The sequence below is a fragment of the Hippopotamus amphibius genome, chromosome 8 (assembly GCF_030028045.1).
Source record: "Hippopotamus amphibius kiboko isolate mHipAmp2 chromosome 8, mHipAmp2.hap2, whole genome shotgun sequence".
NCBI lineage: Eukaryota > Metazoa > Chordata > Mammalia > Artiodactyla > Hippopotamidae > Hippopotamus > Hippopotamus amphibius.
In genome coordinates this window covers 126,996,109-127,118,004 of record NC_080193.1, presented here as the reverse complement: position 1 = coordinate 127,118,004, position 121,896 = coordinate 126,996,109, and the positions used below count along the sequence as shown (strand labels likewise).

Sequence of the window (121,896 nt, the reverse complement as noted above, 5' to 3'; positions counted from 1 at the left end):
TTCTACAAGACAAGCCACTGTAATGAGAAGCCCACGCACCACAACGAAGAGTAGCCCCTGCTCTCCACAACTAGAGAAAGTTCGTGCACACCAACAGAGACCCAACCCAACCAAAAATAAATAAATAAATTTATTTAAAAAAAAGTCAAAGACAACTAACTTGAGGTTTTCTCTGTGCTTTTTCCATCTCAAGCACTTAACTGTGTCTCTGAGATCACAATGGGAATGATCAGTGGGATTTTAAAAGAGAATTTTTGTGTCCAGAAAGAAAGGTTACTGTAGTAGAGCTTAGTGCTGAATTTATTGATGCTATAAATTAAGAATCTCAGTTTTTATGAATGTTTAAATTCAGTCTACATATCTTGTTTTTCTCTGTCTTCTCTTCTCTCTTCCCTTCTTCCTTTCTCTCTTCCATTCTTTCTCTCGCTCTTTTTTAGAAATACAATTTAGTAATTGTCCAAAAAACAAAACAAAACAACTATCAGGCCTCCTAAATTCCCACTGGCCTTTTCTTATTTATCAGTGTCAGTGATAATCTTTGTAATTATGTCTTCCATTGCTTCTACCATCCATCATTTACCTCAGAGTAGAAGCATTTGCATCAAGTAAACAGACAATAGATTTTGACTAAGATGCAAGTTCTCAAGAAATACAAGGGGATTAGAAAGTGGATGCATAGAATATTTACTTATTCTATGGACTTTCTTTTTTTTTTTTTGATTTTGTCTTTACCAGGATATAAAGCAGAAAATGGACACTTGCTTTTTCATTTATTTATATTTACAAAGACAGTACTTAAAATAAAACCCACCAGATGACAGTCTTATCATTCTGCTTTTATTTATTGTTTGGCTAACTTACAAAGACATAGATGTCTAGGGTAGGTCCTATCCCACCATATAAACTATTCTGATGACATAGGTACCAAAATGTGCATGTTTACATAGTGCAGTGGTATGAAAAACATTTTCTTTCTTTACAGTCCCTGACTATAAATAGGGAAAAATTAATTTCATGCCAGAAAATTTTGGGCACTTTAACAGTCATCACATTTCTGCTACTAAAATAACAAAACTGGTATTACAAGTTAAAATATAAAGGCCTAACAGTTTTTACAAATATGAAATTAATCTGCTACTTAGACATAAAAAGTCAATTTCTCTCAAATCACCAAGTAAGGCACCATTGGATTAAACATGTTTCTTGGTTTTTACTAAATAAAATGCATATTGAAATAAATACTGAACACTGAATTTTAATACTGTAATACATTTCAATATAAAATATGTGAATGTTAAAATACTGTATTGCATCTTGAATACATTTATCTGGAAATTTTATGGGAAAAAATAGGTAAGCTCTGGTTTCAGGGAAGGAACTATTAATTTTTGTGATCTGCCATAGCTGAAGATTTCAGCATAGAACTTATTCAAAGTTTTGGATGCAGTTAGGTTTCTAACTTTAAAAGAAAGGGTGTACATGTATTAATGGACTATTCACTTAAAGAATACATTTTAAAACACCTCTATCCTGGATGAATAGCAACTTTGAGCTGTGACCCTGTTTCAAACTTAATATGGTATCTGCAAAGTTGGAATATGCAAGGAAATCGGCCATTCTTACCACCTGTTACCAAATTCGGACCCATTTTCTTTGGGTCTGACTTTTCTCTGCCATATTTGCTAGGAAGGCCCAGTTCCATCTTTTCTGAAGTGGGTCCTTAGGCCTTATCATAAGGATTTCTACCAACAATCAATATCCGATCAAAGAATTCAAAATAAAATGATGCTACTGTGTTACCAAAATATTAGAGATTGAAAACTTTTTTTGAAAATACTCTGCCAAGCTTGTTATACCTTTGTTTCTTGATTTTCTTTGGGTAAAGGGCCCCAAGTGAACGAACATATGAAAGACAAATGAATGGTGGTGGGTGGGGGTGGGGGGGAGCCCAAGTTCTCTAATGTACTAATAAGCCCAGGACTTTGGCAAGGAAAGTTGTAAAACTACAATATATTCAAATGGGCAACTTCATAATTTATTAGACATCCCATTTATTAGAACTCTAAGTTCTTTTGCTTTTATATAAATGAAACAATTATTCTATAAATGGGAATGTTTCTTTCAAATTTTTCTTTGGATTGATTTCTTGTTAGCATCTCCCAGTAATACATGAATAATTCACTGAAACCAGGATACAAAGTTTAGGTAGATGTACATAAACATATCTAGCCGTGAGCTTTTAAAAAATAAGTAATGGTAATTTAAAACATAATCAACCATATAAAACACCTACATGGAAACCCTTTTTTCCAAGTCTATAGCTAGATTTAAGAGTCCCAGTAAAGTTTTGTAAACAAAATCATACAAAAAAAAAAAAAAGGCAAGGCTGGTTCATCCCTATGGTCCTCTGGAGGAGCTTTGTTTGCATAGATCCAAGGCAAATGATTCTCCCAGATAGATTCAAAACAAGTTCTTCCCAATTTCCAGCAGCAGTCTCTTTCTCTCAACCCCACAAGCATCAGATTTAGATTTTTTAGAGTTTTGCCCATCAACTCAAACCTGTTCCCTTCTTCCACATTCCTGGTTTGCTACCTTTCCCTGGCTTTCCCCCACAGCTGTGGAGCCTGTGAGCCTCCTGCCCTAAGGAGCAAGCTGGGCTGGAGAGGACTGAAGCCACTCCACATGCATAAGGCAGGAGGCCAACCAACAGATGAGCTCAAGGCAGCTAGTTGTGAGCCGCAGAGCCCCCACTGGCTCTCAGTTTCTTTCCAATGGCTTTATTCCACGTGACTGTAAACCCTATTAGATCAATTTCTGTAAACCCTATTAGATAAATTTCTGACCTTGGTACTGTGAAGCAATACTTGTACACCGATTTCAAGGGAAGAGGGAAAACAAGGGAGCAAAATCCAAGGAAAGCTGTTTGCCAAACAAGGTGTTGGGTCCTAACTTTATTAGTTACCTCTTGAATTGGTAAAGCTCACCTTGCCTTTGGTTTTTAAACAAGAGGTTTTTTCACTAGCCTCTATCTTCCGGACCTGTGCCATCCAACATGGTAGCTGCCAACCACGTGTGGCTATTGAGTACTTGAAATGCGACAAGTCCAAATGGAGATGTGTTCTAAGTGTAAAATACACACCAGATTTTAAAGACTTAGTACCAAATAAAGAATATAAAACCTCATTAAAACTGTTACATTGATTGCATATTGAAAAGATATTTTGGATGTTAGGGTTAAATAAAATACATTAAAATTAATTTCACCTATTTTCCTTTTTTATGTGGTTACTAGAAATTTTAAAATTGTATATATGGCTCACATTATATTTCTATTGGGCAGCTCTGAATTTGCTTAGGTGGTCTGTGGTTCATGGAAACAGGAGGCCAAACATGCAAAAAAGGCATGGAAGCAGACAGCTCTCAGGGACCTTAATATTGTACTCTGCAGCAAAAAAAAAGCAGTGAATGTTTGAATTTGGTTGGTTGAAAGCTGGGACACAATTCATCGCTGCCTATTTGCCACAGAAGCCTATTGATCCCCAAAGCAGCCAACAGGCTGTAGCTGAAGCAAGCAATAGCTTTAAGAATATACACAATATAAAAAGCGAGGTGCATTTCTTGACTGCATACCCACCCTGCACACACATATTCCCACGTCACCTTCCCTTCTTCCCTATTGCCATAATGAAGGGGACAAGGGAAGACAAGAGGAGGGTGTGCGACTTGGACAGCAACGACAGAAGGAGCTCTTGGGCTTGGGTGGAGAAGAGCAGGCAAGGATCACCTCGGGATGGGAGGAAGGGGTGGGGCACCCCTTTCTCTTCGGTTAGATCCACCTCGATGAAAAAACAGACAAAATATAAATTGTGGTTAGAAAGCTTATGTTTTCACTGTGAAATTTAAGAATGGCTGCAAAAGTATGCACTCCCCGCCCCCCCCCACCTCCGCCATGATCAAGGCTGTAAATAGTTTAACTAGCACATGCGCATGAGAAATGAAGGGAAGACGCAAGTAAGGATCTGAACAAATTTTACTAGAGAAGGATGATGACCACTGGCTACCAAGTACTTGTACAAAGTTAAAGTTTTTAAAAAATTTTTTTCTCATCACATAGTATATGTGATGATATACTTATATATAATATATATTATAAAGAAAATATGGATGAGAAAAACAACAAAAATTCACCAATGCTTGTACCACCCAGAGATAACCAATAACATTATATGTATATTTTTCATATATAAACAGTTCCCTTTTTTCTTCCAAAAACAGGATCATATAGAGTCCATTTGAACATTTTTCAGTCATTACGCTTTACAAATAGAATTATTAATGACACATTGCATTCTATTATATAAGTATACTATAGTTTATCTAATCAATCCCCTTTTGTTGGGCACTTAGGTATCTCCTAAATTCTAAACAATGCTTTTTTGATAGCAGCCATCCTAATGGGTATAAGTGGTATTTCACTGTAGTTTTGTGTTTTCCTAATGATTAGTGATGCTGAGATCTTTTCATGTGCTTACTGGCAGTCTGTATATCTTTTTTCAAGAAATATCTATTCAAGTATTCAACCCATTTTAAAAATTGGGTTGTCTAGTTGTTTTGAATTGTAGGAATTCTTTATATATTCCAGATATTAATCTTTTATCAGATATGATTTGCAAATATCTTATCCCATTTCCTGGGTTTTCTCTTCACTCTATTGATAGCGTTCTCTTAAAAACTATGTGCATTCATGGACTATCAGCATGCCATAACCAGGTTTAAAATCCATTCACAATTAAAATACTCATTTGTCCTACACACATTTTTTTTTTTTTTTTTTGAGGATCTAACAGGTGTCAGGCATGAAGCCAGGTGCCCAGATGCTGTGAGTAGGTCTACCAGTGACTCGTGTCAGCCGAGGTCTGCTAAGGCCACTGTTCTGAGACTCAGGTGGGCCACTATTGATGGATTCCTCAGCAGGCAGCCACTTCCCTGACAGCAACCAAAGTAGCCCACTTAGGGATTTCTGAGTTAGAACAAATCTCTGAGCAAGGGGAGGAGTTAGAGGAAAACAGTGGCAGTCCATTACCTCACTTCTTCCTCTTTTTATCCCAACCAAGTCTTTTCTTGGGCAGGGACCAGAGGAAAGACTCATCTGGATGTAAACCAGCCATCTGTCACAGAGCCTTGACCATCAATTGACACACCACAAATGGTTAGCAAAACGAGGGCTGGCCTTGTGCAAAGCTGTAATTAGATGGCACTGTTCAGGGCCGTCTGGGTGCCCTACCAGGCAGTGGGCCTGGGGGCCGAGGCAGGTACAGCAGCATGATAAAACCACTCCGTAGTATTGATACTTTGTATTAGAGAGATGATCCATTATCATTATAAAATATTAAAAAATTTTTTTTTGATGTGGACCATTTTTAAAGTCTTTATTGAATTTGTTACAATATTGCTTTTGTTTTATGTTCTGGTTTTTTGGCCACGAGGCATGTGGGATCTTAGCTCCCCAACCAGGGATCGAACCCGCACCCCTTGCATTGGAAGACGAAGTCTTAACCACTGGACTGCCAGGGAAGTCCCTCATTATAAAATATGAAACATGCCTGATGCTAGAAATATTTTTTTAAATCCTTAAAAACATTTTTGGAGGGCTATGGAAATTAATTCACCGATTTAAGAAATATTTTTAAATACCTACTGTATTTCAAGATCTGTGCCAGTTGCAGAAGGTGCAACAGTGAGAAGGACATAGTTCTAGTCCTCAAGTTGCGGACAGTCATAAAGACAGGAGGTCATGGGAAGGAATGTGTTCCGCTATTAAATTAAAAATCTATAGGGGTTGTGGAGGATGGGTCTGTTATTGACTTAAATATACAAATAGCACAGAGAGGGTGGGGTGGGGGAGAGAGAACGTGAGGTTATTTGTCCCATGTGAATACTTTTTCACCAAAAATTTCAACCACCAACTCTTGTATGATAACCTTATTACAGGTATGCCTCTTTTATTAGGCATCATCTAAAGTGCAGTATTCCACATAAATAAGTTTTCCTAGGAATTATAAACGTGTCCTTTCAAGCAGCAATATTCCATTTATTTCTGGCATTTTTTTCAGGGAAATTTTTCTAAAATACTTTCTAATTCTTTGAATCCTTTGACAGAGGCACAAAGCACTTGTCCTGTTTTTAAGAGCCCAACAAAATATCTAGCATTACCCAGTGCTGTGATGCCTAGCACAGCTGTGTCCTAGCTCTTCTTTTGATCCAAGACTGCCACCTATCACTCCTCCCTGAAGTCAGTGATTTGCTTCTAACCAACCACGACTTCAGCTGATATTAATCTGCTCTAAGGCTGGCAACCAACCAACCAAAAATTAAGCACTGTGTTTTAAGAAAGAGTCAGTAGGCTCAGAGTATGGGAAGGAGCTCTGCTGGGCAGTGGGGACGGGGTTAGGGACATGTGACAGTCATCTGACATGCTCACTTTTTCTCCACACATTTCTGGCTTGGGAGATTGGTTCTGAAGCTAAGGCTGTTACAAGAGGGGGCCTCCTCAGTGATATATGTATATTTCATGCTAATTCCTTCTTAGTTTTATACATTTATTGTTGTGATATATGTTTTCTATTTCCTCCTCTTGTTCACATATTTCTTTTCAGTAGGGGAAAACTGATTCACTTCTTTATGGTAGCATTACATCTGTAAGCAAAAAAAAAAACCAAAAAAAAAAAACCCCAATCTAAATGTCCAATAATGGTAAACTAAATTATTATATGCTGACTTGATAGAATCCTGTAAAATAAAAACCATGCGATAAAATAGGGATGTGTTTACACAGTAATGTTATATAAATCTCATCACCAAAAACCCATACTCTATAACTATATAAATTAATCAGAATTAGATGGATAAAAATTAGAAGATAACAGATATTTTCATTTTACCAGGTTATGTTATGTGGAGATATTATGGGTATACTTAAAATTTTCACGTAATGCTCTGCAAAGTTATATTTAAAAGATCAGAGCAGTTACAGTGAGTTTTTGTTATAATTAATGAGACATTTTGCCAGTCTCAAAACTAGCAGGGATAGAAGATGGCTCTAATTGTGCCGTCTTACGAAGATCAAAATGGGGAAGATTGTCCAAGCAAGCAAAATAATAAAATTTAACCTATTAGCAAACTAAAGATATTCTGAGCTTGTAATGACACATTAAAATAATCATTTCTCATATGCATTCTGGATGTCTCCATTTTCCTCAATGAGTGTATAAGTGGGGGGAGTTTACAAGAATTTAGATGGTTCCAAATCCAGGAGTGATTTCTCTGAAACTACCCCACTCCAGGCAAGGGATGTGGATTTCCTATACAAGCCTCAGTTGTGTATAACCCAGGCTACTCAAGTATGAAGCCATCTAAAAGCCCTCGTAGAAATACTCACTCCGGCTTTCATTTCTTGCCAATTTACTGGGATAACTTTTGCTTGTTTGTACATATGGCTCTGGAGGTGGCAAATCAGAAATCGGATGGAAGTAGAATCTGCTTTCCCACTCATCTGAGGGAGAGAAACAAACAGTATCTTCAGTCACAGACAGTCTGCTCTGAAGACTTACGTGATGAAAGGCACAGAATGAAATATAGAGAGAACTGCAGAGATCCCTTCTGGTTTTATGTCTAGAAATTTAGAGAAAAGCTGAAAGTGCTACAAATGTCACTGATTAGCACAGCGGTAAAAAATACTGGTCTGCAAATTAAACCAAAGACAGATTCAAGCGACCTTAACTAGGGTGACTAGGACCCAGCCAGTCCCTCTCAAGAGCTGGGGGCTAAGGTTTGGGATGCCTTTCTTAATTACTCCTCCACCAGTGGAAGGAATAACTAGGACCATCTGATAACAATGGCAGAGATAAGTTGCTCAATATCTTCAGGCCACTGGGCCTCTTACTGACAGCAAACTGTTCACAAAGGTAGGTAAGAAGGAAGTTCTTTTCAGAATTCTGGAATCTGTGGAAAGTTAACCAAAATGAGACTCAAACAAGGAACAGAGAAAAATGATCTGCCTTTTTGGGGAGTGGAGGAAGGGGGATTACTATTTTTCATTTGAAATCATGGTGGGCCTTAGAATGCTTAGATTGGTGCTGTGCAATATGATACCAGTGAGGGTTACACAAACAAGAAATGTTAATGCAAACATACAAACACAAAACACACCTGCCATTCAACTGCTGCCCTATGATGGCTTGTATGTTTTCCAAAGAGCTGGGACCACACCTCACCTTCACATGAAGAGTCTTGGAAGCCGTTTCTAATTGATGTTGATGGTGGAGGTGGGGGAGGCGCCCCAGTGCCAGGCCTGTCGGGAGGAAGAGGAGGCCGGGGCCCACTTCTGGAACTATCTATTCCACTCCTGGACGGCAACTGAGGGGTGGCAGGCAGGGCCCGAGATGTGCTGCCATTTCTGTTCATTGGAGGAGGTGGTGGAAGAGGGCCTGGAGCAAAAGAAACGTGACGTTTAGTGCTATGCCCTACATCCTACATTACCATTATCATGGCACCAACATGCAATTATTGAGTGCCTGCTGGATACATGCCCTTTTACTAGAGAATATGGAGAACTCGTGGAGGCTTCCTAGGTTTAGCCAAGAAATGAGTAGGCACATATAAACACGGAAATGCACAAATGTACACACAGATGTGGAAAAAGTACACAATGATAGCTAAATGGCTGTTTGGCTTTGAGTTAGTATTGAGACTGGAGATGATGCAGTTGAGAACAGGTCATCAATCATCCATTTATACTGACAACTGTATACTTTAAAAAACATTTAAAATCCCTTTTAAATAGCTATTGAACTAATTTAGTGTGACATGTTACTTATTAAGTAAATGCTGTTTTAAAAATAAGAGTTATGAACTTATTTTAGGTCTCCAGAGAGACTAAGTTCTTTAATGCATAGTATTATTGCTAATTACACAAGCATGTTTCTGTGATGCATATGATCTATTTCCAGGCAAAAGCAGGATCAGGAAGCCAAATATCAGTCATCCTGCAAATAGTAGGAGTTCCTTCTTGGTCCTTCCACTTTGGGGAGGCAGATGAACACAGGGAGTGACAATCGGCTGATCCGTGTACAAGGCTGTAACTGTTGGGGCAGGATCCTAACCCCACACAGGCTGGCTATGCTGTGGAACTTGATTTCCTGTCTGTGAAAGAACACCTTTCTCACTGCACTGTTGCCCGAGATAATTAGTCAAAGAGCCAATAAAAAGTACTATATAGTATTTGAAACCATTTAAAAAAAATGCAGTGGTGTGGTATAATCAGAAAATTTTAAGTTCTTAGGAAGTAATTCTAAGTAAATTCTTCTTTTGGATAGTACAGTGGAACATATCTTGCTTTTCCCATCCTCCAAATGCAGAGGCTATTTGGGTCATGAGTAAGTTTTTTTTTTTTGGGGGGGGGGGGGTACATGAGTAGGTTTTTAAAAAGAAAAAAGGAACTTGAGCACTTCTCATGCAAATCAAAATGGCCTTACTAATTATTCCTGACCTTCAGCAGTGTGTTCCACTAGCAAGATACTGACATTTTGTGCAAACACTACGTCTTCTGGGACTATAAATATAAATATCTCTTGTTAACCACAGGTTCAGAATCCAACTAGAGCACCTTTAACTGAATGACCTGCCCACTGAAGATATTCCTGCCTGGAAGTCTTGGCTTAGATCCCTCATGGAGGTGGGAGGCGTGCCCACCCCTGGTTTGGCTCTTAAAGAGTCTTCAGTGCCTCACCTGGTAGGGTTTATGTATTGCCCTATCTGCTTCTTATTGCTGGAGTCCCGGTCAGTACAAGCAGATTGACTGGGAGGAGAAGTGGCTCACACGCTGTGGGCTTAATGGCAGTCGTAGTACCACCACATAACTGTCACCACATGCAAACTAGACTTCCAATGCTATGGGGCCTGGTACTACGTAATCTGATCAACTTGATCTCTCTCTCTTTTAAAGTAACTGTTCGTGTTCCTAACTCTTCAACCTTCCAGCCCCCTGCTCCAAACCTAGGCAAGCAGGATAGAAAACAGATTTCTATTTCCTGTTGATGGTATAATAATAAAAAATGATCACTTATTGAATGCTACTACATGCAGGGAAATAAGATAACCACTATACACACTTGTCTCATTTAATTCTTACAGCAAACCTGAGGAGTGTCAGGACAGCAGGTGAGGCCTCTGAGGTGTTAGAAGGTTAAAGAGCCCCAGTCAGTAGGCTAATGAGTGGAAAAATAGGATTTGACTCCATTCTGTCAAATTCTAAAGCACTCCCCTAACAATGAAGCAAAGCCACCTCTCAAAATATAGCTGGCCTTGATGACTTCTCACAGGCTCCTTGTGGAAATGTAAGCTGGTGGGATTTTCTAGAGGCCAATGTGACAATACTTATGAAATCCACAGTTTACTATGCACATCCATTGTCCTAGAAATTCCATTCCTAGGAATTCATCCAAAAAATACAGAAATGTGCACAAATATTTAGCTAGAAGAATGTATCCCGGCATTATCTACAACAGCAGAACTCTAAGGATGGCCTGTATGACCACATGACTGATAAATAAGCCAAGATACTTTTGTGGGATTTAATATCATGCAGCCATTAAAAGTCAGGTTGTAAAAGAATAGTTAATCATATCAGAAAATGTTAACGAGATATGTTAAAAAGCAAAGTAGCAAACAATGATATTGATGATATTGATTTTTCAGACATATATATTTTAAAAAAGACTCAAAGGGTATATAAACAATGTTATATCTGGATGGGGGTGGTGGCAGAATTATAGATGATTTTTATTTTCTTTATACTTTTATGTATTTTCTATAATAATCAGGTATGACTTATGTAATTGAAAGAAACAGCAAATATATGTCACTGCCTATCCTATTTGGGGGAATGTTTAATCTGTTGATTCAGTCACTTGATAGAGACAAGCAAACAGCTCCTCAACCACTTTGGGGGGAAATCCATAGCTGTTGGATAAGAAGAAACGGACGCATTTCATTCATCTGACTACTTATTCTTATTTGTTCATTGGAGCGTATTTAATGAGACGCCACAATGTCTACATAGAATAGACTAGTTATTTGTTCTAACTGTAGCTGACTCTCCCCGGCAAGGTGGTTTGAAGGAGTGGTTCTCAAACTTTGCTACACATTACAATCACCAGGGAGCTCCCAAACATCCTGATGCCCAGTTTGCAACCCAGACCAATGAAACCAGAAACCCTGGGGTAGGAACCCAGGCATCCCTGTTTGTAAAGCTCCCCCGGTGACTGTGGTATGTATTCAAGTTTGAGGACTAGTTTTAAAAAATGGTGTTCTTTAGGTTCCTGAGGTCACGGGGTCAACAGTCAGTTAGCTTCTCACAGAGCAAAAAATGCCCCATTTCCAGACATCCTGTATGTATGGTAAGGTTAAATTCAAAAACAGTTCTTCTGAACCCATCAATAACAAACAGAAAACAAAAAAAGCACCTATTGTAAGTAGGGGAGAGAGTACAAACTCCTCACACGTCATTTCATACTGTGAAGGTTCTGCCCTTAGATCCAGGTTTCTCAGCCCTGGGTTGGGGCACAGACGGGCCTCCGCAGGTCCTTTAATCCATGAAACAGCAGGCAAATTTTGAGTTTACGCTTATGAGCATTTTTATGGCGAGAAGGCCTTATACCTTTATGTGATTCTCCAAAGGGATCTACGCACCAGAGATGTGAACAACAGACAGCAAAATGGACTCTAGTGGTCTTTACGGAGCATGGAAGTGGCCTCCACGCTTGACAGAGGAAGAGAAAGAAGTACAGAAGTACATTCACTCTTACGTAACTGCCCTGCCTGTTGGAAAAATGGGCCCTCTTGAAGAGATGGGAATTTAGCTCCCAGTTAAGACAGCAGAAATTCCCTTTCAGGAGAGGGGGCTGGCGTGGTCAGATGGAAGGTGAGTTGCCTATTCTCTATCAACTTGCTTGGGATCATTTCACTTCCCTGGTTACTGACGTCTCCTCACTTCTGAAACGTGGACAGATATACTGGTCCCACTCTCCTCAGAGGGTCACGAGTGGTCCAGAAGAAACCACACGGCTTCTGTGTCACTTCAAAGGGCAAGGCAGCCTGAGCGGTCACTCAAGCCTTCGCCGGGCTCTCCCCACGCGTGGCTGTCAGCGGCCCGCGGGCGGGCGGGGCTGCGGGGCAACAACTCACCGCGCTCTGGCCCTACCTGATCGGCCCGGTGGGTCCCTCCCCGGCGGCGGGGGTCTCTCGCTGGGCGGCGGAGGAAGAGGGCCCGACCGGCCTGGCGAAGGCAAGGGAGGCGCGGACGACGACGAGAGGGACAGGTTCCGCTGCGGGAGCCTGGGGATCTCGTCGCCGCCGCCGCCGGAGCCGGGGGGCAGCGGGGGCGGGCCCGGCCTGCTGGGCGGCGGCGGCGGCGGGGCCGGCGACGAGGAGGACGGCCTCGGCGTGGACGGCACCGGAGGCTTGCTGTTCTGAGGGGGAGGCGTGGGCACGGCCTCCCTGTGGACGGAGGGCCTGCTGCCCACGGGAGGCGGCGGAGGCGGGGGTTTGTCATCCACCGCCCTGCTCGGAGTAGGGGGCAGGGGAGGCCTGCTGGAGAAGGGTGAGGAGGAGCCCGAGGGGGTCTGGCGGATGGAGCCTCCTCCGAAAGCGGCACCTCGGTGTCCGGGGAAAGGGGGGGGAGTCGGCCCGGGCTGCCGGGGGGCCCCGGGCACTACGGGGGGCCCGCGGTTGTGCAGACTGGACGGAACGGGTCTTGGCGTATTAGGCACCGGAGGGGGAATGTTATCAGGCTTTGCGCCTACGTCGGGCCTCGGGGGAGGCATTCGGTTCCTCTGAGGCTCTGGGGGTCCGCTCCTGTGGCCTGGAGAAGGCACAGGGAACCTCCCTGGGCCGCTTGGGGGTGTGAAAGGTTTGGCGGATGTGGATCTTCCTCCTGGTGGCAACATCGGAGGTCGGCTTCCTCCAGAATCTGAAGCACAGGAAAAAAAAAAAAAAAAAATTCAGAACGTTAGGAACCTTAAAGGAAATTAGAGAACTAGAGTATATTGCCAGCTACTGGAAGCCCTTTCCTAGGTGCTATAAACTATAGGTAACTATTATTTATATAAATTAGGTTTTGTGTGTCCTTCCTGGGGGCAGAGGAATAGATCACAGCTGTTTCTCTTCTAGTCCCAGATTCTACAATCCATCAGCTTTCGAAGGGATTCTACAGAGCTCTCTTGGCATTATGGATGGACAAGAGCCAGGATGAAGTTGGTAAGTGTCTGGGGAGATTCCTATTCTTACAAGAGGTCAAGAACAGGATGGCACTGGTGCACGGGACTTCTGCTAATCATTTTCTTTTCTCCTCATCACTCTCCCTGTCTCCCCACCCTGTACCTCTCAGGTTTGAAAAATAATTTAGCCATCTAAGGTGAAGAAATTAGTTATCCCAATATAACTTTCTATATGGAGGGCTTACCTAGTCCCTCTGAAGAGAAATTTCTGAGAGGATGGAAAAAGGTAATGGAAGAGTTATGACTGAAATAAGAAGTTGTCAAAGTTTAATTGAAAGAGTTGACACCAGTAGATGGTCTTAATCTGCGAACAAGTAGGCAACTATACAACTTTTTTCCCTACTAGGTCAACTTCCACTTTAATACTGACAGGACAGAACAACCCTACTATTAACACATAATTAATATTCAACTGCTTTGGTTCAACAAAGGGAAGAACTAAAGACAAACCAAAGTTATAGAAAAATTCAAACCACCACCCTGAGTCTCCTGGAAACCAAACCAATTCTCAAAAAATGCTTAGCCTGAAAAAAACTTCAACCAGTTCAACCATGAGCTAATTAATGGACCAAATATTTATTGAGTACCTGCTATACTATATGCCAGCCATTTTTCTAGATGCTAGAGGCAGAGGAGTAAACAAAATAGAAAAGATCAGGCTCTCTTGTAGTTTACATTCTTATGGGGGAGATAAACAAAAAACCAGTGAACATAAATATTTTCAGATAGTTATAAGTACTAAAAAGAAACTGAAATAGGCTGATGAGATGAAGATTGCCCAGAGAGACCAGGATAGACGAGGATGGCTGGGGATGGCTCTTCTGAGGATGTGACATCTGAGCTAAGTCCAGCCACGGAAAGAAGGAAGAGAGGTGCTTCAGTCAGAGGGCCAGCAGGTGCAAAGGCCCTGAGGTGGAAATGAGCTTCAAGTTAAAAAACCAAGGCTCATGTGCCTGGGGCACAGTGAGCATGGAGGAGAACCCTATGAAATACAGCCTGAGTGGCCAGCAGGGACTGGGTCATGAAGAGCCTTGTAGGCCAGAAGGAGTTCAGATTTTTTTCAAGGCATAATGAGAGACATTTGGCTGGATTTACACAGTGGAGTAATGTTCTAGAGCGCTCTAGAGAGAATTTTTTATTTTGACTTCAGCACTAGAAATGAGCTATATTTTCCTTGACTGTGTGGTATATTTTTATGTTACCAACTTGTGATAAGTTTTATCTTCCAAGTTTGGATTAAAGGCACAGTTACTATCTACATGTACGTTACAGGGATGGGACCCATTATGCAGATCTGATACTATGAATGCATTTTGTGCACTAACTTAAATTCCGTCGTCATGTCATTATTTTACTTCCAGTTGTCTTTTCCCTGAGTTTCTTCACCTACTGTTAAAGTACTGAATGTATGCATTTGTCAACTGCCTCAAGTCCTTTCAGTGGGTTTTCAATAAACAAATTTAAATTAAATGCAGGCGTGGCAAGACATAATCTCTCATATTATTGAGTCTCCCTCTAGATTTTGACAATCCAAAACTAAAACAGTCAGCTAACCCTGAGGATTCAGTGACTTTATCTTCATATGAATGTGAGAATTTCACACTTTCCCAGTGGACATTTTAAAAGACTATAGAATTAGAAATAAAATTCTTCTAACACAGTAAACATTAAAAAATAAAGTTTCATGGTAGAATTTCTTGAGCTTCTGTCACAGTCAGGGGAGAGCCTCACACTGTAAGGTTTTTTATTTAGGCACGACCAGGTTCAACTTTTCTCTCTGCCATCGTGTTCAGACTGTCCTGTAGGACTCATTTCCATGGCTTCCTGCAGAGACTACTCAGAATCACTGGCCCTGAAATGCCAAATGTCTGTCAGGCAAAACATCTTTTTAGATTTTGTGAGATATGTAATTATATTCCATATGACATGCTCCACTGTGTGTTTGAAAAGTGTTTACTACACTAGACAGCTGGGTCAGACTACCTCACAAAGAAAGCTGAATCTGTTCAGAGTTTCCAGGCGTGGCAAGTCCCATTTGCTCCTTCCTTTTCTTCCCACTCTAGCTCACCCTTTAGAAAAGTACAGAAAAGTACAAGTTACCCCAAGGACCCTGGGCAAATATTTAACAGCTCAATGGTACTGTCTGATCCTGATTTAAAAAGAAAAAAAAAAGATGCTAAATAGAGTCCCTCTTATAAAACAGTATTAACATTTCAAGCAATCTCAAATGTTTTAAAGGGCACAGTGCCTTAGAGGGGATGCCAAGTCTCAAAACCACCAGATTCTGCCTTGTCTTCAGTTACTAAGAGAAGGAAACTCTCCTTACCACTCTCCCGGTTGGCTGTGGATCTCAGCTTCGGCATTCCAGCCTGGAACAGTCCTCCCAAACCGGGGGGGCCACCCCCTCCAAAACTTCCACCACCACCGCCGCCACTGCCACCACCACCACTGCCACCGCTGCCTCCTCCACCAAATCCGCCACCACCACCAGCTCCTTTAGGTTCTGCAGAAGGAAGAAAACACAATCTTTTCACATGTATGAAGACACCACCAGAGAACTTCACCAGTCCTAGCCCAAGTAAACAGTCATGATACAACAGGGGGCGGGGCTGAACCTAAGCCCATGGTGGACAACTGGAATTTCATTAAAGGGTAGGACTGTAAGGATTCACTCTATCCCCAGTCAGAAAAGCAGAGGGTTCTTTCTACTGTAGGGCAGTAGCAAGCCCAGTGGTTGGAGAATTAGTAATAGATAATGACTTTCCCCCACTTGGTTAGGTGCTGTATGAGTTAATAATTATTCGGTATCATAAGATTTGGCAAATAAAAGTTTCTTCAAAGAAAGAAAGTCTTAAAGGAGGAGGAGATGCAATAAAAGGTGAGAAGAAAGGAAACAGTAAAAACAAAGAGAAGAAAATAAAATATCCTATAATTTTGCTTCATGGAAATACCCACTGTTTTGGTGTATTTTTTCCCTGCCAGGTTTTTTGTTTTTGTTTTTTTTCATTTTATATATTTTTTCTTAAAATTAAGACCAAATTCATCCCATAGTTTTTAGCCTCCTTTTTTCACTCAATACTTTATTGTTAGTATTTCCCATGTCACTAAATATTCTTTGAGAACATGAGTTTAAAGGATTGCATTATGTTTTAGAACATTGAATGTACTGTAATTTATTTAACCACCTACTTATCTGATGACCTTTCAGGTTGATTTCAATTTTTTAATATCATAAACCCAACAGTAGACTTTAGCAATTGTAACACTCTTTGCAACTTGAGACAATGCAAAGATTTTATTTTGCATTTGTTGCCAAAAAATTGTGAAAGATTTTGAAATAGGCAAACACGCAGACAAAAGAAGAAAGGAAGAAGAAAAAAGAAAAAGATTACGAAGTCTCCAGTCTAGCCTTCTGGGTTATTCCCCATTGCCTTTGAGCTAGTCTGCAACTCTGTGAGCTGTAGACAACCGATAATAATGCAGGTGATGTTTGTGCACAGAGATGCATACTGTTGTGTTCACTGTAATGCAACTGATTACTGACCCGTTTTGCACCTATTTGTAAATTCATTTCAACACCCACCTGCCTACATATGTGTGGTACTTTGAATTCTCCTTTGAATTGATAACATTATATTGGTTCCTTCATTAATTAATGAGCTAAATAAAATCTTTTATATGTTTATTTTATATCTGTATTAGAGCCATGATTATACCCTCTTCAAAAAACTGTCTCAACAATTTATGTAGGTATGTATGTATATTTTATGAGGTTAAGTACTGTTTTTTAAAAGTTCTACCCCTGGAAAACCTTGTTGAGTTTTTGATAAGTATTATACGAGATCTACAAATTAACCTGGGAGAACTGACACTTTTACGATATTTAGACTTTATGGAACCGTGGTATATTTTCCCATGTCTTCTGATTTATTCAGTAAAAGTTTGTAATTTTCATGATATGGGTCACCCATAGTTCTTTTAGGGTCACTTCAAGTACATTTTTATTTGCTGAAATTATGAAAGGCATGTTTTTCCTACTATATTTTGGATTTGGTTATTATTGGCATCAGGAAATTTCATTTGATATCTAATAAATCATTTTGCTGCACTTTCAAAATTAAAATTTATTAATTTTTTACCTTGGGGTTTCTTGTAGACAAATGGTCTGCAAATAATAAAGGTTTTACCCCCTCTTTTCTAAGAGCTGTGTATCTTATTTCTGTTTTATATAAGAAGTTACTTTGATGACTGAGCTTCCATAACAGTGTAAGTTATTAATGTTTCATTAATTTAAAGATAATTTATTTTTAAATAATTATAAATAATATACATTTATATAGTTATCTTAGAAATAAATTATTAACAATGTTATTAGTATTTTAAAAATAAAGGCAATCATATTTTGATTTTAATGAGAATGCCTCTAATGTTTCAAAGTTACATATTGACTATGGGTTTGAAATAACCTTTTTTTTCTTTCTAAATATTTGTGGTTAGCAAGGATCCTTCCACTCTGGGTTTTTAAGACTTTCTTATGGCATGGAATTTTATCAAATACCTACTTAGGATTTACTGAGATCATTATATGGTTTTCCTTATTTGATATGATGGATATATAGACTTTCTAACATTAAAAATGAGATAAATCCTGGTCTTAGTGAATTATTTTTTTAATTTACTATTGAATTAGAGTTCTTGGCTTTTTAGTTAGTATTCTCTCATCTATGATCCTAAGTGGTCTATAGTAGGGTTTCTTAACCTTGGAACTACTGACATTTTGGGTCAGATAATTCTTTGTTGTGGGTGGCCGTCTTGTTCTCTGTAGAATGTTTACAGCATCCCTGGCCTTTACCCTCTAGATGTCAGTAGGAACCCCCCTTCACCAAGCTGTGATAACTAAAAATGCCCCCAGGCATTGCCGCATGTCCCCTGAGACATTGCTGCATGTCCCCTGAGACATTGCTGCACGAGCTGTCTTTCTGTATATATGCTGCCTTTGTCGTGTTTTGGTATTAGGATCGTGCCAATCTCATTCCACCTATCGGATAGCTTTCCAAGTCTTCCTATATTTAGGAATGATTTATATAGCATTTGAATTTGTTGTTTCTTAAAATCTGAACTAATTTTCTGACAAAATCATCTGGCTGTAAAGCTTTTTAGAGAAAAAGTAATTTGATAAAGTTTTCAACTTTTTCCTTGCTCACTGAGGCTTCATGAGCGATTTTTGGTAAATTTGTATTTTTCTTAAAAAATTAAGATTTCAAAATATTTTAGCATATAACTTCATTGTAGTATCCTTAATTTTAGAAGATCTGCTTTCAATCTTTTATTTACTCTACTTTCTGAGCTCTATTTTATTCACTAGTGTTTTCTTTTTTTCTGGATTAGATTCATCATGAGTCTGTGTCAGCTCTGTATCTTTTCTAGGTGTGGAACTTTCTGGGATACTGACGGGAACTCTGCTGATAGAAGAAACAATCTGATACTGAACTCACAAGAATTATTTCACCTAATAAGATATATCAAATTAGAATAACAATTTCTGGAAGTGTATGCAAAATTGCTTCCATGTAAAATTTAAAATTTTTACTAATTCTAACTATTGCCAATAATATTAATAATGCCCTTGTCATGAAAACGTTATTTGTTGATGAATGATACATTTTGGAATACTGCATTTCACAGGACACCTTTACCTGGTATTTAACATTCAGAGATCAATGCACTGTTCTATCAGACGTCATCCATTAGTGTTCTTAACTTGCAACAGTTGTGCAGCTTTCAGATAGAGAAGCTGAACTAGCTAAGGATAGCTTAACTGGTTCACTTTGTTAACAATTAAATTGCAGGATAAGGCTGACCTCATCATGCATAACCATGGTCAACATTTTAACATAGAGCCCTGGGAGGTTTCACCTGCAAACAAATACAAAACTATGGATGGACTTTGCCACTTGCAAAGAGCTTGTGACAACAGTATTAGTGTCCAATTAAGTGCATGGACAACAAGGACATGCATTGGGTTCCAACTGGTACCCACAAAGCAAAGTGCATTCTTCAACATCACTGAGCAGCTGGAAGGGAGAACTAACACTTATTTCCATTTAATGAGAGAAGTTTGTATCTTGAAGAATATAATGAATTTCCACTAGTGGATTCAGAACTAGGCCCCAAACTGTCCATTCTCCTTCAAAACCTCAGGAATTCACATCCACCTCTCCGGAGCCTAGGCTCCCTCTCATAGTGGAGAGAACCAGTGGGCTCTGGTCTAGAGGCTGGCAGTTTGTGGAGTTCCTCTGGCCCCATCCCAGGCACTATGATTCAGTGGCTATCGGACCAAGGCTCCCCAGATAGAAGCAACTGGGCTGGGCAACCCCCACGGAGAACCTTGTGACACAGAACAGGAAGACTAAGGGATTGATTATACAATAACCACACCATCTTGTGGGCATTTTGACCCAGAGGTAAGAGTCTGTCAGAAGTCAAAGACCCCCCTAGTCCCACTGAGGTGTGGGGCATCCTCGCCTGCACCACCTTGCGGGTAACAGAGCAACACTCAAAGGCCTTTGTCTCGGTCTTCCTCTTTTCCCCCTTCCTCCCACACCAATGTTCTCACCTAACTCTGATCTTTCTCTTCTGCTCATTAGGCACTTTTCCTAGAAATTCCTCCTAAGCTCTTCTTACCCTCCACTTGGCTAAAATCCTACATCATTAGTCACTTGTCTATGAAGCTCCCTTTGATTTTTGGACAGTTTATTTCCTATCGAGTCCAAGAGGGATCTCTGGTCAAGGATGAATTCTGGGCACATCTGGCTGGCAGTGGAAATGTGTGAGGAGTGTAAGGAGATAGTCTTGAGGCCTGATAATTAACTTCCAGTAGATTCTAGTCATCTATGATGTTTCATTCTGTTGTAAATGTTAATAAGTAGCCCTGTGTGGTGGGTACTTGTTTGTTTATACATACCCTGCCTTATTTGAGGAAGTGTCTCAGATTTATGATGGGCAGATAAGCAAAGCTGTGATCTCATTTCCTCCCTCTCCAACCTCCTAATGATCACACCTACACTTGAATTATACATTCCAGGCAACAGAACACTTTCATAAGCATTGTCTCATTTGATGCTCACAACAGACTTGTGAGGGCAGTAGAACAGGTATTATCTCCATTTTACAAATGAAGACAAAGGATTGAAGATGGTCAGGGCTCAAAACCTATGTCCTTTGATTCCAAGACTAGGGCTCTTTCCATATTTCATGCTGCCTTTTGCTCTGTGGTAAGACAAGCAAGGGGTTAATTTCCAGAAAGCGTTGTAAAGTGTTGTGAATAATTCAGAGAATCGCTGCTGTGTGTCTTGGACAAAGAATTATTATACTGGCTTCCTGCAGCATTAGAGGGAACCCAAGCCAGAGCCATGGCCTACAATGAGTGCTACAGTCCCTTATTCTGCTAGCTTTGCAGCTGTTGTTAACCAAAAAAAAAAATTTTTTTTTTTGGTGGGCAGGGTAGGGTTGGTTGTTAGGTCATAAACCATTTATCTCCATGGAAAATAACTTTTTTCACTTACTGTCCAATATCGGTGCACTTCTGTCATTGGTGACTGTCTTCTTTAGTTTCTTCCCTTTGTTGATGTCAGAGAGAAGAGCGTTTCTCCCAGCCTGCTCTGACTTACTCAAAGCAGGCTTTTCTGTGTTGGCCTGAAAAGAAACCATGCAAACTCGTATTAATCTTTTGAATTAAAATCCTGTACTACAACACTCGGTGGGGACAGCTAGAGTGTTGAAAGCTTGTTATTAAGGTTCTTGGCAATAGGCTGTAAATTCTCCACAAGTTTTAGTCCCGATGTCATTCTTTTTAAGACCCAGGCATTTGGGAGCAGATGCAGCAATAAATTACATTCATTTTTAATGCAGGAAGAGTCAGTCCCTGAAAAAAGTCGCTGAAAATTCAGACCACAATCTGGCCGTGACCAACAGAGCCAGGGTTGGATGGCTAGAAAGAAGAAGGGAATTTTAAGTCTGAGAGGAATCTGCAGGATACTATAAGGCTTCATCCTCTAGAATGTTCTCTGAAGAACATCTCTTTCCCGTCTTTTGGAACTAACCTGGTGCAAGAGAAAAATTGTCTTTAGCAAAAAAGGGCGGCTGTATGTTTTTTAATACACCAAAATTTAAAAAAATAATTCCCTCTGGTTACATTGCCAGAGATTTTTTTCCTTTTAATTTAAGGCAGATTGGAGATATAATTATATAGTAAATTATATAGTAAAATCACCCTTTTAGTGTATAGTCCTGTGAATTTTGACAAACATATACAATCGTGTATACACAATCAAGATATACAACACTTCCATTACCCCCCAAACTCCCTTCATGTCCCTCTGGCCTAAGGTGTTCCTGATGTTCAATCTCTTTTTAAAACATTTTTTGTTTTTTAATTCTTTTCCATTATGGTTTATTACAGGATATTGAACATAGTTCCCTAATCCCTTTGAAAGCTTAGCCCACAGAAACTGCACAGCAGACAAAGGTGCTGCTTTAAGACCTTTGCGGGGACTTCCCTGGAGGTCCAGGGTTAGGACTCCACACCTCCACTGCAGGCGGTATGAGGTCGATCCCTGGCTGGGGAACAGAAATCCCACAAGCCATGTGGAGCGGCCAGAAGATAAAAAATAAATAAATGAAACCTTTGGGTATTTCCCATAATTTCAGAATTCCTGGAAAAGATCCTTATCGTAAAATTGGGATTTTGTGGTTTCAGGGTTCTTTTGGGGAGTGGGGACACTAAGAGCCCAGCAAATGGACTTGGAACTAGGTGTGTGCTAGTGTCTATCACACCTGAAAACTGGCTTGGTCTGGCCTGCTCCCAGGGAGAGTCATCTTCCCAAAACCCACGGTGCTTCTGGCAGACCTAGAGTCCTATGAGGTTGGCCCCAGCCCTTCTGAAAGGCTCTGGTTTCAGAGCTGACAGCAAGGCCACAGGGAGTAAACCTGGGCAAGTTTAGCTTGATACCTGACCCAGCTATTTATTATAGAGAGAGGCAGAGGGAGAGCTAGGAAAAACCCTGAAGCAGGCTAGACAGAATCTCTGTGTGTTAAGCTGGAAGGGTCTTAATTAAATTAGGCAGTATTACTTGCTCACAATAATGACAGCTAACATTTACACAGCTTTTACTATGGGTCAGGCACTGTTTTTAGCATTGTATGTATATTAATTCATTCAGTCCTCATCAACCCTGGAAGTCATGATTTCCATTTTAGAGTCAAGGAAGCTAAGGCACAGGGAAGTTTAAGTCATCAACCTGCTCATCCAGCTGCTAAGAGGCGGAACTCCGATTCAAACCACGGACGCCTGACTCCAAAGGCTTCCCTACAACCTGACAGAAGGATGAACCTGGGGTCTAGAGTGCCCCTCCCCTGAACTGGGGCGATGTCAAAGGGTACAAACTTGCAAACAAAACTAGTGATTACAGTTAACAATGCTGTATTACTCACTTCAAAGCTGTTAAGAGACCAGAACTTAAATGTTCTCACCACAAAAAAGAAATAATTATGTGATGTGATAGAGGCATTAGCTAAAACTATGGTGGTAATTATATTGTAATATATAAATGTATCAAATCAATGTGCTGTCCACCTTAAGCTTACATAATGTTATATGTCAGTTATATCGCAGTTGAAAAAAAATTAATAAATAAAACGCCCTTTCCCCACTGGCCTCCAACCCTCCTCTGAAGCAAGCCCGTTAAGAGCTTCTCGGTGGTCAGTTCCGGAAAGGCTCTTTGCATATACGGTTCACTTTTGCTAATGAGATCATCCTCTATTGCTCTGAAACTTGTTTTTATAACTTAACAACATGCCTTGGACATCTTGGGAAGAGCTTTTTGAATTATCTATTGTCTTCATTTTCAGGATGAAAAAACCTGAGGCCTAGAGAGGTTACATGACATGTCCACGTTGATTCTCTTCATGGCTTTGGGGTTAGCAACCCTCCCTGGCCTCCTGGTCGGCCTCAAAACTTATTTCGACACCTGACCTCCTTGGGTGCTGACTTCTCTGATGACTGTGCTATTCCACTGGACGGTGTACTACCATGGCCACCAACCTCTTTCCCTCTTCTCACCTCTACATTCTATCTCTCTAGGTTCTTGCTTTTAGTCAGGTAATAACGGGTGGAAAAGAGTTGATAGGATAAACCAGGGTGTCCCAAACTTCAACCACCTGGTACTACTTTCGTGGTTTCTGTCATCTTCTCATGCTGCCTGTGTTATTAGTTAATATTTTTCATTGTCAGTTCACTATATTATTTACTATACTATTTCTCAGTGAACATGTTCCTTTTAGTTAACTCACTATTAAACCCTGGGTGTGCTAGTTATAATTTTTAGACTACACATTAAACACATGAGTATTAAAATTAAAAAAAAAAAAATCAAAGCACATATGACTCAGCAGTGGTACACAACCTATATTTTGGGGAAATATAAACTACTTCTACCTTAATCAGATCATAGCTTTTCAAACTTATCTAAAGGAAGGATGAATTTTTAAGAAAAAAAATCTCCAATCCATCATGGACCAATATTTTGTGAAATAACGATGGATTATTAGAAAAATGAATTAGTTTAAAAGAGACACACAAATACAATCTTAGAAACAACAGATGTAACACCACTATCAGATTGCTATAATGTTGCTAAGCGCTTACTCTAAACTTCTGTACTTATTTTTTGGAGACTAACTAGGAGTTGGAGGATCACACTTGGAATAGCAATGAGCTCACTAATGGTCTGTTCTTCCAACTAGGTTCCAGCCTCAGATGGGCTATAAAAATGTGCCCCGTGGAAGCCTGGGCAAGAGACTTTTCCTCTCTTAGCTTCAGTTTCCCCAGGTGAAAAGGGAAGCGCCCAGCACTGGGAGGCTCCTTAGCAGCAAAGGCTTCACCTGCTGGGGGATGTGTCTGGGAGCCTTTCCGTATCACCATGTGGAGGGCTGCTGGCTTCCTGGAAGAGGGTGCACTAACTTCTGAGGACAGGTCCATCAGGGGGCCAGGATGAGACCAGAGAAGAAATGCTTTCAGAAAGTACAGATGGAAATGCGTGGATGGATTTAAAGGGCGAAGTAAGTGTGTGTGGGAGGGTGGAGTGGGAAATGGGGGTTATCTGTCAAAAAGAGAGTGGGAAGAAAGAGGGGGAAAGGCAGAGAAAAAGAAGAGAGTGAGACTGGAGGCCACTTTAATGGATGCCTTTTCAGACAGACAGAGAGACCTGGGTTTCCGGACTATCCTGCCCAGATGTTAAAGGCTAGACACTGAGTCCATTTGAGTGAAAACAGTGCAAGCTGGGCAGAACCGTTCCTGTGAACCTGTCTTGGGCCAGTGTGTCTGAATGAACAGGACGTGGCTCCTTTGATGGACGAGGCAGAGGAAACCTAACTAACCCATGTTCCACGCGTGTCCTAAGCACTGCATGAGACCTTAGACTACAAAACATTTTCATATTGTATCTGCTGCATCTCAGGGTCTGGCTTACTCCAGCACCTGGAAAGCGTACCATATCATTCACATTTAAGCCAGAAAGTAAATACACTGAAAACAAACACATGTGCCAGGTTTGAGTTTGTTTAGCTTGCTTCACGCATGGATCATGGATGGGGAGAACCACTCACCACAGCAAACGTGGGCGGCGGCGGGGGCGCTGGAGGGGGCGGGACAGGCATCCTGGATGGTTACGCTTTCAACAGTCTGGCTGACAAATCTGTAAAAACAAAAGGAAACAGAGCACCACCATGTATTAGACTTCTTAGTAATACTCTGTCCTAATCTTCCTTCCCCTTTTCCCATCAAAGTGACAGCCATTCACATAGGCCAACTTTTTATAAGAGGTGGAATTCCTTTACAACATGGCTAGGATGTTGCTATTCTGGAAGGACCCCAGCAGGGGAGGCTTCTCAGCCAAACTGCCTGGAGATACTGGAAACGAAATCCAGCGCTTCACGCCGTTCCGTTCCACCACTACCAAAGCACTTCGGGGGAAGAATCCTGGCCTGCGGCCCCAGTAAGCTGGGAGGTTATCAGGAAACCACTAGAAACGTATCCCGGCCAAGTCTGATGTTCAAGTGGCTCCTCTTCCTCACTCATCTCCACGGCGCAGTCCTCTCCTTCTCTCCTGCCCCCAGCCACTCCGGGCCCGCAGCTTTTCTTCTCTGTCAGAGGTTCCTGACATCTGTCTGGGTCTGGGTAGCACTGCAGGAATGCAAAGATGAATCTCTCTCTTTCTTCTTGCCCTCAAAGTTCTTACAGTCCTCCAGGGAAAGGAGATGGGGATAAGGTAAGATAGACAAGTAAGGCAGCCAAGGAGGCTGGATTCCTACCTCTGAGCTCCTCAGCATTTCCTTACAGGATCCAAGTGGAAAAAAAGAGAGAAGTCACACCTCTGATTCTGGGCTGTTTACTAGAAATAGGCTTCCTTAGTAAGGCCTTCTGCAGAGTGTGATTGCTCCAAGGACAAAGGGAAGACCAGACTCTGCGGCTGTGGGACAGCACAGGGAAGCCCTGGTGGTGGCAGCGGCGAATGGGGCAGCCTGACCACCATCAGGGGCTGAAGGAACAATGGCGAGGACGTGCCCCGAGAGTTATGCCCGCCACAAACCCTGTCCCCCTCCCCCCCAGTTCTCAGAGTCCCATCACTTGGTCTCAGCAGAAGCCCGGGCCTCAGCCCTCACCCACCTTCTTACTCCTCAGTACCCCAGCTTCTCCCGCCCAGACCTTGCTACTCCTGGATAAGCTGTGCTTCCAGATCAGCAGTGGGGCATCACCCAGAGCTGTCAGAAATGTCACATCTCAGCCCCTCTGCCCACGATGAATTTGTTTCAGCACTTCAACAAGATCCCTGGGTGATTCACATGCACTAACATTCGAGAAGACTGGTGGTAGAGCCTTAACCAAGGGAGCAGCCTGGGACCCAGACCACCAGAATAACATCGTTTCTGTGGAACAGGTCCTGAATTTCAAACCACAGGATTATCTTTCTATTATTTTCAATAGTCTCTTAACTGCCAAAAACAATTCCTTAGAATTTAAAGTATTAGGGGATTCCCTGGTGGTCCAGTGGTTAGGACTCCATGCTTCCACTGCCAGGAGCCCAGGTTCGATCGCTGGTCAGGGAACTAAGGGCCTGCAAGCCAGGTGGCATGGCCAAAAAAAAAAAAAAAATTAAAGTATTAACTGAATTCAACTACTGAAAGTTAATGTGGAAAACTTACACCTTGAAACAAATACAGAGCCTTACCCTTGAACAACAGGTCCACTTAGATGTGGATTTTTTTTTTTTTTTTTTGATAGTAAACATTATAGTCCTACACCATTCATGGGTGGTTGGATCTGAGGATGCAGAATCTGGGTGCAGAGGACCTGTGGATAGGGAGGGCTGACTGGGCACGGAGGGTCCCCTAACCCCCACATCATTCAAGGGTCAGCTGTACTTTCTATTGAAGTTGTGCTGGACGGCTTGCTTTCTGTGACAGAAACGGAATGGAAAAGGTAAGAGGACATGGCCAGACTTGTCAAAGCTGCTGGAAGACAGGAATCAAGGGAGTTTTTGGACAGTTCTATTCTAAGTGTCGTCTAGAAAATGCAATTTAAAAAACTCTTGAGCAGCAGCAGCTGTTCTCATTTATTGACAGTCAATTGGATAAAAAAGGGCACTTCATTTCCGTCGTCTCGAACACTTATGAGCAAACTAGCACAATTCTGCTCACTTTACAGAGGAGGCCGCTGGGACTCAGAAATGAACAACCCACTAAAAGACTCACAAGAGTCATTCACATCAAGTCCTTTTAATCCTTGCTCTTTTTAGATCAGCATTTTTAGGCAGGTAAACGGCTAACCTGCACTGCAGCTCACCTGTAAACTTGGTCAGAATCCGGATTTCAACAAGCCATTCTTTTAATGGCTCTTGTTGAAATTCCTGGGACTTCCCTGGTGGCACAGTGGTTAAGAATCCACCTGTCAATGCAGGGGACACCAGTTCAATCCCTGGTCCGGGAAGATCCCACATGCCACAGAGCAACGAAGCCCATGAGCCACAACTACTGAGCCTGCGCTCTAGAGCCTGTGAGCCACAACTGCTGAGCCCACAAGCTGCAACTACTGAAGCCCGCACACCTAGAGCCCATGCTGCACAACAAGAGAAACCACCGCAATGAGAAGCCCAGGCACCACAATGAAGAGTAGCCCCGGCTCGCCACAACTAGAGAAAGCCCGTGCAGCAACGAAAGACCCAATGCAGCCAAAAATAAATAAATTAAAAAAAATAAATAAATAAAAAATAAAATCTGTTCCTTACATAGATCTCTCCTGGGTGACACCAATCAGTCACCCGTGGGACTGCGTGGGCAGCGCAGGCAGGGTTGGGGGCCTGTGTTTGGAGGTCTATGAAGGGGGTGCTCCAGCTGCAGGGGCACCTTCAGAGGCCTCAGAGTTGTGTCCCAGAACCAGGAGGAAGGATGGGGTCTGAAACTGGATTCAGGCCTAAATGACTCTCAAAGATGCTGCAGCCAAAGCAATGGTATTAACAGCTGGAGCAAGCGGCTTATCAAGGACGGGGGTGGCCGGGTCCACCCGCAGGGCCCAAGAGACGGCCTGCATGGGGCAGACCGTCCCTGTGCTCGGTGCATGAAACGCCCTCAGTGCTCCAATTCACTGTGTCAGAGTCTACGCTCACCAGCCGCCCTGCCATCCTGTTACCCTAATACCAAGGAAGAAGTGGATTCTTACCAGCTACCAGGAACCGCTTATGAGTTTGGTTCTCATAAGTCAGTCTCTCGTTGCAAAAATCAAACTGAACTTCTGTCCTGTACGCCTTAGGGGCCAGACGATGGACTAGGGACGCTCTCAGGGGACTGCCACCCTGCAAGCCCTCTTTTATCTAATTGCTTTACAGTTTTCTTTTGTTGCTATTATGGTTCCCTCTGTGCATCAACTGACATAAATAAACCTCTGGGACCACAGAGGCCGGGCCTCCTGCCTGCCCCCGGTCACCTCTGATAAACGACGACGAGAGGATCTGCGGGTGAGCGCTCTCACCCTGCCCAGGCGAAGCTCTCCTCTCTCGCCACTGCTGCTGTCCCTGCCTCCATCCCTACTCACCTCCAGAGAAACGACCCCCACGCCCGCCTCCACGCTGAAAGGTGATTCCAGAGGCCTCCATGGTCTCTGGCTCCTTTCTGGCCGAACAGCTGCTGGCCTGGACTCGCCCAGGCTGGGCCTTAAGGGGAGTTTGTGAGAAACCCCAGACTGCAATCCTGCCACCCCAGCACATGGGCCAAAGAAGACCACCCTTATGTCCCCCATGCTGGGCCCCCACTGGGTCCCCTTCTTGGCTGTCTTCCCACCACACTGTGAACTCCACCAGGTCTCCCCAGTATGTGGCGCAAAGCAGGGTTCTCACTAAACATGTGGGAGTGAAAGAGCCAGGTATCACACAAACGAGCCACGTGCTGGCCGCCAGAACGGCTCCCAGCATCAGTCCCACGCATCCCGAGGCCCGAGCACAGAACCGGGCCCGTGGCAGAGGGGCTGGCTAGCTCTAAGGCTGGGTGCTTGCTTTCCTGACTTCACTAGGGAAGCAGAGCCCCAGGCCTTGGGAGAGCCAGGGCTTGCCTGGTCTCCTGGAGCTGAGAGTCCACGTCAGAATCAGGACTGGGCCTGACTGAAGGGTCTCAGCAGCAGCCTAGATCCTAGTGGACAGGGCTTCTCAGCCTGGATCTTCCCATTCACAAGGTCTGTGGACAGAATTCAGGGCTTCACGAACTTGGACTTGAAAAGGGACATTTACTTCCCCTACACTCTAACTACGATGCAGCATTTCCTTCAATTATGAATGTGGGCCACAAACCACACCGGACACCTTTTTACCAACAGTTTTCTCACGACATTTCCACGTCATAGTCTCACATCATATGAAAAGTGTTGCAGATCTCTCTCGAAGTTGTGACAACGGTCTGCTGCTAGATATTACTGTCCCGATTTCACTGTAACTCGTGGCCTTGGTAATCCTCTGTGTTTTGTTTTATGCATCTAACCGTCAGAGAAGGAGTATGACTGCTGGGGGCTTTACAAAACACTAGTGTGGGCTATGAATGAAAAAGGTTAGGATCCCTGTGAGAACACGAGTCCTGGGTCAGGAGAACATGATTCTGAGTCTCTGCTCTGCTACTAATAACCTGTGATAAGACCTAGCTCTCCGAGCCGCCCCTTCCCATCTGTGAAATGGGGGTGTGGGGAGGCTGAAATGAAACGGCACAGCAGGGCCGGGTAGAGTAAGCAAGCGACAGACGGGTCCAGAGCTGTGGTCCCTGAGCTGAGCACGGGTCCTGCGGGTGTGGGCGCCGCTTGAGCCCCTGGCAGAGGACGGCCTGGCCTGGCGACTGAGCCGAGGCCCTGGCTTTGCCCAGAGTCCTGTGTGGGTGAGGCTTCCCCCCTGGGAATGAGGCAGCCTGAGGGCTTGGCTTCCCGCATGTGGTTCTCCCCTGGGGAGATGGGAGCATGGCAGGAGAGGCAGCTCTGTTCCCGGCGGGGAAGGGCCCTGGAAGAAGGGAAAGAGTAACCAGGGCAGGGGCTCCCGAGGCGGGGGCCAGCATCTCTCGTGTGGGAACCAGGCTCCCTGAAGCTGGAGGATTCCGGCCCTACCCATCTGCTGACCCTTGCCCTCCCACCTGCCCCCCGCCCCAGGCACTCAACTTCTAGCCATATATACTTTTGAGAATTAACTGCTTTTAGAGAATCATTTCACTGTCTAAATAACTTTCATCATAGGGAGAAAAGTCAGACTTTTCTAAAATGTTCACCTTGTGTGCTGAGTTTTACGTGAACAAAGAAAACCACACGGATAGAAATGGGTTTTTTGTTTTCACACACAGAGTTACGGGTTGAATTTATACGTTGAAGCTCTAATCCCTCATACCTCAGAATGTGACTGTATTTGGAGAGAGGGTCTTTAAAGAGGTGACTGAGAATGCCGCCCTATTAGGGTGGGCCCTAATTCAATACGACTGGGGTCCTTAAGAGAAGAGGAAGAAACACCAGGCATGTGTGAGCACAGAGACAACGCCATGTCAGGACACGGGGAGAAGGTGGACGTCTGAAAGCCAAGAAGAGAGGTCTTGGGAGAAACCAAACTTGCTGACGCCTTGATCTTTGACGTCCAACCTCCAGACATGTGAGATAATAAAATTCTGCTGTTCAAACTACCCAGTCTGTGGTCCTTTGATATGGCAGCCCTGGCAAATCAATAAACACAGTGTTAACAAGACATGTTATCTATCATGTCTGTTATCCACTGTGGAAATGATAAGATAATAGCTTTTGAATAAAACCCATCAGTTGATTTCTCACCCCAGCTATCTCTGGATTGTCTGTCATACATTAAAGAAATTAAAAATCAATCTGAACCCTAGGGTATATGAGTGATTGCCAAAGTTTTATTTAATAACTGAATGAATCACTAAAAAAACCAACAAATTTTAGGTGGAAACTATTGAGATGAGGGGAGGGATCTACCAATAAACCTTTCAGAAGGGAATTGACTCTTTGGCTTGAGAGAACAGAGTAGAATATTTTACATAAACTACTTCAAAAATCCACTAACTGGCTCATCACCTACACACGTACACGTACATATATACACACAATATACATCAATACTCAGAAATTCAGAAACTTCCTAGTTCTGTGAGAGACATGGATGCTTTTGTTGGTTTTGCTACAGTTCTAGTAGGTCAGCATCATGGTTTAAACTCACAGTCGAGAGGATCACACACGGACCCTAGATCAACCAGGGCAGCTCACAGCCCCGAGCGATTTGCTAACTGTGTGATATTGGTTATGGGGGACACCGTGGGAGAAAGAGTGAACTGCTCCCCAACCTACAGCAATGTATTCCAACAGCATGGATAACGAGACACAACCAGAGTGCATTGTTCAGTCCAGAGTTGCCCCAGGAAACTCGTGCTTTCTTCTTCAATATGCTCATCTAAGAAAGTAGAACTATCTCTGAATGTAAAATGATCAAGAGAACTGGCGAGTTATTTAAATAAACTGCTTCTTACACCCCATGTCAAATTCATTCTCGATTATGCCATATGAGGCCCACACTACACGATGACAGAAGAGAGGAAGAGACTTCCAGCGCTGTTCAATGAAATAATCCTCAGAAGGCCAGCCTCTAAGCCTGAGGATGTGTTTGTGAATTGGCCAAGTTCTAGCAGAGAAGATAAGTAGATTTGTCCAGCTATGTTTTATCACCATTTTGGACTACTCAAAAATATAAAGCATTTTGCTACGCAAATCTTGCCAAAAGTCACCCTTAAATACTATTCTACCTAAAATGAATGGGAGAAAAGTAAAGCTTTTTTTCCAAAATGGTTGACTCCATCATTGCTTGTATGTGTGTGTGTGTGTGTGTGTGTGTGTGTGTGTGTGTGTGTGTGTGTGTGGTGGGGACGGGGAGTGGATATAACAGAAATAACAGAACTGAAAAGATACTAAGGTCCAAATGTTCTCTTGCCCTCATTACCTTCTATTCTATATCTTATCTTTATTTACACTCATTGATATTTTAGTTTATATATAATGTTCTTAACTCATTTTCATGTATGTATTTCTTGTGTGATCTTGGCTTCTTCAGGTTAGATTTTCTTTTGAGAATTTTTTTCTGCTTCCAAATGCAGCATACATTCATTTAGAAAACAACACACAACATAAAAATACAAAGATGAAAATAAAACACGACAGTTGCATTTAACCACTGAAGGAAGCATTTGATAATAATTAAATTTTAGGTGATAAATCTGGGTATAATATATCTACGTAATAAAATCTAGGTGCAATCTCTGGGTATTAATATTAATAATACCCAGAGATAATTCTTGTTAACATTTTGATGTATATTTTTCGAGCTTTTATACACAAACACACACATACACACACTTCTTTGTATCTATATAAATACACACATGCACAACTGTTGGACCAATAAATATTAACAGAAGGAAATTTATAGTACATACAACTCAAAGCTTTCTTAATAAAGGCCCTTAAATTCATATTGAGTTATTGCAGCCATAAAAATAAAAATGATTGCAAAGGCATTCATTATAAAGGTAATGAATCCCCTCCAAGTCACATCGTAAAAATAAAATCATTTAGCAAAAACTCAAATTGCTGCTAACATGGGTAGTTTTGGGATTCCCACTCATGGTTATTTTTGGTTCTATTCTTTAGAGACTCCTGCATGAGGCAAACTTAGCTGGATGTGTTTAAGATCTGAAAACCATCAGAATTAATTAAGATGAAGCTGGCTTTGTTCTTCAACTTCCTGTAACAATGCTCAACAGGAAAATGGATGCTCACAGCAAACCACAGCCATCCTGTTTCTCTCTCACAGTCTCTTCACAGCTGCAGTTGCCCATAGTTTCTATTTTCTGATACCAGGCCCAGTGCAACAGCTCGGTGCCCCACCCCCAAGCCTGGCCCGTCATTTTGGCCGTTTTAGCAACTTTTAATACCTTTGCATAAAGTTTGTTTCTATTATTGTGACTCTTCCTCTCCTCAGTCCAAACGCAGAGGCCTGTAGGCAATGAGGCAATCAATGCAAAAGGAGAAACAGAAAAGGCTGCTCCACATAAGAGGAAGCCAAAGGCAGAGGAGAGAAACAAGCTTTCCTTCCCAAGCAGAGCACCCGCCCCACCTAGTTCACCATCACGGTTTCTCTCCGTCTGAGCTGAGCGCGGCACACAGCCTTGCTGTGCCCGGGACCCCTCATTTCTCAAAATGTACTTGCTCTCCTCTTGGTTGACCATCACGTAAGGCGATAGCTTCAGTGACTTCTGCTCATGGGTTGTCTTCTTAGTGGTAAGGATTGTGTCTCTGCTTCCAGAAGTAGGGACCCTCTGTACTTGGAGGGTCCTTGGCTATTTCAGAAACACTGCTTTTAGATCTCTTCTAGATAAAGAGCTGGGGAAAGGGGGAGGCATTTTTCAGAGAAGACATTTTGGAGCATCTACAGAGTCATCATGATTAGCTGGGAGCTTGGACACAAACCCACAAGTTTACTGTAAGAGTAACTGCTGGGCAAATAAAGGTAGCTATGAAGTAAAATTATTTTTTAAATACACTGTCCTACATGTTTAAATGAAAAATGAGTGCAAATTCATAGACAGCTAAACCCTCTCAAAATGAGAAAATGAAGTTGAGTGACCCACCTGCCTGTCCTTGTTTCACTGTGGGAAAGGGAAGGGAAATCTTTTCTGCTTTATCCACTTAACTAAAAAGTACCAATTTTCCTCCCATGACTTCCCATCTCTAACAAGTACTCTTTTTTTTTTTAGGGCCTCATATTTCAAAACTAAGTTTCCCTAAATCCTCAGCACCACATTTAGTTTTACTAGAGGATTAAGATCTGCCCTGCCCTGTTCTCCACTACACACACACACACACACACGCACACTCATGCACAACACACAGCACATATGTTAACATACTCAGCATATTTTATTCACTTAATCACTGAAAGGGTAGCCTTGTAATATAAGCAGAAGTGTCACCAAATTTACTTCTGAAAAGGTCAAAGAACTTAAAAAGGAAATGGTCTTACTTGAGATTATTCTCTTAAAGATATCTACTGTTGCTGTGACATATAAAACAAAGCATTTGTACAATCCCAGATTCTCAGCATTAGAAAAGGACATCTCATGGCACTTTCCTGGTGGTGCAGTGGTTAAGAATCCGCCTGCCAATGCAGGGAACACGGATGGGTTTGATCCCTGAGCTGGGAAGATCCCACATGCCACGGAGCAACTAAGCCCATGCACCTCAACTACTGAGCCTGCGCTCTAGAGCCCACAAGCCACAACTATTGAGCCCATGCGCCACAACAACTAAAGCCCGCATGCCTGTGCTCCGCAACAAGAGAAGCCACCTCAATGAGAAACCCATGCACCTCAAGGAAGAGTAGCCCCTGCTTGCCACAACTAGAGAAAACCCACGCACAGCAATGAAGACCCAATGCAGCCAAAAAGTAAATAAATGAAGAAAGGAAAAAAGACAAAGACATCTCATGGCCTCTAAACTGTATTTATGAAAAAAGCTCTTGAAATTACAGTTATTTGTTCGGGCAAACTGCTTAGCCTAAGTCCAGTTCCCACAATAAAATGAGGAGAAGGGTACCTACTCAACGGGACTATTCAAAAGTAAAATGAGGCAAGTGCTAAATAAGTATTAGTCATTTTTTAAAATATAAAATAAGCCAAAGTCAAGAGCCTAACATACAGTGAGTGCTCAATAAACACTGTCTTCTCCTCCAACCATGAGAAAGAGAAACCAGGAGCTGATTTAAAACCTAGCCCACATAAGCACACCCATGCAAACTTCTGCATTACAAACGAATGGCAAAGGGAAGTGCATATAAAGTGCATTTTAAATTTCTCAGAAAAGCATACTCATTAAGACATTTCTCATTCTAGCATTCTTTAACCCAGTTTTAATTTTCAGGACTGAGGGTTGCAACATACAGAGGTATTTATTATATTCCCGGGGAAGCCCTCTTCTCAACAATAAGTAAATGTAGTACAACTTGGAAAAATAAAAATGAGTCAAACCTTAAAGTGGGAACGAATCACCATTTAAACAGCCAGAAACTCCCAACGAAAATGACGTGTTCGTGAAATGTTAAGCAGACTTCAAAAGAGCGTAAACTTGAAAGGTCCAGGAATTAGGTAGTGCACTTCCTCTTGCGTTTTAGCACAGGTTGGGGAACTTCCAGCCTACAGGCAGATCTAGAATTTGATTTCATCAACGATCAGAGTGAAATTGCTGCTGGACCCCAAGGAAAATTCTTCACCATGGGAAGCTCTCTGAATACTGCAGCTCCTTCAGAGTACGTGTAACCCTTCAAAGTTTAGATGTTAGAGTCAAGAAGAGCTGTGAGCAGTTAACCAATGGATGAACTTTTCAAAGAGCATTAGAAAACCTGTGATTTTAGATAAATCATTCAACCTCGTTAGACTATAAAAGGGAGCATTTTGACTTGAATGATGTTCCAGTTCAGAAGCCACACAAGTTTATGAAGTTAAGGCATAATATTAGACCCACGATCCAAGTGACTCGCAAGGGTATGGTTTCCACACTATTGGACCTCAAAATCTTTTTCAGCTTCTCATCTTCCTCTCTCACTATCCTGTCTTATTCTTTATCCCGCTTTCTCACTATCTCTCTACCAAGCTCTTCTACTTTTCTTAATTAGAATCTTCCTACAGCATTTTCTTCATTTTACTACTTGCCCATTTTCTACTGTACACACTAGTTACGCCACTGAATTATTTAAAAGAACTTATCCTTATTGACCAAAGTTGTATGTGCCCTCTTGACTTTTGAAAGCTTTATTTCATATTTCTCCATAGGGTAAAAGGAATATGTCAAGTTGCTCTTTCATATATGTCCCAAAGGAAAAAAAAAGCATTTTTTGGATACAAAAAAGTTTCCTTAATCCTGCTCTGTAGATCTTTGGGTACACTGCTTGAACTATGACAATTGCAATATTTTATGTCAAAATATTAATCATATTAAATGTAACTGGTTATAATGAATGCTGCACAATTTGATTAGCAATAGTAATTGTGTACTGCACTGTTAGGATGTTGAACAGAATGATTCTAAAAGACAAACTGTCCTAAAAGAGTCTGCTTAGATATGGTTTGGGATTTGAACTTAAGTGACAGGTCTGTAGCAACAGACTGGCAAGAGCTTAGTTCCATGGTACTTTCCTTTGAAGCTTCCAGTGACTCCTTTTGCTTTAAAAGCACTTACTGTTGCTGGCCAAAGTAACAATTCTGGCCAAAGTGACAATTCAGAGGCAGTCATGTGGACAACTGCACCATCCACAGAAAGGATACAGTTACTGACATAAGCCCCCATTTTAACTGGGAGAAAAAAATTACTGTGGCTCCAAACTTGTCCCGTGGCCAGAAAAAATTCTCCCCAAAATCTTGCTTATATTTTGGTTCAAAACACACGTTCTGAATTGCCCACAGTCACTATAGCAGCGAAACTAGTCCTGTGTGCAACAGGACTCGACCAATTGGTGCTCTACTGAAAAATCAATCAGCTTTATCTCAGCATATTATGGTCCATTAAAAGCCACGGAGTCCTTCCCTCTAACTGAATAAATACATTTAGTTTGAATAGAACTTTTCTTACCGTTAAAGGCTACTGCAGGGACGCATGATCAGGGACACAGGCAGACAGGGAGCAGGCAAGACATGAGAGAGAAAACCGTCCCTGAGAAAGGCGTCATCTTCTAACGCACCCGCGTGGTCGTTTTTGGACAGCCATTTTGGACAAGCTCTGGCCTCTTGTTAAATGTGACATACTGAGTCAGAGGCAGACGTCCTTCTGTGGTTATTCACTTCCTGTCTGATTAATCTGTTGCTTGTTCCTTCCTCCTTTTCTGCAGAAAAAGAAGCTCGATTGGTTTTACTTAAGAAGCCAGAAAAAAACCCCTAAATTTGCAAAATTAAATATTTCTCTTTTCCATCATAACATACCTTTGGGTAGAGGGACAAGAGGAGATCAGCACCTCCATCGGGTTAACAGCCCAACTTTATTCTAGATTCCTCCACAAAAATAACTGCTCACAGAATGTGAGATTCCTTTAGGAAATTCCATTTTAAAGTATTACTCTTGATATTGATGATAACGTTTAGGATTAAGGCAAAGAGTCACTCAAGAACTAAAAGCTCTAAAGGGCACTAATAAATAAGGTAAGTGATCCTTCCTCATTTACAGAGTGCTCAAGTGTGTAGGGAGTAAGTTACAAATGCAGGTGAAGAGAGCTAGTCAGGTGTAGGAAGGCAAATGAGTTTTGAAACATGATTTTGGGGCCCAAGTCAGGATAAATGATATGCAGGCACACCTCATTTTATTGTGCTTTGCTTTATTGTGCTTTACAGATATTGCCTTTTTTTTTTTTTTTTAAACAAATTGAAGGTCTGTGGCAACCCTGACTCTAGCAAGTCTATCGGCGCCATTTTTCCAAAAGCATTTGCTCAGCTTGTGCCTCTGGGTCATGTTTTGATAATTCAAGCAACATTTCAAACTTTTTCATTATTATATGGTGATCTGTGATTACAGATCTTTAATGTTACTACCACAACTCACTGAAGGCTTAGGTGATGATTACCACTTGAATAAAGTTTTTTTAATTGAGGTGTAGTTGATTTACAATAGCGATAAAGTAGTTTTTAATTAAGGTATGTACATTTTTTTAGACATGATGCTATTGCACACTTAATAGACTACAGTAGAGTATAAGCATAACTTCTATATGCACTGAGAAACTAAAAAAGTTGGTGTGACTTGTGTGCTTTATTGCGGCGTCCGCTTTATTGCGGTAGCCTGGAACGGAACCTGCAGTATCTCTAAGGTAAGCCTGTACAGCTCACGTCAGCTGAAGATCAGCGCTTTCTAAGCCAAAATGTTTTGTTTCCGTCCTCTGCACTTAATGGGGTGACAATAACTCTCCCAGAAGATGCCTGACAGAAGCACAGAGAGGAAGAGTCGGACTCCTCACTATCAAAGGGCTCTAAGAGGCAGGTGGGCAATGGAATATAGGCAGAAAATATTATACCAAAACCTTGAGAAATGTATAAAAATCTAAAAATGCTCATAATGTTTTCTTAATCCATCTGAAAGGTTCAGACTTATATTTGTGATACGCACCATGTACCTCTGAGAAAACGGTATCAGCTAAAAGAATGAAAAACAAAGGCATATTTTGGAAACTAACATCATTGTAAAATTTGAACTTTGGGTCCTGATTCTGCTGGGTTCAGAGGAAAAGGGCATGAAAAGACCATACGTTGCTTGATATTTCCTTACCCGTCAAATAATGGGACTGGGTAGATAGGTGGTTCTCAACTCAGCGGGCTGCTGGAGACGTGTGGAGGCATTTTCAGTTGGGTGGGTTGCAATGGGGGGGGGGGGGGGGTGACCTGTAGGATTCTTGGACGGAGCCAGGAATGTGAAGTTTCCTGTGATGCTTAGGACTGTCTCACCCCAAATACCGGAAGTGCTCCTACTGAAGAGTACTGGGATAGCTGACGTCCAAGGTTCTTTTAACTCTCAACTCTTGGAGATACGAGTCTAGCCTCACAAGGAGTTTCATGATGCCAAGCCAGCAGAATTCCTAGGAGTGGAGCTTCCAAGGATTAGTGACCTAGAGTCTTCTACTTTGCCTGGTGTCACTTGATGGTACAGACTTTATTCTTCTCAGCTAATGTACAGCTTATAGTCCAAGGGACACTCAGTACGTGAATAAACACATGCAGGCCTGGCGCAGGATGGAGGTGGAGGCCTGCAGCTACTATCTCCTTCGCCCTCCACTAACCTCAGGAAAACAGAAAACTTGATCGACTACCAAGTAAATGCCTGAATGACTCTTTGGGGAAGTCTAACTATAGTCGGGTCTAAAAAAAGAACATGGGTAATATGGCGACTTCTCTATGCATTTACAGAATTACTTCAAAGTTCTCTAATAAGGAATGTGCCCCAAACACACACACACACACACACACCAGGACACTACAGTTCATGACTATTCCCATCCTTTAGGAAAAACTCAACTAGAGGGAGTATGTCACTTAGAAGTCTGGAGTCCACGAGATGTACACGGGAGTAGTTGTCTAGGGTTTGGGTCTATTTCACGTCTGATGAGAACCTGTAAGCACAGTCAACTTTGGACACCTTTATGAGGTGTCTACTACGCACCATAGGACATAAATCAGATAATGTTCCTCCCTGTTTAAAACCCTCCAATGATTTCTCACTTCACTTTAAAAATCCAAGCTCTGCCTAGGCCCACAAGGACCCACAAGATCTGCCCCCCCAGCCCCCCCAGCTCTCTGACCTCATCTCAAGTAAACTCCCTCTTGCTAATTACCTTCCAGCTCTTTCTGTTCTTTAAATGCATAAGCTCATTTGCATTCTGGGTCTGACACTTGTAAGCCCTCTCACTTGGTACACTCACTTGCTGGTTCCTTTTCATTCTCCAATTGTCAGCAAAAATGCCCTCTCTCTTGTCCCATCTCTGCTCTTATTTTCTTTTATACATTGCACTTGTCACCACCTGGCATTTTTTCATTTAATTGTTTATTTACTTGTACATCTTTCCCCACTAGAATTCAAGCTCCATAGGACCTTGTTTCCTGCTGTTGCCTCAGCATCTAGAACAGCATCTGATATCTGGTAGGTACTCAATAAATATTATTTGTTGAATGAAAAAGAAAATCAACCTCTCTTAAAAATTCTACTGGAACTGGAACTTCCCTAGGGGTCCAGTGGTTAAGACGTCGCCTTCCAGTGCAGGGGGTACAGGTTTGATCCCTGGTCGGGGCGTGAAGATCCCACGTGCCTTGTGGCCAAAAAACCAAAGTATAAAACAGAAGCAATATTGTAACAAATTCAATAAAGACTTTAAAAACAAATAAATACAATGGAATAGTTAAAAAAAAATTCTACTGGAACATAACATTCCTTTAAGAGCTTAAGACTGTTCCCCCTAAAGCAGTGACTAAGGAATGCCAAGGCTAGACTTGCACTTTTCTCTTGGGAAGGCTAAGGTTAAAGGGAAATCTTGCAGGGAGAGGACACCAGAGATCAGCAGGAAGCCCTTTAGCCAACTGGGGGGCTCGGCAATGCGTGCAGGGTCTCATGTAGTACAAGTGGCTCATGTCACTGGGCAGTGAGGAAGAGAAAAATGGGTTAGGAAAGTTAAAAGCAAATAAATAATCCCATCGGAAAGGAGGGGGAAGGTATCAAAAGATAAAGGAAATAAGGCAGGAAAAGATGGAGACAAAGGAGAGGTCACATGGTGGGCAGGGGAGGGTTCCAACAGCATCACTGACAAAGAGGCCTTTGGAGGCCGCCCTCTGCAGTGGAGGCCACACAGGTAGGTGTTGGACATGAAAGTGCATCCTGCCCTTCCTCTGTGCCCAGGTGTTCCCAGATCAGAGTCAATTTCTTAGAATAAGGAATTTTAAGGATGGATGAGACTTCAGAGATCAGAGTCCATATCATTGTTTACAGAAGAGGAAAAGGGGTCCAGAGAGGTTAAGTGCCCTACTGCTGTCACACAGCAGGCAGCAACAGAGCTGGTGCCAGAAACCCGGTCTCTCTCTCCGTGGGCCAGTGTCATTATGGCCTTAAGCCTCATTTTAGGTTCAGAGAAGGATTTCACTTAATTCCTTTCTTTTTTATTTTATTTTATTTTTTTTTCGGGGGGTACACCAAGTTCAATCATCTGTTTTTATACACATATCCCCGTATTCCCTCCCTTCCTTGGCTCCCCCCCCCTCAAGTCCCCCCCACCCTCCCCGCCCCAGTCCTCTAAGGCATCTTCCATCCTCGAGTTGGACTCGCTTTGTTATACAACAACTTCCCACTGACTATCTATTTTACAGTTGGTAGTATATATATGTCTGTGCTACTCTCTCGCTTCATCTCAGTTTCCCCTTCACCCCCTGCCCCCTCCCATACCTCGAGTTCTCCCGTCCATTCTCTGTATCTGCATCCTTGTTCTTGTCACTGAGTTCATCAGTACCATTTTTAGATTCCGTATATGTGAGTTAGCATACAATATTTGTCCTTCTCTTTCTGACTTACTTCACTGTGTACGACAGACTGTAGTTCTATCCACCTCATTACATATAGCTCCATCTCATCCCTTTTTATAGCTGAGTAATATTCCATTGTGTATATCTTAATTCCTTTCTATAAGCATAAGAAGAGGTGGAAGGAAGAGGAGTAGGGAGAGGGCTGTGATGTGGAGGGAAGCAGACGAAGGTAGTATTTGTATTGCTGTTGGGGATGTTATTATAATCAAAGGATGAAGAAAAGTGGATTGAGAACCTGAGGCAAATAAAGATAATCACAATTCTGGACTTCAAATAGAATTTTAAACACGTATATCACCCTATTCAGTACAGAGACCAGTCCCAGCCCAATGACAGAGGAGAACAATAATCAACCGTCTCCAGACCAATCAGGTGAAGAATCGTCCAAATTAATCTATAGAAACAGAAAACGAAGTGCAGACAGAGATTATAGTACAACACCGTGGCTCTCAGCAGTCTGGGTAAAGCAGTAAAGAATCACAGCTACCGACCCGCCTGTGGTGACCGCAAATCAACAGAGACTGAATAAGGGCAACGTTGACATGTATCAAACATAAGAGCAATTGTTTTTTATAATTCTGTTTTTTCAAATTGTGTTTCCATGGCTACCTGTTATAGTGCAGTATTTCTCTGGTAGTGGAAACATGTTTTAGAATACTGTATTCCTTCCATTCTAAAACACCACCTTCTTCAATAGCAAAACACCCACCTTACAGCTTTTTAGGGGGAAAAAGAAACAGTACCAGATTAAATGTATGCATTTATTGTAAGAGGAATTCTACTTTCAAAGTGTTAAAATGTGGGAATTATGTGATTTAAAACAGCAGAAACAAAAGGATTACCTTCTTCCCCATACACTTATCAGTACAGTTACATAGAGGGCTGATCATTTAAAAATAATCTCAGAAAAAAAACCAAAAACCTTTTTTCCTCTGGGGAAAAAAAAAACCTTTTTTTTTTTCCTCTCGAAAAAACAAACAAAAAAACTTTTCTCTGGAGGAAAAAAAATCATCTCAGAAACAGAAATTAAAAACAAAATTGGTACTATTCTATGTCTTGCTAATATAAATTGGTGTTATCTTCCCCGGGGAAACATTTGCGATATATTTCCTTATGTTTTGGCAGCTCTGCATCCACTGACCCTACTTACAATGATGTCCTTCAGTTTCTGTTTGGAGACGCATCCCTCCCTCCCTCCCAGACCTCGTGGGTCCAGAGGAATTCACTCCCATTCCAGATACAGGAAGAGCTGGCTCATGGGAGCCGCACATTCATGCGGCCCCAGAGGCTTTCTTGGCGATGCTCTGTGACCTCATCAGAAACAAGGGAATCTGAGGTCAGAGGAGAGGGCTCTTCCCAAGGGATGAGGCTGGAGTTGGATCTGTGAGGATGGAGGGGCTGGAGTTTGCTCACTCATCCTCTGACCACACGGGGTTTGAAAATGAGATCAACAAAGTGGGAAACTGGCAGTGGAGAAAACCCAGCTGTTGATGTTGTTGGCTGAATCCATCTGTACCTGAAACAAGCTCTATTTTTGACTTTTAAACTTACACTAGTGAATAAATTCTCTATTTTGTTTAAGCTAGTGTGGTCAGGTTTTCTATCACTGGCAATACAAACACTCTTAAGTGATGCAGAAATTGGTACTGGAAGTGAATACTGGATGTGGCTAATCCTAAAACGTGCAACTGGCTGATTTCAGGTTGGGTGACAGCAGTGCAAGCTCTCCTGGGCTGGGAAGTTGGCCACCTTGGTTATGTGCTGGCAGCGCTGCTGGTTATGCTGCCACCTACTGAATTCTGGGTCTAAGGCCACGAGCCTACTGAAGGGGCACCATTAAAGGATCTGAAGAAAAAATTTAGAAGGTTGGAGTGTGTCGGCTACTTGCAGCCTTCAGTGAGATCCACAGGAAAGAGATAAACTTAGGGAAGTGATTGGAAGCCCAGAGGTGGTAAGAAAGGGCTTAACAGAGGCCTTTTTTTCTTTCCTGTGATCTGCAACCAAGATGGTTGAGAGTCAAATACTCTGGAGCCTCATGGGTTTAAAAATGCAAATTCTCTACGCTATCACATTAGATACAGCAGGTTCAGAAGGTAAAAACAATATCAGGAAAGAAGTTTAAAACAAAGGAGAAGCCAAATTCCCCATTGTCCCTCCAAAGACACTGTGGTCTCTCTTCTGAGCAGAAGGCCAGTTACATTCATTGTGAAATGCAGGTTTTCATCTCAGGAGCAAGGAGTAAATTATCAGTGGCTTCACCACCTCAGGCCACTGTTTCAAACTGCACCTAATCAGAGACCAAGATAGAGGCCACAAAATTTGGGAGTGGAGGATGGTTCATGTGCAGGAAGACAGCAGTGCCCAGGCTGGGTTCCACATTCGAAGCTATGACTTATCACAATCTTGAGTTTTGGTTACTAGTCCATGGAGTTCAGGGATTAGAGAATCCTACCACATTTTTTTTTTCCCTTAAACTATTTTTTATTGTGTTAAAATACACATAACATAAAATATATCATCTTAACCATTTTTAAGTGTGCAGTTCAGTGGTATTAAGTACATTCACACTGTTGTGCAAACATCACTACTATCCATCTCCAGAACTCTTTTCATCTCGGAAAACTGAAATTATATCCATTAAACAATAACTCCCTCTTCCCCATTCCCCCTAGCACCTGGCAACCACTATTGTACTTTCTATCTCTAAGTACTACTCTTAAGTACCTCATCATGAGTAGAATCATACAGAATTTGTCTTTCTGTGACTGGCTTATGTTACTTCACATAATGTCCTTAAGCTTCATACATGTAGCATGTATCAGAATGTCTTTCCTTTTCATGGCTGAATAGTATTCCATTGTATGTATATACCACATATTGCTCATCCATTCGTCAGTAGACACTTAGGTTGCTTCCATGTTTTAGCTTTTGTGAACAATGCTGCTGTGAATATGGTCCCACCACGTTTTTATGTACTAGAGGATGAAGCCCCAGAATGGTCGAAAACAGTTTATGATTGCTCAAATCCTAAAGCAATCCCTAGACCCCTGAAGCCAGGAGAAGAAGGCGTAGGCTGTGGAACAGGTGCAGCCCTGCTCTTAGAGATGGCTCTGGAAGACAACAGATAAGGAAGACCCTCTCAGAGAGCAGAAGGAGGTTAAGCCATTGGCTGACCAAAGTTCTCATTCCATTGCCACACAGGTAGAGTCTGTCCAGTGGGTTATAAAATATGCTAAAGACAGGAGACCAATGTCTTCTCTCCTTTCCCAAATGGAAGTTTAATTGTGGAATTCTTCTACTATTTTCCCTCCACCACTGTATACTGGGTATTAAATTTATAATTTAGCACTGGACCATGAGATACTACATTTGGCGCTGACTGACAACACTGTGGAAAGTTTCGACTTGGCACTGGACGTGGACCTGGATTGGGCACCTTTTTTTGGGAGAAGGGTGAGTGTGATTTATTATGTGGGGGCATTTTTGTAACTGTATGTGTAGTATGAGGTGTGTGTGTGTGTGTGTGTGTGTGTGTGTGTGTGTGCTGGATAAGTAAACACAGTATACATTGGGTGCTTCAGAGCTATCCAGCACCCATTCTTCTGAATTACAGTAGCGCCTCAGATCTGGGGAGAGAGACGTCCACTGATCTTCCACTCCTGCTCTTCCGGCTTCAGTTGGACTAACTCTGCCTGGGCTCCAGGAGTGGAAAGTGACCAGCCCTGGCCAGTTAGAACCTGCGGTTCCCTGGCTGCAGTGATTGGTTCAGAGATGAGCATGTGACTACCAAGGAGACTTTTTCTAAGATGTGTAGGGCTGAGACTAGTGGTATGACAGCCACACCGTACACACATGGAGCCCGAGAATGAAGCCAGTGCAGTAAACAAGCTGTGAAAGGAGCCTGAGACTAAGAGATACAGCAATCAGCTGCAATGTGTGGATATTACTTGGATCCTGATTCAAGGGATAAATTAGGAGCTTGGGATTAACACGTACACACTACTATATCTCACTTCTGGGCATATATCTGGAGAAAACTCTAATTTGAAAAGATACATGCACCCCAATGTGCATAGCAGCACTATTTATAATAGTCAAGACACGGGAGCAACCTAAATGTCCATCAACAGATGAATGGATAAAGAAGATGTGGTACGTGTATACAATGGAATATTACTCAACCATAAAAAAGAATGTAATAATGCCATTTGTAGCAACACGGATGGACCCAGAGATTATCATACTAAGTGCTGTAAGTCAGAGAAAGACAAATATCATTATATGTGGAATCTTTAAAAAATGACACAAATGAACTTATTTACAAAACAGAAACAGACTCACAGACATAGAAAACAGACTTATGGTTACGGAAGGGGGAAGGGGTTGGGGAGGGTAATGAGGAGTTTGGGATTAGCAGATACAAACTGCTATATATAAAATAAACAACAAGGTCCTATCTTATAGCACGGGGATCTATATTCAATATCCTGTAATAAACCAAAATGGAAAAGAATATGAAAAAGAATATATACATAGACATATAGAACTGAATCACTTTGCTGTACCTGACATTAACACAACATTGTAAATTACTGTACTTTGATAAAATAAATCAGAATAAATTAAAATATGAGGCAATTGGAAATTTGAATATTGATTGATATTTGATAATATTAAGATTATTGCTAATTTTTATGTGTGATAATGCTATTGAGGTTATGTTGTTTTCCACAAAGAGTCTTTAAATTTTTAGAGATACATACTGAAATATTTGTGGATGAAAAGATATGATGTCTAGGTTTGCCCTGAAGTGAAAAAGGGGGAAAATAGGTAGAGGTTTAAAGAAAACAATAAAATTGACTTGAGATCATCATTCTTGAAGCTGGGTGAGGCATGCATGACAGTTGTTATAATGTTCTGACTACTTTTTCTCATACATCGGAAACATTTCTATAATAAAAGGTTTAAACAATAAAATAAAAATGATCTGAGGCTCACTCCCTTCTTCATCCACTAGAGGCTGTGGAAGGGGTTTGCTCACTCTGTTATAATCATGCTCAGACCTGGGAGTTACAGAAGTTGCCTTTTTCTCCTCAAAATAATCTCTTTGGTTGATGGATGAAATGGGACAGAGACCGAGGGCTCCCTTATACTGATTCAGGACCCAAGTAGTTATTCCTAGAAAAGCATTCAGCTCTCAAAATTGGAGACCCTATTAATGGCAACAAAAAAGTAAGAATCTAAATTCCAGCCAACCAACCAAAGAACACAAAAAACAACCCTTCTCCTAGACTAGCACTGTTCAGTAGAAATAAAATTTGAGTTATATGTGCAGTTCTATATTTTCTACTAAGTACATTAAAAAGAAAAAAATGAAATGGTAATCATATACTTTATTTAACACACTATTTCAAAAATATTATAACGTACTCAATAAAAAAATTTAATTAGGTATTTTGCATGTTTTTCCTATTAAGTCTTCAAAAACAGGTGTGTATTTTACGCTACGTGACATCTCAAACACTCAAGAACCACTATCACACTGCACAACACGTCTCTAGATGGTGAGGGCCTGGTGGGAAGGAGCCCCATCTTATCCCAGGTAATTTCATTAAAATTCAAACATTTCCCAGGTGGTCACCGACATCCAATACAAGTGGCCCCCAGGGCAAAAAAATCACGTGAGATATAGAGAGAAGTATCTTACAACTCAAGAGGCCAACGGGTGGAAAGCCCCGTTTTCGCATCCTACCATGCATCTGCTTGTGCGCACAACCAGGGAGAAGCAGCTGGCATGCGGATAGCTGTGTGTTCCTTCTGGTTGCTAATCTGGTTGCTACTCATTAGGTGTGAAGCCCAGGACGGAGTCTCTACAATGATTCCTGGGGTGGGGACAATTGCCACGTTGTGCCCTTTTCAGTCTTCTCTCCAGCCATATAGTTAGTTACTCAGTGTCTCCTGTTGGAAGACAGAACCATGTGGACAAGAAAGCCCTTCCCTGGGCTTCTTAGGAAACAATGGTCTATCCAGCTCTGCCCCTTTGGGCCTGATGCCACTCATCTGCACCCCACAGGAAGGGCTCACTGACTTGAGACTCACTTCCCCTGGGGCCCCCTGACTGCACAAAAGCAGGGCCTGGCTGGTGCAGCTGCTACCTGGAGAGGCAACCCAACCCCTCTGCATGTGGACAGGAAATGGGGGTATTTGTGGCTGTCACAACAGCGGGGAGGGCCCGCCTGGGATTCAGACCAAGGATGTTAGACAATCTTCAATGTACCAGACTGTCCCACTCAATAAAGAATTGACCTGCATGACCTTCAAAGGTCCTGCTGGACAATGATGTAGGTGAAAAAACTGCTTAGTTATCTGAGTGGAGAACTCAACTCCATTTTACATATAATTCAAAGCAATTACTGCACTGTTGTACTAGTCCCTGAATTTTCCAATAATGCAACCTCTGCTGCAAAATGTATCCCAAGGCACTGCCACTTGTGGCAGTTAAGCCTCTTTTACCCGCATTAGCCTGTAGCTGCAGCTGTCCCACGCACCGTAATTACCAGTGTAGCTGCAAACCCCTGATCACTCCTTTTTGCTTGCTAATGAGCTGCACCTGATCATTGCAAATTCAAGTTATTTTACAATAAACTACATTCCTTTTATTTCTCTAAAAAGAGATTTGCCCCCCACCGATTTGGGGGGACGTGATGTGTGAGGTCAGATTATTTCCCTGGTGAAAGTTCACTGACACTTCTAAAGGGGGCATTAGAAAATACTGTTATTCAAAGTGGCAGGGGGCGGGCAGACAGGGCCTTGAGCCACGGCTTCCACACATGCCCCTGACCAAGCTCCTTTAAAGTCAGGCAAAGACGTTTGACGGTTCTGCTTGTCCAGGCTGGGAAGTGGAGAGAGGAGCCCACGGGGACCACCACAGCTGCTCACCTGCAATCCTGGGAGGGAATCTCACACTTTGTTTCCCAAAGGTCACAGCTGCATGCAGTGCGTCTCACCCCTGTCTCTCAGCAGGCCCTGCTTCTCTCAGTGGCTTGGCTGAAACAATTTGTTCTACTTGAATGACCCCAGATTCCATCTGATTTTGCCACTTCAAGAACTTTCCGCCTCCCATTTGGCTGCTCTGGAATCTCCGAATGACTGACTGGGAAAACAGACTGTTGGAAAAACACTTCCAGGTTGTCTCTAAAGGGATGGCCGCCCCATCAGACAATGGAAAGTGCCTTCCACTGGACCAAATGCACACATGTTGTTTCCACAATTCCCAATATAGGTGCAGGGGCGAGAGATCTGAAGAGGTGCAGCCGCAAAGTGATCTGCTCTACTGTTTTGTACGTATGTTTTGTTTGTTTTTGGTTTATTGAGGTTTTTCCTTTCTGCTCAGTGCTAACTAAATGACTCCGCCCCCTGCTGCACGGAAGCTGCTTAATTCAGTCTTGGATCACTTCCTCCTGTTTCAGAACCATTCCAACAGAATGGACAGAAGGATCAGCTGGTGGATTACATAAAAAGCAACTCCATGACTACATTTAAATATTGACTAGTTTGAGAAGAGCAAACCACAAAGACTTGAGGTGTAAAAAGCACATGTGGTTTATGTTTTGTAGGACACCCTCAGGAAGGTAAATGGACATAGTTAAAAAAAAATCAAACTGGTTTCTCCCTGCCTCACCCCTACCTACCACCACTAAAAAATAAAAAACAAAAGAAGACTAAACAACAACTAAACAGAACCCATCCCGGGTGTTACTCTTGGCTTTGGGGTGGCAGCTGTGTCCTGGCAAGGCAAATACGCAGCTGTCTGGGTTCCACGGCTAAGGTCAAGCATAACCCCCACCCGGGCCCACAGCACCCCCCACCCTGGCCACCGCCCCTCTGGGTTACCTCAACTGTCTCCTTCTAGATTCACCTCTCCAACTCCAGCCCCTCTGGCCCCACGCTCAACCTCTCAGCCAGTTTTCTCCAGCCAAAAAGAAAAACACACAAAGAAGATTACTTTCCAGAAATAAAACCTTCTATTATCTTTTATCTGCTTTCCCCATATACCTGTATCTGAATACATGGCTGACTAGGGAGGAGGAATGCTATGAAGGCTCCCATGCAGTCACTTAACGGAGACTCCGCATGTATTGTGTGCCGAGTGCTGTTTTAGGTTTAGGAATGCCACAGGGATCAAACAGGTGAGATCCCACAGTGATCTCCACCTTCACGGAGCTCACATTCATATCTGAGTTTCTGATGTGATGGAAGGAAAACAAGTTATCTCCTGTTTTGTGCAGCATGGATGTTACACAGAGTAGCCTCACCAAGGTCACTGCCAGAGGAAGGGCTAATTTAGGTGGACTCTAGTGTAAACGTGTAGTTGCACCAAAGTCCTGGGGTAATCATTTTGATTTGAGAACCATTTCCATACAAACATACTTGAGGGCATGCTGTCAGTCCAGCCCACGAAAATCTATTTAATTTACAACATTACTAAACTAAAACTTTAGTTCTGATTCTTCAAGGGAGGGGACTCAGAGGTGAGGGAGGGGAGAGGGCTTCATAACAGGCTGTGCCAGCCTCTGCCGCTGCCTCATCCCCACCCTGGCCCTACACATTCCCTCGTCCCCAGTCGGGACATAAGGGACTTGTCCCTAAGTACTTCTTACCCAGAGGTCATAGTTCCCCTCCACAGGGTAAGATGACCTCATCAAGACGTCGGGAGGAAATCGACTTGTTGCCTTTCGTTTTTAAAGACAGAGGAGTTGTTAACACAAATGACGTTGAATTAGTGGACTTTTCTTTGAGAGAAAGAAGGACATTTGGTTGGAGGGAGACGCTGTACAGTAGAGTCACACTGTCTAAGGTAAACTTTAAGTTTCTCCTACTTTTTACAGTTTTCTTCCTTCATCTAAAATAAATATATATGTATTTTCTTATGAAAAGTCATACATGAAAAGTTTAGAAAACAGGAATAATATAATTTTAAAATGACCCATTAGTACTCAGAGCAAACCAGTTACCATTTTGGAATTTCCTTCCAGTCTTTTTTTCTCTCTGTGTGTACACCTGAAATGGAATCATACTGTATATATATAGTTTTATACTCTTTTTCTCATACTTCCCCATGTTAATAAATATTATCCTAACAATTTTAAGAGATGCATATTTCATTTTTGTGGATATTCTATTACCTGTGTAAATATTTTTCATTGTTAGACATTTAAAGTGCATCCAACTTATTATTATAAATCCTACTATGATTAATACACTTGTATCTAAATGTCTGTGGTCCTTTCAGATTATTTCCTTAGAATAAATTCTTAGAGTACAATTACTAGAAGACATGAAGTTTTTCCTTTTTCCTCTTGATACATATTGTTATACTGTTTTCTCAGCAGCATTCATGGTCTCACTAGCACCCATTTCATTTCTTTTCAACATGTGCTGTTATCGCTTTTCAAAATCTGCCAATTTGATAGACAAAAAATAGTATGTATGAGCCATTTTAAATTTTATTTCTTTGATTATCAATGAGGTTGACAATGTTTTATATATTTATTGTCTTCTCCACTATTAATATATCTTTCTCCATTAGTTATCTGTTATCTGGATTTTTTTTTAAATCACAGAGTTCTAATCTTTTCCCTTATTTCTCCCATTTTTGAATTTAAAGACCACCTAAAAGCTCCATGAGTTTTCATAGACAAAATAAAATGTTCTAACCACTGGGGGACGGGGTGGATAGCAGTGCCCATTTCTGTTTGTTTATAAAGCAAATTTCATAAATCCAGAATTGCCCCTACTCCCAACAGATATACGCTTACAAAAGAATTCCCAGAGATAGCAACCATAGGTAACTTCGTGCAGCCTCTGAGAATGTTCACCATCTAAGAAATGTTTCCATCCCATACTGGGAGGAAGGAGCAGGACATCCAGGCACATCTGACCATGGTTCTTTCTGTCTCAAAAGCAGAAGTAGGAATGCCCTGATTCACGTTATACACGCGCAGACATGTGTAAACTTCTAAAGTCTGAGAACAGAAAACAACCATTATGACCCCGAGTCACCTTATTCCATCTTTCACAAGACCAAAGTTCCCAGGAACTAAGGAGCAACCTAGGCTGACCTCAGGAGCATCCAAGCTTCTGTTACCTTTGCCATCTTCCTTAGCCATCCTGCAAATATTCTGGAAAAAATAAAATCTAACTTGGAATTTTTTGGATTGAAAACTTGGCAATAAAAACCTTTCTGAGCTTAGGTCATTCACAGTAACTACAGTTATCTATTTGATGATTCACAGGAGGACCTGGGCTGGAATGACATCCTTTGGTCTCCTTTCCACTCTCAAGTCAAGAGTTATTCTTCACTTTGTACAGTTTTCTCTCCTGGACTTAAGAGTTCAACATGTCTAAATGAGAAAGGTAGATGCTTTGGGGTGAAGTAGCTGGTGCAATACTAAACACTCAACAACATCAGCTATCATTACTAAGTGAGCTCAACTTCTCCCCCGTTAGTGCTACTTGATAAAGGAGGCAACACAACAGGTGAAGTGGCTGTTTTTGTTCACAAAGGGGACAATTCAATGTAATTTAAGAATAAAGAACTTACTCTACGTCATAGTTGAGAAAACCTGGGTACTCGTATTTCAGAGTCTCCATTTTGATATTGGTTCTATGGCTAGTTTTCAAGTCTACTTAGGCCTATTTCAAACACCTGGCATTGATCCACACAATTTGTGCTGGTCTCATTCTCATTTACAAATGCCTCTGCATTTTTGTGCAATTTTAAATGTCACTGGAGTCAATGGACACAAATTCAGAAAAAAAATGCCCCAGAAACTTCCTAAAAATACAGTTTCTCCTAAAAAGTTAAGGAAAAATAGGAATTCGTAAGTTGATTTTATGTTCACTGCCTTGTTTCCATTTCACCTGGAGAGGCTCCCTGCCAGTTGCAGGTTAAAGTTCCATGAGGAGGACGGGGAGCCCACAGCCTCCACTGCAGCGAGCTGGACTTCTCTTCAGCGCACTGAGAAAATGCCCAAAAGCCCTTTGGGACTGTCTCACTCAACTGGGGAATGGAAGACAGAGCTTCTTTTCAAGGCTGCTTTATTCTACTGGTTGAGGAGTACAGAAAAAACACTACTGGTCTGTGAATGCTTTCAGAGGTAGCACACAATGAACTGAAAGAAAACAGGCCTTGAGACAAGATCTGATGTCTCTGAGCAAGTTAGAAAACAAAAGCCACGATTCCTATCATCATGCCCAAGCTCAGCCACAAGAGGAGGGGCTCTGACGTGAAAGACAGTTGTGCCAAGAGTCAAGGAAGGCTTCAGCAAGATTGAATACCACACAGAAAACACTTTGAGGATCCAACTCTCGTTGGCAGGGAATTCATGGAAAACCAACATGAAGATCACCGATGTGAAATTTTATTTTCCAAAGTACAAAGGCTTCTGAGCACAGAACTTTCTGCTCACCCAAGATTTACTCCTACCTCGTGCAAAATACTCTGGAGGCACATTTCTAATATTCTTCACTAGCAGGGTCCACTCAATTCTCTTCAGCTTCTGACTGCACAAATGTGGAGATTAGGTTTTCTTCCCTTGTTTCCTGCCCACCCCCTATATCTTGCAAATACAGATGAGTGTTTCTCAGAAATGCTGAGAGATACACGAAGTTGAGGTATCTCAAAGTCTCTACAGGCATAAGCAAGATGGATAAGGTTGAGTGATGGAGAACAGCAGCAGCACCTATTATGCTCTGGTCCATTAATGATTACTCAAACACAATGTAAAAGATAGTGTACACTATACATTACTCAGGGAAGTAACTGGGACCAGTTACTGCTCTGCTACAATTTAAGCTTTTATAAAAAAAGTCCAAGGAAGGATTGGGTCAACTCAGTGGTGGTTTCCCTTAAGTGTAACTTTTCCCATTCCCTTCCCCTCATAAGAAAGCAATTACATTTTTTTTTTAATTTTTTAAATTTTATTTATTTATTTATTATTTTTGGGGGGGTACACCAAGTTCAATCATCTGTTTTTATACACATATCCCTGTATTCCCTCCCTTCCTTGACTCTCTTCCCCTCGAGTCCCCCCCACCCTCCCCAGCAATTACATTTTTAAAAAATATAAAATCAGAATTGAGTGACAGTCAAATCAGTTTTTTTAAATCCATAAATCTAGGAATATAAAATCACTATAAACTTATTATGTTTATATATTTTACGTCTCTAGTTCTGTTTTCCTTAGCATGAGTATAAAAGTACTGTAAGGTTTAGAATTTACTTGTAAGATTCTATAAAATATTACTATCTTCATTACAAAAGAAATTATGAATTTATTGAAAATGGAATAATATTCATAAAACATGTTGGTAAAAGCACTAGTACATGTTTGCATATCAACATTTCAAAGTATTCAAAGGTCATTTATTGAAAAATATTTAGGACTTCCCAGGCTGTCCGTGCTTCCACTGTAGGGGGCTCGGGTTTGATCCCTGGTCAGGGAACAAAGATCTGACATGCCGCGCAGTGCAGCCAAAAAATTAACAAAAATTTTTTAAGGTATAATAAATATTTAAAGTAGATGTTTAAAGTATAATTAAAGGAAAGTTAAGAATGGCTTTAGTCAAACTTGCAGTTTCTAAAAATTTATCAGAACCAGAGAGCCTGGAAGTATCAAAGATTAAGTAGAAATCCACATTCAAGAGAGGTCTATTGAATTCTCAGAGAGAGCAGGCAAAGGGTCATCTGAGGACATGATTTTAGCTTAAACTTTGAGTATCATTCAAACAGGGGAGCCAATGCCTGATATTAACAAAATGCAGTTTTCTCCTGGTAAAGTCAGATGACAGCCCATCCTGTCTGCTAAAATTAGTGGACGAGGAATCATTTCATGAAGTCATGCACAAACATGAAATACACTGTAAAGATTTGCTGCCATCCCTCAGTCATCGCTTTGCTTGGCTAGCCTGACTGCCAGCAGGAATGTCTCCCTCTGCAAAACTGTTTCAAAGTAATGACTTGGAGGAAGTGGTGTGCTGATACCATGAAAAATAAAAAATCCCTCAAACACAAAGATAGTTCAAAAAGCATCTGTACATGGCTCAGGGGAAACAAAGAGCTCAGCTAATTTCAACTGAAAATAAACCCAAGAGACCAGTTTCCCTTGGCCGTTACCACTCCCCCCCCCCACCCCAAACACACACATGCAGGAAAACTGAGGGTCAGCAATTATCCAGTGATTTTGCTCTGTGCCAAAGGGGATGAAAGGGGAGGATTATCCATCCTGGGGCCAGGATGGAATAAGAGAAGATACTCCACCGCACATGACGTCCCACACAGATTCTCATCAGTGTAGGGGGGCCTTCTCACTGGTTCTCTCTATGAGACCGGTCGGCCCTAGAGTCTGACGTCCCTTCCTCAAGTCATTAGTAGATCAGAAGCCACTCTGAGCCTCTAACACATGGTCCCTCCATTGCTGAAGCCTTCCCATGGGTCTTCCTTCCACAGTGCTGTCCTTACAGAGCTAAGAAAGGAGTAGGACACCTAAAACTTTTTTTTTTTTTTTTTTTGGTCAACCTTAGGGTAAAATGCATCTACAATCTTTTAAAATGACCAATATTGAATTTCCAACTTTTGAGCATTTGAAAATAGTCTTCCAATTAAGCTGAACCCATCAGCAACAAAGATCACATTATATTTGGTTTTGAAAACCGTTTGGAATTTTCTGCAAAAGCAACTACTTTTCTGACAGAATAGTTGGCGATTGCTACCAAAATCTTAAAAAGATCCTTATTTGTATTTTCAAATAACTTTCATTTGAGAAGGTCATTAGCTATTTCAGCAAAAGTCTTTAAATTGTTTTTTTAATTCTGGTTTTGTATTACTATTTTGACGTCTTTCTTGCTGATAGAGCGAAGGAAGTTCCAAAAGCCTTTCCGTTCTGATCATTTGAGGAAATTCATCTCACAGCTGAAGACCTATTTATTTGATTTTCATTTTTATGAGAGGAAGACAGGAGTGATTGACTTTTAATATCAGAAACATGTGTCACTGATTTTCAGTTCAAAACATTTAGTACCCAGATCACATGTGGGGACAATTAAAGTATTTTAAAGGATGCTTTCCCTTCCCTTTCATGATATTCAAGCTTGTCTCAGCTCAGTAGCCCACCCACAAGGGCAGCTCCATGCTGCAGTTTTTGACGTTTGTCTTTCTAGGTGGAACACCAGTCAGCAATCCTCTGCAGCTCATAAAACCCAGCATAACCTTTTGGGCTTCTCTGGAAAAAACACATTGAGTAATAAGGGATAGAATGCTTTCTATTCAATGTTTCCAGTGCTATTCTCTGGCCAGAAGAAATACCAAATCATAGGCATCTGGAAAAGAGAGATGGCCCAGAAAGAACAAAACAATGGTCTTACACAGTCTGTGAGCGCTGGCCCCCTAAAGGTTCGTCTCCTGCTGTCTGCTTCCTGCGGGGCTACAGGCAATGGTGCAAAGAGCCATTTCCATCAGACTTGACTCAAGTGGTAGGGGGCCACTTAAAGGGCACTGGTCGACTTTTAGGGAGTGAAATGTTGTTCTGATCACCTTGAGGACACAGGGAGTGGAGAACAGATGCGGGTCCCTGGCAGTGACAGTGAGAGAAGGAAGTGTGGTCCCTGAGAATGCACACCACGTGATGCCAGCGTCCTCCCTGTGAGCGTTCCCAAAGGCATCACTCAGCTTTAGAAAATAATTAGAAGGCCCGTCGGCATTTCTATGTGTAGTTTACACATCATATGATGTTCTCTTGGCTGGCCCATGGGCATAGAAAGAATTGAATAAGATACCAGAAAGTAGACAAGCTACAATGTGAACTGCTGCAGAGGTGGAAAGGGCATGACTTAGCAAGTCAAAGGTTCAAAAAAGGTCTCTGAGGTTTCATTTCCACAGTTCTTAGTCACATAATTTCCTTTCTGGATCTTATCAGTGACTAACGGGCCTCAGAAAATGAATTGGTATACTAGGTGGAAAATGCCAGAAGTCATCAGGTCTCTTCAACAGTGTTAAGTTTTTTTTAACCCTTTCTTTATTCTATGAGTCCTCTTTTCAGAATAATTTAAAATTCCGTTATTACAAGTGCTTCCTTTGTGCTTATGTTCCCTTCTGAGACCAACTGCAGCTAGACCCATCCTAGCCAAGGCCAACTTGACGAGAGCAGGGCCCTGGCCAGGAGTGGCCAGTCTTCAGGCTGGAGAGCACACTGAGCTCTCTGGGCATGAAAAACTCTACTTAAACAAGGCAGTCAGGTTCCTCCCAGTCTCAGAAGGATGAACTGGGGATCACAGAGAGGGAAGGGCAGTCAGCTGGTGGCATCAGACAAGAGACAGAAAGGAACAGCTGAGGCAGTTCAGCAGTGGACATGAAGAGAGATGAGATGCTCCATCTCCTGGCGCATCATGGTTTCCCAGGTCCCCTAAGCTGCATCCTAGTCTTCAATGATTTTAACTGTATTAATATTAACGACAACAGTAACTAACATTCATTGATCCCTTAGCATATGCTAAGCAGTGTTATCAGCCCTTTTACGAATATTAATTCAATCATTTTCACAATAATTCTAGGAAGTAGATGATGATGGTGATGATGCTGGCACTGAAACACAGAGAAGTTAAGTAATTTGACCAGGGCCACACAGCTTTTAAGTGATAGAGATACAACCTGAACTCAAATAGCCTGGCCCCAGAGTCCATGCTTCTAACCAATATGTGTCTCCCTGTGGGGCTAGTCCTGGGTTCCCTGTTTCCTTACTGACCTTCCTACAATAAAGTCCCTCTATTAAGGAGGCCTGATAGAGCGTCTATTTCTTGCTCCCTTATTGTGTCACAATTAGCATCTTTCTTGGCGCCACTTATTATGAATCTTAGTAACTTAAGTATATATTTATTAATTCAAGAACCATTTAATGCTTACTATGTGCCAGGAACTGCTATGAGCTTTGGAAGCTGTTCCAGTTCTCGGGAACCTTATCCTTGGTAGAAAGAGAGTTGGTCTGCACACCCAGCACACCAGAATGTGCTTCCAGTGTCTATTCTGTAAGGTCACACTTCCAGGACCTTATGTGCGATATATATATATACTATGATATCCTATCTCTGTACATATCGTCTTATTTTTGCATAATACTATATTGTATCCTGAGTTCATTGATATAATAATGTCTAAAAAGCATGTTTAAAAAAATCACCAATCCTTAAAAAACTAAAAATAGAGTTATCATATAATCCTGCAATTCCACTCCTAGGCATATATCCAGTGAAAACTCTAATTTGAAAAGATACATGCACCCCAATGTTCACAGCAGGACTATTTACAATAGCCAAGACATGGAAGCAACCTAAGTGTCCATCAACAAAGGAATGGATAAAGAAGATGTGGTGTATACAATGGAATATTCCTCAGCCATAAAAAAAAAAAATGCCATTTGCAGCAACATGGATGGACCCAGAGATTATCATACTGTATTAAGTAAAGTCAGACAAAGACAAATACCATATGGTATCACTTATATGTGGAATCTAAAATGATACAGATGAACTCATTTACAAAACAGAAATAGACTCACAGATACAGAAAACAAACTTATGGTTACCAAAGGGGATGGGGGAGGTGGAGGAGGAGAGAGAAGTTAGGAGTTTGGGATTAACATATACACAGTACTACATATAAAATAGATAACCAACCTGTTACCTACTGCATGGCACAGAGAACTATACTCAATATCTTGTAATAACCTATAATGGAAAAGAATTTGCAAAAGAAGATATATATGTATGTATGTATGTATATATACACACACACATATATGTATAACTGAATTGCTTTGCTGTACACTTGAAACCAATATAATATTGTAAATTAACCTCAATAAAAAAATAAAAAATAAATAACCAAAACAGACTTGGTGAAGATGGCTCCCCTCTTAGAATTTCCAATATCATTCCTAAGTTTCAGAGGTCTTCCTTCCTAGGATTGCAGGTCAGAGTGAGGCCATGGGGAGGACAATGAGTTACACGCTCATGCTGGCCGGGACTAGCTCAGAAAGGGTACGTGCCTGTACTTTTTCCACGTTCCCCCAGACAGTGCAGAGCTGCGGTGGTTCTGGCAGGTGTTCATACATCTCCGGGGTGTGAACCACAGGCTTTTCTCCATCCTACCAAAGCTCACTGTCAGCCACTTGTTTACGGTAGGGGTCCCCATCACGGCTAAATGATGCTCACATATGTCTGCAGCACTCACAAGACGTGTGCTCCCGGACACCGGGTGTCACATCGTCTCATCGTTCGACCCCTATAGCACCCACAACCCTGCTCTGAATTGACAGGCCTTTAATACATTTTAAATAATTGTCTCCCCCAAATTCCAAAGTCTACTGTGGACAATGGTGAACACAAATAAGTTTAAAGAAGATAAATTATCTATAAACCTACTGGGTAGAAATATACATTGTTAACTTTTGGGATTATTTCCTTCCGGTCTTTATATATATATATATGAAATGTTTTAAAATTCAGGTTGTCATGTATGTAATTTTTGAATACAGTTGTTATCCTTTCATGCCACTAAATATTCTTTGAAGACATGATTTTTAATGACTGCATGATATTCTACACCAAAACTTGTTTAACATTCTTCTACTGCTGGTCATCTAGTTATCTCTTACTTTGCTTTTATGTGGGCCAATATCAATATCATTATATACAAATTCCTGGGCTCAGCTAGGACTATGCTATAGAATAAATTACAGAAACAGAAGTACTGGATTAAACACTTTGAACCATTTAAACTCTCCTGATACACAGTGCAAAGGGCCCTCGGGGAAGGCTCACACTTCCTCTGGCATCATAAAGGAATGTCCCATTTGCCACACCCTTGCCAATACCGAATATTACAGTTTTAGAAAAGCTGTATCTTAATTCAGTTTCTTCGAAGGGTCAGAACAGAGTATATATTGAAACTCTACGCTCCCAAGTAAATTTCAGGAGGGCCACTTACAAACAAGAGTAAAACAAGCCTATGATCATCAGTCCCCAACTTCAAGCCCTTGAAGCCTTAAAATGTTTTAGAATTTCAGAAATGGAAATTACTTTAGAGATCACTGAATAAACTGTTTCGGTTTATAAATACGGTAACTAAGGCTCAGAGAGGTTATGGACCTGGGCAACATATCTGAGTTAGAACTAGAATCTAGTTGTCTTGCCCCGTGAGTCATTTCTTTAGAATAGGTTGACAACCTAACAGAAGCAACAAACCATTGTTATCAGAGTGAAAGTATAAAGGAAAAAAACAGCATACAACATCTGAAAAGGAAACCACTGCTGATCTAAATTCTATTTCATCTTTGACATCAAGTCAGAATAACTTGTTTTATGGACAAAAAAGCAAAAACTCACATCTAAGTACTACTCTATTCTTAAGATCCTTGCTTAAATTTATAATAGATTTTTTCCTCCACAAGCATTTAAATATTCAGCATTGATCTATTATCTTCTCATCTGGCCAACATTTACTAAGAAGATGCGGTAGCCAGGGATTGTGCTAGGTGCTGGGGTAGCAGGGGGAAGTGTCCCAAGGTAAGAAACAAGGGGTTCATTCTTAGAGGGAGGTGGGCAGGAAGAGAGATGAGCAAATAATCATAATGCATGTGACTGGGCGGTGACAGGGGTGCACACGTGGTGGTGGCAAGAGCAATGGATATGGAAGGCGTCACAGAGGAGCTGACCATGAGCTGTGCTTGTGCTTGAAAGCAGTCTACTGAGCAGAGGAGGGAGAGGAGCCTCCCAGGCAAGGCTGCTCATCAGATGTGGCTGAAACATGGTGGCCTGGAGAGATGAGGCTGGAAAGGTATTCTGGGGTTGAGTAGTGTTCAGGAATTTGGACTCCCCAACTGGAGGTGCTGGGCCCCATGAAAGATGTTTAAGCAGTTGGTGCCATGGTCAAATTTGTGCTTTACCAGCTCACTGTGACGGCAGCGAGGAGAAGAGCTGGAGTCTTTGAAGGCAGGAGACTTATCTGCACTTGTCCAGCCCACAGGCTCTGAAGTTGTAATTCAGGAAGATGCAGAGGAAATATAAAAGAGGAGATGGAGTTGAGTCATATGGAATGTTATTTGAGAAATAACATGACATAGATTGATTAGACAGGGGTGCCATTAATGAGATGGGGAAGGCAGAAGGAGGTCAAGGTTTTAGAGGGAAGGGATTTGCTCGCATTGACCTTGAGATCTGGCAAGAAAATCAGGTATAGCCAGAAAGCAAATGGAAATTCAATCTGGAGGTCAGGGAGGGACAAGCAGAGTCATAGGTCAGCACAATCAGTACATGGCTAACCACCATCCCCCAATTCCAACATCACCCCCTACATACTTGGGTACTTCCTCTCATCTGCAGGCAGCACTGCCCATTAGAAATACGCCAGCCATATACACAATTTACAGTTTTCTAGTAGACACATTAAAAACAGTAATAGGTGAAATTAACTTTAAGAATATGTTTTATTTAACTGCACATATCTAAAACATCATTTCAACATGAATCAATATAAAGATTACTAATGAGATATTTTACAGTCATCTTTTCATACTAAATCTTCAAATCCTATGCGTACTTTACACCTACAGCCCAGCCCATTTCAATTCCCATCAGTCACAGTTCAAGCAGTCACTGCACTGGACCACGCAGGACTAGATGGTGAACCACAAGGGTGATTTAAGCACCAACATGACGTTTTTCTGGGCCATGGAATTTGTGGAATTCATTTCACAGACGAGAGAATAACGAGGAACCTCTTTGGCCTCCCAGGTCACTACCCGCCCCACCCCCCTTCTCGTGCTCCGGGAGGCAGTGGCAAAGGTGCAGCCACATGCAGCGTTACATGTGACTGGAAGTTTGAGAGGGGAGAAGGATAGAGACTGCCCCTCCAAACCTTACTTATTAGGTTATCAAATACCTTGCAATCTGACTGGACACAGATCCACTTGAACTTGAACTAGTTATCTCTTAATCTGTATATGTGTCTGGTCTCCCAATAAGTTTCCTAAGGCAGTGGTTCCCAAATGTCAAACATCTGCAAACCAACTTCATAATTTTGGGATGGCTGCATACCACCCAACCTATATCATTTACTTAATATTTTTATTTAATTCCACTAACTTTAAAAAAATTCAAATATATAATTCAGTGTCAACTACATCCATGAAATCATGAATTTCATGTGTTGTTACATATTTTTTCTAGCACACGATACCTAGGGGAGAATCTACTTGCAAGCTCACTCACGTGTTGGCAGCACTCAGTTCCTCTCTGGCTGTTGGTCAAAGCGTCCCTCTGTTCTGTGCCGTGCGGGTCTACAGGGCAGTTCAGAACATGGTCGTTGGCCTCCCTCACAGTGGGCAAGAGAGTGACAGAAAGCCCCCAAGAGGGAAACTAGAGTCTTTTATCAATATAATTAAATCTCAGAAATGACATCCCATCCTCTCTGCTGCACTCTGTTCACTATAAATTAATCACTAAATCTAGCCCCACGAAGGGGAGGGACTTGAATATGGGTGTGAATTCCAGGAGGTGGGGATCCTTGGGGTCTGTCTTAGAAGCTGCCTACCATATAATGATGTAAAATATCAATGACCTCTATTGGTGACGATGTCACAAGGGCTGCTAAAACTACTGCAGTTTGTTGGCTACATTCATGCAAATTTTCAGTTAGAGGTTAGTGAAAATAAAGATGTATTATGTCCACTGACTTCAGGTTAAACCCCCCTGTGTTAAAGGACTCAGCATACATCACGCCACCTAAAAACCAGTCTGGTGCTTTGTGGATGGGCACAAGGACTCCTCACAAACCCCTGGAACCACCACGTGTGGGCATTTACTGAGTTTGTGAAAGAACTCTTTTTTTTTTTTTAAACCATGTAGTACTGCTAGTCCAACTCAGAAATAAATCGACTTTGAAAACTGTTCCCACAGCTGCAAAAAGCAAGTGTTTGGCATTAATAAATCAGGATTAGTGGAGCTCGGCTTATAATGAAACTTTCACCTCCTCTGGGCAGGTGGTCAGCAACTGGCCTCCTGGGGCAAACAAGTCATGTTTCAAAGGGATAACCGTCTAACAACAGGTAGGATTGGAGTAGAAAGCAAATAGAGGAGAGATGTTGTATTCCTAAAAACTCCAATCTTCTTAAACTTGGGGCCCTCTGAAAACATGAATCAAAATTATGCTTCTAAGGGCCCTGCTTCACCTCTGCTTATTATCTTTCCAGGCATAGCCACTGCAGGTATTTTCCTTCTAGGTGGTGAAGAATAGCCTGGGATGCTAACAACAGGTCCAGAGCAGAGAACCAGTGACCTTGGGACACAATTATAGTTTAAATTTTGCCCTCCTGGACCCCAGTGAAAATTCACCATCACCTGCTCACAGAAATGCCTAGATGTTCCATTTTATTGGGGGTGAGACAGGAGCTATATTCAAAACGTTCAACAACCGATTAGGCACAGGCACTAACCCATCCAAACAACGTCCGATGCGGGAGCAGGGTCCTGGGACACCCCTTGCTGTGGCAGGCACTCATCCTTAGCTGCTGAATTATGAGAGCAGTCTTAGGGGTGCCGGGGGGGGGGGTACTCAGGTAACTGAGGTTGCTGATGAGTCACCAACAGGTTCTGAAGCATCTCAGTATTTTAGTGACCGGCACGGCTGCCCCAGGGCGAACCGTCTGAATGTCACCTGCCGAGATGGGGGCTGCTCCTCCCAAAGGTCCCGTGGAGGGCTCTGGTGCGGGAGCCGACCGTGTTGCCCTGCGGCACTCCGTCTGGCTTGTACAGTGGGGACAGGGCCCAGCCCTCCTTTCTGAGCCTGGAGTTGAGGTCAGCGCCTCTGGGTCCTGGACCACTTCCAAGACTCTCAGAACCCGCCGCTCAGGTCTCCTCAGGGCTGGCTGGCTGCAGTCTCCAGCTCCCAGGTGGCTTCCAGGAGCAGCCTGGACAGCTACTGCCAGCTGGCACCAATGCACTTCTACGCAAGAGAGGGTTGGGTGTTTCCTGTACGTCTGATGGAGGAGCACGTACTTAGTCCACAGACATCACACCACCCAAGCAGCCCAACCACTGTACAGGGTAGAGATGAAAAAAGAGACTTTTTTCATGTGTCCTCTCATTTCAAGGACTGGTTTAGCAACTACCTGAAACTCTTGAATGGAGCCCCATGTTTTAGTTTATGGTAAAGGAGATCATTCTGTGATGCCTCGCGGTCTACTTTATTTTACTGAAATGCCCTGGTTGGTTTACTTTGCTCGTGCTTCTGGGAAGCAGACTAGGGGAGGCTTTAGATACAGGTTGCCCTAGGTCTGATTTCTGGCTCAGGGGACTGCAGCCCAGTCACTTCCCCTCGGAGGCAATGCAAAAATCTCTGTAAATGGGGCTCACACAGTGCCTGTCTCGTAGGTTGGTCGAGGGTCTAATGAGACAAAGACAAAAATGATAGATGCTCTTATAAACGGAGCACAAGATTGAAAATAAAAACTTTTAGTCTCTGGGGTAGGAACTGCCAGTGTTAGTCCAGTGTACCAATTTAGGTGTTTTCGGTTTGTTTGTTTTTGCCAATTCACAATTTAAGTATTTTTTAAATGGATCCTTTTTGTTCACTCAAGCTGACTAAAAAGCAGACAAAGGGAGAATTTAGAGGTCAAAACATAGGTTATACACAGACTTAGATCCAACCCATGAGAACTCAGAGTTCTCCCTACTGTATGAAGTAAAAATACCTCCTTTCTTTCCAGGAAAATAGCTAACGTACATTAATTCATAATATTTGTATAACTAGCTAATATTTGTTTTAGTTACAATAAATGCAATTTCAATTATCAAGATAGTATATACACAAACATTGAAAGATAAAAGGAACCTCATAATATTTTCTTCAGTTGCCTTGACATATGTGCAAAGAAAAGCTTGATTTACTCAAGTACGGAGCATCTGAACAAAAATAAACTTTGCTTTTGCCTACTTTGCTAATTTTTTTTCTTAGAATAATTATTACGGAATCCCTGAGGTTTAAGCAGTAAAAGGCAAGGCGTAAAACAAAAACCCTGATCCTTCCACTCTCATTTACTTAAGTAAACATTCTCTTTCTGATTTCAGTCCCAGAAATCAATCAATGAATAAGTCCTTACACAGAGTCCCATTTCCTGTTTTTTATAGGAGTTTTAGAAGCCACAGATGCATTCGGGAGCAATAGTTAACAATTAAGACCATTAAGGAAGATTAATTTCTTCTAGGAATCTATCTCCTACATGTAGACACATCCAACTGCCTACTCAACATCTCCACACAATGTCTAACAGGCCTCTCACACTCAGCACACCCCAAATTAAACTCCACAGACCTCCCCTCCACCCCCACCTCCCCTTGTTCTACGTACAGCCTTCCGCCCCCCAAGGCGATGGCACTTCCACTCTTCCTGTGCTCAGGCCCAAGCCCTCAGAGTCTCCCCTTGACTCGTTTCTTCCACTTAGCATCACTCGACCCAACAGTTAATCTTGTTGGTTCTACCTTCAAAATCACCAGGCTCTGCACTATTCACAATAGCCAAGACATGGAAGCAACGTAAATGTCCACTGACAGATGAACGGGTAAAGAAGATGTACGTATATACAGTGGACGACGACTCAGCCGTAAAAAAAGAACAATCCCATCTGCAGCAACATGGATGGACCTAGAGAGTACCATACTAAGTGAAGTAAGTCAGACAGAGAAGGACAAATAGCATATGATATCACTTACATGTGGAATCTAACATACAACACAAGTGAACATATCTGCGAAACAGACTCACAGACATGGAGAATGGATTTGTGGTTGCCAAGGGGGAGGGGGGCGGGGGAGGGTTGGACTGGGAGTTTGGGACTATCAGCTACAAACTCATATATAGGATGGATAAACAACAGGGTCCTACTGTATAGCACAGGGAACTATATTCAATATCCTGTAATAAACCACAATGGAAAAACACATCAAAAAAAATATATATATATAAATATAAATGAATCACTTTGCTGTACACCAGAAACTAACACATTGTAAATCAACAATACTTAAATTAAAAAAAAAAAAAGCATGCTCTGATTACCCCTCACCACCTGTAGTGCTGCCACCCTGGTCCAAGGCACCCTCATCTCTCACTGGAATACTGCAATAGTCTCTCTCTTCAACTCCTGCTCTCCTGTACGATATTCTCCATACAGTAGCCAGAGGCATCCTTTAAAGACCACAGCCAGGTCATCATCTCTCCGTGGCTCAGAGTCCTCCCAAAGCTCCCTCTCACCCTTGAGTCAAGGCCAGTGTCCTACAAGGCCCTCCAGGACTTCCCCCTATTCCCCTCCTCCTCACTTACTCTGCCGGGTCACACCAGCTCCACATTATTCCCTGAATACACCAGGCTTGCTCCTGCCTTGAGGCTCGTGTGCTTTCCCCCAGGTACCTGCAAGGCGAATTCTCTCACTTCTTCTAAGCCTTTATTCAAATGCCACCTTTTCCGTGACAATCACCCTTAAATCCACATCCCCACCCCCACCTTCCCTGCTCTTCTTACCCGGCTGCACTTCTTCCACCTAGAATATAAGAGCTACATGGAAGGTGTTCAATAAATATTTCTGAATTCAGGGAAAAGCCCTCCCCCCCAAAAGGTAAAAAAATACCCACAAAATATCAAGAATCCAAAAAGGGGCTTGTAATGTCCAACTGCAGGACTCACATATGGCATTCTGAAGAGGCGTGACGAGGCTGTGGGACTGACACTGAGGGGAGGCTGCTGCTTGCCCAGGAAAGACCCTGCAGAGTGGCATTCCCGGGGAGGGGGAGGTCACCACACTTCCAGCACAGGGATTTCACCACAGAGGTCCCCAAATCGCCTCTCTATCTGGGAGCCAGAGGCATCAGACTCAGAATGACTGATGCATCTTACAAATCCACACGAGGCCCCCGGGCGCACCAGAATTCACAAATGATGGCGTTTCTCTCCAGTGACCATGGCCATTGTCCAAAATCTACTCTTCTGAGATAATGGTACCCAGGAAGCTAATTTAATGTTCAGAAGGTGGTTCAGGGATTTTGGAATCAGGGCTAAGGATGGGTAAGCCTCTTGAAGGCCACTTCATGTGGGCCATGGCGAGCCCTGATCTTCATCCACACTGCACAATGCACAACCCCTCTCAATCCACAGTCCTGTCCACGAGACTGGAGATCTCTCCTTCTGGCCAATCCTGGGCAACCACTGGGAATTTTTCCTTTCTGGGCTGTCCTCTTCTTTGCTCTATGGGGACTATCACCTTTCACTGCACACAAACACTCTCCAGGCGGGATGGATTAGGTGTCTCCAGATAAGGTTACGCCCATATTGCTGTGCCGCCTTCCAGGAATAGAGGTCACTTAGCCGGGGTTTTGTGAGCTCATAAACTCCTCAGTCTCTTGACCTGCTCCCTTAGGCATCAGTCTGGTCTCTGTAGATCCCAGGGGGGGCACCAACATCCAGAGTCCAAGTCCTTGGGAGCTCTCAACATTGCAGCCCGTGCTGGAGTCAGGAGCCTTGACCAACATCCACCACTCTCACTAATTCGCTATTTTGACCAAGACAAATCACCTAACCGTTCTGGGCCTCAGTTTCCAAATCTAAAAATGAGGGGCTGAACTCCTGAAGGTCCCCTCTATTTCTAAAAACCCAGGGTTCTATTTTTTACATACCTCTTTAAGTTTTCAATAATGACAACAGCATCTGAAACCCTCTTTCCGAAACTTTTCCCAAGGCCAGATGTTCCTGGCACTGAAGTAGGAGAGAAAAATAGTTTTTGAATAACCTAACATTTTTGTCTTTTAAAGCAAATTATCCTCTGGTCTTTTCAACTCCCTTTCCCCTATGGCTACCTCCTTATGAATCCTTAAAAGAAGGTTTTAAAAAGTAAACTATCTACCCTTCTAGATTTGTCAGGATCTATCTTATAATAACCACCACCCCTCTCCCACCCCCTCAATAATTTTTCCTATACAAAACCTCTCAAACACTTTCATTCTGGCAACTGGGCTCATCAGCCTTGGCTTGCTCCTGAGTTGCAGGGAAGGGTATTAAATGCTCTGAGGAAGTGGAACACAAAGCTTGAGGTGGAGCTGGGGGAGGAAGCAAGCTGTCTGTGCAGGTGAGCGCTGGCCTGAATTCTCATGAGGGGATGGCCATTTCAGGCAGGAGTGAGAGTTATAAGCAGAAAGAAGGGGGAACGCAGAGGGAAGGACAGAAGGAGTGAAGGCACATGTTGTTTGCTTTGAAAGAGGTTTTAGGCGAAGCCCTGGTGGCAGCCTGTCAAGAATGTTCAGTTGGTTAAATGACTTCTGGAACGGGGACTTTCCTAAGAAGTCGCACCGCAGTGAGAGGGTGGAGCTGGAACACAAATTCCCGTCCTTTACCAGCTCTCTCTGTGCAGCCGTCTGCGTAGCAAGCTGGTGAGGTATCGGGCAGCCCCTCTACTGGTCCCACACCCAGTTTCCAGGTGTCAAGATTATTCTACAGGTCTCTAAGGCCTTTAAGGAAGACCAAATCTTTCCGTAGCCAGCCTGGAAATCAAAGATGCTTCAAACCACCATTATAAGTCAGTGATTTATTGAAAGAAGAGCCATTCACTAGCAGACTCTCTAAACAAATCTATAGGTATAATACATGAACAACTTCCAAGCCTCAAGTTAGCAGCATATTCTAAATAATTGTAGGTGCAGAGATATCATTTAATGACTTTTAACCAAGGAAGCGTATGCCCAAAAGAATTTTCCCCTATTAAAATATATACATTTGTATGTGTGTACAAACACGTATCCTACTATTAAAAAAAGACTGTTTTTGAGTCACACTAGGATTACAAACCAACACAATGAGTGAACCTAAAATACGACATATAATTAAAGCCCAGACAAACAAAAGTAGAAAGCAAGCCCGATTCATACCAGAAAGTATCCAAAACAGACACTCTACTAAGTATCTAGCTAGTTAGACAGTCTCAAAGCAGTAACTTCTAATTAGTAATGAGAAATCACAATGTTGGCGTTGTATGAATACCTCCGGGTGGAACTGGCATAGGATGTCCTGTAAACTAGGAAGAGGTGCCTCTGAAGTTTGTTGGTTTGTGGCATCGTAAGAGGGTTCCACCTCCAGGACTCATCTTTTCCCAGCTGACTCGTGTATTCTTTTCAAGAAAAAGCGTTCTCTGCCCTTTCATCAACAAACAAATAAATGTAACCATTCTGGTCATTTTCTGATAGCTTTCGGCAGGGGGGTAGTGGGGGAGAGGGGCGGGGAGACACGAAGGCTCTTTTTTTTTTTGGCGGTAGGGAACAGCGCCAACTTTCTAACTGATGAAGAAGTGGAGGAAATTGAAATGAAGACTCAGCCGGACACACAGGCAATCCCTTCCCTAATCACCATGATACTTCCTTTAGAAGTCAGCGCTTCCCGCGAGAGCAGCCCCGCACAGCACGGTGTCTGCCTGCCCGTCACATCTTCTCTACCCGTTCCTTCCCGAACATCTGAACTCTCAACGAACACCCCGGCTACAGCTCCAGGAGAGTCCCGCTTGTCTTGCTCTTTTTCCTAGGACAGCAGCCCAAGTCCTCTTTGGTTCCTTACTACCCAGAAGCAAAACGCATCTTCTTTGAGGCATTCATGAAGGAAAATGATAACGGTTTTGTAATCTGAGGTATCTTTAAGTCTGTGGGTTTGGAGGGAGGGTCGTATAGGAAGACATAATTACTGGATGATTCTCAGAAACTATGTTTATTCCTGCACTGCGTCTAGGACTAAACAATTCTGTTTTCCTGAAAAAAAAGGTTATAGTTAAAAAAGTGTAAATTATGGAAGGAAGAAAAAGCATGACCCCAAGCTCTTCCCTTTCTTTTCCTTCCCTTCACCTTTGTCAGTTCTCAAAAACTGAACTGCTTATAAGCTAAAAATGACTGAGATTTTGTGTAGTACTTCAGATTTAAGATAAAAATTATATTGTTGAAAAAAATATCATAGTATTGAAACGCATGCTCTTTCCCAAGGGTGTAGACCACAGGAGGTAGCTAGTTCCTAGTAGATGATGTAATCATTAGAACCTGCACATACAATACTTTAAAAATCTATGGTTCCCGGGCTTCCCTGATAGCATAGTGGTTAAGAATCCGCCTGCCAATGCAGGGGACACGGGTTTGAGCCCTAGTCCAGGAAGATCCCACATGCCGTGGAGCAACTAAGCCCGAGCACCACAATTACTGAGCCTGTGCACTAGTGCCTGTGAGCCACAACTATTGAGCCCATGTGCCACAACTACTGAAGCCCGTATGCCTAGACCCTGTGCTCCGCAACTAGAGAAGCCACCGCACTGAGAAGCCCACGCACCGCAACAAAGAGTAGCCCCCGCCCTCTGCAACTAGAGAAAGCCCGCATGCAGCAACAAAAACCCAGTGCGGCCAATAAATAAATAAACATAAAAAAAATTTGTGGTTCCCTAAATATCTAGAATATATAAAGAACTCTTAAAACTCAACAACAGGACTTCCTAGGTGGTGCAGTGGTTAAGAATCTGCCTGCCAATGCAGGGGACATGGGTTCGATGGCTGTTCCAGGAAGATCCCACATGCCACAGAGCAACAAAGCCCGTGCGCCACAGCTATTGAGCCTGCACTCTAGAGCCCATGAGCCACAACTATTGAGCCCATGTGCTGCAACTACTGAAGCCAATGCACCTAGAGCCCGTGCTCCACAACAAGAGAAGCCACAGCAATGAGGAGCCCACGCACCACAACCAAGAGTAGCCCCCACTCACAGAAACTAAAGAAAGCCTGTGCACGGCAAAAACAAAACAAAACAAAAAACTCAACAACAAAAATCCAAATAACCTCATTAAAAAATGACCAAGGGACTTGAACTGACATTTCTCCAAAGAAGATATGCAAACACCAACAAGCATATAAAAAGATGCTCAATATCACTAATTGTTAGAAAAATGCAAATCAAAACTATCAGATATCACCTTACATCCATTAGGATGGCTGCTATGGAAAAAAAAAAAACAACAGAAAACAACAAGTATTAGCTAAGTTGTGGAGAAAATGAAACCCTTGGGCACTGTTGGTGGGAATGTAAAAGGGTGTAGCTGCTATGGAAAACAGTAAGGCAATTCCTCAAAAAATTAAAAATAGAACTACCATATGATCCACCAATACCACTTTGGGATACATATACAAAAGAATTGAAAGCAGGGTTTCAAAGAGGTATTTGTACATCCATGCTCACAGCAGTATTAGTGACAAAAGCCAAAGGTGGAAGCAATCCAAATGTCCTTCACAGATGAGTGGATAAAGAAAATGTGGTATACACATATAACTATTATTCAGCCTTAAAAAAGAAGGAAATTCTGACACATGCTACAACATGGATGAACCTTGAGGACATTATGCTAAGTGAAATAAAGCAGTCACAAGACAACAAATACTGTGTGATTCCACTTATATGAAGTATCTAGAGCAGTCAATCTCGTAGAAACAGAAAGTAGAATGTGGTTGCCAGGGGCTGGGGGGAGGGGAAATGGAGAGTTGTTGTTTCATGGCTACAGAGTTTCCATTTCACAAAATGAAAAAGTTTTGGAGATTAGATGTACAACAATGTGAATATATGTAATGATGCTGAACTACATGCTTAATAGTTAAGAAGGTGAATTTTATGTGTAATTTACCGCAGTTAAAAAAACCAAATCTATGGCTCCCAGTATTTCCCAGTATGCCTGTCATGCTAACAATACCTTACACGCCCAGGAACTTCTCTCTGAGAAGCCCAGAGAGCTGGCCTACACACTTGCTGATGCCAACTCAAAAAGACAGCCGAGGATAAATTTGCCTATCTGGTTGCACTCATCAGAGTTTTATTTTTTCTCTACTAGCATGAATACTTTAGATAACTCACCATTTCACTCCTCTGAAACCTAGGCCACCCAAGCATCTGTGGATGCTGATTCTGAAGTGTTACTCTGTATTATCCGGGATTCTGGGGAAAAGAGGCCTGTCTAAATGTCAGGGTCCAGGAGAAGAGGGAAGTATGAAGTCGGTCCCCTTCCTCTCCTTATTTAGAGAATTCAGTAACATGCCCATGCAGTTCCTCCCCATAAAATTCAGCATTTTTCTCCAGATAAAAGATGACCACTTATCTCTTTCTACTTTTGACCTTTACACTGAACTGGCAGTACTTCCTGTCTAAGAATTACAAACAAGATTAATATTCCAGGTGTCTTCCACCATCCAACATGATCTACCACCTTCTGCCATTCTGAGTCGTCTTTTTTTTTTTTTTTCCAGAACCACTTCCAGATTTGGGGATCAGAGGCACCGCATAATAATGACACTTTATAAACCTTTTCTTGCATCTTAAACACAAAGGAATACACTGAAGGTGGAAAGCTGGAGAAATGGCTGGGGAGAGAACAGATGCCCCCAGGAGAAAGGGAAACAGCTTTTGGAAGGATGCATTCCGAAAAAAGATGTCAGGTCCATCCGGAAAGCATTTAACAAAATAAAAAGCCCCTTTCTGCTATGAGCAACAGATTAGCAGAATACAAAACTCCTTGAACAATACACCTCTAGGACAAATTAAAAAATCAAAACAAAACTGAAAGAAGGGCTCCTTCTAGGGATGTCCAGCAAGAAGAGCTCCTTCTAGGGATGTCCAGCCATGGCTAAGTTGTAAGCCTCTTTCTGGTGCTCAGGGGCACTCCTGGTGCCATGTGCAAGAGACTTTTCCACCACAGTTCCTCTCCATGTGTCTCTTCCAGGCATTTATTGGTGCAAAGGGCTCCAAATATCAAATAAAGTCCAATCTCCCCTCCAGCCCCCACCCCCAATGGAAATGTGGGGTGCCTCGGTCAGAATTAGTACAGGGTTTCTGAAACTACTTGGACTGAGATCTCCAACTTAGAATCCTCCCACAGTCTGTCAACTTCCTTGCCATCTTCTTGCATAACATGGCAGCAAAAAAATATGAAAAAAATGTGGCAATCTGAGGACATCATCAACAATGATTTTTCCCTTGCCTCACAGTTTTGGTAATTTTGCGTTACTGGGACATAAACAACACGTGGGTCCACTAACCCCTCACCCCACTGTTGTTCTGTTTTTCAGTACAGACACTTTGTCGAACACTTTGGAATGAAGAGAGGAAACAAGAAGCTCCCAAACCTGGGCTCTTCTCTGCCTTTCTCTCTCTCTGCCTCTATTAACACATGAACATAGCCACAGAAGGTGGCTAGTTTGTCTTCAAATGGTCCAGAAAAAAGCTCAGCAACCTCTCCGGCTAACCTGTTCTAGTGCTTAATAATAGTCCAAGAAGGTAGTAACTTCCTTCCTCTCACTCAGATCTGAGACATTTTCCTTTTTCATATAGGTCTGAAAGCTGCAGGCTGTTGTGTAAGAGCCTTTTATTGAAGTTCTTTATTAAACTGTCCTTTAAGGGCCACAGGATGAATAATCTTGGGTCCTTTAGCTGTTTCTGGGCTCTAATTTCCAATGCTTTAACCATCTCTTGGGCTCTTCTTTAGGCTCCTCAAATCTTTCTTTTTAGAGGAAGCACAAGCTGAAGACACAAAGCTCTAGTGACAGTGAGACCTCATGGCTTCTACACACCCTGCACACGGCAGCCCCAGGCTGTGCTCTTAAACCCCGGCGCAGAAGCAGGCAGGGGACTTCTCATCCCACATTCAAACTGCCCACACCCCTCTACTCCTGTTTTCTGTTAATAAAAGAAGGAAAATTAAAAAAAAAAAAAAAATAGAAGAACACAGGAAGGAAGGAAGAGGGCAGAAAAAAATATGAAAGAAAAGGGAACTTAAGAATTTATAAAGATATGAGAAATTATTTTAACAGGAAATACTAGCCAAAAGATTCATTCTGCCAGACAAAGTGCTTAAAAACAACACACTTTTGCATGCAGCCTTGCAGCAAGTTTGTCCACACACGATGCTGCATTTTCCACCACCCTTTGAACACCCCGCATCTGCCTGAAAATACAAAATGATGTGTCTCGGTTTATGCTAATAGGTAAACTCGAGGAGAGGCTTAGCTGAATTCCATGAAATAAGTAATGTAATGACTATCTGAAGGTTTATTTTTTAGAGTACAAAAGTTCTGAACAGAGAAGCAAGAGGCTCTGAGAATTTCATTTTCATAATAATGGCCTGATGTTTGTTCCTCTGACCACGCGTGGCTCCGAGCTACGCCCTGGCTCTTATATTCAAAGACAGAGCAATGTCTTCACATTACAAAGAAGAGTTAAAGACGGTTTAAGGAAGGAGAACCAGTTAGGTATTTTAGAATGGCTAGGAAAGATTTTTCAGGGGGAGGAAAAAAAAAAAGCACTAACCTGTGTTGTTTGAATCCGCTGCAAACGACCAAGTTCTCAAGTTCCCCTGCTGTCTTCTAGCCAGCTTCCTGTAAGTGTTGCATGTGACATTATACTTCCTCACTGCACCTTCTCTGACTCGTCTAAGGAGCGGTCAGAGGCATGTGATAAGATTGTCCCCCTGCCTGCCTCACGCTGGGGCAACCCTGTGTCTGAAGAAATGGCTGTGTCCCTGCAGGGGTCTCCAGCTGGATTCAGGCATCGCTAGGGCACAGGTAAAGAGGAGAGAAGCAAGGGGGCTGGGGGGGCAGGTGACAGTCGTGTCTGGGCTCCTGGCTCTTCTGACTCCATAAAGAGGCCGGGGGAGAAAAGAGAGACAGAGACTCTTAGGCCCCAGGGCCGCCCATCGGGGTAGGGAAGGCGGCCGAGCTCACCGCAGAGCCTGGGGCTTGGGCGCTGCCCTGTCACCAGGACGGGCCTCAGTGCTACTGCCCTGGGGACTGCTGAGGAAGGGTGGCCGCGGCGCCGCACCCAGGGTGTCCCAGGATCCTCCCCGGAGGGTGCCAGCGTGGAGGAGCACACCCACGGCCTGGCGCATGTTTCTGCCCCTTGCAGGGACAAGGGCCACTCACCCTGAGTTTCCTGGTACCGTCTCAAGTTCACATCCGGTCTCATTAGCCCTGCTGTCGGACCGTGTGCCCTAATTCTGGGTTCAGCAAACAAAGCCACAGTACTCGTCGCCTCCCAGCGCTAAATAACCGGCACACACTCCCCTCCACCACTAGTCTCCAACATATGCCAGACTTTTGGTTTTCCCTGAAAGGGCTGATTTCGCCTTCCTGTGGGATGGTGGGGGGTTCCTGGCAGCACGTGAGCCCTGGCCATGGGGGGCCCTGATGCTGGCCTGGCAAGAGCACCAGGCAGCGGCCTGGATGGCGGAGGCCTGGAGCAGAGCCGCGGCAGGACCAAGGAAGAAGCCAGGGGTACCATTCTTGCTCGCTTGTTCCTGTGGTCAGTGCCCTCCTCTTTCCTTTTATAATTCCTCTAGCTCTCTGGAGGTCCAACACCCTGGAATTTGTGGATATAGGAAGTGGTGTGTGAGAGTAAAACGATGTCGTGGACGGAGGGGAATATTCTGCAATTTGTACAACCTCACTCAGCGTAGAAACCCCAAAGTTGTTTCTATTTGGCTACCTTTGTGTAATTCTTTTTTTAAAAAATGCTTTTAAAGGGATTTTTGTTGTTGTTTTTTAGAAAGGTAACTGCAGACAAGCTCACTGTTCCAAGTCTTGAAAATATTACCCTATAATTCCCCCAAAGAAGTTTTCCATGTGAGAACACCGAGTGAGGAAATGAATCCTGGGAGTCAGAACTTTGGACAACACTAAAACTCTGAAGTCTCACCACATGATTGCATTTCTGGCTTTGAAAACATGTAGAACTGTTTTTACCATTTTGACAGTTGATGGCTGGTTTTCTGATTGAACTGCACAGTTAGATTAGCCAGTTGGGTCAAGATGGCTGAAAGCACAGCATTTGCTTTAAAATAGGAATAATGGTAAAATTTTGCCATCTTGGAAAAACAAAATACTCCATCGATGATAAACAGTAATGAGTCTATGTGAATGTATTTAGAAGTGTCACATTCTGCACTAGGCTGCCAGTTCCATTTTTTTCAACTAAGCAGTTACATATGTTCTACTTCAACCATGCTCTGTGTGGAATTTTTAAAAGTCTCAACAAAAAGACTTATAATTCCCTTTAAAATCCCTAACCTGGCCTCCTGCCCATGATTTTTTTTTTTCCTGTTTAGGCATTAGGAGAATTTTAATAAGCTTTATCTTTTAGAACAGTTGTAAGTTTACACAAAAATTGAGAAGATACTAGGGTTCCCACCCATTCTGTACCCAATCTCCCCACTAGTAAAATCTTACACTTAGGGCACTTCCCTGGCGGTCCAGTGGTTAAGAATCCACCTTCCAAAGCAGGGGACGTGGGTTTGATTGCTGGTCGGGGGACTAAGATTCCACATGCTGCAGGCCAAGTAGGCCTGCGCTCTGCAACTACTGAGCCCGCCCGCCTCAACGAAGATCCCACATGCCGCAGCCAAATAAATAAGTAAATAAATAAATAAATATTTTTTTAAAAATAAAATCTTATACTTAGTATGACATATACAACAATTAAGAAACCCAATATAGACACATTATTATTAACTAAAAGCCATAGGCTATTTAGATTTCCTTAATTTTTTCCCCAGTGTGCTTCTTCTGCCCCAGGATCCCATCCAGGACACCACATTACGTTTAGTCATTGATCTCCATAGGTTCCTTTTGGCTGTGACAGTTCCTCAGACTTTCCCTGGTTTTGATGACTTTGACAGTTCTGAGGAGTACTGGTCAGGTATTTTGTAGAATGTCCCACGACTGGGATCTGTCTGATGTTTTTCTCATGATAAGACAGCGGTGATAGGTTGTTTGGAGGAAGTGCCAGAGGTAAAGTGCCATTTTAATCACATCAGAACAAGCATATATACTATCAACATAATTTAACACTGTTGATGTTGGCCTTGATCACCTGAGGTAGTGTTTGTCAGGTTTCTTCACTGGAAGCTTTCTCCTCATTCCCTCCCATACTGTATACTTTGGAAGAAAAACCTTGAGGGTAGAGTATCTATATACATCATTTTAAATTCTTCTGCACTGAAGATTTATCTCTTCTCTACATTTAATCATTTTTTCTATCATTTATATCAGTATGGCCTCGTAGGTATTCATTTTATACTTTGGGTTATAATTTAACACCGTTTTACTAATTTTGTTATTCAAATTGTTCTCCCTTTGGCCGTTGGGAGCTCTTTCAGTTGGTTCCTGTGCTCCTTTGACATTCTCCTATCAACAGTTTGTTTCTTGGTTTTTGTTTTTGAGCATTTCATTATTTCCTGGCATTAAAATATGCTCCATGCTTATCACATATAGTACCTCTTCAACTGTCACAACTCTTTTTGTCTTGACAAAACATGAAAGAAACTAAATCTATGGTCTGGAGGAAACTTAAATTTGCCTTCAATTTTCATTAGTTCTGCCCCATGTATTAGCAAACATTTTAAAAATTGCTTTTATAAAATTAGTCCTATCCTTTACCAGCAAGAAAACACCAAAACACCAACTGAGTGAAATTCTGCATTTCCTTAATTCCAAGATGCATGTTTGTGTTGATAGTGTTTTTTTCTTTCCTATTCTAACATTTCTGGAACCAAAGTATACATTTAATACCATGTCCTTGCCCCCCACCTCCTCACCTGTCATAAATTTGATGGTACACATTACAGCTGACAGAGTTTTAGAAATGGAGGGAGTAGAGCAGTCAGTTAGTTCTTGTTTGGACCACAGGCATCATTTAACTTCTTTCACTGATGCTTTTCCCCCACTGAACAAATATTTCAACTAAAGTGGTTTGATGTGTAGCATCTACAGATTTTTACCTACTCCCAGACACATTCTAACTTTACCTCAAACCACAAATTCTCATCAAGTGTTAAGTTCTTTTCAATTTTTTATGGGTTTACCATCTGACTCCTTTTATGTTTACCATGTCACTTTTTCAAGATCTCAGGATCCATCATCATGCCCAAGGCGCCTAATGCTGACACTACATGGTTGCAAGAATGATGTCTCACTCTTCCAGATGAGGACTAAAAGTGCTTACTGGTCAGAAGCAGATCAGGAAGGACTCCTTAGTCCGACCTTTCTACTCAGGAAAGCCATCTGACTACAGAATGGCAAAACTGGCCATTCCTTTCTCTATGGCCAGGACCTCAGGAACTGCTTGCTGCATTGGGAGTGTCATGCTTTATAGATTTTTTTCTTTTAATGGACAGAGACTGGTTCACTCAGTCACCATGGGCGTATCTCACGACAGTCACAGATGAAATGCCCAATGTTTTCATCCAGGCAGGTAGACCCTGGGAGCTCTAAATACGATCTTCTGTCCTACTCCTGTGTAAAATGTACTAAGATTCAGATAGCGCCCCTACTCACCTCACCAGCATCCAGAAGGGATTGGAAAAACTGCCGCAAAGACTTTTCAGGCAGCCCTTACCACATGCACTGAGTTGTCCCTTGGTATCCACAGGGGGCTGGTTCTTGGATCATTCCCACCCCCCCACCCCCAACACACACACAACTCCAAGGATGCTCAAGTCCCTTAGGGTCAGCCCCGGGTATCCACAGTTCCACACTGGTGGACACAGAGGGCCCAGTGTACTTTGATTTAATGCTCACAGCAATCCTGTGAGGTAGGTACTGTGATCCCCTCTTCACAGATAAGTAGCCAAATTAGAGGGGCTAAATAACTGCCCAGAGGCCCTTGATAAGTTTGATGCCAGAGACTTGGAGCCTAACACTACTCTTTGCTGTAGATGGTTTACCATGTAGAACTCACAAACAGAAACTTTACTGAATATAGTCCTATTCCCTATTTTTTCCATATACTTTTCACCTCAGCCAAACCGAAGTGACAGTGACGACAGGGACTGTGTCTTTTATCCCATTAACTCAGCTTTCCAGCCTCATTCCAGCAACTTTCCTGTTAACTCTGCACTTTTGCCTTACTGCCGGTCAAATTTATTAGAAAAAATTCACAAATTTTCTAATAAAGGTAAATAATTAAACTTCATAATTTCCCTCCCTCTATTTTGTTTTTTATTTTGTTTTTCATTATTAACTTCTTAAATTTTAAGCTTATTTTCTTTTCAGTCCTTTAAATACAAGGCTTAACTATCTCCCATATTTCAATGCACTGTATTTTCATTGTTAATTTTAAAATAGTCTATAGTTGCAGTAGTGATTTCCTTTTTGATCTAAGAATTATTTGAAAGAATCATATCTTAGTTTCCAACTGCTTGGATGAAGGTGGGGGCAGGAACCATCTTGTGTAACTTTCAATGCTATGTTATTGTTATATGTCTACTTTTTGGTTAGTTTCTTTGTGGTGCAGTATTTCATCAATTTTTGAAAATGATCCATGGTCTTTTAAAAAACTGTGTATATTCCCTATTTGTTGGGTTAGGTTAATAATAGTAACTATGCTATTCAAATCTTCTGTTCCTACTTTATCTACTTGATAAAATTGTGAACGTATTTTGTTAAAGTCTCCCACTATGATTATGGATAACTTTATATATGCTTTAAAATTTTAATTTATATTTTTATTCGCATTATTTTGCTTGTATTTTTAATAAATTTTACTTTAATTCAGTGTTAAATGTTCAGTACATAAAATCTCATTGTTATTGAATCTTATTTGATCTATATCTATTCTTTTATGTCTCATTCAACATTTCTTTTTAAATTTAATCCTATACTTTTTAGAATTACTATTACCATCCCTACTTTTGTTTTGTTAGTTAGAATTCACCAACCTATCCTTTTATTTTCTATCTTTCTGTGTAAATTTGGTACACAAAGACTCCTAAAGACCGCATTTAGCTAGGTTATCTTTTTAATCAATCTGAGAGTCACTGTTTCTTTTTTTTTAAGCTCTTTATTGGAATATAATTGCTTTACACTCTTGTACCAGCTTATGAGGTACACCAAAGTGAATCAGCTGTATTTATACACATATCCCCGTATCCCCTCCCTCCCGCGACTCCCCCCACCCTCCCTGTCTCAGCCTTCTAAGGCATCACCCATCATCGAGTTGGTCTCCCTGTGTTATACAGCAACTTCCCACTAGCTATCTATTTTACAGTTGGTAGTATATATGTCTATGCTACTCTCTCACTTCATCCCAGCTTACCCTTTGCCCCCTGCCCCCCCAACCCCGTGTCCTCCAGTCCATTCTCTGCACCTGCATCCTTATTCTTGTCCTGTCACTGGGTTCATCAGAACTTTTTTTTTTTTTTTTTAGATTCCATATATATGAGTTAGCATACAGTATTTGTTTTTCTCTTTCTGGCTTACTTCACTCTGTATGACAGACTCTAGGGCTATCCACCTCATTACATATAGCTCCACTTCATTCCTTTTTATAGCTGAGTAATATTCCATTGTATATATATGCCACATCTTCTTTATCCATTCATTTGCTGATGGGCATTTAGGTTGCTTCCATGTCCTGGCTATTGTAAATAGTGCTGCAATAAACATTATGGTACATGTTTCTTTTCAGATTATGGTTTTCTCTGGGTATATGCCCAGTAGTGGGATTACTGGATCATATGGTAGTTCTAGTTTTAGTTTTTTAAGGAACCTCCAAACTGTTTTCCATAGTGGCTGTACCAACTTACAGTCCCACCAACAGGAGTCACTGATTTTAACAGAGGAATCTAACCTAGTCACATTTATTGTTGTATGTTTATCTTATGCTTGCTATTTTATCATATGTATTCTGTATTATTGTTTTCTTCTTGTTATTTTCCCCTTTTCTTCACCTCTGCTGATTGACCATGGTTTGTATTATTGTAGCACCCCTGGCTCTGTGTGTGTGTTTTAATAACAAATGGTTTAGAATTCCTACCTATACTTTTTCCTAAAGATCAAATACATGTGACCTTTCTTGGTGAACATTAGAGAACTGCAGTAGGACCCTGTTAATTGGTAAGGTCAGTCCATTGTTTTCAGAAATTTAATGGTAGTTTCATGTTAATAACAATAATAAATTTTGTGTATATACTGGAATGACACTACACAGGCATTAGAAACACTTCTAAAAGAATATGTGAGCAGGTCTCCATTCACTTCCCTTCCCCCTTCCTATAATGAGGACTGGCTACAACTTTCACAAATCTTGTGGATGAGTGTGGGGTAGAGTGCAGTCAAGAACCTAGTGGCTGGGATGTATCCAGGAGCATCCTAAGGAATGCCTCTGCAAATTCTGGACTCTGAGACCTGTAGGCACCTTGAGGATCTGTAGAAGTATCTGTAGAGGGGAGGCTGTCAGGGCGAGTTTCCCGCTACTTCACTTCTAGTCACTGTAAGTCATCATCAGCTGAGAAATCTAATCTAGAATTAGGTAAGAGTGTGATAGGAAGACCACAAGAATGTAAACATAACCCTCTAAAGAGGTGAAGAATCCAAATGAGAAAATAATGTTGCTAGACCTGCTCAGGAGGCTGGAATTCTGAGCTTCTTAATGTCTAGTTAAGAAAGCTCAGTAAGTAACAAGAATCCACTCTTTTTTTCCCCCTAAAAATGAGGTGGTTTCCACTTTTTAAAAACATTTATATAGGTGCAGGGGTGACAGAGAAAATTCTGGCCATAAAATAACTAAGCAGGTATATTCTTTGCATGTGTTTCTATATGTGCATATGTTTTAATAAAGGTTAATATTAAAATTCCATATTTAATTTTTCATGGAGAATCCCAGTGGGAGGGAGGGAATAGGGATAAAGGTGAAGCAACTGTTTGAAGACCTGCCGTTAACTCTCAATTTATTGGACTGAGATCCTGCTTTGGATCACAAAGAAGTGATTAAATACCTTAAAAGAGTGTTTCTGTTCTAACATAAAAAAACTAATTTAGCTGCACAAAATTTTATGAAGTAAATCTTTTTTTAAGCATTCTCACAATACAAAAGGGGAGACTAAGGAATTCTAAGAATTGAAGGGATTTGTTCAAACAAGTAAATAAGTGATAGAAATGGGATTTAAACCCAAAGTTTCTGACAAGTCCAGTGTCATTTCCAATATACATCAAAACTTCTGTCACAGAGAAAGCTAAACCCATGCGCACACATGCATGTTGTGTAGAGAGAAACTGCAGCAAGGCACACCCGTGGCAGTTAGTGCTTCACAATATAGGTCAAACAGTGCAGCCAGACCCCAGAGCAATTGTTTCTACACTGACCTTGGGGGATTTTTGGAGCGTTACATCATGCCAAAGGCTTTCCTCATTAGCAATCATGCAAAAAGACACCATGCACATTTCTGAGCCCTTGGAAGAGCTAAAAAGATGAATGGTCAAGAAAGTTCTCTTGCTGATGCACTGCAGTCTGGTACATTTGATTATGGCATTGTAATATAACCTAAGCCAGAATCATCAAGCACTCTGGCCAGCTGTCTTTAAAGCCAGAGCCCTACCTGACAGAGTCATTCTTTGGCATACTACAGGGCCTGATGCCAACAACTAAACTGGCCCTTTCCAATCTCATGCAGTTTAATTCCAAATAACTAGGCCCTTCACGCATCTTTGTTATTGATCAAAACACTGAAAGGATATGGCAAATTCCCTTGTTTAAAAAAAGACTGGCTAAGGGCACACAGAAAGCTTCGCCATTCACCCAGGATGAGTTTTAAGAAGGCTCCTAAATACCTAATTCCAGAGGTTGTAGACAGTATTGAAATCTGAGACCCTTTCACATATTTGTTACTCTTTTCTTTCAGGCTGAATAGAGAAAAGAAGACTACAAGGCAATCCTACGATTCAAAAGTGAACCAAGGTTATCGGGAGAGATCATGAGTGGGTATCACGCAGACTTGTAGCCCTGATTCAGGATTTGTATTTTGCTCACACATACACATAACATGGGACCAAGAGAACAGCTAATTAATTGCCTATTTGCACAGTCTTCCTACTCAGATGCATCCCTCCCTTCCACATTTAAAAGCACATAGAATAGGGCAGAATTGCTAAACAAGCTCACGTCACTCCTAAAAGGAAGGATTCTGGAATCAAACTACCTGGGTTCAAATCTCAGGTCCATTACTTACTAGTTGCAGTGAAAAACTTTATTCTTTGGGCCCCAGTTTACTTACCTGTAACATGGAGAAAACTTTCTGAGTATTAAGTGTGGTGCTGCATTCAAAGAGCTTAGCCAGTGCAGTGCATAAATGTTGGCTACTGTCACTGTTAGTAGGTGGAAATTCTATTAGAAAATTCTGCATTAGTATTTCTCACAAGAAATGAGATCAGACTCAAGCAATGGGCTTTATTTCTCAGGGTGCTTGCTAGGTAAGCAGGAAATAAAAGATATTCAGAAATCAGGGGCAGTGGAGCTACAGGTCCTCCAGTCATGCTAGAGAGGCACAGTCTGTGGGAAGACATTCAGAAGTCTTTCTGAAACCTTGTAAATGTTACTAAAAGTAATTAAAGTATGTGGGCAGAGTGACTGGATGCAGAATGTCCTGCTTGAGCAGTGGAGGAGCTAAGGGTGCTGGGCGTGGAGACCATGGGGGCATAGGCTACCGTGGAAACAGAATATTGACCCTCTCTGGGGGCGCAGCCCCTTTCTCACTTGCACACCTCATATCACCCTGTTTGGCCCTGGAGGATGGCTGGTTAGCCAGAGACGGGTAAGATTCCTCAGGGGAGGAACAACCTAAGACAGGCACAGTCGCAGAGGGGCCAACAGGGGTGGGACACAGACCCCCTAATCCTTCTGAGAGAGGTCTCCTGCCCCCAGGACTGCTTTGCTCTCCACGCCCAGCTCAAATCTGCACCCTGCTCAGATCCACACCTGCTCAAATCGAACCCAGGAGGCAAACAAAGATCATTGCCCCAGTCATGTGAGGCCTTTGTGTGTTTATTTCAAAGATAGCCTTGTTTATGGGACTAAACTGGAAGCGTTAGACCCTTAGGCTATGCCAAGAACTCAATAAAAGCAACGTGGGATCAATCAGCAAGGCTCTTGATCCTAGAGGTCTTGAGTCCCCCGGTCCCATCTTTCTCTTAAATCTGTGTCTGTGTTTTCTTTAAGCTTGCAGCACCCGTCACTCACCTCGAGTCGCCGAGCTGGTCTCGGCACAGTCCATCCAGGAAGTAAAACAGGAAATCCATATGGATAGTTTAACCTTAGAAGTGGTGTAGCATTTATGCTTCTAAACTTGAAAGACTAGGATGTATTTGTGTCTGATCAAAAAATAAGGAAGAAAACGGTTTGTGAATTATATCTGCATTAATTTCTTTTGAATGATGAAGGTTTCATAGTCAGTGAAAAACTATGTGGGTGAGAAAGCCTGGGAGGGTTAGCAGTGGCCATGCGTGTAGGGAGAAGACACAGAATTTTGGAGAAATTCTTTACGTGGTGCAAAGTGTAACACCGTTAAGCCATGCCTTTTAGGAAAACTTAGATGAAAGAGATACGTTTCACTTCACTGCTTTCTGACTTTCTGACGTTTTCTTTGAATGAGAGTCCGAGCAGGATCTGGACCATATGGGGTCTAAGGATTTATTCAGGTTACAACTAGAGTGTGGGTCACATCCAGGTGAGCAACATCAAACCCAGTCACATGTGTTTATCACATGTTTTCTGGATTATGATTTGGATTTTGAAGTGGCTACAGATAGGCTGAATTACATGATTCTATAAACATGGCAAACTTTCGAAAGATAAACATCTCTCAAGATTTTATTAATTACTCACAGTCATTCTGAATGAGTAACAATACATTTTATATACCATTACCTATTATTTTCTTTTCCTAGAAATAAAGTTGGTGCTCTGGGAGGTACCTAAAATAAAACAAGGTGTGGTTTGCTAAATTACTGCTGCATTATCTCTCAATGATATACTTACTATACTGAAAGCAACACAGCAGCTACAAATTAACTTCCAGGGACAAATTTATGTACAAAAATGATCAAACATCTCTGTATCTAATAACATAAGTGTGTTTATTGAAATTTGTTTCCTGAACATTTTATATAAATGGCATTTTAACCTTAGGGGCACTGTGGATCATTAATAACACTGATGGAAGTGTAGGCAGAATAGAAGTTAATGGAATATTATGAACTGATTATGGTTTTTGTTTTAATAAATTATACTTCCCTTTTTATTGGAAAATGACCGCTTTCCGTGCCGACAGTGCTCTCGCACACATGGTGAACATTCCTAAAACCCGCCAGACTTTCTGTAAGAAGTCTGGCAAACACCAACCCCACAAAGTGACACAATACAAGAAGGGCAAGGATTCTCTGTATGCCCAGGGAAAGCGGCGTTATGAGAGGAAGCAGAGTGGCTATGGTGGGCAGACTAAGCCGATATTCCGGAAAAAGGCTAAAGCTACAAAGAAGATTGTGCTGAGGCTTGAATGTGTTGAGCCCAACTGCAGATCTAAGAGAATGCTGGCTATTAAGAGATGCAAGCATTCTGAGCTGGGAGGAGACAAGAAGAGAAAGGGCCAAGCGATCCAGTTCTGAGCTTCATATGTTGTTATGAAGACAATAAAATTTTGAGATTGTTTACGTCAAAAAAGAAAAAAAAAGAAAAGAAAATGACCACCATCAACTGTAATATTCATCAAAATACATTGAAATTTTTAGTAACTAGACTTTATATGTGTAAAGCCTTCCTAAGCGGTGAGGGATACGCAGGGGGAAGATAAGTTGTGACAAGTAGTGTGCTACTAAATGTACAACTGCGACTTCCCTGGTGGCGCAGTGGTTAAGAATCCGCCTGCCAATGCAGGGGACATGGGTTCGATCCCTGGTCCCGGAAGATCCCACATGCTGTGGAGCAACTAAGCCCATGAGCCACAACCACTGAGCCCATGTGCTGCAACTACTGAAGCCTGCATGCCTGGAGCGTGTGCTCCGCAACAAGAGAAGTCACCACACTGAGAAGCCCATGCACCGCAATGAAGAGTAGCCCCTGCTCGCCACAACCAGAGAGAAAGCCTGCGCACAGCAACAAAGACCTAGTGCAGCCAAAACAACAACAACAACAAACGTACAACTATGTATAAATTCAGGTTAAAAATAATTAATTTAGCTTGATTAAAGACAAGAATTTAGGGTTACAAAAACAAATAAAGCAAAGCAACACTGCCACCGCCCTGGGTTGTCGTTAATGATAAACTGCCTTGCTATCCAATTTGCTATCCAAATTGTAAAGAAAAAAAAAATCCAGGAACCCACGACCAAACTGTGCTAATGGTGCACTGACACATCTTGGAGTTACGTTTCTCATTTGCACGGTGGCAATAACAGGCATATTTTACTTACAGAAACCCAACTCTTTACGCTTGAAGGAAAAAGAGAGAAAGAATAATATACACAGGGACAGCCATTTCACTCACCATTCCGTGCAATGAGTGCGCCCCAGAGTCTCCTGAGGTGAGAGGTGTGAACCTGTGGTTATCGCTGGCATGCCACACTGGGTGTAAGGCCGATCTTCAAAAACACATATTTTTCCCATGCCAGGGCTCATAAATGGCAGCCAGCCAGTTCACGTGGAGGTCAACCAAGGAGACAGTGCTCAAGAGTAATTCCGAACAGAGGCAATGTCTACCTTAGCCACAGCTGGAAACTTCACTGAACTGCACTGGACCAGATACGTCTTGATCTCAACATGGTTCCCCATCCTGACAACGGCAGCTCAGAAACTCTAAGGCTCAGTTATAAACCACCATTCCTTCCAGGCAGTCCCTCCCTCATGTTCCCCTTATGCCAAGTTGATGAAGTAAGGATTTGAGACAGATTTTAAAAAAATAATAAACCCTTTTATTGTTGTCCTGTGCCTGTGATCGTTTCATGTCTCTCAAAAGAAGACAGGAAGTTTGGAATGTTATTGGCCCTTTTAAAGGAAAAGAGGAGCGGGTAGGCACACCCAGAGGTAAGTGACTGTGTTAACACCTGAGAATGTGCTAATGAGGTGCTCCCCCCCACAGTCTGCTTTATCAGCCCTTACAAAAGATCTGGAACAATAGCAAAACAAGGAAATTACTTTCCCTCTCTCAGTACATCTCTGAAATAAAGATTGACACTTAAGGCAATAAGCACCCCAGAGAGAGGTGTTCTGTCTCCTGCGATGCCAATCTTGGCCTCCGTTCAGGGTCAGCCTCTCCCTCCCCTCCTCCCTCCCTTCCTCTCAACCCTCCCAGGAGTCTCGCCCCCTCACCCCACTGGGCCAGTCATCCCCTAGGCCACTCCTTCCCATTCCATCTGGGGGTGGAGGGAAAGAAAGGGGCTTGGCACCTTGTAGGTGTTTACTGAATGAATGAAAGACCCCCGCCTCCCAACGACAAAGAACAGAGGAATCCCTCATTCTCAACTCTACAGTCCAGTTTGCCGGTTTTATAAATGGTCCACCGTGTGTACGCACAAAGTATAAAAGCTTCAAAATGAAAAATGCTGATTCCAATTCCTAGTTAACCTGCCTAGTAATTGATAGATCTTAAGGGGAAACGGTATAAAACTCCCTTTGTCCCTCCTTCTACGATCTCCTGTACTAGCGTTTCTTGGACCTTCTACTTTCACTGAATCATAATGCCATCTCGACTGCTCTCCTTAGCAGTCAAAAAGGATGAAATCTCCTTAGCTTTTCAGTTTTCTTTCTAGGATTAAACATAAGCAGTACACCTCCTGACAATATTTTTAACAGAGAGACAGGTGTCCAAACAAGATAGAAAGCCTTTGACAAATAGCAAGCAACCAATCTATCTTCAGTCGTACCCATGCTAGTGAGCTTTGTTCTGGTTCAAGGTGCTCGTGGGCTCTCTTCAGAAGGATGGGCAGTGAGAAACGGCCAAGCAGGTGCCTGCCGTGAGAACTCACATGTGATGGCTACCCAGCGCAGGTGAGACTAGCATCATGGCGAACTTATGTGTCTAGAGACAGCCTAGTTTACTGGCATCACATGTGCTGTGAATCTGCTACCCCTGATCTAGGAACATGAGTTTTGACCCACGAGGAGCTGACCTTCTCTGCTGCTGTCAGGGCTGAAAAGGCAGTGATGAGAAAAAAATAAAGATTTCTCCACACAGCCTCTCAGAAGGCATCTGCCCTGTCATCTGCCACACCCTGACCTGCAAAATTCAGACTGAATTATCTGTTCATAAAAAGACCACTAAACCGATTCCAAATGCAAGTACCAAGACTGTTGCTACAGTTCAGCTGCTTCTGAAATACTAGCTACCTCAGGCCCTAAAAGCCTCATTTTCCTGTATATGCTCAGATTGTTTTGTAAATACTCTTAATAGCACAAACTGTTAGCTTTATCCATTAACGTAAAATAATTATGACATTAAGTGTTTATGTGTATCCACATTGTTTTTCTTAAGAAAAAAACAAACCCTAAGTGCTTTTTAAAGCATTCCCTAATTCATCATCATTGAAGGAAGCTGTTATTTCTATTTTAGAGGTGGTGACGTGGACTTACTGCTAAATGAAAAACAATAACATACTCCCTGAGCAAACTATAAAATTGCAGAAGAGCTTGGTTTATCACCTATTACTGGGTCTCAGTTGAATACATATCTATTAACTGATTAGCTTATTCTTCCATGTTTATCTTGTATGGAAAAAAACTAGCAATAATATGGTACATTTTGATGGGACCAGGTGGTTCTTACAGTCAAGATTTTATAAGAACAATGATGTGATACAGTAACTACCCAAGCTATATAGCCAGGTCACCTTGGTGGGTAAGTACTCTGGTTATCTATTGCTGTGTAACAAATGAGTCCAAAATTCAGTGTCGTAAAACAACCATTTCATTATCCTCATGGATTCTGTAGGTCAGAATTTAGAAAGTCGTGATGGAGACAACTCTTCTCTGTTCCAGAATATCTATGGTCTTAGCTAGGATCATTGATAAACTGGGGGCAAGAAGACTGGGGCTGGAGAATCCACTTCCCTGATGGTTCCTTCATTTATGTCTGATGCAAGGCTGGGAAGGCTAAAGGATGGGCTCACCAAGACTGTCCACCACAGCACTTACATCTAGTGGGACTTCTTACTTGGTGGCTCAAGTCTCTATGTTCCCAATGAACAAGGAAGAAGTGAGGCCATTTATCACCTAGCCTTGAAAGTCACATGGGGCCAACTTCTGTCCTTCTGGGTGAAAGAAGTACAATCCCCTTCCCCCACCAAAGTCAAAGGAAGGGGACATAGACCCACCTCTCACTGGGAGAACATCTTTGCAGCCCTGATTTCAAATACCTACAGTGAGGCTTCAGTTTCCCATTGTCTGGTGCACCAACATTATGAACTTGAACTTTTATTGACCAGCATGTGTGTTTTCAGAATATCAGACATAAATGCCTGCAATTATATTTCTGCATGATCAGCTTCTGAATTGCCATGGAGGCAATAAAATGCCTTCATGGGTGTTAGGAAAATATTAATTTGGAAGAACAACAAAGTAAACAACTGGCAGATTTGTTGGCCTCTTTTGCCTTTAATTTTATCAAAATTATTCAGTTGGGAAAAAAAATTTTCCCTATCTCCATTAAGGCTATATAGCGATCAGATGCCCCAAACTAAATGAAAACACTTCAGGAAACTTAGAGGAAACCAATTTAACTTTATCGAACTAACTGTTCAGCTCGAGGTAGCAAATTCAAACTTCTATCAGAGCTGGGGAGGTACAGAAGTAAAAGCCAAGGGAAATACTGCAGACTGAGGTTAACAGGAGCACATGTGCCCTTTGCCTTAAGGTATCTGAATTTGATTTTTAAAAAATACGGCATTTTCCAGAAATGGCTTTAGACCACACCTTACAATCTTCAACTGAGATTACATGGTGGGTATATCTTAGGTTTACAGTTTTTTGTCCTGATTCTATTGGTCTATTTTGCACTCCTCTGAGGCCAGAAAATAAACACTCAATACATAATTACGTAGTTAATAATAAACATGTATTGAGCATTTACTATGTTCGCAGACACTAAGCTAAGCGACTGACATCAGTATCTTACCTAATGCTCAACAGTCCTTTGGGGTATTACTGAGCCCATTTTACAAATAAGGAAACTGAGCTTCAGAGAGGTTAATGAACCTGACAAAGGTGATAAAGCTCCGGAGAGGTAAAGAGTGGTTCACACCCAGTAGGTCTGACCCCTGATACCTGTGCTCTTAGCCACTGCATGTTATAATATGGTGCTTTTGATGACCATGGCTCCCCTAAACCACAGGTAGGTAGTGCACAAGACGGGGGCAAGTCTTGGTCAACACGTAACCTATCCAGTTACTCTGCTTTTGGGATAGAAATTGGAAGTTTACCTGAGGCACTGAATATACAGAGACAGTCCATCCTACCCAGAACCCTGGAAGTTTAAGACTGTATAAGGACTATTCCAGCGCCCAGACCACGTCTCTCTGGACACCTGGAATGAGATCTGGAGTCTCAGCCTTCTAGAAGATGGGCAGTGCCTCCACCATTGATCACCTGATAGAATACCATCCATTAGCAAGGCACAGCTCGTGTGTTTATCAAACAAGCACAAGATATGGGATCACGGAAACTGGTGTTTCTGTGTTTGTCATGCTCTCTTGGCAGGCCACCACATGATATTCCCTCTAAAAAATCTGTTTTGAAAAATCCCCTTAAAAAAAACATCCTCCATTTCCTTGAAAAGTCAAACAGAATTCTCACACATCAAACATATAACAGAGGCTGTTTTTAATCATTTCAATTATTCATTCCTCATTGTTTAATGCTTTATACCACTCCTCCATGCATAATTTATTATACCATTTATGTTTATTAAAAATTGATCACGGAGACATGCTCTCTCCCCATCCCCTCAGGCTACAGATATTTCTCTGTCAGATCGCCTGAGAATAGACAACAATTTTTTAAAAATTGACTTTAACAGTTTGTATGCATGTCCCTGTCTTTTCTTAGGGTTCCTTTTCTTCCACAAAAGGACTAGAGGTTATCTTAGCGTATTAACTGCTCATTTCCCTTTCTTTATATAACAAGAAAGCTTATCTGAAGGCCCATTAAGGCTTTCAGGAAAAAGCCTTATTTTACTTTTCTAACTTTTAGAATGCAGATGTGAAAAGAAGGCATGAAAGAACAAGATTCTAGAGTCCTCCATGACAGAGGTCATAGCTGAGGGGCCTTCTCTTTCTCTTTGCTTTTTCTATTCTGTCCTGTATTTCCTCCTCAGATGATTCATTTTCCTTGCCTTAACTGGCGTGTTTTTTCTCTCGTCTCCTTTTTCCAATTTCGTCCCAAATCCCCCTGCCTCTGCACTTCTCAGCCGTGACCTGAGCTGCTCTCTGTAGGCTGCCAACCACAAACCCTATACGTGTCCATCGCCAGTGTTACCAACCCACTGCCCTCAAAGTGAAAAGTTCAAGTAGGTGACATCCCTGGACACCCCTGCCTCAGACCTGGTCATTCTACTCTTCCCCATGGGAGGACGGGAGAGAAGCAGAAAGCAACACAGTGGGTGACGGAAATGGGGAGGAAAGCAAGAAGCAGCAGGTTCTAATAAGGTTTTCACAACATATTAGTCTGCAAAAGGTTGGCAGTAGACTAAAACCCAAAGGAATCAAACTTGGTACATTCCAGTTGGCTCTCCTTGGTACTCCCAGCCCACCTCCATGGGATCCAATGCTACCCCTCTTTCAGGGTTCGCTACTGGAGCGGATGAGACCATCACTAGCCGCCCAAGCCAAGGTAACCCTCGCCTCTTCCCTCTCTTTCACTCCTATAACCAATCAACCCATTACCAAGACTTGCAGATTCTACTCTCTAGTATCTCTGGACTCACCCCTTGAGCCATCCACCACTCTTTCCTGCCTGGCCCCAGAATAGTTTCTTAGGGTCTCCAGGCCCAGGTCCTTCCATTCGCAGCATAATGTAGCTATGATCTCTCTGAAAGGCAGATCTGTTTAAAATTCTCTTCCTATCACTACTGAAATCAAGCCTAATTGTAATAGCTTACCAGGCTCTCAATATGTGATAAGGCTCCTCCTGCTTAGCTCTTGGGCCTTTTGTTTGAACCCTAGGTATGAGGACTCCTCTCCCCCCACCAAACACACTCACGCAGCTCTACTCTCCACACTCCACTCTCTAGCCACAAAGAACTTCTTCAGTTCCACGGAAAAGCCACGTTTTCTCATCTCCTGGCCGGGGAGCATGCCGTTCGTTTGCCAGCAGCCCTCTTCAGCCATCTCCACAGGATGCCTCCTCTGTCTTTCCATGAAGTCCAGGTGTGCTCCCAGGGCCCCTAGCACTCCTCCCAACCCAGCACTCATCAACCGCATGCTGATTCTCTGATTCCTGGTTTCCTGTGCTCCCCACAGACTAATAAACTCCACAAGGGCAGGGACTAGGCTTTGCTTGTTCACCACTGTCTGCTCACTGCCTGGCTCATGACATGCACTTGATAAGCATCGTATGAAGAATGACTGTGGGGTAGTCTGTTCCACTGGTGGCCTCCAATGAAGCGTGCCTCCTGGTATTCACACCTTGTACAGCCCCTTGAAACTGGGCTATACCTGCGACTTGCCTTAAAAAAAGAAAGTGCAGGGCGTCAAGGAAGGGAGGGAATACGGGGATATGTGTATAAAAACAGTTGATTGAACCTGGTGTACCCCCAAAAAAAATAAAAAAAAAAAAAAGAAAGTGCAGAACCTGCTAGTTCTGGGCCTAAGACTTAAGAAGGCCTGGCAGCTTCTGTTTTTGTGATTCTAACTATCATGTAAAAAGTCCCAGAATCCTACTGAAGAGACCATATGAAAAGACCACATGGAAACCATATGGAAAGACCACATGGAGAGGCTACCTGGAAAGCTGAGAGGTCCTGACATTTCCTGGAGAAAAAGGGAAGCCCAGCTCAGTCCTGTCCCAGCTAACCTGCCCTCTGAATGCAGCCCCAGTCTGATCACAGGCAAGAATAGCAGAAGAGTTGCTCAGCTGAGCCCAGCCCAGATTGCAGAATTGTAAGCAGTTAAATGACTGTGGTTTTAAGCCACTAAGTTCTGGGGTAGTTTGCTACATACCAACACATAACTGTAATAACTCAATATATAAACAAAATTGCATACAGAATTATTTCACAGAATAGATTTTATACAAAGACAAGTCAATACTTCTAACAGGCAGATCTAAGAAAAGAGCAACAGAATTAAAAGGCTATAGAGGAACTCACACCACCAGCTTCCATTTAAAATACACCACAGGGCTTCCTAGGCGGCGCAGTGGTTAAGAGTCTGCCTGCCAATGCAGGGGACACGGGTTCGATTCCTGCTCCAGGAAGATCCCACATGCCGCGGAGCAACTAAGCCCGTGTGCCACAACTATTGAGCCTGTGCTTTAGAGCCCATGAGCCACAACTATTGAGACCATGTGCTGCAACTACTGAAGCCCACGCACCTAGAGCCCATGCTCTGCAACAAGAGAAGCCACGGCAATGAGGAGTCCGCGCACCACAACGAAGAGTAGCCCCCACTCACCGCAACTAAAAGAAAGCCCATGCACAGCAAAAAAAACCCAACACAGCCAATAAAATAAATAAATAAATAAATTTATTAAATAAATAAATAAAATACACCACAATTTTCCTCTGCCATTTTCTTTGGTTTTAAGACTTTTTCCAATGAAAAGATTTTCCTACTTCTTTTTTAAAGGATTCCTAGTCTGACATTAAAGTTAAGGAGTCCAACCAAGGATGCAACATGAACATTAAGACATAAATGGAAACTAGCATGTGGCCAACCCATCCTGCTGTTCCATTTCCTCTTACTTACCAGTAGTGTAGATCCAAAGCTGTGGACAAGAGCATAGCGGCTGCAGTGTTCAGGGCTGACTGGAACATTGTGGGGGTTCCTGGCTTAGTTGGACTGAGCACCAAATGTTCAGTTGAGTGTGAAAAATCACCCAAAGGACAAAATGGCCAATTCTGACTAGTAACTAAAATGATCAACAGAAATAAAACAGACAACTACCATGACTTTAGCCCAGACATCCAATCAATTTTACACACACACACACACACACACACACACACACACACACACACACACACACACACTATACTAATGCCCCACGGAGACAGCTGAGACACTGTTACATAATCCAGGATATGGCTAGATTATTTTTAAAAATCCATGCAGATATGCAGAACAAAGAGGAAGAGTGCTAAATTTATAGCGGCTTGGCGGAACTTTGGATTGCTGCTTCTAATAATTACTGCTCTTTCAGAAAGAAAAAGGATCATCATATAAGACACAGGGCCTAGGCTAAGTATCTGTCTTTCACGAAAACCAAAAAACAGAATGTCAAAAATATGTTCTAACAGTTTATACTGGACTAATGCTTTGACGTTTCTGAATGATCTCTTGTAGGTAAAATTATCGATGTATTTCTGGGACTATATCATGTCTTTTAAAACTATCTCCAGTTAATCAATCTTGTGTGGTAGAGACTGAAGAAGTAAATTTAAGAAAAATCTGGCAGCATGAATGCTGCATGTTTAGAAAGAGAAGGATCCGTTCCCAGCGTTTGCAAAGCTCCAGACACTGAGTAACCGAACCTTGAGCATAAACACAAACCTTCAGCAGTTATTAAATGTCCTGGCAGTTGGTGAGGCTGAGCATGAACGCCTTCTAAACACTGCTGAGAGGGGGCAAAATCTAGATTTAAAAAATGGGAACTATTTCCCACTTTTTCCCCCTAGATAAGGAGGCTCTATGAATAGATGTCACTTGGCTGCCTCCTGCGACCCAGCAGCCCCCGAGAATGGAAAGCTTGTTCTCTAACTCCTCCTCCTCTACGGAGTCACTTCTGGTGGAGGCACAGACTTGTGCTTTGACCCTGGGGAGAGGGCAGGATACGCGGGCAGTGAAAAGGAGCCGAGCACCCCATTTTTACCTTCGAGGGGAGAGAAAAGGCTGACACAAGAGCAATAGGTTTAAGAGGAGAGACCTGGGAGACTGTCATGGGGAAGCCAGTCATCTCAGACACAAGGAAATGAAGGGGTACCGTGCTCCGTGGCAGGGATGGCAACTCATTTTTCTTATGTGTCAGTTGCTAGGCTGGGCCCTTTCACTTGATTTTATCTAGTATGTACTTAATGAGTGTTTATTGGGTGGGTGGATGAATGATGAAGGCAGGTTAAGTCACATCCAGAGAGGCCCCTGGAGTCTGTGAATGGTACAGGTGGGACTGGGATTCCGCAGAGCAAGGTGGAAAAACAGGGTGGAGAGGTTTATAACTGAGCCTCCGGGGTTAGGGGAGGTGGGAAGCAGGGAGTCAACCCTCCTAGCAAAGACCGTATCCACGCAGCTGACATAAGCCTCATAAATGTTTGACCAAGTAACTTAGAATCACAATGAAGCTTATTAAATGCAACAAGTTCATGTACAACAATATTGTGCAGAATCCCACAAGCAGGCTATATCCTTGAAAAAGGCAAAACAGTGTCAGGCACCTTGGAAAAGTGCAGGGTTGTTCATACCACGGTCTGTGGGGGTTGGGGGTTCCACGGACCCCTTCACAGAACGCCACATAAGGCAGATATACTTGACTTTATCCCGAAAAGCTTCCCTTCCGCTTGAAAAAAATGAGTTCTCTGCTAAAAACCTCACACAAACGGAAAACTACTGGTGCAGCACAAACTGTTGGATAAGGATTCTGCAGACGTGAATCTGAGTTGGAGCCTCTGTTTCAATATCCAGAAAACGAAGATGATACCTATCTTACATGGCCATTTTGAGGATCTAATGTGATAAATTATGTGAAAACACTTCGAAATTATTTCAGAGATACAGGTTTTAGGAAACATAAAAGGTAATTTTTTTAATAAAGAAATTTCTCAGTAATCAACAGGCACTTTCCATGGAGGTCACTTCTTGTCTCCCGAGTTTGTGTCGACAAAATCCATGGCTGTCTCGGAGGAAAAGCATTATTTAAAGAAGATACTTAGTGCTCAGCACAATTTTACCGATACCCCCAAAGCAGACAAGATAAGGGGATCTTACTCTCAAAAATCTACCTCTGGGGTTTAGCAAATAAGCCAGGAGAAGAGCTGCTAAACTGACAGAACATGGGTTAAAACCTCCAAGTTCCACGTTCATGGCTTCAAAGTGAGAACTTAGACCTTTGCTTGTGTTGGGAAAGCTGACGTGGGATCAGAGTTTTAGAACTAGAAGGGACTCCTGGATTATCAACCTCTATTTTACAGATGAGAAAAGAGTGAGCCCAGGATGGGAGGTGAGTCATCCAAATCACAGTAGCAACTATGGGACTTGACCTTACATCCAGCACTTTTCCACGGCAAGAAGTCTGACTAACGGCAGACTCCTGAAACCTGATTTTCCATCAATAACGTGTCTGTGCAAAGTTAGCTCAACTTCCCCATAATCCACTTGCACAGAGGGTTCAGAAGGCATGCCAAGTGGTGGCATTTCTGCTGTGGCCTGGGGGTGGGGTGAACCACTTCCTGGTTTGCCCAGGACAGTCCACATTTGTGCCTGTTGTTCCAGCATAACTGTTCATCGTGCTCCCTTGCCTCTCTCAAGTATATGGATTTGGATGGAGAATTACAAAGCACTCTTTGTGCTTTTCTGGGAGAAAGAAGGGGACTCGGGGTAGAACTGCTTCCTGAGAGCTTGCTGTGGTGGTTTGGAACCAAAAGAGATGTGATCATTGTCTTCAAATATTGACAGGTCTGTCTTATGTTAATAAAATTCGACCATTCTGTGGCTACAAGGATTAGAGTGTGGACACCATGTGGAAAACATGGGCGTGGAATTCTTCAGTATGAAAACGTGTACTCTAAAGGGTCACCAGAGCCAACCTACCTGGGTTCAACCCCTGGCTCTGCCATTTACCAGCTCTGCGACCTTAAGCAGGTTGTGCTTTAGTTTCTCCGTTGGTAAAATAAGAAAAAAAAGAGAGCAAGGTCCATAGGGAGTACTCCATCATCACCTGCTCCTATCACTACTACTGACTGTTATTTGGCAGGTTGTGGATGTGCCCAGAGTGGAGGTTTTCACAGTTGGACTGGGAAAGGACTGTTGGGTTCATCCTGGAGAGGACAGTCAGCACCGGCTTAGCTGATGTCTGGAGGCGCCACCATAACTCAGCGGCCTCAACGGGTCTGCTCACTGCTTGAGGCTGAGGGTGTCCGCAGGGAGCATCTGGGGTCCCCAGTGAGGGCTGCACTCTGGGCTGAGCGCTCCGGAAAAGGACCCTGTTCAAGACTGTCGGGGGCTGGAAGGAACGGCCACTCCCACTGCATGCGGCCGTGCAATGTAGTAAACGTGGGGCTATCAGACCATCTGCTTTGAATACTGGCTCAACCACATACTAGCTGGGGACTCTGGAAACGTTCCTTAACCTCTCTGTGCCGCAGCTTCCTCCAAGGTAAAATGGGGATGACAGGAAGGCCAGTCTCAGAGCAGTGAGGGTGATACACGTAAATCCTGGCACATGGCAAGTGCCTGATAAATAGTTACTGTGACGGCGGCACCAGCCGCTGAAGCTGGAGAGCACCTGAAAGATGTTTGCTTCCCATGGGAGGGAAGCAACAGTGATTTTATGGAAACGCAGCAGGCAGTATCACTCCACGGGCCAAAACCCTGTTAGGTTAGAGTGAGGTCCTTACAGAGCACCTGGGCGGGCCAGCATCTCTGACTTTGTCCTCCTCCCTCTCCTCACAGCCCTCTTTCTTTCCCTGGGACCTGTCCAGCTTGTCCTCACCTCAGGGCCTTTGCATGTGCCATTCCCTCCATCTGATGCACACTTCTCCCCAGATATTCACATCTGGCTCCTCGTCATTTATATCTCAACTCTCATAAGTTTCCCTTAATAGCTGTACCTCAAGTAGCATCTCTACCATTCCATCCCATCATCCTGTCAGCCTTTTTTCATAGCCCTTACCACTACTAATTAATTTACCTAAGTAATTAACTAAACACTAACTATTAAAGCATTCATTAATTTATCTGAGTTACTTGTTTCTTGTTTGCTGTTTCTCCCTTCTAGAATATACATTCCACTGAGCTAGGGATCCTGCCTTCAGCAAGCTTCAATAGTGAGCACTGAATAAATGTTGGGTAAGTGAAGAAATAAAGCAAAAACAGGCTGCAGAGGAGTGAGGAGGTTTGGGGATGACCGACCTGGAGAGGTGGGTTCAACTGTATTGGTCCGTGGGAGCCTGGGGTCTGGGTGGTGTTAGAGACAAGAGGCTGCCCTGGAGGCGAAGGCATCCCTGGAGGGAAAGGACAGAGGCACTGAATGGTCATCTCAGCAGAATAGGCAGTGGCATCACCCTGGCTGGCACAGGGCACCTAACCTGGCCCCGAGTTAATACTGCACGTGTGCTTGGCAGAAACGGGCCTGCACTCAGTAACTCTTTTCCTGGAGCGTGGTTTCAGGCTCTTAGCACCTAGTGGACAAGAGGCAGGTCAGCTAGGGTTTTCTGAATAGTGCTGAAGAGAATATAGCACAGAGTCCTGCAGTGATGGGGCTTAAAATAAATGTTCCTGATTATGGTTCTATAGAGGGACAAAGTTTAGCTGCTTTAAAACAGGCAAGAAACCCACAGGGGGAAAATCTATGTGTGGAATTACAACCCTATTCATAGCCAAGCAGAGCTAATCTGAGCGTCCTGCAACAGGGCAGACAGGCATGTGAGGTTCCCGTAAGTGTTTCTATCTTCATGTCATGTTTGATTTCTGGCCCTCCACGGCAGCAATCCCAGATGAAGCAAACCAGAGCTGTAAACATGCTCTCTCTAAAGGGAATAAAAGGGCTGCTTCAACCAGAAGGCTCTGCGCTGGAGACTCAGCAAGAACAACAAAGAAGAATGTGGTCCCCGCTAAGAGTCTTTTGACATTCAGCAGCCTGCTGTCTTGATTTTGAGAGTTTTCTCCAGAAAGTTATCTGGAGGTGATACCCTGGATCATTATGAGAACATTGATGCAACAGTTTTAACAAGTGTTGATAAGTGTTTATAGAGCTCTAATTACCCACACTTCATTTCTAGGAAGAATATCACTGCTTTACAGATTAATTTTTAAATGTTAACGTTGGTGGGGGATTAGGCAGTAGAGAAGTTAGAGACAGATTGAAAGGGGAACAAAAAGCATTTCTTTATAAACACATCCTTTTCAGTAATCTTCTTTCCCAAGAATTAAGGTCAAGGGTGAAGAGAGAGAAGGAGGAAATAAGGACCGTAGGACCATTTATGGGGACCAGGGCCATGGATGAGACTTCTTACATATGGTCGTGCTCTAGAAAAAGTCACTCTCCTGACCTAAATTTAGAGTAAATGCCCTGTGCCTCCAGTGTACAAGTGACAAGAGCTACCACTCAACCACTACCGAAACCCCTGAGGAGTTCAGAAGAGGAACGTAAAGGGTTGCCCAGCAAAGAAGGAACTAATAAAACATTTTCCCCTTCAAAGCACTTGGCTAACGTTTCCCAATTCAACATCACAGAGAACCCTGAAAGCAGCCATTAATAGTCCTTATTTTAACAGACAGGAGAGAAAGATTACAATAAATGCGGGAACAAAACTCTGGAATTTGCACTCCTCCCCAGCCTCCAGCCATAAGCTTCCAGCGGGGAAGGCAGAGGCCTTCGGCCTCAGGGGAGAAGCAGTGAGCTCAACCCTCATTTAGTTTTTAACAGGACGTTATCTGTGGAATGCCCCCAGACCCACTGGCACACCCGAGACAGCCTGGAAAGGCAAACTGCATGGGGGATTCCAGATGGGAGAGCGCACGTCGTAAGAGAACGCACACAGGTTTTTTCTCTTTTTCCACTTTCCACCGCCGAGCTCCTCTGTTTTGGTTGCGCTCAGCGGCGCAAGTGCCTTGGATAGTCTAGAAATTGCTTCCATATGTAGGCACAGGAAAGAATGTACTCACTGGCTGCCTGAGAAGGAAGCTCTGGGCAGCCTCTCTTTGCTGCCAGAAAACATTTCTCAGGCTGCAGAGAGCCACAGGGTGTTTGAGCTGAGGGAGATCAGGGAGAGCATCTCCAATTCCCCGCACTCCCCCAATTTACCGGTGAGGACACTGAGGCCCAAGGGCACACAGACAGGGACAGAGCTGGAGCTAGAGCCTGGGGCTCTGGGCCTGCCTCTCTTGTTTTGAATGCTCTTTTGCATTTAGATTTGGTCTTATCCAAGAATGCTTTTATCTTAAGTAGATGTAAAAAACTAGGCAAATTATTAAACACAGACAGAGTTTGCTAGGTGGACCTGGCATCCTGTGAAGCCCCTCACACATCAAGGTCCCAAGCCTGTTATTCAAGCTCCAGAGCCAAAGGGCTACCTGTTCTTTGTGACTGGATCCTAGTGCCCGGTCATCCTAACCTATCCTCTCTGGGGTTGGGCTAATGTAAAACTGGAACGAATGTCTAAAAAGGACAGCAGCAGTCACCCTGAGGTTAAATTTGCCCACTTTTAGGGGTGTTTTCTTCGTCCAAGCTCTTCAAGTGAGGTGACCTCATTTGGATGGAAACCATCCTATTCGAGTATTTTTCTCAGGTCACATGTTGTCTTTCCCTCCTCTCCTTACACACCTGCTTCCCCACCTACTCCCCACTCCGCCACCCTTCACCCCACAATTGCTTGAAAGAAGGACCTGTGGCTAATTCAGTGTAGCAGCAGGATGGCAGGTTGGGGTCTGGACTGACAGGCCTAACTAGGTACTGAAGGCTGGCCCCAGGGGCTGGACCCTTACAGGAAACCCAGCTCAGGGGGCGCCAAGGAGCTCCTCTCACGCCACACCAGGCTCTCCACAGCCCCTGACCACTTCTGAGCCTTAATGGCCAGTTAGTGCTGGGTTGGTCCAGAATTTGAAAAAAAGACTCCATTTAGGACCCGAGAGAGGGTGGTCTGCAAGCACCTTCCTCTGGCCAGAAACCGACCACCCAGAACCTTGGGTGATTTACACCTGAATCACACCATCCTGAACTGCCTGATGCGAGTGGGTAAACTCAGCAGTTTCAGATGCGCAGGGGTGGAAAGTCAGAATGCACTCCAGCCTGTGTTCCCTGCTTGGCCAGGGGCAGCGCGCCCCTTACCACTTTGACCTCTCACCTCCAAGTGAAGAGCCAGAGCAAGTTGTCCCCAGACCTACAAGTCACCCACAACTACAAGTCAAAGCAGACAAACCTCAAGTTTTTAAAGGCCTGTCATGTGGAGGACCTGAAGCCTGGGTGGGGTTTAACAGTTCTGCTCTTTAACCCCAACTTCTTGGGTTTTTTTTTAAACTGTCCTGTCCCTTCTTATGTTCCATTATGAATCAAGTGCATTAAAGTATCCTTCAAAAACGTTAATACTACCATAGATAATTAGGATTATTACTAGTCTAACTGCAAGTATTAGATAACACAGTCTTTCAATAAATATTTATCACATACTTATTATATGTGAGACACAGAGCTAGGGATGTAACAGGAACATACCCTTCCGTATAACATGGCTCCTCCTTTTAGGGAACTCAGAATGAATGGGCTTCAGCTGCCCTGTATTATCCTGTTAATGCTTCCATTTCACCACAAACCATGTTGGATGGTGATGAGTGCACACTCATTTCACTGTGAGCACCCTTGCACGACGAGCAGGGTCTGTCTTATTTGTGCCAGGACAATGCATCAGGGACACTCAGTGTTCTCTGTATGAGCAGAATTAAAACTCAGCTTCCTCTCCTCCGTTCCTTGGCCCTCCATCTCCATCACCATCTCACCAACTTCCAGGGACTGGAAGAGTGAGGAAAAACTCTTCAAGGACCACAAAGCCTGTGTTACTGGATATCCTTCTGCAGAGATCTGTCAGAGCTACAATGAGAATTAGTTTCTGCATGCCTGACACACTTCTGTTTAAATCAGCATTTCTCAAACTGCAAATTGCTGCCTATTCTCTGGCAGTCAAATCGATTTCATGGGTTGCAATCAGCTGTTGCTTCTTTTAAAAAAAAAAAATATATATATATAATCAAAATGTATTGCATATGGTAAGGATGGGACTTGTTTTATAAAGCTTTTGTTTCTGTATCAATTGATCTATCTACACTGGATCTCAAAGAAGAATGCATTTCTTACTGTGGGTCATGGTCAAAAAGGTTTCGAAAGGCTAGTTTGGATAATGCTTCTTTACATGGAATACTCACTATTCACAGAGAGATTCCTTTTCAAATACTGCCCAGATGCCATCTGGCATCTGACATTCAAGGAACAGGGCACCCTAAGCATGATTCTTTTGTTGTTTTTAAACTCTAAACCACACGTAGTCTCAAATTCCCAGACCCCAGAATCTACACAGTACAAAGTTTCTGCCTGTGGCCTCTGTACTAGGACCAAGTTTCTTTGTGCAGCTCTCATGCCTTGGGCCCTTCTGAGGTACCTCATGAGGGGAAAAAGGAGGAACTCGCTGGGCTGACTTACGTAACGGGGTCAGTTACAACACACCCTGCCCTCTAGTTCCTCCTGGCAAGCAGGCCATTGCTGGTTGCATGAGAGTGCATCAGTTTACACTGGAGCTGGGACAGTAAGATCAAGAAAAGGTGGGTCCCACTTGCACCCACCGGGGCTGGCCCACGGCAGCCCCCTCCGTACCCCGTGACCACGCAGAGGGGGAGCTGGAAGCCACCTTCCCACTCAGCACACCATTCAGGCTTCGGGGCGGGTAGGAGCAGCGATGAGGCGGCAGCCTGCATGTGCCAAGGAGACGGGACAGGAGGTGGCTGCTGCCACCACAGCATATGTCGCCAAAACTGTCCTTGTAACCAAGCACAAGGCAGGGAAACCACAGACCTGGGCAGTAGAACCTTCTAAATTTGAATCCTAGCTCTGCCTCTGGTTTCTTGCTTACATGTAGGAGGGTTCCGGGTCACATCAGGACAACACAGAGATCCTGTTACCCTCTGACCAAGAGCAGTGACCCACAGGTTTGTGGTTGGAAAGGCCCCACGGGGCTCTGAGCAGCGCACCTCCCTGAAAACCCTCCCACGTCAGACTGGGCTTGAGAATGGAGTAGGTTTTGTTCTACCTCCTGCTCTCCAGAGAGCTCTTCTATTCTGTCCTTCCCTGGGCTTGAGAAGATGGCCAGATAACCTGCCAACAGACACACCCCCCCGGGGGGCGGACGGCACGGCAGGGCCTGAAGGAGTAAAGCAGCCCTGCCCCCTGGCCTCCCCAAGGAGGGCACCGATGGGGACTGCTGCTCCAGGGCTCTGCAGGGGTTGCGCAGAACGCCCCTCAATTCCCCCGCACGCTTTTGCTGAGGGTGGGATCACACTGACCAGGGCTGAAATCAGCCCCAGCAATTTTACCTTACAGCCCACTCTGGGCTTATTTTGAGGCAGTATAGCCCAGAGGTGGGGGAAACAGCTCTGGATGCCCTTCCAGGCCTGGTTTCTATCTTTATCTGACTTCCCCTGCATTCATTTATTTATTTGTTTGTTTATTTATTGGCTGCATTGGGTCTTCCTTGCAGCGCGCAGGCTTTCCCTAGCTGCGGCAAGCCGGGGCTACTTTTCGTTGCGGTGCGGGCTTCTCATTGCGGTGGCTTCTCTTGTTGCAGAGCACTGGCTCTAGGTGCGCGGGCTTCAGCAGTTGTGGCATGCAGACTCAACAGTTGTGGTTCGCGGGCTCTAGAGTGCAGGCTCCGTTGTGGCGCATGGGCTCAGCTGCTTCGTAGCATGTGGGATCTTCCGGGACCAGGGAACGAACTTGTGTCCCCTGCATCTGCAGGCTGATTCTTACCCACTGCGCCACCAGGGAAGTCCCCTCCCCTCCATTCTTGCCTATGGGGATCCCCAGGTCATTGCTCTGCAGGTAGGAAGGTGACCTGTAGTTGTCCCTGTCTGCAGAAATGTCTGTTGAGCCCTGTGGTTCTGGCCGCAGGCAGGGGCAGGGCTGCCCGGAGCCCCCTGGGCAGGGCTCCACAGGCTGCCTGGGCCTCTTCCAGGAAGGGCTCGATGTTCTCCATCCCAGCAGTGGAGCTAGAGCCCTGCAGCAGGCAGACCTCTCAGGCCCCAGAGCCAATATGGCCATAGCTTGGCTAAGGCCTGGCTGCCTGACAGCAGCAAGGTTTTGAGAAACATTTTTCTTTATGGATAGGAAGTGACCATTTCCTCTTCTCTCTCATGCCCCTCCCTGCACTCTGCTATAAACCAAGTCAGTTTGATTCCTTTACCTTCAAAACAGACTTGAGCCGAGGGTGCCGGGTAGGCAGAAGCTCAGCGCTGCAAACTCCCCAGAGCGGCTGCTGTCACTGGAACCCTGCCTTGCCTTTCCCTCACCTGGGCTTGCTGCGTCCTGTTCCTGAGGAGGCGTCCAGCCGCATCCCTCACACCTTTAAGGCAATGTTAACCTTGGCCCTGCCCAGCGAAGAAAGACCATTCTATGTTTCATCTGTAATTTAATAAGAAAATCATTTACAGAATATTTTATGCAGTCTCAGGTGAAGGAAAGAGAGCGCGACTGGAACTCAGCAGGCCTGGGTTCTTGTCTCAACTCTGTTACCAACTAGCCATTGGCCTTGGGAAAGTCACATGACTTCCCTGGGCCTCTCTTTCAAAGAAGAGGTTAGGCAAAATGGTCTTCACCTTTACTAGTTCACCTGGCTTCCCCTGTCCAACATTCTGGGATTTTATGAAAGAGTCTACATTTTATAGTTGAATATTATACTCTTCCCCCAAAAGCTGAATGTCATTCATTTATTCTTGAGAACGTCACTAGTCAATGATACTAGGCAGCATTTGTGACACTCTGGGAAGATTTTCTTCCTCATTAGAGACTGCTGAAGTCTTAGGGGTCATTTAGAATGTATGGCTGTGATGGGTGTCAGCTGTTAAAGTGGGTGATTCAGAGTAAAGCAAATGCGGGACTCCAAACACCATACAAAGAACAGGCCCTTCTGCTTCTGCTGAGAGGTCAGCTGTTGGTCTTTTTTTCTCCCCCCACCCCCCCGCTGTCCTTTTTGCAATGTGTTGGTGACACTAACCCAGAAGTATGCAGAGAAACAGGAAATCCAGGTTACTTCCCCAGAACACTGGATCAGTGGTCAACCATCTGTATGAAGAAAGCTGGGGCCACATGGACTAGACTGAATCTTGCCTCTGCCAAGTTAGCCATGTGAACTTGGGCAAGCTGACGATCCGCAAATTCCTCATCTATAAGATGAAGATAACAGTGCCTGCCTCACAGGTTTGTTACATGGATTCAGTGAGTTAATTCAGAGCACTGAGAACATTACCTGGTACATACTAAGCAATATCTATGTTATTAGATGCTATCATTATTACTACTTGTCCAAACATCATTACTATAAATCTGAAGAGAAATAATTCATTCCCGACTTCTGTGAGTAAGCCAGAGAAGGCAGGCAACCTCTTCTCTTTTCTAATGACATCTTTCTAAGGGCAGCCACAGCTTAGTCCAGCTCACAACGTTTCCCTGCACTTCTGGGGCCCCCACCCAGCAACCTCCTTAGGTCGGGAAGCTTCTTACCCTGCAGAGGACACTTAGGATCTGATCCGAGTCTCTTCACTCCCACTGCTGGGGCTTCTCCCTGTTAGCTCAGGACCACCAGATTCTTTCCCAGTTGTCACTGCTGACCTCTGCACTCTCTCTACCACCAGGAACTTCCTCCCTTTTCCTCCCTTCCTCTGTGTTGCTGGGGCCAGAGCTGAAGGGGACAAAGGGGAAGTTTCTACTAGGGCTCCATCCTCCCTTGGGCATCTGGGATGGAACGCAGAAAGCATCTTCTCCTAGTCACAACCTTATCTACAAATGGTGGTTGGGCTCCCTCGGGCATCAGTCCTAAGGTTCAGCTTCCCGGGTGGACAAGTTTGTCTAAACTCTCTGTAAAGCAAAAAGTCCACAGGGGCACCATTTACCAGGGTGTTGGTCCAAGATCTTTCCATGCACAACTGGAGATCATGTAATGTTAGCACCAATCTCAAGAAGCAAGAGCAGTGTGCAGTTTCTTAGATGCCACCCAAGATGGTCTGCCTCTGAGCCAAAACAGCAATGTGTTGTTCCTCAGACCAGGAGTAAGAAGCACAAACAAGAGACTCAACCAGCAATGGTCACAACCATCAGTCAATGGTCACTGCAGAACTCCCAAGGCAAAGCCCCACGTGGGTACGTTTCTCCACCCCGGGGAATCCCCACCATCACAGTGAACATCCTTCAAAGCACACACTTACAGTCACCTGCTTATGGTGTTTGGTCTGAGACTGTACAAAGCGCACATTAGCGAGAAATGACCTCTGCCTTCTAAGAGGCTGCAAAGGCAGACGTATACAAAACTCAGCAATACATGTGTTTTCCCAATAACATTTAGAATTGGTACTTCCTGGTTCTATCTGAAGTGTTCTTTAGGGGTAAGCCAATGACACATGTGTGTACGTGTGTGTGCACATGCACCTGTGGGTGGTAGATGGTGAGGACACGCGGTTTCAGGGTTGGGACTGTGTGCACTAACTCAGAACAAGGATGAGTACGATGGATGTGTACAGGCACACACAAGCTAGTGTGATTTTCACTGGAGGTAAACAAAACAAGATCTGCCAGGCATACCTGGACTCATCTGGCTCACATCTCACTCCCACAAATAACATTACAAGGAAGTCTCAGGGTAATAGCTAATGGTCTTTTTTCAAGAATACAATAAGATTCAAGTACAAATGAAGAACCTGATGAGTTTGCTGAGCTATGATTTGATCTTTATAAATAACATAATACAGGCACACTACTTTAGCTAAATGAGAGAGGCAATAGACATCATTTCTGTCTCTTATTTGCCAATACTTAGTCAAAAACAGATTAACATTTCAGATTTACCAAATTTCTAAGTTAAACTGTTAACAACTGCATAGTTTAGACAGCACCTTATCTGGAGATGTCAGGTCTGTCCCATCACAGGCATCGCAGACATCCTAGCCTCAATCTTCTCCCCATTCTTACAAATTCCTCTACTTTATTTTTGCACAATGTTTTATTGTGGTCAAGGTCATGTGACCACTAGGCAACAAAGCTGGGATTATAAACCAGTGGTAAACTCCTAGACTACTGCTCTTTTCACTTTATGACTCTACCTTTAGCAGAGGATTCAGCACAAAAGGAATTAAGTAAATAAGCTAGTTGATATCAAGTCTTAACCTGGAAGTGACTTTCAAGAGTCTACTCCATCTCTGAGGATTGATGCACATCCAAAACCAGGGGCAGAATGAAAGTGATGGAAGGGCAGAGGGGACATATACCCTCAGGCGACAGCATATGGGGGCCCCAAGAAGATAAGTGTTTGCAAATCCCGATGCCAAAACTATGGTCTGTGCCCAATTCCCCCTGGGCACGACTTTCCCTCACTGCCACTCTCTGGCTAAAACGTGATGCAGCTCCCTGCCAAGGCCAACCAGGTACCCAGAACCCAGTTCAGCTTTAGCACTCTGGCTAGTTGAGGGTCAGTGGATTTCTGGCCTTGAGAATGACCTGTGTTTTTGAGTGGTGCAGAGTTCAGTCCTGCAGAACTGGGCCACTCGTGGAGACTCAGGGTCTAATGAGTTTCCTATTCTCATCAGACCTCCCATCTCATTGCAATGAAGTCTCCGTTAAGACTGACTATGAGAAGTATATGGACAAGGCTGCATACTGTGAACTCAGCTCCCGTGGACCTTTGGGTTCTGCACAAGAACAGGCGTTCTGAGGAATTCCTCTGGCTACATTATGCCAGGACTTCAGCTTCAGGCTCCCCTGGGACCTTGTGCTCCTCCCTGAGTTAGCCTGGCTCCCTCCAGGCAGACGTCAGTTGGCCCATCTAGTCTGCAGCCTTTTCCCAGCAGGAGGCTCTTGGCTTGTTTCAGCCCCAATAGTCTGGCAGGAGGTACAAACATTTTTCTAGGGACACTGATCTGAACAATTCCACCTCATTCAGGAGACCCAGCTCTCAGAGGGTCCAACTCTGATGTGTTCTTCAGCTTCCTCTTTTTAAAACACTTACATTAAAAACAGAATTAACACTGCGACTTCCCTGGTGGTCCACTCGTTAGAATCCATCTTCCAATGCAGGGGATGTGGGCTCAATCCCTGGTTGGGGAACTAAGATTCCACATGCCTCGGGGCAACTAAGCCCATGGGGCAACTAAGTCCATATGCCACAACTACTGAGCCCATGCACCACAATTAGAGAGAAACTCGTGCACCACAACAAAGAGCCAGCAACCACAATGAAAGATTCCGCATGCTGCAACTAAGACTGGATAAAGCCAATAAATAAATAAATTAATTTAAAAAAAATAAAAACAGAGCAATGCTTTATTATGGTAGATATCAAGGACTCACAGGGCTTCTTAATTTTCAGTTCCAATGTCTGCTGCCCAGACACAATCTTTTTGCCATCTGTGTCAGGTTAGTTACGAAGCACTGTTATTATTCTGGGCTACACAATGCTGGCCCGACCCACCCAAATACAAGAAATTTTGCGGATTGATTTAGTTATTCTGTTCATATAAATGAATCCAGTTGTACAGCTGTTTCTGATTAGCCAATGCACTTCTGGAGTTATATACAAATAATTTTATAATGAACTCAGCAACTACAAGGACAGGAGCAGTGGAATCTAGTCTCACCTCCCAGAAAAACGAGCAGAAGCAACAAGGGCAGGGGCTTTCAACCACCCTCCAGGTTTAAACTCCTGTCTGCTGTGATTCACTTCTTCCTCCTGATGTAACTGAGCATAACTTACAACTAACGCTCTCGAAGAACGTGTGTCTTCAGACTTTAAGATTCAAGAGGGAAACCCAGTTAGCTGTGCAAGCTTAAAACTCCTTCAAAATCTCCCATCTTTGCATTTTATAAGTGTCCATTTTTCCTGTTAAAACATTTATATTTCCTGAGACAATGTGTTGCATAATATATTTCAGAAAGAGAAAACTGGAATCAAAAGGTCTGCATTTACTTTGTTATATGTAGATATCGAGTGTGTTGTTTCACTTCAATACAGAACAATTAAGTTCAGTGAGCTTAGGCTCAAGTTTCTCTTCTCCAGGTCTGGAAGACAAACCATGTGCGCATTAGAAAATTAAGGAAAAGACAGAGCATGAATAATTCAAATAAATGGAATTTAAAAAAAAAAAGGTAAAGAGAGTGACAAGTGCTCCCCAAAGAAATCATTTGAAACAAAACAGGAAAAAGAGATTAGAAAGTTTATACTTCTAAAATGAATTACACTGGCAAGGATGTAGGGAAACAGATATTTTCAAATAGTTTTAGTAGGACTGTGAATTACCACAACTTTTGGAAAGTAATACCCCTTTACAGGCTCTGACAGAAATCAAAGCTTCTGTGTGTTAGTATGTTCTGAACTCACGTATGTTCAGGGAAGAATTGTAGTAGCACAAAACTTGAAAAAATATGAGTGGTTAAATTATGGACTATTAATCAGCCATAACATAAATTTTTTAATTTGGAGAGAATGTCTATAATGCTTTGTTATGTTAAAAAAATCTGTGGATATCAAAAAAGATATCTTCACCCCCATGTTTATGGTAGCGTTATTTACAATAGCCAAGATAAGGAAACAACCTAAGTGTCCATCAACAGATGAATGGATACAGAAAATCTCTCTCTCTCTCTCTCTCACGAATATTATTCAGCCAAGAGAAAGAAGGAAATCCTTCCATTTGTGACAACATGGATGGATCTTGACGGCGTTATGCTAAGTGAAATAAGTCAGAAAAAGAAAAATACTGTATGATCTCACATGAAGAATCTAAAAAAGTCAAACTTGTAGAAACAGAGATTACAATAGTGGTTACCAGGGCTGGGTGGGAAGGGGGGAGGTAGGAGAATTGGGAAGATGTTGGTCAAAGGGCACAAGCTTTCAGTGACAGGATGAATACGTTCTAGAAATCTAATGCACAATATAGTGATTATAGTTAGCAATACTGTTTTAAATACTTGAAAGTTGCTAAGAGACTAGATCTTAAATGTTCTCATCATTAGAAAGTAATGATAATTATGTGACATGATGGAGGTTAACCAACCTAGGGTGGTGATATATTCCAGTATATGAGTGTATCAATAAAATCAACACGTATAACTTAAACTTATACAATGTTATATATCAATTATACCACAATTAAAAATCACGTACCCTAATGTGTACAATGTTTATATTTTTAATAGAAAAATTATTTATGTGAATATATATTTGTATAGAGTTTTATAAACAAAGAAGAAAGAAGGGCACATCCCAAACTGGTAATATTGATTACCACGAGTGGTTAGATTGAGAGACATAGGAGAAAAATTATTAACTTTTCTCTTTTGTCTTATTTATATCAAGCACAAAATACTTTTGTGATCTCAACAAGGTAAAAACTACAATTTAATTTTTTTTAAGTGATGAGTCACATTTTCAGCAAAAACAAGGAAGCAAAGACTGAATAACAAAGACTGAGCACCTGGCTTGGTGGTTAACAAAAGGGACATGTTTCATCACAGCAAAGTAGAGATGATGTATACAAAAACTCTGCACAGAAAGGAACGTTATGGTTACAATAACACCATAATACCCCAATGCACAGTCCCTTAACCAATTGAGAATTGTTTTCTCTTTTTCTTCTCCTAGTTCCTCACCGAAGGGAGAAGATTAAGGGGGGAAGGTTTACACTGTTGAATTAATAAGGTTCTAGCCCCAACATCTTTGTAAAGTATCACGCAAAGTAATCCCCAATTTTAACAATCATCTAATTTTTGATTTTGTCTCAAACTGCATGTGAGGCTTTTTTTTTTTTAACAGTGCTAAAACTATAGGTAAGAGAACAATGTGGAATTTTACTCACACAACCTGAGATTATTTAAACTGATGCTTTGGGTTAAATCTTAAACCACGCATGGCAACCAAATTCTGGCTCTAATAGGTAAGAATAGGTACTGCTAAAATAAATTACTACTTTTTAAAGATTTAAAAAGACTTCAACTACTTTGCCTTTTTCTAGGCCCTCAAAAATTGAATTAGAAACTTCAGTACTATCTGAAAACTTGTCTCAGTGTTCCTCAGCCTGCCTCCTGGGACCTGGGAAAGACAACTGGTTTAGTCTTGCCTCATCCTCCCTGCCCCACCCTTTTCCCTCTATCCATCACCCTGATCCTTCCTGAAAGTCCCTCCCGCAGCACATACACGGTGCTCCTTACATTATATGAGCCTGTTCAAGAACAGCCCATCTCTTCTCCTTTTATCTCTGGCTGATCTGACTGTCTCTACTATTTAAATATCCATCCCGATAACACAACACTATTGTGGTGAAGACACTGATCTCACTGTTTACATTTTTTTTTAAAAATAGCTAGGGTACATGTTTTCTCAAGATCTTCTCCAAGGTCTAAAGGTTCTCTGCTTTCAAAATCTATTCTGCCTAGAGGGGAAGACAGTCTCAGAGTTTCCTGAAATATTATTTGATAACATGTTCAACACTTCAAAATTGCATCATTCTAAGATGTGGCCAGATTTCTTTCTTGGTCCCTCCCAGGCCTGAATTCTTCAGTCAACGGACCTAATCTTCCGCATACGTCTACAGAAAAATGCTTGGGAAGTTTCAGAAACAGGCCGGGTGACACACAAGTGGCTGAAAAGCAAGAAATTCAACCAACTGTCCATTTGGCCTGTATAAGCCAACTAAATGATTACTTTGATGCTGTCACTGAATTGGTTGGTTGTTTGACTTGACTCAATGGACAAGTTGTCTGGGCATCACTAGCAAGAGCTAAGAGATGAGAAGATGGTCACTGAACAGGCATATATATCCACCTCGACAGCAGAATGCCACACAGCTATTAAAAACAAGCAGCGATATGTCCAAGAAATACTAAAAATCAGGCAAGCAGAATGCAAATATCCACATAACACAGTCTCAAACATGTGGGGTAGAGGAGGGAGACAGGATGAATGTAATCAAACTGTGTTTAGCTGTTACAATGAGGTAAGGTATACACATTACATACAGTCTTTAAAGTAATCAAGTATTGCCTAGGAGAGAAAAAATATATTTAAATAATGTAAATGTATACAAATACATATATATATAAAACATATAGATGTGTATTGCCTATGCAAGAAAAATAGAAAATATCTAAAATTAACTTTTATTTTAAAGTGTAATTGACTCCTCTGGCCAAGGAAACTATTTGGGCCTCAACTTTCCGTTTTATTCCCCAGTTCCTTCCTCCTGCAGATATCTCTTACCTAAGAGAACGACTTCTCCAAATACAAAGGAGCCTGTGGCAGTCTGGGGAGAGGCGAGTGTCCTTCAATTTTGCTTACACTCCTTTCTCCAGTTGCACATCACCTCTTAGCTCAAAGAAAAAGATGGAAAATCTGCGGACGGGAGAGTCCAAACTCTCACTAATGTGGAAGTGAAGTATTAGATCAGAAAATGTTACTTCTTAGCTTCTGCAATAATAATTCCCACATTCCCTACAAGAACACAAAATCCCATTCCTTTAGTATTAAGATCATCGTTATTGTCCAACTTGGAAGATATAAAGATAAACAGCATTTAAAGATAATTATGTATGTGATAAAAAGTAATGTTGTATTATACATATCAATCATGGTGAAGGATGAAATCACTCTCAGGATGAAACTTGTTTCCCAGCGTCTTCAGAAGCCAACATCAAGATCTACTTTGCCTACGTAAAAAATTCACTCATCTCAAACCTTACCACCAGAGTGGTGGAAATAAATTGCCATTCAACAAACATTAACTGAGAACTACTATACAAGAACCTACTACTCCTGACAGAATATAAAAAAAAAAAAAAATTAAGTTATTGTCTTCAATGAGTTTACAGCCTAGAAGGAGAAAAAACACATGCCAGTGACTCCAACAGAGAATACAGTGGATTCTGAGCCACAGGTGAGGCCCAAACAGACAGCAATGAGAATTTACCAAGAAGAAGGAGGAATGGGCTCCAGAAGAGAGTATTTGGGCTTTTCTTAAGAAGCATGTTTTTACAATGTGAACCATGTTCATCAAAGCCACTAAACTAACAAAATTTGTAGGTGATTTTGTCTCCTGTTTATTTTAGCTATATTCTTTTATTGAGTATTAACAAAGTCTGGTATTTTTCTTCTAAACAAGTCCTTGTAGCCAATTTGAAGAATCTATAGGATTCAACATACAGGTGAGGAGAAGGGCGTGTCAAGAAAAGAAATGGCAATGCAGAGGCACAGAGATGGGAAGGGAAAAGAATCTTTGGCTGGAGTCCACTGCGTGAAAAGTGGTGTCTAATACGGCAGAAGGTGAGGTTAAGGGTTAAAAGTGCAGAGTTTGGAATCAGACTGCCCCAGGCTTGAATACTGGTTCTGTCACTAGCTGTGTGACCTTGGGCAAGTTACCTAACTTCTCTCAGTCTCAGGCTCCACATACATGTATATAGAATCTACCTCCACAGGGTTGTGTGACTAATAAATGATTCAATTAAATGACACAGTAAGTGGTAAAGTGAAAGAAAGAGAGAGAGAGAAAGAAAGAAAGAAAGAAAGGAAGGAAGGAAGGAAGGAGAGAGGGAGGGAGGGAGGGAGGAAGGAAGGAAGGAAAGAAGGAAGGAAGGAAGGAAGGAGAGATTTTGTAAAGCTTGGGCCAGATCATAGAAAGCTTTGAAAATCTGATTCACTTAAATTAATATCGCTAAGCAATAAAAGGAAATCAAAAAGAAGATATTGAGTTATACTGGAAAGATGGCTTATTAGAAGAGAAAAAATATATCCCTAGCAAGCAATGCTAAAATGTTATAGTCAGCCCTCCACATCTGCAAATTTCTGTATCCACAGGGGGTCCTGGACCAATCCCCCTCAGATACGGAGGGATGACTACTTGCATAACATCGCAGCAACATGTTTTTACAATATGAACCATGTTTCTGAAACTTCTATTGAAAAGTGTAGGTGACTGTGTTGCCTGTTTATTTTAGCTATGTTGCTTTATTGAGTATTAGCGAGGTCAATTATTTTTGACTTCTTACCACGTATGGATGCCTGACCTGAAGCCTGCAATGCTGAGCAGGCCCCCTAGGAATCAGTCAACGTTTCCTGACCCCTGGCCCCCGGAGAACACCAGAGCCGTGCTACTCCTACCCAAAGCAGCTGGGCCTGGGGCAAGCAGTCCCCCTGGTCACCCCACACGGACGATGGCCACTGTGTGACTACCACAACATGTTACCCCGGCACTTCCTGGTGCCAAAGGGACAGGGAAGTAGCACACCTTTTTCCCTCGCCCTTTATCTGCCTTGGTCATCTCTGCAGAGCAGCTCCACTGGCTAAGCAGACAGCACAGGCTAGCAGGCCCCCACCCCGCCCCCATACTGACATTCTCCTCTGTGACATCCCTCCCCCTCAGCTGTTAAGAGAATACGTGAGGTGATCAGTGTGAGACACTCAAGAAACTACAGACAGCTGAGGGATTATTATGTGCTAATTTATATAAAAAAGCAGATCCTATGTTTAGGCTCTTTTCGTGTTTCCACATGGACAGAAGGATACCAACACAGTGTTTCGTACAAACTAACACTGGTGGTAATAATGCCCACAGACCACAGCAGTAGCAGCACTGTCCTGGATAATCCGCCAACTGGTCCACATCCACCACCTCATCGGACCCTCAGAACCACCCCGTAGGTAGAGTTGGTTACTCTGCTTTTTTGTTTTTTAATTAATTTATTTTTTGGCTGCATTGCGTCTTCATTGCTGTGATGTTACTCTGATTTTAAAGATAAAGAAACAGAAGTCACAGAACATGTAGAAGACAGAGCTGGAAGTGGAAGATCTGCCTGACCTCCTGGGCCATGGTTTTACCTTTAGGGAACTCCGCGGGTGGTAGTACGTCAGTACCATCTGGGGGGCTTTCAAAAATAGATTCCTGGGCCTCACCGCAGCCTTACAGAATCAAGCCTTTATAAGTCACACCCATGACGAAGGACCGGCATACTTCAATACTGGTTAAAGCGTGTTAGGTAGCACAGCATTACTCAACTAATTGAAGGTTTTCTGGGGAATTTGGTGTGCCTCAGAGTTTTTATTACTCCAAAGTATACAAGGCACAGAGTTAATTATTTTAACCTGACCATAATCCCTACAAGGTGAGGAACAATTCATAAATGAGGGCTGGGCAATGAGGCCAGTAAGGACGTATTCATTTCTCCCAGGGAGGAGGAAGCTGAACTGTTCCTCAACTGGAGCAGGGAAGATGGAACACAATGTAACATGTGCCTATGAATCTTCCCGTGCCTGGCACATGGTAGACACTTAATAAATACTTGTTAGATGGACAAATGAGGGAAGACTGACTCCTCCAGCTGGTAGTAATTTCACTCTCCTCTAAATTCCCTGTATTTGATCTGTACCTTTTTTTCATCTTATTTACTACATTCTGCCCTGCATTCCTGCTGTTCAAAACCATGTCTCATCTCTACCAGAAGGTAAGCGTACAGGAACCAACTCCATCTCCTTCTGAGCTAGGTATCCCCTTCTACCCCTAGCACAGTGATCCCTAACAGGGACCCTCAATGCCGAATGAGCATCTTGCTTGATTTCAACTGTGACCTGATTCACATATGTGCGCCCCGGTTATTCACAAGGCCTATCAAGCCTTCCAGCACCGCTGCATAATTGTGGATTGCTGGGTCACAGTGGCAGAGAAACCTCTGTATGAAAATCATTAGGAATTTGGTAGACCTCATGGGAGGACATGAAACTTCTAAACTATTGATAATTGCCAGCAATTGTGTTGATGGCTCTGGGAGACAGAATCCCAAATAACAGATGCTTAAAAGTGAAGGGGTTACAGCAACAACAACCAAAACAAGCACTTATGTTTAATTCTGTTCTCCTGATGTGCATCATAAAAACCATATATGTTCCTAAAATTACAACCATAGCGAGGAATACCCTTCTCACAGAAACAAATACTTCTCACGAAAGCGAGCTCATCCCTGGCCAGAGCAACTAAGTACGTTTAAAAAGGCATCCCACCTTCTCCTCACTGCCCCTGCCCCACCACTTTAGCTCTTTACTGTTCTTGTGTGTTGGTGCTACATACTGCAGGGTGTGGCCCTCCAAAGCCTCTTGCTGTGCTGCTTTTTGCTGTTTCACACGTCATTATCCCACTTGATCCTCACAGGATGAGATGGAGGAAGAGCAAAGGTTATCAACCCCATTTCTTGGATGAGATAAGTGAGGCTCAAGGTACACAAAATGCATGATATGCCTAAGGGACCAGAAAGTGGTTGAACACACAGTAGACACTTAATTGCTGAAATGAACAAACAAATGAAAGAAGGCATGAATCTCTCCACCTGGAAGTAATCTCATTGTCTCTAAATGCACCAGAATCTGATTTTACCTTGCTTACAAATCTCTCTGCTCTACATCACACAAACCTAAGAGTTTATGTGCTGCCCAGGGAGCCAAAGTTATGGCAAAGGTTGGGTAGGTCCCAAGGAAGACGATATTAAAATGTTCTAACAACATCTGCAGAGTCTAGTCTGCACAATTCCACTCAACAGGTAACGGGCTCCTACAGGTGGCTGGGGATCTGGTCCCTGAGAAACTCAACCTTGTGGGGAATGTCAGGCAGGTAAAGATACACAGCAAGAGCAGAAGGCAGAGTTGTAAGCACTGTAAAGAGGGATTAAGATGCAAATACTGATGCGGGATCTCTCACCTCCAGAAGTCAAAAGGTATTTTACACAAAGTGAAAATGAAAATTAATTGGAGTTATTTTATCTGCTACAGAAAAGGGCATTTTTTTTTGAGGAGGAAAAAATATGCCCATGACGCAAAATGAAGCTACAGTATTGTTTTGGAATTGCCTTGGGAAACTGGCAAAAGAAAACCCACCCAGGGTGGGACTCTACCCAGGGGCTCGGCGGCTGCCCCGCCTAAAGCCTGGGACTACGCATAGCCAGCGATTGGGGGTGAGGTCCAGTGACCATCCAGGGGACAACGGTGACAGGCAATTTTCAGAAAAAGGGACCAAGTCCATCCAGTTACTGCTGACATCTTGAGACGCTTCCCAGAGAACTGAGATAAAGTCAGGAGCCCCGTCGTCCCGGAAGGAATATGCATTCCTCCAGGATTAAGCAGGACCAGAGGGCTCGGCTCCTCACAGACACACCTTTTGTTAATCTCAAAGAGTTCAAAGTCTAACCATGGGTTAAAGATGTGGGTCACCCTGACTAGGTCAGCCGGATTCTCTTACCCTTGCAACTTTATTCTTTTTTCAAAACAAAATGTAGGGGGAGCGAGGCTGAAGTGAAGCTGTCCGGAAAGTTTGGGAGAGGCCCCGGGAGAAAAGCGCTGACGGGGACTGCAAGTCCTCTAAGGTCACCGCACACATCGAACGCGCGCGTCTACACCGCCCACGGCGCGGGCAGCAGCCTGCAGCACCCGGCGGGAGGCGAGTCTGGGAAGCCGAGGTGCGGGATGGCCACGATTCCCCAGCGAAGAAGGCGAAGCGGCTCCAGAGCAGGAACTCGCCCCGGGGGTGCCCGAAAGTTCCCATCCGCCCGCGCTGGGGGTGGGGGACAAGGGGGAAGACGCGCCCCAGCGCATCCCCGCCAAGCCCCCGCCTCGGGTACCGAAGGCGCGAGCCGGGCCGATCCCCCCGGGCGGCCCCAGGCTCGGCGGAGCCACGCAGCGCGCCCAGCCCCGGAGGCGCCGGCGTCCGGAGCCCATGGACCCGCGGCCCCTTCTTCCCCCGCCCGCCGGCCGGCCGGACGCGCGAGCCGCGGGGCCCGAGTCACGCCTCCCCCGACACCGCACTCCCGCGCCCCCGCCCACAGCGGACACGGCGCCGACGGCCCCGCGGCCCGCGCCCGCGCCCACCCGGCGCCGAGCCGCCCTGCCCCTCCCCGGGGTCCCCGGCGGCCGCGAGGGTCTCCACGGGCGCTGCCCTGAGTCCCCGGAACCCGGTGGCGCCCTCGGCGGCGGCGGTGGCGCGCCCCTTACCGCGCAGCGGCTCCGTGCGGCTCCAGGGCCCCGCGGCGCGCCGGGCATTTTTTTCTGGGAAACTTCTCCCGGGTCCGTAGGGCTGAGCCGGCCGGGCAGGAAAAGTGCTCCGCGCCGGGAGGCTGCGACCATCCGGGAACTTCGCTGGGATGTAAACCCTCCCCCTCGGCTCCCCGTCCCCCCCCCCGCGGCCCCGCCACATGTGGACGCGCCGCGACGCCGCCGCCGGCCCTTCGCCCTCCTCTCTGTGCGCCGCGCCCGCGCTGCCTGGGGCTGCGCCTCTGCGCCCCACGGCCTCGGGACCCCGAAGAGCGTCGCAGTAGTGGGGCGGTTGGGAGGCTGGGGCTGGTGTGTCGCTCCGGACCCCTCCCCTGTGTTTGCAGAGTAGCGAGAACTGGAAGGGGTGTCCCGCCGAGGGCCCTTTCCGCCGAGGACTGCAAGCTCTCCAGCTTCTCGCTGCCGGGGTGCCCCTCCCCGCAACCCCAAGGAAAGCCTTTTTTTCATCGCCTTCTCCTCTGTTCTCAAAAGAGAAGCCTGCTTCTCTTAAATTGAAAGTCATCTTAAAAATGAATTTTAAAATAGAGTGGCACCCACAGAGGCCCAAGGTCCATCCACATCTGTCTCCCTGACCACTGCATGGGGACAGCAGTGCTGCTCTTCTCATGGAAGGATGCCCGTCCCCGTCCCCCCCCCCCCCCCCCCCCAAGAATCGGCTGGGATTGAATAGTTTTGCTCCTAGTGGGGATGGATTTATCATCAGCCACCCACATCCTCAAATACGGTAGCATCAACAGCGAACATTTGGAAGAAGCTGAGGCTCTACTCTATTGCCAGAGCTGTTACTGACCAGCTCTGAAAGCCGCCACCTCCAGGCTCCAAAGAAAAGTTAACACTCACTAAGACGACACAGATGTTAGAACGTGTGCGATCGAAAAAAACGTAATGATCGATATAATAACGATTTAATCCTATTGTTAAAATATCAAGGCTGTGTATCCCCTGAAATAAAAGCAGAAAATGTGGGAATATATGCACTTCAGAACTGATGTCCTAGGCTAAGAAGGTGGTTCATCCTTGATTTTAAGCTGTCTGCTCCTAAGCCAGTTCCCATGTGCACACTTGTACCTTGACATGCTCTTAATGGACACAATAATTCTTCTGGGAAAGAGATTAGTAACATGGGTAAACTTCCCAGTGCAAACTTTTGTCCCTAAGTGTACCCATCTTTTAAAGGTTCATTATATATTTCATCATTGGAAGCTTTTTCAACCATTTCTGTGATGACAAGCATATATGTTTTATATAAAATGAAGATAATTCATTTCATACATCAGTATATTACTCCAGACTTGAAAAAAAAAATCAATAGCACTTATCACAGTGTGTCTCGGAAGTGAAGCCCAGGAGCAGCCTCCTATCAGCCCTCTAAGCATCAATTTTTGCTTCAATCAAATAGGGATAACAATAGCTCTTACCTCTTAGGAGTGTTGTGAGGATTAAATGTGATAATCCCGCTAAAGATGAGCAGAGTGGCGCCACATTTGAAGTGAAACAGGAATTTTTACTTATCTTTAATTCCCCAAAGCCCAGCAAAGCTCCTGGCAACTTTTACAGAATTGAGTAAATATTGGTTGGGATAAGAACTCTTTTGAGTTTGTGTCTTTGAAGAATGCATGTAAATTTTGCATTCATACACACAAAAGAAAGTTAGGAAGATAAAATACATGTCCCTTCCCATCATTTCATCACTGGAAGCCAGAAATCAATGACATTTGAATTGTCTACTGTTTTAAGTCACCCATAAAGTCTCATCAGTTGTCCAGAGTGTCCTGGCTCTCTCTCCTCAGACAACATTTCTCTCAATAAGGTCAAAACCTGAATAGTCGTCTATCGGTGGTAATTTTCTAGTTTCAGTAAGTGGGCTATGGTTATGGGAGATGTTAACATTTGGGGAAGCTGAGTGAAGGGTATGTAGAAACACTATTAACTATTTTCACGATTGTAAGTTTGAAATAATTTCAAATTGAAAAAGTTAAATTTTAATTTTAAAAAAGATCAAAACCTAAAATTCTACAACATACACCTTCTTCCCTTGGGTGATGTCAAGTTATGCCTTAAAATTAAGATACTAAGGGAATTCCCTGGTGGTCCAGTGGTTAGGACTCCGTGCTTTCATTGCTGAGGGCCTAGGTTCCATCCCTGGTCAGGGAACTAAGATCCCACAAGCCACAAGCCTTGGCCAAAAAAAGAAAAAAAGACCCTGAATGAAGAATGAAGTTAGTACCAGGTACCAGGCAAAAGTATTATGCTAAACATCTGCAGTCATGAACACTTTGAAATGAATGAATTAAGAAAAAATGACTTCTTGAATGCTGCTTGAAGACAAAGATAGGCTAGAAATATTATAATGATCTTGGAAAAGAAGAAAAAGGGAGGGAGATAGAAGGACATTGAGATTGGCAAAAATAAGACAAATTTACTAGAACACAATATTATCAATGACATATGTGCTTACCATTTCAGAGCTACCATTTTGGGACTCACCCTAAACTCTAAACTAGCCCTGTGGTACTTTAGAACTCCCCCTCTTATAACAGTTCTTTGTTTATTGCAATTGTTAAATGCCTGTCTCCTCATCCCTCCCCCAAGTCCCAATTTGGGGGAGGGTCGTGTGAAGGCAACTGGTTCACCACAGTACTCCCAGAACCTGGCACATTTCTAGTACTCGTTACCACTGGATGAATGAATACCAAGTGTTAAACTAGGTTCTTTTTTACATATAGTATCTCATTTAATTCACAAAGCAAATTAGCTAAATGAATATCTGTCACCATTTTACAGGTGAGGAAACTGTGACTTAAAGAACTTAGGCAACCTGCCCAAGATCACTCAACTTGTGAACATCAGAATCCAGATTATTTTGACGGTAACGCCCTGACTGTAACTACTATGCGTACTGTCTCTTGAACCTACTTCTTGTGTTTGTTCCACCTCTGAGCTTCTGCTGGTGTGAATGATCTGAATTGACTAGCATCCAGATTCCTTGGTGCCAAATAGCAAAAGAAGAAAACATATTTATCTTTGAAGAGGATTATTGGGGTCCAGGTAGGTCTGGTTAAAAGCTATATACTGACAAGTGATTTGGGTTCCTCTTCTGAATTAATGTGGGGAGAACATGGAATGTTATGTGGGACAAGAGCACCAGGCAAGGTCAAGGGATGATGCAAAGAATCAGGGTGTATGTGGGGAGGAAGGAGTCTGGCTGACTACTTTGCATTCAGGGGGTGGTCAGTACATATTTAATGGACTGAGTTTTTGAGAGCTGAATATTTTCCTTGTTAGTACCATATCTTATTCCAAAAAAACTTAAGACAGTAAGAATTGAATGTGGTGAATTTAAACCTTAGTCTGAGATAGCAAATTTAATCATCTTCTTTCCTTACTAAAACTATATTCTTATTCTAAATAATTTGGGTATTCCATAAGCATAGGTATAAAATCTAAAGATTCCTGCAATCCCATTCTCCAGAGATAACCACTGTAATAGTGGGATATATATTCTTCTCCATGTTTTTCCCTATATATCCTTATTTTTTTAAAATATCAACGAATATTTATGAAAAGCCAAATAAATGGGGCCATACTACACATTTTCTTCCCACTAGATAATCTATTGCTTTGTTTTTCTGTTGCTATGTAACAAACCTCCATAAATTTAGCAGCTTAAAACAACATCTATTTATTATTTCATGGTTCTGTAGGTTAGAAGTCTGGACATGGCATGATTGTGTTCTCTGTTCAAGGCATCACAGGCTGAAATCAAGTTTTCAGCCAGGGCTGAGTACTTCTCTGCAGGTTCTGGGGAAAATCTATGTCCAAGCTCATTCAGGTCATTATTAGCAGAATTAAGTTCCTTATGGTAATAGGACTAGGGTACCCATTTCCTTACTGGCTGTCAACCGAGGGGCTCTTCTCAGCTTCTAGAGGCCACCTGCGTTTTAGCCTCCTCCATCTTCAAAGCCAGCAATGGAGAATTCCCTCACAGTGAATCCCTCTCATATGTTCAGTCTTTTGCCAGGAATAGCTCAGTCCTTTTTAAAAGCTGAGCTGATTACCTTAGGTCCATTGAGCACAATCTCCCTACCTTAAACTCAACTAATTTAGGGCCTTAATTACATCTACAAAATCCCTTTACAGCATCATCTATATTAGTGCTTGATTGAACAACTTGGAGAAAGTATGTGTATTCCCCAGGGGTAGAAGTCTTGGGACCATCCTAGAATCTTACCTACTGGAGATACATAGGTTTATCTTTCCATTTCCCTGAATATAAATCTTTATTTTTTTAATAGCTTTGTAGTCTTTCACTGTATGATGAATCATAATTCAACCAAATCCCCTATTAGTAGACATTTATGTTACTTCCAGTTATTTGCCTTTTAGAAATATGCAATAAATATTCATACGCTTAAATGCTGACATACCTGTGTACTTCTGTAAGTTAGCATCCTAGAAGCAGAATTGCAGGGTGGAAGGGTTTGCACCTTTTGATAGATCCTGCCAAATTGCTCTCTAAAATGTGATACCAATTTATACTTTGAATGACAGTATTCAAGAATGGAAATAGCTAATTCATATAAACAATCAAATTCCCTTCACAAACTGTTTCATCAGGAGGCCATAAGTGTAATGGTTAAGGGCATGGACTCTCCATTAGGTTTTTTGTCTTGCATCTTTGATTTCCTAAT

At 42.9% G+C, this 121,896-nt stretch overlaps 2 protein-coding genes and 1 long non-coding RNA gene across 5 annotated transcripts; 2 read left to right on the top strand and 1 right to left on the bottom strand.

The window, feature by feature from the left end:
- Positions 1–827: 827 nt before the first annotated feature.
- On the bottom strand, positions 828–117,242 carry WIPF1 (WAS/WASL interacting protein family member 1). 3 transcript variants are annotated; one of them, XM_057746010.1, is made up of 8 exons: positions 117,149–117,242; positions 24,999–25,087; positions 20,900–21,029; positions 15,661–15,837; positions 12,260–13,027; positions 8,274–8,486; positions 7,439–7,552; positions 828–3,836 (listed from the first exon to the last, which is right to left on the bottom strand). In XM_057746010.1, the coding sequence occupies exons 2-8, from the start codon at positions 25,047–25,049 to the stop codon at positions 3,781–3,783; spliced, it is 1,509 nt and encodes a 502-aa protein (XP_057601993.1). In that variant the 5' UTR covers positions 25,050–25,087; positions 117,149–117,242; the 3' UTR covers positions 828–3,780. The 3 variants fall into 3 exon arrangements, with proteins under 3 accessions (XP_057601993.1, XP_057601994.1, XP_057601995.1); XM_057746011.1 differs by lacking the exon at positions 117,149–117,242 and adding an exon at positions 73,519–73,574; XM_057746012.1 differs by lacking the exon at positions 117,149–117,242 and adding an exon at positions 36,586–36,782.
- LOC130858895 (uncharacterized) lies at positions 11,748–13,647 on the top strand. Its single transcript, XR_009055135.1, has 3 exons — positions 11,748–11,980; positions 13,228–13,314; positions 13,445–13,647. It is a non-coding gene; the product is annotated as an uncharacterized LOC130858895 (long non-coding RNA).
- On the top strand, positions 84,318–84,716 carry LOC130858894 (60S ribosomal protein L36a-like). Its single transcript, XM_057746014.1, has one exon. The coding sequence runs from the start codon at positions 84,318–84,320 to the stop codon at positions 84,636–84,638; it is 321 nt and encodes a 106-aa protein (XP_057601997.1). The 3' UTR covers positions 84,639–84,716.
- Positions 117,243–121,896: the final 4,654 nt, after the last annotated feature.

Excerpts from the sequence above, each read along its gene's own strand:
- WIPF1 (XM_057746010.1), bottom strand. The coding sequence starts at position 25,049 with ATGCCTGTCCCGCCCCCTCCAGCGCCCCCGCCGCCGCCCACGTTTGCT. Across the intron at positions 8,487-12,259 it reads GGACCCACCGGGCCGATCAG|GCCCTCTTCCACCACCTCCT; the intron begins GTAGGGCCAGAG and ends CTTTTGCTCCAG. Across the intron at positions 3,837-7,438 it reads GGCAAGAAATGAAAGCCGGA|GTGGATCTAACCGAAGAGAA; the intron begins GTGAGTATTTCT and ends TTTTTCATCGAG.
- LOC130858894 (XM_057746014.1), top strand. The coding sequence starts at position 84,318 with ATGGTGAACATTCCTAAAACCCGCCAGACTTTCTGTAAGAAGTCTGGC.